A 125348-nucleotide genomic window follows, 5' to 3' on the forward strand; every position below is an offset into this window, starting at 1 on the left:
ATTTGAGTTGGTATTTCAAATTGGGTTTTGTATTATATTTTTCTTATATATATTGACAATATTTTTTTATAATGGTTATTGAAAAATAGTTTAGTAAAAATCCATTTTTGAATATATATATATTTTTGAATCAATTTTTGATATAAATCAAATTTGAATTATTATTTTGATTTGAAATATATATATAAAGTTTAAATTTTGTTTTATGGTTAGTTTAGAAAAAAAAATTTTAGGGAATTAGATTGACCCATTTTGGTATATTTTAAAAGTGGCCTAGATAACTTTCAATTTTAAAAAAAAACATAAGCCCATTACTTTTTTTCTTAATACTACTATCCTTGTTTTCAAACAAAAATATTTTTTTTTAAAAGACTGCAATCCATGTTTCCAAACACTCCAAATTTTTAAAAGTCCTATTCAAGTCTCCAAACACTCCAATTTTGTACTTGAGTTTTAATAAGATAGATGGAAAAAAAAAGTAGCTACAAAAAAATATATTATAATGCTTCCTAATTAATATACAAATGATTCATTTAGAGGAAATGTAATTAAATATGTATATTGCTCTTTGACGTCGTCATAACCACTGAATAAAGTAATTTCACAGGCGAGAAAACAGCAAATTATTTCACTACAACTTATTTTATATAGCCGACCATCCATAATGATTACTCTTAAAATGTTAGTTCTCCTATTTAAGTGACACCACTGGTTGTTGTCCTATACGGTTTGGTTGCACTACGAAAAAAGTATAGTTTACCTAAATATAGGAGGACTTGGAAATTTCTGTTATATAATTAAAGCGATTCTAGTGTAACTTTTGCTTAGAAACCCGAGGCTTGAAAATTAATAAATTGATGCTTGTGAAGTGCGTAGATAATGGATCTTTGGTCTAGTTGTATTAAATCTACACATGTATTCATTACTTACGTATTAATGTGGGTGTTTATTACTTATTACATTGGACCGGTTGAGTGAAGTTTGTAAGTTTTTTTTCATTACTTATTACAAACTTTACTTCATGGATTTTAAGTATAATGTTTCTGCATTTGATGTGTTCAGATTAAAGTCGCAAGTTAACTGATGTGGCGTCGCTCTATACTTACATTTTGAGCTGCAAAACATGTTTCTTTAGAAAAAAAAAATCTATAGAAAAAAAAGCCCTGATATGTTTTATGGCCGAATGACTTAGACCCAATCCGCGCAAGCTTGTGATATTTTGAAAGAAATCAAGACAATAATCTGCAGATTATGCGACAGATCTCATATAACTTCCCGACCACTACTTTTGGACATTAATTTTGGATAATGTATAAACGCCAAAGGGATTGGTGAGTGTGACATTATTGTTTGTAGAATAATAATTAAATTTAATACTCGAAATATGACATATTCTTCAACTAAAACTAAAGTAGGTAGTGGGTTTTCTTTACATTCTTGAATCATTTTTATAGTTGAAATAAATGATTTCCATAATCATAGAATACAAACTATCGAAAGTGGAACCCGTATCACGAATCTGGTGTTGTTTTATTCGTTTGGCTATTAAAATAGTGTGGATTAATGATACTATTGCTTGTTCCTTTAGATTCTGGACTTTCCTCTTCGTTGGTTTCATAACTTTTTATTTCTTTTCAATAAACTTCTTTTCTATCCCCTCTCGTCATATTTACCTACTATCTACTCTCGTCTCTCGGGAACTTTTTTTTTTTTTTGATAATCATGATTAAGTTTGATTTAAAAATATAACCTCTCTCAGGAACTTTTTATAACATAAGGGAAAATTTGTACCGTTGAGAACTCAACCAGTTTGTTAAAGTTATATATATTAATATTTAACAATTAAACTATTAAACCATTTTTACCAAAATATTAACCGTCGACATGTGGCGTTAAAATTTCTCATGGATTTGCAAATGTTTTTCAGTGGAGAAACTACCTCTTGTTAATAATATTTCTGGAAAAGGTCTCTGAAACCCCCTCTGATATAATGGTCTAAGTCAATGTATAACAATCTAAATAAAAATATGATATGTGAGGAATTGTACAATGTTTAATTCTGTGATATTATACAAACATTATCATTTTAGCTTTTGTGTATTTTTATATCAACACACCAGTTTCTTCCTAATTTATGGATTTCATGTGGTCAAATAGATATTGAACCAATTATATATAGAGAATATTACACTCTAAGGCAGTTTTTAAGTTTCTAATAACACAATGGGTCACATTCAGCTACTAGGACAGTTTCTTCTAACTAATCTATTTTTTTCCACTTGTACCTAATCAATATAGTTCATCCGTAACTACTCATAGGAAAAGTCCAACTAGTTTATTGGCGGGAACCTATATCCACCGCACATCTCCCCCCCCCCATCCAACGTCCCATAATAAATCTGTCATATATGACAAGACATATATATGTCTAAATTCTCACCCTTTAGATTTACTTTTTGTCTTTTACTTTTTACGGCCCAGATTTAATTTGTTATTCTCCCTTCTTCATCTTCATCGTTTTGTTTCAAACTTTTTTTTTAGAAAGAATAGACACCGTAATCTACAGCTTTGTTTATATTTGGCCACAAATTAACTTCCGCTAAACTTGTGGTTAGTTTTCTAACATCCAATTATCAAAATTAATTCATTTTCTCTGTTATATTAATTAATCCAATTATGAACATGTATGAGCTGTTTTGAAGACGATTTTATTATTTATGCCCACCCCTACTGATATTCAATAAGTTCAGGTCCGCTTATCCAAATCTAAGTTTTTGACATCAGCCACGAGTAATTAGTACACATTGTCTTTTAGCATGTGTACATCTTAGTTACGTCCACATGTACACATTTTTCACAACGTCCGGGGTTGTACATTTGTGCCTGTCTATATGTACAACTTTGTTTCACAGGCTGAATTGTAATTTGAGAGAACACGTATGAACATGTATAAGCTGGTTTGAAGACGCTTTAACATTTTATGTCCACCTTAACTGATACCCAATATGTTCGGTTACCATGTGTATTACTTTATCACGTCCACATGTACATGCATTTATCTACCTCGTGGTTGTACATGTATTTAATATAGGTTGGTTTTAGTGTACAATACCTCTTGATTTGTACTTACACATGTTCTTTAGTCACACACACATTTATCTAAGGGTGCTTTCTTTGAACAAAAGCTGTTTCGTCCAAACAACACAAATACTACAATATCCGTCCTTACACAATATGTTCTTTAAACACAAATACTACAAAAGGCAAAATACGTCCTCCCGTTCTATAATATCCCAACAACACAAAATACACCCTCCCTTTTAAACCAAACAACGCATAGATGTCTACAATTATCACAAGTACAAAGGCACAACCCAATCCGTGTAAATCTCCATCGCATACTACTTCCTAAATATATCCACCAAGTCATGTCAGGTGAAGACATTATTAACCGACGATGTTTATTAATTTGTTGACAAGTTTGAGTGAACGCGAGTACATGGTTGATTAGAAACTGTGTACAATCAGTAGGCAGTGTACGTAAATATATCAGTGTACATGACGCATACTCATGAACAAGTCCACGGGTACATGTATCATTTAACAGGGTTGTGATGGCCAATGTAATGAACATATAATAGAATCGAATAATGGTTTCATGGGAAATGGTGTGTATTTGTTGTGTAAGATACATAATTGTGTACGTATATTTCTCCGTCGTTGATGTATACCATAGAAATAAGACCATCCACAACGATTTGAAGCTTGAGAATATGTATAGTTTCATATGTGCACACATGTACAACTCAGATAATGTACACATGAAATTTTGTTAGACAATGTATATATATGTTAGACGCTGTACACATGAAGTATTGTACATGTGGATAGTAAATTTTATGTGTACAGATGAACGTTATAAAAATCAAACTAAAACTATGTCTTCAAAAGCCAACAACAAGAAAACATTAACAAACAAACAAAGAATATGCAAAGGGATAAACATGGAGAAAGTATACATAGATTGATGATTCAATTTCTTAGTCATTGATGTATACCATAGGAATAAGACCATCCATAACAATTTGAAGCTTGAAAATATGTATAGCTTCATACGTGTACACATATACAACTCAGATAGTGTACACAACCAATTTTCTCAGTACACATAATTAAAGAAAATTGCTAGACACCACATAATACGTGTTCACAACGCTCATTCATTCACATGTCCATATGTACAGCCAAACACACATTCGTTTACAAGTCCACATGTACATCTATACAGAACCACCCTAGTATGTTGTGTAAGCTTCTCACCAACATAATTCAACAGTTTCTACTCATTGTCACCACCTAAACGCTTAAGCAAAGCTGGGATAGCTTAAAACGCCCAAAACTGAAGGCTTCCAAAGCAAGACCTCAACAATAGGGCCATCTCCTTCGTGTCATTCAGTGCGTCTCTAACGCACGTAGATTATCAATCGCCGAGTACATATTGATCCTCTCGCATGGGTACCGATCCGTTGCAAAGAGCCTTTCTGGGAGACTTCCCTTTACATCTTCTACCGCCACTGTTTCTATCCAACAAAGAGAATCAGGCTAAAAAAAACAACATCAAAATTAACCAATCTAGCCATCAAAGCAAAACTGAAGTTAACTCACCGTCAGCTATCTCTTTTCCCCGCAGACTCCGCCGCCGAGACATGCCTTTAACGTCGTTACGCCTCACCATTTTTTTTTCATCGTTACGCCTCACCATCTCTTTACCCCGCAGACTCCGCTGTCGTGACATCTTGTTTCTCGTCGCCGAACCTCGCCGTCGATTTTTAGACACGTTATCGCCTTTTCAGTTTCTCCCTCTGGTCTCGATAAAAGCCAAAGTGAAAGAGAATAATTTCTCTTACAAATCCGTATTTAATATTTATAATAATTGAAAGTGGGATTTCTTACGCTTGTGGGCCCATCACACCGATTTTGAATTTTGAAAATCCAACAAACAAACTAAGAAACGAGAAAAGGGGAAAACTGGTTAGGTTTTACTAAGGGCAAGTTGGGTCTTTTCACATAGAAACTGCCTCAGTAGCGGAAAGTATCTTTTTATGACATGGAAACATGGAAACTGTCCTAGAGTGAAAATAACTCTATATTGGCACTTTAAGCACTTATAAATTAAACTTGTTCGTGTGTGGTAGCGTTTGTTTAGGTTTTGTTTGCTAGTGTAGTTCTCTTATTGTTAGCAAACTATATTGATGTGAAGTTCAAATGCATTTATACGTTTTTCAAATATTGTTAAAATAGCAATCTCTATGTTAATTCAAGACATTGCAAATATATAAAAGAACTACTTTGGTACATTGCAAATATATAAAAGAACTACTTTGGTACAAAAAAAGAACAATCTAAGTTACATTATATTCCATCTAAGATATGGGTACAAACTGGGTACAAAGCACAAACCCGACAAGAGTCAATATCAATTGATTCAATTCTGTAATTCACATATTGTCATTTTTGGTCAACCACCCTATTATCAAGTTGAACCTTTCTTAATATTCTTATTGCAACTGCAAAAGATTCCATAATAGTTCCCTACTCAATTATATTTTAAGAATTTTATCATTTTATGGTAACTATTTTTGTAAACAAAACATTTGACTATTTAAAAAAAAACAAAGCATACATGTTCATATAGTCATCAAGTATGGTACTTGATGTATATATATGTTTTTTTACTTCTCTCTAATAGCCATATTCAACTTTTAGGTCTTGATTTCATGATATCATCTAACTAACGCAAGTGCAAGTTGATGGATTAAAGAAAACTTTCTTTTTGGAAAAAAAAACTTAACTATTCCGTCAAAATAAGAGACAAAACAAAGTTCAAAAGAAAAAAAAATCCGGCAAAACTAGTGAATCGCACTAATTCCAAAGAGAATCAGGTGGGCCTACAATTTGTCTTTTTTCCACTTCTCAACTCCCACTAATAAACCCGAAAAGTCATTACGTAATAATTTCATTTTGCGCACTATTATTTAAAACTAATGCTAGTAAATTTCAATGTGTTACACAAATTTTCCAAGACAAATTGATTTTATAATATTTAAGGAATAAAGGGAAATATCAAATATCGTTTTTGATTGGTGCATTCCCACCACGAGTGTCCTGAACGTGTCGTAAAACACAGCCGTCAGACTTGACAAAGCACATTGCTTACATGATGAGCTAAATAATAATAATTGTGGTAATACTACCGAATAATAAATCTTTTTAGCGATGAATTATTAAGTTACTCGTTTCACTGGGACATAATAACTAACTGTGGTAAAAAGAAAGCCAATCACTCAAAGCAAAACAGTTTGATTTACTGAATTGTTAAATGATTTTGGAAAATAATAATTAGTGAATAAAATCTCTAGGAATATATTTTAAAAAAAAAAAAAAAAATCTTACAAGAATAATAATATTTTAAAAAAATATCCGGGTACAGTTGTATTTGTGATATGTGAAGCAGAGAATCGGTTCCAATATATTATCCGAAAATGTTTTATTTATTTTGTTTGATTCTGCGATATTATGGAATCACACTCCGCCGATTTGACCTTTCGTCCTTCTCTTTCTCTAATCCAATTCCCAACCCCAAGAAGCCAAGACGAAGAAGAGAACTCGCAGACGGAAACTTTCCCGGGAAAACTCCAGAAAAAAAAAACCGTTGGAAAATGTGCGAGCCCGATGATAACACCGCCAGAAACGGCGCCACACCTCCACCGTCAAGGTCGAGGGAGGTTCTGATGGATGTGGATGACTTGGATCTCGACGGCTCGTGGCCTCTGGATCAGATCCCTTACTTATCCTCATCGAATCGCATGATATCTCCGCTTTTCGTCTCCTCTTCCTCCGAGCAGCCTTGCTCCCCTCTCTGGGCGTTCTCCGACGTCGGAGGAGCCGTTAACCACGGTGGCGACGATGAGAAGATCAGCTCCGCCTCCGTTGTTCCTTCGTTTCGTCTCGCCGATTATCCTCTCTTCCTCCCTTGTTAGTAGCCTCGCCGAACTTTAACTCTTCTCATTCTTTCCCGATATAGAATATATCATATTTCTATTTTAAGCTTATAGAACTTATTTGATCGTAAACCAATGGATTTGATTTGATTTGATTTGATTTGGCGTTTGACTTTGTTCTGCTTGGTACTGTTTTGAGTATCTGAAGTCGTTGAAACTTTGCAGACTCTTCTTCACCGTCAGTGGCTGAGAACACCTTAGAGAAGCATAACGGTTTCCAGTTTCCTTCTCCCTTGATGAGCCTAGTCCCGCCGGAGAACACAGACAACTACTGTGTGATCAAAGAGAGGATGACTCAGGCGCTTCGTTACTTCAAAGAATCAACCGAGCAACACGTTTTGGCTCAGGTCTGGGCTCCTGTGAGAAAGAACGGTCGTGATTTGCTGACGACTTTGGGTCAACCTTTTGTTCTTAATCCTAACGGTAACGGGCTTAATCAGTACAGGATGATATCTCTCACCTATATGTTTTCTGTGGATAGTGAAAGTGATATTGAGCTCGGGCTCCCGGGTCGGGTTTTCCGTCAGAAACTGCCTGAGTGGACCCCGAATGTCCAGTACTATTCCAGTAAAGAATTTTCGCGGCTTGACCACGCTTTGCACTATAACGTGCGTGGTACACTGGCCTTGCCTGTCTTTAATCCCTCTGGTGAGTCCTGCATAGGGGTTGTGGAACTTATCATGACCTCGGAGAAGATTCACTATGCACCCGAAGTGGATAGAGTTTGCAAAGCCCTTGAGGTTTGGTTCTCTTTCCTAAGCGTTGCTCTGTTTTATCCTTCATCTGAATTGTTTGAAAGAACTTTTTGTGGATGGACTTCAGTTTAAGTTGCAATTCTTGCCTATGTTAGTTATTTCTGTTGATAAAACGTTTCTGTATGTCTTCTGGCCTGCCATTTGAAGCTCTTCCCGTTAAAGCAAAGTTTTTTACAATAACAACATATGTATATCAGTGTCTTGCTGCCTTTCTCTTAGTTATTATAGCTTCTTCAGTATCTGTTATTATGTTCTATCCAGATAGTTCTCTGTTTTGTGGTTTGCTGCAGCTTTGAATCAATGTTTCGTTTAGTGATAACAAAATTTGGTCATTCTTGCAGGCTGTAAATCTTAAAAGCTCAGAGATACTTGATCACCAGACCACTCAGGTTAGCAACAAGTATTATTTTGTCATTTAATCATGTAGGCATTGGGTTCTCACTGTTATCAGTTGACATGTATTCGCAGATATGCAATGAGAGTCGCCAAAACGCACTTGCCGAGATTCTAGAAGTGCTAACAGTTGTATGCGAGACCCATAACTTGCCTCTAGCTCAGACGTGGGTTCCCTGTCAGCACGGGAGCGTTCTTGCCAATGGTGGCGGTTTAAAGAAAAACTGCACCAGTTTTGACGGTAGCTGCATGGGGCAAGTCTGCATGTCCACAACCGACATGGCCTGCTATGTCGTGGATGCTCATGTCTGGGGCTTTAGAGATGCCTGTCTTGAACACCATCTCCAGAAAGGACAGGGAGTGGCTGGACGAGCTTTTCTCAATGGTGGCTCGTGTTTCTGCAGAGACATTACCAAATTCTGCAAAACACAGTACCCTTTGGTCCATTACGCGCTCATGTTCAAGTTAACCACTTGTTTCGCAATATCTCTCCAGAGCTCTTACACAGGCGACGACAGTTACATTCTTGAATTCTTTCTTCCCTCGAGTATGACAGACAACCAAGAGCAAGATTCGCTGCTGGGATCTCTTTTGGTGACGATGAAAGAACATTTTCAGAGTCTGAGGGTTGCATCTGGGGTTGACTTTGGTGAAGACGACGACAAATTGTCTTTTGAGATCATTCAAGCATTACCGGACGAGAAGATCCATTCAGAAATAGAATCTATCCGAGTTCCGTTTTCTGGTTTCAAGTCAAACGCGACAGAGACGCTGCTAATGCCTCAACCTGCGGTTCAGTCGTCTGAGCCAGTGAACGGCAAAACCAACGGGGCCACTGTTAATGGTGTGGTTAAGGAGAAGAAGAAAACAGAGAAAAAGCGTGGGAAGACTGAGAAAACGATCAGTCTGGATGTACTTCAGCAGTATTTCACCGGAAGTCTCAAAGACGCTGCAAAGAGCCTAGGAGGTAGTTTTATATCTATGTACTGTTTCATGTATTGGTTACTTACTGGTTATTTATTTCAACTAAACTCTAGATTGTTGTCGTCTCAGTTTGCCCGACGACAATGAAGCGAATTTGCAGACAACACGGAATCTCACGGTGGCCATCAAGAAAGATCAAGAAAGTGAATCGCTCGATCACAAAGCTGAAACGCGTCATCGAATCTGTTCAATGTACTGATGGAGGCCTCGACCTGACTTCCATGGCCGTTAGTTCCATCCCTTGGACACACGGTCAAACAGCAGCACATCCACTAAACTCACCCAACGGTTCCAAACCGCCCGAGCTACCAACCACCAACAATTCACCTAACCATTGGTCAAGTGATCATCACAGTCCGCCCGAGCCAAACGGCTCGCCTGAGTTACCAAGCAATGGTCATAAGCGTTCACGGACGGGGGATGAGAGCGCCGGGACACCAACCTCTCACGGTTCGTGTGACGGTAACCAGTTAGATGAAACAAAAGTCCCAAACCAAGATCCGCTGTTCACGGTAGGTGGACCACCGGGGCTATTCTTTCCACCTTATTCTAGAGATCATGACGTATCCGCAGCATCATTCGCAATGCCGAACAGGCTTCTTGGTACTATAGACCATTTTCGTGGAATGCCCATTGAAGACGCTGGAAGCTCAAAAGATCTGAGAAATCTCTGCTCCACTGCAGCATTCGACGATAAGTTTCCAGACTCAAACTGGATGAACAATGATAATAACAGCAACAACAACATGTACGCTCCTCCAAAGGAAGAGGAGGTGGCAAATATTACACGCGAACCACCATCAGGGTCCGAAATGAGAACGGTAACCATCAAGGCAAGTTACAAAGAAGACATAATACGGTTTAGGATATCCTCTGGTTCGGGTATAATGGAATTGAAGGATGAAGTGGCGAAGAGGCTGAGACTCGACGCCGGTACGTTCGATATCAAGTATCTTGACGATGATAACGAATGGGTATTGATAGCTTGTGATGCTGATCTTCAAGAATGTCTCGAGATCCCTAGATCCTCCCGTACTAATGTAGTACGGCTCCTGGTTCATGATGTAACAGCGAATCTCGGGAGCTCCTGCGAGAGCACAGGAGAATTGTGACCCGAGGTAAAGGTAAATCATTACACTATTGTAAATAGTTTTTACTGTTTAGGGTTGTTTGTTTTTGTTTTTTCAATTGTTCTTGGGTGAGGAACAAGCAAAAGAATGTGTATGGGGGGACAAAGGTGTAAGAAAAAAAAACATTTGTTTGTAACTGTAAGTGGGAGAGTGAAGTTAGAAGTCAATTGTAGTTGAAAAACTAACTTCAGGCATGTTTTTTGTATTTTAATTTTGAAATTGTAAACAAGATTTGACAGAAAAAGCCTAAAAATGAAGAAAAATGAACAAAATCGAATTCTTGCATGTGTTGAAGATTTCTTCTACTTTCTAAGATTCAAAATGAAGTCAATTTGTTAGACACTCTTAACTGCAGTTAGAAGTATCTCCAATCTTTTTACCCAAACATAAAAAATCTCCAGTTTAGCACCAGTGTGATTTTGTCTAGGTAAAATTTTCGAATTACCTAATAGAATTATAAAGAAATATGTTCAAGATCTGATAAAAAGAGGTATAAAAGGGTTAAATTGCATAGTCTGGAATTCATGTACTGGCTTATGGATCTAACATCTTCTAACCATTCAAAAGAACAACTCTCTTTTCAAAATGCTGTAATTAACCATTAAGGTCAAAGAAGCATGAAGAAACATATTTCTCATTTGGCCTAAATTCAGATTTGGAAATTATTCCGTCCAATTGCTGGTCTTTGTTAGTATAGCAGCTTAGCTAAAAGTATAAATTTCTAGAAAAAGGTTTAAAATAAAAAATATAATGCGCATCCAGGGAATGGAACCCTGGTCAGTACCGTGGGAGGGTACTATGATACCACTACACCAGATGCGCTTGCTTGGCTGTGCTGCAAATTAATTCGTTATAGCAGTATCATCGATTCGCTTCCTCGTCAAACGCCTCGCCTTTGGCATTTTCGTTTCTTCAAAATCAAACAAACAAACAACCCCAAATCTCTTCCCCTCTAATCGAATTCCACCACCAAAGACGATCTTCTTCTAAAACCCTAATCAGATCATGGACAAAAGCATCAGCATAAGCACCAACGTTAGCACGACGACTTCCATGGAGAAGATCGATCAGGCCGCGAGCTGGCTCAGCGCCACGATCATCTCCGCTTTCTTCGCCTCCCTCGACCGCTGCGCCTGCGTCAATCTATCCACTTCCCATGACGACGAAGACGAAGACAACGAGGAGTCCTACCACCGTCCCCTTGCTCTCTCCGCCGCTCCTCATTCCAACGACACCGTTTAAGCTCCGTGTTTGACCTCTCTTGGTAATAAAAATCTTATCGTGTGTTTTTTTTTTTTTGGCTTCCTCTGGTTAATCGATAAGTAAGCATTACGTGTAATGCTAAATGGATATTTCAGACCTTTTGGATTGTAAATGTCAGACTCGGAACTTTGTTTTGTGATGGTTCTCAAGTGCTTTGTCTGTTTGTCTGTACCTGATGATCTTACTTGGGTTTGATGTAGTTAAGATCATTCGTTTGAAGTTTCTTTTGTTAATCAATCTTGACTTCAAGTATTTAAGTTCAGTTTGTTTAGTGGAACTGATCGATAAATCAGAGATCTGACACTTGGACATCAAGTAGTTCCAAATTAACACGTGTGTGTGTGTGTGATATTTGGTGTGAAATTCGATGCGGTCAGAGTAAATGTCGTGTTTAACTTGAACTACCCAATGTTGTGTTTGCTTTAGCTAGATTCCAAGGATTCTCTCATATAGAGACGATATTGTTTAAACGTCTTTGTCATATGAAAACAAATGTTGTATTATAGGGACCATCCACCGAGTCACACTCAAAACATTATTTTACTTTTAATCTCAGTTGGGATCCAAACAAACTTATGTGTGGATTGGTTGTTTTGTTCTTTGAGTTTCTTGAATATAGATTCTTGAAATGGATCTCTGATGGTTTACACCTGCTAAGGAAGCAATATATATTTTTGGTTGGTAAAATGTTAAATTACTATACCAAAATTTTCAAGATTTTACATAACAACATAAAAACAAAATAGCAGTATGCAGTAATTAAATCTAAACAAAACATCTAACCAACAGAAATTGAAATGAAAGGTCCTTAAACTATGAATGAGTGGAATGGCCGATACAGTTACCATGAGCTGCTGAAGGAAAGTAAAATGTTGAATTAACAATGACTCTCAAGGGTCAAAACTCCATCGTCGCATCTTGCATTCTGCATCGATGTTTTGGGTGCGTATCATTTCGTTTTAGGGTTTAGCAGAATAAAAGATAACATAATCTACTCCTTTTTGTTGTTAGATTGCATTTGAATGGGAATATTGTTACGGAGTTGCATCATTTGTCTGTATCTAGGAAAAGTTTAATTTATGGAGGGTTTGGCATGCTTCCTCTAATCAAGAAATAAAAGTAAGCTCTGCTGGCTCCTATGATGTGTATGTTTTGACTATAAGCTAAGGGCCTGACTGGTTCAAACGCAGCGGTTGCGGTTGCGGTTGCGGGAGTTTGTGGATGTGGGCGGTTGTGGTTTCTAGCGGTTTTAAGAGATTTGTACGACTGGTACTGCGGTTTAAAATTGGTGCGTTTGCGGGTGACTTATGACTGGTTAACTACCAAATGCTGTAACAGTCAAATAATAAATTAACAATATTTACATTTAATATAATTATAAAAATATCAAAAATCATAAAATTATAATAAATATAAAATTTATATTTAGAAAGTTATAATTTTAATTTTTGAGAATTTATTGAAATTGTTTTTATTATAAAATTTTATAATATTAATTAAAATATAATAGATATATTTTAATATTTTCAAAATTTCAATTTTAAATTTTTTATTAAATATTTTTACTTTTGTATATATATTGTTTTTAAAAAAAGAAAAAAAATTTACCCTCCCGCAACCGTCCGCAACCGCAAATGCTAGCTGGAGCCAGCTTTTGAATTTATGAGATTCGGAGCGGTTTGAAGCGGTTTAGAGCGATTTGAGTGATTGTTGCAAACCACCGACAACCGCTACCAACCGCAAAAGCTGCGTTTGCGGGTGGTAGCGGGAAAACCAATCGCCCCCTAAATAATAAATAAGTAAGGCCACCACCAACTTCTTAGGCGTGTCACTTTTCCTCCCGTGATTACTTCTTAAAAAAGCGAGTTTAGTTTTGTTTCTTGCTTTATTAAAAAATCACGTATTTTTAGAAATTGTTTGCTGATAGGTTCGGTTCGTATTGAATTTGAACCCCTTGGATACTTGAGCATATTGTTTAGAAAGATCCCAAATCCACACAAACTTGCCAAACAAATCTAAATCGTTATCATCCTGAACCAATCAGAATGACCCGTCTGACTCAGCCAGAGGGTTTACTGGTATACATATTTCCAAAAACAAGCTCTTCTTTCCTTTTTCGTATGTGTTCTTCTTAAAACCCCTAGTCAAAGTTCATACCTCTGGTAATGAATTCACACAAACATAACACTAGTCCAATCTCAACACTCTCCTTCTCATCTCACTACAAATACTCCCTCTTTGCTACCTCCTTAGACCTAAAACGACAACGTTTCACTTCTCCGTTGTTGTTGATCTTCTTGTTCCTCTGTTTGTCTTTTGCTACTTCCATGGCAGTCTCAGACTCAGATTCAGACTCTGGTCCTGTTGTTCAGACGACCCCACTCGTCACCTTCCTCCAGCGCGTGCAACTCACGGCACTCCGATCATACTCCAAGAAGCCTGACCCTAAATTCTACATTGACCTGTCTCTCAAGCTCCCTCACGATCTCTCCACCGCCGAGTCCGCCTTCGACGATCTCACGACCGGGTCACGTGACCTGTCAGTGCCAGTGGAGAAGCTTGAAAAGTTCGTCCACGAGTACTTCGACGATGCAGGGAAGGATCTGGTGCACCACGAGCCAGAGGACTTCGTCTCAGATCCCACCGAGTTCCTCCTCAACGTGGAGAACGACCAAGTCAGAGAATGGGCGCGTGAGGTACACTGCCTTTGGAGAACCCTGAGCTGCAGAGTCTCTGACTCGGTCATAGAGTCACCTGACCGGCACACGCTTCTCCCGTTGCCGGAACCGGTTATCATTCCCGGTTCGAGATTCAGAGAAGTCTATTACTGGGATTCTTATTGGGTTATCAAGTCAGTGTTCATCAACTTTTCAAACCATTGTCTTTTTTTTTCTTTCTATAATTTATTCTTCAACTCCTTTTAATATTCCGTGTTGACTACGCAACACGAGCTCACGTGTCGATGTCATGTTATGTGGTGCGCTTTTGCACGTGCAGAGGACTTTTGACGAGTAAAATGTTCACTACGGCCAAAGGTTTAGTGACGAACCTGATGTCACTTGTGGAGACTTATGGTTACGCTTTGAACGGTGCTAGAGCTTATTACACTAACCGAAGGTAAAAACCAAAACCGATAATCATCGTAAAATGTTACGTAACAGAGAGTAATAGGCTGTTTTTTTATTGTAACAAGCCAACCACCTCTATTGAGCTCAATGGTCTATGAGATCTATAACGTAACCAAAGATGAAGAACTTGTGAGGAAAGCTATCCCTGTGCTTCTCAAAGAGTACGAGTTCTGGAACTCAGGTTAGTTTTTTAGTTGAGTTACATAATGATATGGTGTGTTCTTTCCTATATTTAATGTTGGTTATATTATAAGTATCTTTTAATTTTGTAGGAAAACATAAGGTGGTTATTCGAGACGCTAGTGGAAATGATCACATTTTAAGCCGGTATTACGCCATGTGGAACATGCCTAGACCTGAATCCTCTGTGTTCGTATGTTCTTGTCTCATTACCTCAAGTAAACTGTAGCTTTTTTTTTAACTGGGAAAAAGATATTTTGACTCTCTCTCGCTCACTCACAGGATCAAGAATCAGCTTCGAGGTTTTCGAGTACGTTAGAGAAACAACGGTTCCATCGAGATATAGCTACGGCTGCTGAATCAGGATGTGACTTCAGCACGAGATGGATGAGGTTAAATTAATTGTCAAAATTGTTACTAGAATCGTTTATATTACTGTCACACTTAATTAATATCAATAATGTTTTGTGCAGACACCCTCCTAATTTCACAACGATGGCTACAACATCAGTTGTTCCTGTTGATCTAAACGTCTTTCTTCTCAAGGTTTGTTTACTTTCTTGATCACACATTAGATCTCTATTCATTATGGTTCAAGATTGTACATGACTATGCTTGAGCCTTGTACTGATCTTCTTTTTCCCTTAGATGGAACTCGATATAGCGTTTATGATGGAGATTGCTGGAGATAGAAAAGGTTCAGAGCGTTTTGTGAAAGCGTCAGAAGCGAGAAAGAAAGCGTTTGAGACTGTGTTTTGGAATGAAAAAGCAGCGCAGTGGCTAGATTACTGGCTTTCCTCCAATGGTGATGTAAGTTAAAGAATCTTTAGTTACATTATCGGATTTGTAATGCTATTCAAACATTGGGAACACGTTTGTGTCTTCAGGAGCCTGAGACATGGAAAGCTGAGAACCAAAACAACAATGTTTTTGCATCTAACTTTGCTCCAATCTGGATTAGTTCCTTCCATTCAGGTAAAACTATGTCTACATGTTTATTTGCACACATTTATTAAGTTTGATGGGTTTACAACTTAAAACCAATTACAATGGCTCATTTCCATTATATACTAGTTAATATGATTTCAAACTTACGATGTGGGAGTCTTTGTCTCTAATAACATGTACATGTAGATGAAAATCTTGTCAAGAAAGTTGTGAAGGCTCTTGCAAACTCAGGACTCATCGCTCCCGCAGGAATCCTAACATCTTTGACAAACTCGGGACAACAATGGTAAATGAAATTACTTGTGGTTCAAGTTTCACTTTGAATATTTAAATTTCTTAATGAAACATTTTTAACGTTGAGATGTGCTTGCAATGTGTTAAAGGGACGCTCCTAATGGATGGGCACCGCAACAAGAGCTGATAGTTACAGGACTCGCAAGATCTGGTCTAAAGGAAGCTAACGAGTTGGCAGAGGAGATTGCAAGGAGATGGATAAGAAGTAGCTATCGTGTTTACAAGACAAGTGGGTTTATTCATGAGAAGCTCAATGTTTCAGAGTTTGGTGCATATGGTGGTGGAGGGGAATATAAGCCACAGGTAAAACATTTTTAGTTTAAGCACTCTAATTCAACTTCTTTTACTTAGTTAGCTATTAAGGGGTCTAAAATGCAGAAAACATAGTTATATTAGCATTCTTGACTTTTATCTTGCAGACGGGATTTGGATGGTCAAACGGAGTTATATTAGCATTCTTGGAGGAGTTTGGATGGCCCTCTGACCTGAGCATTGAACCGTAGATTTACTACTTTTGTATTAAACATTAAATAAAAGGAATTACTTCATAATTTGCAATTTTATTTAAACTTTATGATAGTGGGAATTTACTAGTAGTTTCACTTTTTGTGTGGATTCGGTTAGAATGTTTTGGTGTTCCAGATATTTTGAGATCGATATAATCATCATCCCAACGTATGATCGATTTCAATCTAGTTCATTTATACTTTTCACTAAAAAGAGCTAGGCAAACGACATTCTATACAATATAACCAAAAGATCCAATGATTCTTCATAAAATCGGTCCACAGTTAATTCAGACCATGCAAACCAAAATTTACGATACTAAACCAAAGAAATCAATTTGAATACGGCTTAGGCTGTTCAATCTATTAAAACCACTCATAAGTCATAACCATATTAGTATCTAAAATAGATGAATGGTATGACTTAACCAAAATTGTATGAACAAAGCATTTTGGACTTTTATTTATATAAAATCGATCAACGATTGATATGAGCTAACTAAAATACGGTTTATGGTGTTCAAAAACCAGAAAAATGGTTTGAAATACACTAAGGGGGTGTATTCAATATAAAATTTAAGGTGATTTGATTTTTAATGGAATTTTAAATGATTTCAATAAATTACAGAAATTTATGTAGTTTTTGTTAAATCCCTCGAGAATATGACCTAAAACCATGAGATTTGAGTTTTAATTTTTTTAACTAAAAAACTTCACCCAAACACCCTGAAATCACATGAAAACTTTAAAACTCCACAACTTAAAATATTTTCAATAACAGTGAATTTTAGAGTAATCTACCAAATGTTAAATTCAATAACAGTGGATTTTAAATGAGTTTTTAAAATTTATGTTTGAATAACAGTGGATTTGTCATTTTAATACAAATCACCTAAAACTCTCAGTTGAATACACTCGGATACCACTTTTCATAAATACACAATTAAAAATATCATAACATTTGTGTTTATGTTTAGTAATTATTGTTTAGGGTTTCGTATTGGTGTATTTGAGTTTGTAAATTTCTATAAATAATTTTAAACATTTATAAACAATTTAGGAGGGTTATTTTTGTCTTTTTCATAACAATTTAAATTATTTATGAAAATAGTTAAAACATTTGAAAAGTAGTATTTAATTCAAGATAAAGTTTTTTTTCCTTTCAACAATTATGGATTCATTTTGTATATTAAACTAAGTTTTATTCCATTGAGAAAAAAATATTCCAGGAAACTTCTAAATACTCAATTAAACATTGACACTGTTGGTTGAATACTGCATGGAAAGAAAACATAATAGTACAAATCTATGAAAGATTAGCTTTGATCCAAAACTCCTATAACATTTAATTGCGGCACGCAAAGCTGCGGCTACATCCAATGAATTTCGGCCTGCCCAGCTATAGGCATGTCCACATACTAAGTCGAGAGCAGACTAAAGCAATTCACATCCAATTACGATTATAAAACTATGGAATCCAACACTTCATTTGGTGTTATATGAGTTGTTGGATTGAAATGGTGAGTGGGGGCTAAATTATTCATTGATGCTACTTAAATAAGTGATTAATGACTGTTGCGTGATCAAAAAAGTAGATTATTACTTATTAGTATTAGTCAAATATAGTTGGCAAACCAAAAAATTTTAGTCTATGATTTTCGCTTAATCATCAGTTATTTAATCTAAGCTGGAAAAAGGTTCATATAAGTTGGAAAAAGTTGATCATAATCAGAATCTGCGTTTGGATGAATCAGATTGTACCCGACGAATCCTAATAGAAAAATTGAGATAATGGGTCGGTCATTTTATAAAAGGGATAATAAATTAGACGGCCCTAAACTAATCTTGGAATCGGAAACAGAAGTTGCAATGATATTAAACTATTGGCTATGAACTTAAAATCACATTAAAAATACAGATTGGAAAAATAATGTTAACAGTTTAGATTATGACAACGGGTGATGCATAGAGAGAGAATCTTCCGGCCAAGTAGGGATTGGTTTGCTGCTGGTCAAAATTCATTTTGTTTCCCAAAATCCCATGTGCACTTTCTCATTAGTCCAACTTAAAGATGTTTAAGATTGGAAATAGAATACCATTTAGTTTCCTAAACATTTGAGTCATACTGATCTTTTTTTTTCATTTCAGACATCCTTTTATCTCGGTTATAAAAATGATTTTTCAATTTATTCAAAGGTGAAATACGAATGATCTATGAATGTAGGAGCTGGACAATGAGTATCATTGCATAAGAGCACATATAAGTGTGAAGAAATGGTACGTAATATTTCTTCTCCTTTATGAGTATTGCATATATATATTCGGACTATATATAAGTAAATTTCTTAACGTTTTTATAATTTTTAATAATAATTATTCAATTTATATGGTGTCAGCTTTGTGTTGTATGATTGAACCAGAAATTGTCCCATGACACCTTTTCGCTTGATAAGAAAGACGCCATTCCATTCGCTATGATGAGGAACTTCACCTTTATATAACTATAACAAAAGAGAAACGCATAAGCCAGAAAAGAATATTCATCATAGAATACAATAGAAAAGGTACTTTTAATTTCGGTAGAATATGTAATTGATAACTACGCATATTATATATCAAGTTCGTCATCCTAAATGGTGGTTTGAGACGATTATTGAAAGTGACAATAGCATCGTCAAACCAATTTTATTTCCTGACATGCTGTTAACTTAACTAAAGAGGTGGTTTAATGTGATATACTTTGTTAGAAAATGATGATATATATCTTGGTTATGTAAGTTAAAAAAAATATTGTAATACATATTAATCATCGACCTTGACGAAAAGACAGTATTGATCCAAGTAAGACATGTGTATGTATGACTTCGTTGGCCCTAGCAATTTGTTATCTGAAAAAAACTGATTTGCCATTATCTAGTTTCCCAGTTTTTCCTTTGTTTCAAACCGATGGTATATTATATTTGTCTTTTCTAGATTCACTCTAAGTTTTTTTTTATAACTACGATTAATTCTACGTACCGAAAGAGTTGAATGGAACGATTAATTACACCGAAAGCATATTACTACATAGGTTATATGACTTTGTAAAAAGTCTATACCTATAGTATTCCTATTTGAAGTATGTTTTCTTGTAAATATGTTCACTCGTGAGAGTTGCATGTGAGCTTTATAAGTATTTAACAAACTTTCGAACGTATCCTCACAAAGACTAGTTACGAAGTTAACAATATAGATGCCTTCAAAATTATATTGTAGGTTACGGTCGTTACAGAAGCATGATGAACACTGAATTATTCAAAAATGATTGATCGCTAAATTACTACAAATTAAATAAATTATCGGTGACCGTGTTCGAAGGGAGAAGAAGAGCGAGCCAGCACGCAGTTTGCAAACCTCACGTGCGTAAGCCTTCTTGCAAGATTCTTCTTAAATGTTTCTACATGCTGCTACTACGTTGCTACTCCTGTCGTTTACACATTCACCCATTCAACTACTCGCCGTCTCACCTTCGTCACAAAGTCATTTCTATTTCCTTTTTTTTTTTATAATCTTTTACTCATTTATCTAATTCATATAGTAGGCTTAGAGTCGCTGATACGTTTTGACAAATTTCATTAAATTATTTTCAAAAAATCATTAGCCAGTAATTAAACGTTTTGTAGAAGACTAGTGATATCTGAGAACTATGCAAGATTTTGACGGAAAGTGCTATGTGAGATCTGAACGGTAACTAATTATTAATTTATTTTTGTATAAATATTTTAGTTTTCAATTTAATTATAAAATTATTTTGACAAGTTATAAAAATTAGATATGTAAGAAATAAAAATTAGACAAATTTGTAAATTTTCACTAATCTTATTGTTAAAATTCACATATTTATACTAATTTATATCGAATTAGACAAATTAAATTGATTTAATATGTTTAACCGATTTATAAATTAGATTTAAAGAAAATTGTTTTGGTTATGACCAATTTGCCTTACACCGATTTTTACAACATTGGTTATTTCTTTATTCCATAACTTCAAAATTTTCCTCTATAAAACTATCGTTTCGGTCACTACCAAGGCCGGCGTTTATTCCGAGATTGATATTGGGAAAATTATTAACTACACACGCTAAGAAAGTATGATTATTTTGTTTAATAGAGGTTAGTAAATGAGGTTAGAATAATGAGCTAATGAGTGACACCAAGTGTAGAACTAGACATCACGATTGTATAATTGTCTCCTACAAGTGAGTCAAAGCTTAGGCTTTTGACCGTTAATATTTGCCTTCGACGACAATCTATTCCATTTTGGTTCCCTTCATTTGTTTTGCTGTACAAAACTAAGCATTGGTAATTGATTAGTAAACTCTTATTGAGTCGTTAACTGAAATTCAGTCATGGAAAATACGAAATAAACCATTAATTTATACCGAGTCAGAAACTGACAGCTGTTTAATTTATTTGAGTATTCAATTAGAGTTTGACGCAAATCTCTTCATAAATTATTCATCAATGTAAAATAATTTTAAAATGGTAATTATCAAAAGCCAAATGATAGCGCTCTAAACAGATATAACAAATCAAACCATACAAAAGGTTGATGATTTATTTCCCATTACACCAGTTTTAACTTCAGTTGAATATCTTTTTCAAATTTAGTTATTACTCCGTCCGTTTCATAAAAAATGTCGCTTAAACATTTTTCACATATACTAAGAAAATGATTGAGATATACTTATGTTTTCATTAACTACAACTAGTTAACCAATAATATTTAAAATAAATTATTTATTTATTTTATTTTTTATCAAAAAAAATAATATTAATAAGATCAATGCATTGTGCAATTAATATCTAACTGAAAATGATTATAAATTGCATTGAAATTATAAAATGATATTTTTCAACCAAAAAAAAAACTAAAATAACACTTATTTAGAAAAGGAAAGAATATATTTTTCTATTTGACCTTAGTATATCAAAAGTTTTTTTAAAGAAAAGTCTTGTTGTTTCAGAAATTGTTTTTGTGACAAAAAAAATGTTGTTTAGGACGAACTTTAAAACAAACAAGTATTTAAAGATGATTTTAGAAAGACTCACCAAAAAAAAATCACCTCTATTATAAAATATATATTTTATTTAATGGTAGATTTTCTTATATTTTAGATGTTGATTTAATTGGTAGATCACTTTCGGAATCTCTTGTTTTAAATTTTTATCTTTTGAAAGTATGTAATTGTGGTTTTTATATGAAGTGTTTTTAATGTTTTGCAGTATTTTCTGGTGTCCATTTTTAACTTCTTCAAAGTACAGTAAGTTTTTTTTTAAAAGCTAAAGTTTTGTTACATTACTATTCTACGTTTAAAACAAGAATTAATATTGTTGACAAATAATAAAAAGTAATATATTATACTATGGAACTAGACCTACCAGTCTTCCACTGCGAAATTATTTTAAACAAGAAGAGAGTACAGAGAAAAACGATTACCGATCGTTTAGGTAAAAAGTGATATCTACTTTTTTAACCTCATCAATAAAAAGTTGACTATAAATAAACAACATTACTATTTCCTCTCATATCTCTCCCTTGCCAGACGGCGTTGCCTTACAAAAACCTGACAAGAGAAACAGAGGGAGAGCTTTCAGACCATATATTGTTTTACCATTCTACCCTTCATAACTGATAACTGCAAACACGGTTTTGTCTTCTTCATCCTTCTTTGTTTTACATTTGTTATTAGTAGTAACAGAAAAAAAAACTCCGACAAAGAGATAAATGATCGACACTGGAAGATATCTTATCGGCGCCGCCGGTGTTAGCGGCTTCGGCTCGAAATCCACCGCCGATGAGGTAACCGAGAACTGCGACCTTCGTTCCACAACAGCGATAATCACCGGTGAGTTTTATTTTTCAGTTTTCCGGTGACTCGTCGCGTCGTTGGAAAATTTTCTCATTGTCTGTTGTTGATTTGGTGAAGGTGCGACGTCGGGGATCGGAGCAGAGACGGCGAGAGTGCTGGCGAAACGTGGAGCGAGGTTGATATTTCCGGCGAGGAACGTGAAAGCGGCGGAGGAAGCGAAAGGGAGGATCGTCTCTGAGTTTCCGGGGACGGAGATCGTCGTAATGGAGCTTGATCTCAGCTCCATGTCTTCCGTACGGAGCTTCGTCGCCGGTTTCGAATCTCTTCATCTACCTCTCAACCTTCTCATGTAAGACTCAAACTCGTTTTAAAACTTTTGTTCATAACTAAGTTTATGTGTATAATTGCTTGAATTAACTATGCATGTAAATATATTTATACAGACATACGTGCAAAAACATAACATAATTAACTATGATCATCAGTTCTTAATCTTTATTTGATTTATGTAATTTCTTCTCTGATTTTTTTTTTAATACGCAAATGTGGAATCAGAAACAACGCAGGCAGATTAGCACATGAACATGCAATATCAGAAGATGGGATCGAGATGACCTTTGCCACTAATTATCTTGGTAATGTAATTATTTTCTTTATTATGATTTCCACACTATATGACAGATATTAATTAGGCATTACACTAATATTATCTCCTTTTGTTAATAGCCGATCTTAATCATTTTAATTGCAGGCCATTTTCTCTTGACCAACCTGTTACTGAAGAAGATGGTCCAAACGGCAGAAGAAACCGGAGTTCAAGGAAGGATCGTTAATGTCACGTCCGGTATTCACGGTTGGTTTACCGGCGACTTGATTGAATATCTCCGGCTGATTTCCCAACCTAAGTGGTATGTTTCCCTCTTTAGTTTCCAGCATCAAGAGGCATAACTGTTCCATAGAAGCATAACATTTCAAAACTTTAAATGATATAGTAGTAGGCCAAACATGTTAGTATGACATCTACAATCACATAAGTGTCCAATAGGTAGAACTATAGTAAATCAGAGAGTAGGCTTGGTGTTGCTGGATTTACCTTTTTTTTACCAAAGGAAAAAGCTGCATAGATTTTAATTTTTTGACTGATGAGTGACAAGTAAGTTGATGGCAGGGGTAATAAATGTGAAAAGGAGGTAAGAAGTTTTGACATTTTGACATATAATAGTAACTTTATTTTTATTTTTTTTGTATGTTGGGGTTGATGATCGAATAGTCAATTCGATGCGACACGTGCGTATGCTCTCTCGAAGCTTGCCAACGTTTTGCATACCAAGGAGCTCTCTTCTAGACTCCAGGTCTCTTTCTCTCCTTCCTCTCTTTCTCTCACCCTTATTTTCATTCTCCAATTAATTTCACTTTCACCTCCCCCCCCCCCCCCCAAAATTAATAATTCTAACTAAAACCATTATGGTATAAATTAATAATAGTGGTTCTATTTCTGAAATTTTTTTTCAAAAAGTGTTTATTGATTTTTTCTGAGTGTGAATTAAAGGTGAAAGGTATGAGAGAAGAGGACAACAAGAAACCTAGATTACTGTGATTTGTATTCTAACTAATTATATGAAATTAGTTAGTTAAGCTTTGACTATTGACCATAGTTTAGGATTAAGACAATCATGTGGGTCTTTTAAATAGAATGATTACATTTTATTATTAAAAATTAATAGAAAAGGAGAAAATTGCAGAAAATTGGAGCGAACGTGACGGTTAACTGCGTACACCCAGGGGTTGTAAAAACCCGGTTAACAAGAGACCGGGAAGGCTTAATGACAGGTTGGTTTATCTCAATTCCCCACCCCCTCTTATTAATATTGGCTTATCTTGAATAAATAATCATAAACAATTGAGATTCCTAATTATGTCTAAATGATTTTCCTTTGTCTTTTCCTACTCAGATCTCGTCTTCTTCCTGACATCCAAGCTTCTTAAGACCGTTCCTCAAGTAATACATTGTTTTTTATATATAACTGTAATTGATATAACATAATCTGTGGTGGATATGTTATCTTTTGTGTTTGTTAATTTATGTGGTACGTTTGTTTAATTTTTGGCATGTGATTAGGCAGCAGCAACGACGTGTTATGTGGCAACGAATCCAAGGTTGGTGAACGTATCGGGAAAGTACTTTACGGACTGCAATGAAACGACACCGTCTGGACTCGGATCTAACTCCTCGGAAGCTACCAAGTTATGGGCTGCTTCTGAGATTCTGGTAACTCAACATCCGAAGGCCGCTTTCGACCCATTTAGCTAAAGAAAAACTGAACTAAATATCTTATTTTATATAAATCTAATTAGCTAAGAAAAAATATTATGAAGTTCAGTTAATCCTCCGAACTTATACTGGTATCAATCTCTTAACCATATGTGGATGATATATATACTAGTTTTCTATTCTATAGTACTAATGCGAAACTGATGTACTTTATATAGTATTTGTTTATATTAATCTAAATGATATGAAAATTAATATACTGAACTTCTTTTTCATAGTTCTTTCTTCTTTGATTAATTAAAGAAAGAAATCATATATGATGTAAAGCTCAACTTGGGCTATTATACTAGCCTTAATATATTAAAAGATAAGTGGAAAATCATATAATGTCAATCATTAGTTTTCGAAAGTGCTCCGAAGTTATGCTCATAGTTTGATTGACATAATTCTTGTGATTAACACATTTGGACTGATCTGATAGATCTCTCTTTCATTTTACTAAAATAATCTTTTTGACATTGACTATTTCGTATGTCCATGTGAGGTACCAAAAAAAGCCCTGGCTTTCCCATCACTTTTGGTAGTACGTGGGTGTGATATTATTTGAATGTTGATTTATAATAATATTTGCTTATACAAAACTATACTATTTGATTATAAAGCCTAAACAAAATATGGATGTGGTTGAAGAAATTAACAAAAGAAAGAAAAATGAAAAAAAAAACAAGATGTAAAGGGGGAGAAAAATATAGATGAGAATCGGTCAGATTAGGGACTTCAAGATTTAGGTCCGTATAAAATGACGCATGATAATACTTTTACGCATGTGTCTCCATCTCTTTTCTTTTTCTTTCTATAAAAGAGACCCTACTAACATGCGCCAGGGGTTTTCACTTCTTAAAAAGACACTCTCGTGCGTCATCAAATTGCTCTGTCCTTATCGAGTTTTAATCATTACACAAATTAAAGAAGAAAAGGGCGAAGGTTGGTTCAAAAAAGAGAGAGAGCTTCCAACTTAAACAATGCACGTACAAAATGTACACACTCAGTTAGTTATAAGACCACCTTAGTGTTATGATAATCAGGCAAACATGTAAATGTGCGTGAGTTTTTATCATTGTTCACGTATTTTAAGTGTATGTGTATGTACTACGTAGTAGCTTGCGCAATGCACGGGTGCTTGTGCTTAATCCAGATTGGTTGATCTTTCATTTTTTTGTACTATTGGGTATTTTATTCGTTGATTTGCTTGGTCGTAAAATGAAGAGAAATTGGGAACCCCCCTATTATTCGAAACTTAAGTTTTGGGCTGATCTATAAAACACTATTTCCTAACCTAGGTGGCTATAATCTATTATGGGCTTAAGGACTAATATTTAGTAAACTATTACAAGCCCAATGAGTATTAAACCGTTGTGGATTCATTTTCTCCAAGCTACCGTCGTAATAATATCAAGATGATTACGGATTATAGAACTCTCTACAGAAAATGTACTCGTGGAATTAATCTTTTCCTCATTACGCTGATAGTAATAACCGATTTACGCTAACCAGCACAAATATGATACACTATATACAAACTCTCAAATTTTAATAGAATCTTACAAGTACAGAATCCATATCTCCCAGTTAAAGTGTCTTGTTTTGAAAGAACGCTATGATATTACGATATAGGACCATAAATTGTGGAAGAGAACATCTAGAAACATATAAAGATCATGTAGACTAGTTGCACGAAACCCACAAAGCCGATCTTGGAATTTTGGAGGCTATAGACGGTTTATAAAAGATTTCTATAATTTGAGGACTTAAATTTTTTATACAAATTTAGAAACTTATTTATATATAATTTTTTTCAAAAAATTTGAAGGTTTGAGGCGAATTTTTCATCCGACTTGTCTTATCCGACTTAGACAAAGACCGGTCCTATTAGTGAGTACACCATGACCGGCATAAAAAAAATCTGGAAACATAGTTCCCATGTACCCATATCCGATCTATACGAGCTATCAAACATTTTATATAATCCAACTGAAAAGGCATAGCTTAGCTCCAAGTATTCAACAAAGAAGATACACAGGTAAAAGTTATGATGTTGAGGATTTGCATTTGGATAACAAGTTGTTCAGGTGCGGGTTTGTCCACAAGCGCTGACATGGACCGCACTTTCAAATATGCTATCCACGCACTTCATGGGACCCAAAAGTAAATCCAACGGTTCAGATTCGGTGGACCTTTTCGTCGGCCAGAATTATCAGCAAAGGCACGCGCATGAGGAAACGCGGGACCCAACTCCACCGGCCACAATTCGTAATTACCGTTCATTAATCAGCACCGGTCAACTCAAGTTACGACACTTGTCACCATCTATGATACTGATTTAACAATTGAAATTAATATTTTATTTACCGCATAAGTTAATTTAATTGGAGGTGTTTAAAAAAAAAGAGAAGTTAATTTAATTGGAGCAAAAGATAATTTTAATTTGACAACAAATTTAAGGAAGAAGATTTATACTGGATACTAATTTTATTGTAGTAATTACCCTTTGATTTAATGTATTTGGTAACTTCATTGGTGATGAGAATATAACAAATACTGAAATAAGAGGGCGTGGAACATGGAGTGAAGGAAATTAGGTGTTCCTGAGCTGTTTTGTACACTTAGATAGCTCACGTGGCGATGACACACAGGCCATGTTAATCTGGGACCCCGACTAATCGAACACACTGTCATGATTACCGTCCTTGGGAGTAGATGGGGACTGTCCAATGAAATCGGTTTTAACTCGTGCGATACAGGTTATTATAGCCTAATTGGAATCTTAAGACACACGTGAAAGACGGATAATAATAAGTGTATGAATAACACATATGAGCTTTTTAATCTGGGGCATGTGAAACCTTTAAGGGCGTATTTGGCTCTATATTCTTAACATTCTACACATAATATTTGTGTTTTTAATTATTTGTACGCAAGTGTCAAGAAGGATGTTGTATGAAATGTGTTCATTTTGTTTTGTTTGATTTTAATAATAAAGTCTATTCGTCAGTGGATGGTCAACTTATTATGTACTTGAGTTTTAATTCCACCGTACAATTATGATACTAATAAATAAACTTCATATCGTGATAAAAAGTTTATACCTTTTATAGCTCTTAGAACTTTTTTAAAAAATTCTTGAGTTTGATAATTGTTTATAAAGATAGTTCTTCTAACACGATAGTTAGAAAAGAATGACACAGAAATCTCCATGCATAACGCTTTTGCCTTTAAAAAGAAAGAAAAAATATTAGATGATAAAACAAAATTACAGTAGAGAAAAAGTATTACATTCTGTTATGCTATGATGCAGCATACTAGTTGCACTGATGCGTTGTACTTGTAAAGTAATATGCTACTAGAAGTTGGTCCGTGCGACCGAACAGATGTTTATGTAACGATTTATGTATATAATATATTTTGTTACTGTATCGTGTTATATATATATATTTATTAAATATCAGTTGGAACAGTTATGTAACTATACAAAAAGATTGGATGTTATATATATATATATATTAATATACTATGTTAGATCAAATTTATATTGACATTTATTTCATATTTAATTGTATGATTGAAATGTATTATTAGTATATTATGTGTTTGGATTAAACTAAAAATAAGTTACAACTATTCTAAAAATCCAATTGGACGGGACATAAATTGACCCGCCTATTTTAACTAAAATCATGGGAATAAAGTTAATTTTATATTCAAAATATGAAGGTGACATTGCTGGAATATTCATTTTTTATTAAAAAAATTGATGATAATATTCCAAAAATTTATAATAAAGAAGTTTAAAACATAAATGAATTACGTCTAATATACATGCACAATATTTTATTGGAAAGTTATAGTAATAAACATTAATTTTGTTTATATATGGTAATGTATACATATTATAAGACCAAAAGCGTGAAAGCTAGCTTTTAAATTATTTTTCATAGTTTATGTTGTTTTTAATATTTGTTTCAATAGTTTGTTAATATAGGTGTATTTTAAAGTTGATTTAATTACATTTAACTCAGATTTATTTAAGGAAAATACATTAATATAACTGAAAAAGACAAGCATTAACATAGATAATTCAATTTAATGCTCAGTGCCATGGAAGTGTAATTAAATTTAAAAACAAAGGAGTATTTTTAATGGGTACTTCTCTTTTAATAATATAAATGTAATGTCACTTAGATATTTTCACATATACTAAAAAATTGATTATAATACATTTATGTTTTTATTAATGTTATCTATTTAATCAATATATTTTAAATAAATATATTTATTTATAAAATTAGTATATTTTACAATTAATATTGAGTTGTAAATAAATATAAATTGTATTAGAATTATAAAATAATATTTTTTTGTAACAAAAAAATATTAAGTGACATTTAATATGAAACATATAGAGTATGTCGTAATAAACATATGTTCAAGCAATATCATAGTTTTAGTCATCAAAAAAGTAAGTACGTGGTCTTGTACTTAAGATCACTATTTCAATTTTATTTAAGATGCGTGATTTACAATTAAATGTCCAGAATTTTCGATCATTAATTATATTTTTGATTAAACATTTTGCAGAACCTTTATTGCCTGATAACTTTCTTAAAACTATAATAAAGAAAATTTTCGGTACAAAACCCGCTTTCAGTCATTTTACTATGAAAAAAACAGTCGGCTTTTGAAACAACAGAAGAAAACTATTTACACTTTTAAGCTCAGGCATTTAAATCAAACGAGAAAAATTTAAGCATAGTTGATATCGTTGTGGACGTTAAGACTTTAAGATCCAGTACCTACTAATGACCAAAAATTCAATCTGACTGGGGTTATCAAATTTGAAAATTCTCGACAACTGACAGACAAACAAATCTAATATTACTACACAATCCTTTTACAGAAAAAAAAATATTACTACACAATTAGAAGTTGGAAGTTGACGTGGTATCAAATTAATAATACAGTCAAAATATTTCCAAAAGCAGAAGAGCCGTATGTTGCATGTCAATAGGATTTACGCAACTTGTTTATGAGGCTTAATTAACGCGTTGAAATGTTTATATATTAAAACATCTTTACAATAAAAGTCTACTCTAAGTATAAATAAGTAATTTAGAAAGTAATAACATGATAAAAAGACAATAATCAATTACCGAAATCCGAACGTTTATAAAATTAGCCAAGCTAAATTGTAATTTAGACGATATATAATATCGCTTCAACAGTGTAATATTTTGTTCTAATGCAAAATTCGAAGCTAAAAAGTTTAGCGCGTCTAAATTCCTTTTTCCAACCGACTTATAACTCTTAAAATGTCATTTTAAATTTGATGTTCATCCGTTGTTAAACTAACGCAATAGTTTTTTTTTTGTCCAAAAAAACTATTGCGTTAGTTTAACAACGGATGAACATCAAATTTAAAATTCAATATCACAATATATCTAAACTGAATATCACAAATTTAAGGATAAATTTTGAAGTTATAACGTTTTATGGCGGAACTACAATACAATTTTATTGCAAATATGCTACAAAATAATTTTTTTAACATAAATGCTACAAAATAGATAATTAGTGATATTCCTTCAATAGTTTTTGTTTGTTTGTTTTTGACAACTTCATTTTTGGACCTGTTGCGCCCCCCCCCCCCCCCCCCCCCCCCCCCCCCCCACCCCACAAGAAAAAAAGAAGAAAAAAACTTAAGCAGTGAAAAGCACCATTATGATCTATCCTCCCTACATTCTCAAGTATCATCTTATTCCAAATAACATAAATAACACATATTTACACCTATTGTAAGACCCATAGGGTGAATATAAATATAAGCCTACACATACATGCATACACTATATATGTACGCGTATTAAAGTATCTATTTTTCAGTACGACAAAGATTCCCACTCGGAATGTTTTGGTAATTTATATTAGACAATTTGGTCCCTCTCTCTATCTCTACCATAAAGCAACTGTGATCAGACAAGCATATACAAAGAAGTTCCTCATTCAAAAAAAAGATTTCTCAGCGATCAAAACCCCCCTCTCTCTTCACCAACAAAAGAATCTAACTTTTTTTCTTTCAAATCTATAGTTAAACAAAATATCAGGTTTTGTTTCTGCCGATCGGAGGAAGCTCAACTATGGATACGGCTCAATGGCCACAGGTATATACATAATATATATTCATTTCTCGTACAAATCAATATGTATGTGTTGATGTAGATTAAACAATTGATTCATCTAGACTCAGTACTTGATTTAATAACTTAAGAGTTTAATATTTTGGATCTTCTTCTTTTGATGTTTCTCTTCAACACTTATATATGTTTTTCACTTTACCCTTTATTAATTTGCCTTTTCTTTTATGTTTTTGGTTAAAGCCTTTCTCAAATATTCCAATCATTTATCTCTTGATGAAATACCATTGATTTGTTCATAATTAAATCATATATATGTTAATTATGTCTTTACATATATATGTATTGAGTTTTGAGCTAATGGTTGGAAGAATTGCTTTTTGGTGATTTTGATAAGCAGGAGATGGTAGTGAAGCCCTTGGAAGAAATAGTAACAAACACATGCCCAAAGCCGCAATCGGCCCAGACGCAGCAGCCATCATCGGTTGGGGCGGGGGGAGGAGCTGAGAGGAAGGCAAGGCCAGAAAAGGACCAAGCTGTAAACTGCCCAAGATGTAACTCAATCAACACAAAGTTTTGTTACTACAACAATTATAGCTTGACGCAGCCAAGATTCTTCTGCAAAGGTTGTAGAAGGTATTGGACGGAAGGCGGTTCGCTTAGGAACATCCCTGTTGGTGGTGGCTCAAGAAAGAACAAGAGATCTCACTCTTCTTCAGTTTCTTCGTCTTCTGATATTAATAAAAATCACTCGGATTCTACACAACCAGCTACGAAAAAGCATCACTCTGATCACCACCACCTCATGAGCATGTCTCAACAAGGGCTGACTGGTCAAAACCCTAAATTCTTTGAGACGACTCAACAAGATCTCAATTTAGGTTTTCCACCACATGGGTTGATCAGGACCAATTTCACCGACCTCATTCACAATATTGGGAACAACAACAAGAGCACTAACAATCCATTGCTCAGTTCTTCATCTTCTACCACGTCAGCTATGGCAGTTTCTTCTTTGGATCTCATAAGAAACAATACTAGTAATAATGGGAGTTCTTCATTCATGGGTTTTCCATTTCATAACCAAGATCCAACATCTGGAGGGTTTTCAATGCAAGATCATTACAAGCCTTGTAACTCAAACACCACACTGCTAGGGTTTTCATTGGATCATCATCATAATAATGGATTCCACGGAGGATTTCAAGAAGGAGAAGGAGGAGGAGAAGCTGGTGATGATGTGAATGGAAGGCATTTGTTTCCTTTTGAGGATTTGAAACTGCCAGTTTCTTCTTCATCAGCAACAATTAATGTCGACATTAATGATAATCAGAAGCGAGCAAGTGGTGGTGATGCATCTGCTAATTCTGGTGGGTATTGGACTGGGATGTTGAGTGGAGGATCATGGTGCTAGATTTTCTCAGTTTGATGATGAAGATAGTACTATATCATTAATGGTTAATTATTGTTATTTATTTAATTAATCAATATGTTCTTAACTTCAGTTTAAATGTTCTTATTAGTGTTTTTTCGGGTTAATTTTGGAGTTAGCTTGGATTAAAGGATATAATCGAGGGTGCATGCATATCGAATGACTTTAATTTGTTTTGAATTTTTGTTATGGATCGTTAACACAGGTTATAAATGATACATTGGTTGGTCTTTTGATGTTCCTTCTTTGATTATATTTTTCAGGTCTTTGTCCACTAATAATTCCAGACGTTATAACAAATTAATGCGAATTTTCTTTTTGCATATATATAGTGTAACCAATTATGTGCAGCAGCATAGTATGTCTTGATTGTTTTGGTCACGCAACGAATGGATGATGGTACTAATTAAATTAAAGAACAGGTATAATAAATTAAAAATCTTATATATTAAAACAGAAGTCACAACCTTGATTCATGTGTGATTTTTTTTAAAAATGGACCTAATGGACCTATTCATAGAAATTCATGCTATATTTTAATTCAGACTAATAATAAATATAATTTTTAAAATATTTCAATCATAGTATCTTTTGATATCTTTTTATTTTAAATATAAATATATTTATTTTAAAATTCTAACAAATCTGTTTAAGAAGATTTTTACAAGATCTTTATTTTTGAAATTATATTTAAATATTTTCACTAATTTTGAAATTAGTTTAAAATATTATTATGCATTAATATAATCAGTTATATAAAACGAAAAATAAAAAAATCTATAATATTTTAGTTATTATATAATCATAATCAATCATATTAAATTAAAATTATTATATTGAGCTAAATATAATAAAATTGTATTAAATTTATATATTTATATATTTTATTTTCGTAATTATAAAATATTTATGTTCAAAAATAAAATCTAATATGTTGGTAAAATGGGTTAACATTATCAAACTATATAATACATGTATACAAATTAACATGTATTTCTTTAAAGTTAATAATATAAAATCTTTGTAACTACTTTAATCATAATATATTTTCATTTTAAATATAATATATATTTATATATTATATTTTAAAAATTCTAATAAATCTGTGTAATATTTAAACAATAACTTAATGTATTTTAAGTTATCATTTAGAAATGAAAATAAATAAATTATATCCTATTTTATCTACTTTTATAGTCATGATCATGTTAAAATATAATTATTATACTAAAATAAATATGATAAAATTATATTCAATTGATAAATTTATAAATTTATTTTTATAAATATAAACTATTTATTTAAAATATAATATGATGATAGAACGACTTAAAATTAACAAACTATATAATACATGTCTAAAAATTAACATATCTTACACTTTTATATATACAATAATAAATTATCTAAAATGAATAAGCATAAAAATATTGGTAAAAAAAATTCAGTTTTGAAATACGGGTCAGAATTTAGCATAAATTAAATACAAAATATTTTTTAAATATATTTTCTCATGAATTTATTAATTTGTTTAATAACTAAATTCAAATACAATAAGATAAATATATAATAAGAAGCGGCAAATACATAAGGTTTAAAAAATTAATTAATTATAACATGTAAATTATAAAATTATTGTATTTGAAATAATTATATAAATATTTAAGTATATGATTAACATTAAAAATATATACCACTTATGTTCTAAAACAATAATTTATGTATAGAAAAGTGAAAACAAACACCCGTGCGGTTGCACGGATCAAAATCTAGTTAAATTAATTAAAAGAGACAGGTAAGCTCTGATGACTTTCACATGATCCTCACTAAAACGCTTTATCTATTATTTATTGCCAAAGACTGGTTAAAGCCCTACCATCCCAATTAATTAATAAAACCATATTCCATCTAAATTTAATTATTAAGTTCGTTCCTGACCACAAAACAACTGATTGATCGTTTAGAATAATCAGACAAGCTACCTGATTAGCTTTATGCATTTTGATTATGTCTATGCCATCAGTGAATTTGGAAAAAGTTGATTTCATGGACTTGTTCTTTATTGCTTTGGTTAGGAAAAAAATTTGAAATGAAATAAACTTCTTTTTTTTTTGTTCAACGAAATGAAATAAACCATGTTTTGGTTTTCATGTGTTAGACAGAAGAGGCAATTAGTTTTATTTTTAATAGTATTTGAAAATGAAGAGAGGGAAGAATAATATGAGAGACAAGTCTAAGGATTAAAGGAGGCCCACAGAAACATTCTCCTTGAAATCTGTGTGTTTGAAATTATTCACCCCACTATGGTTTCAGCTTCGTCAATCTAGATCTTGACGCTTGTCTTTGATTTGTTCTTTTTCCTTCTACCAATCTACACAACTGCTTACACCACGTACAAATATTATTAAATGTATTACTAAAATTTAGTTATCTTTTTACTGAAATTACTATAATTTAGGTTTAAACTAATAATTCGAAGATTAAATTTAACAAGGGACGTTGACAAAAAAAAAATTAACAAGGGAAAATGAAAAATGGTTGAATATTTCAGCTAATTGTTTTAAATCCATTACTATAATTTAGTTTTGAACTAATAATTCGAAGCCTAATTTAACAAGGGAAAATGAAATATGGTTGTATATTTCAGCTATTGGTTTTTCATGGCTACCTAGAATTTTAGTCTCCATATGTCTTAATTCTTATCAACATCCCACGAACTAAAAAATTTCGCTGTAAAATAATTCGACATCGAAACTTTATGTTAAATAACTACACCGGAAAAATATGGAAACCCTTTAAATTTAATAATTTGATTAAAAGTTTTTTATTGTTTTTATATTAAGAAGTCCAGATTTTGAATTCTAAACCATGCAAATGATGTAAACTAAATAACTTAATATTCTGAGCTATTATATGTGATTCACGTTTGATGATATTTCTTATATGATGTTAAAGATCTTTTATATGTATGTAGGATTATTGGATGTAAAATCAATTTTAATATTTCTCATTGTTTTTAATATCATAAAAATCACATAGAAAAAATGGTTGTTGAAATATATTCGTAACTATCAAAACATGAAACAGATTAATAGGTGCAAAAAAACTATAAATTGTACTCATAAGATATTGTTAACCTTTTTTCTGGTGCAATATTATAAACTTTTATTTCGAAGGTATTGATATCTTCGCATATTAAATTTTAGTTAAACCCAATGATAACCTCCGGATCATTATCTAATCAAAGCAAGCTATACAATAGCGACTGAATAATCCCAAAACTCTTAACGAGGTTTTGTGACCTGGACCTGTAAAATATTTCAAGTTTTACAATAAAATCAAATTGCTAATTTTTATTTATCTGGCTGTATCATTTATTCATCTTACTACTCGCCCGTGAGTTTGTACGAAATTCTGATGCAACTTATACATAAAGGAATATATTATCTTGTAAAGTAACTTATTTACTTTGGTGTGAATAAGACTTTTAACAAATAAACCAATATCAGTTTAAAAAAAAAAAAAATAACCAATGAGATTATGGCGTCGAACAACGTAGATCGGTAGATGACATCGAAAGTTTTATCAACAAAATCCATAGACATCGAGGTCAAAGGACTTAGGTGGTGTGTTATGGTGGCTACTATATAAGGAAAGATAAAAAAGAATCCGACCAACGTTATATAATTTTGTCTGGAAATGACAGTGACTCGACCTTAAAAACATACTTCTACACTAAGTTTTTAATTCGGTATGTTTGTGTTGAAATATGGATGTGATCTGATGGATAAGTTCTAGTGGAGCATATACAATTTTCAATTAAATAATGTTACGTTTTCTCTCGTATTGTAGCTCAACAAACATCGAATAAAAATCCACGTCCTTTAATTTAAAAAGTCTTCTCCACAAAGCGTTCAATTGATGACCATAAAAATGAACAAAATGTACAGAAAAAATGAACAAATTTTCATTTAAAGAATTGAATTGAAAAATCAACATTGAAGAACAAACGTTACTTATCAATTTTAGAAAATTTAGAAGAGCAAAATACTTTTTCAATAATTCATCTATTTATGACGAACATAGAAGAATGTGGTGGGATCCATATATAATAATTTGACAAAAAAAATCAATTTAATTGGTATCAATTTTGAGGAATAACAAATTCGTCAATATTTTTTTTCATAAAAGGTAATCACGAATTTCATCTGAATTTCATTCCCCTAACAGGGCCAACTTTTCTTACTATTTTGTTTAGCATTACTTGAGAAGCGAGAGAGATTTTATCTACGACTTATGTCGTACTTTTAGCACAATTTTAAGTGTAAGTACAGCTTAAGTAGTAATACTTGTAATGTTTTTTCTTTGTGAAAATTGTATTTATGTAAATTAATTGAAAGTATTGTGCAGTGTAGATTTGTATAGGTCTACATATATTTCGAGAGTAGAAATCAAGTTGTTCTATTATAATTTATTAGATGTTAGGATTTGTATATCTATTTTTTTGAACTGTAGAAGTGTATCTATTTTGAGGGATCATTATAGATTTCCACATGGTTATGGTAACACTGAATTTATGTCTGATGGAAAAGTATTTTGAATTTCTAAGTACAACACTTCTGCTAAATTATTCAACAATAGTTGGTGAGAAAAAAAGAGAGAAAAAATGTTATTTTTTCCCAAGCGCCACCATTTAAAAACGATACTGAAAGATAAAATCAACAATTCAGTATGATAAAATGGTTGATGGATCAGGTTATTACTTAAGTTCTGTGAGAATCCGTTCTATGGAGTAGTTTTTTTGAAAGTTCAATGGAGTAGTTGAAACAAGGTTCTACGTATCGTCGTAAAAAAAAAAAAAAAAAATTTATCAAAAAAAAAGGTTCTACATATTCAGTTCTGGAACTATCCTATATTAAGCCCAATGGGTCAGAAAGCAATAACGCATTGGTCCCTCCTCATATCAAGCCCAAACAACTCTCAACGGTCATGAAGACTCTGAGTCAAAACAGAACAAGAAGACAAGATAAGAGTACGGCACTCACAGCTAAGGAGCTCCCTCTGCGCAACCGATTTGATGCTCTCCTCGGTGAAGATGAGTGAGCTGTCATGACAGCTGTGAGGTCATCAGATTGTTATTTCAATTCTTATAAATAGCAAAACCCTAGCAAGAGTTGTAACTAAGTTTGAGATTAATAAACCTTCAGAAAAGTTCTTTACTTTCTCTCAAGTTCTCTGCTTACCTTTATGGTATCAGAGCTCAGACGATGGACGGCAATCAAGATCCGCGCGCTATTTCAGCTCTAACAATCACTCAAGCAGTAACCTTGAAGCTCAAAGAAGGGAACTATCTCATCTGGAAACTAAAGTTTGAGCAGTTTCTCTCCAGTCAGACGCTTCTAGGGTATGTCACCGGTGCTTTGCCTCGTCCTGAACCGACGCTCACAGTCCTCAACGGTGAAGAAGAAACTCAAGCGGTGAACCCGGAGTTCAACAAATGGATCCAGAAAGATCAACTCATCCTCGCTTGGTTGTACGGAACGTTATCTGAAGATGCGCTCAAGTTTGTGTGTGGACTTCACACCTCTCAAGATGTTTGGTTGGCGTAAGCAAAGAAGTATAACCGTGTTTCTGCAACAAGAAGACTCGATCTTCAAAGGCGTGTCCAGACGACGGTCAAAGGTAACAAAACCATGGGAGTGTATCTGTCTGAGATAAAGTCTCTCTGTGATCAGCTTGACTCCATAGGTGCTCCTATCACAGAACATGAGAAGATCTATGGAGTCCTCAATGGTCTAGGGAAAGAGTATGAAGCAGTTTGTACTGTGATAGAGCACTCAATGGATGTGTATCCAGGTCCTTGCTTTGAAGATGTCATTCACAAACTCACCGGATTTGAGGATAAGCTAAAGACATACGAACAAGTTCCTGAAGTCTCACCTCATGAAGCATATTATACAAGCCGTGGAGGATACTCTGGACGTGGTCGAGGACAGAACCGTGGAGGATACAGAGGTCATGACAGCTGTGAGGTCATCAGATTGTTATTTCAATTCTTATAAATAGCAAAACCCTAGCAAGAGTTGTAACTAAGTTTGAGATTAATAAAACTTCAGAAAAGTTCTTTACTTTCTCTCAAGTTCTCTGCTTACCTTTATGGTATCAGAGCTCAGACGATGGACGGCAATCAAGATCCGCGCGCTATTTCAGCTCTAACAATCACTCAAGCAGTAACCTTAAAGCTCAAAGAAGGGAACTATCTCATCTGGAAACTAAAGTTTGAGCAGTTTCTCTCCAGTCAGACGCTTCTAGGGTATGTCACCGGTGCTTTGCCTCGTCCTGAACCGACGCTCACAGTCCTCAACGGTGAAGAAGAAACTCAAGCGGTGAACCCGGAGTTCAACAAATGGATCCAGAAAGATCAACTCATCCTCGCTTGGTTGTACGGAACGTTATCTGAAGATGCGCTCAAGTCTGTGTATGGACTTCACACCTCTCAAGATGTTTGGTTGGCGTTAGCAAAGAAGTATAACCGTGTTTCTGCAACAAGAAGACTCGATCTTCAAAGGCGTGTCCAGACGACGGTCAAAGGTAACAAAACCATGGGAGTGTATCTGTCTGAGATAAAGTCTCTCTGTGATCAGCTTGACTCCATAGGTGCTCCTATCACAGAACATGAGAAGATCTATGGAGTCCTCAATGGTCTAGGGAAAGAGTATGAAGCAGTTTGTACTGTGATAGAGCACTCAATGGATGTGTATCCAGGTCCTTGCTTTGAAGATGTCATTCACAAACTCACCGGATTTGAGGATAAGCTAAAGACATACGAACAAGTTCCTGAAGTCTCACCTCATGAAGCATATTATACAAGCCGTGGAGGATACTCTGGACGTGGTCGAGGACAGAACCGTGGAGGATACAGAGGTCGTGGCTCATACACTACGCAAGGAAGAGGGTTTCCGCAACAGTTTGGTCATCAAGCAAGCAGGTCTTCTGGCTTGTCTGAACAGCGTCCAACGTGTCAGATTTGCGGCAAATATGGCCACCATGCGTACAAGTGTTACAGAAGGTTCGATGAACACTTTGCCATCAACGGTCCCTCTCCACAAGCCAACTTCCTCACCACGTCACCACACAACAGGACATCGGGAGCTGAATGGTATCCAGACAGTGGGGCTTCGCTTCATATTACAAGCTCAGTTCAGCACTTAGACAATGCTCAAGAGTATGATGGAGATGGTCAAGTAATGGTCGGCAACGGTGACTTCCTTCCTATCACCCATGTTGGTTCTGCATCCATTCCTACTGGATCAGGTAACATCCCACTACTTGATGTGTTAATTTGTCCAAAAATTACAAAGTCATTGTTGTCTGTGTCTAAACTCACTGATGATTACCCATGTGAGTTCACCTTTGATGCTACTACTGTGTGTATTAAGGACAAGCAAACCAACAAGGTTCTCAGTCAGGGAAGCAAAACTAAGGGCTTGTATCGGTTGGATGATTCTCCGCTTAAGGCTTTCTACTCGTCTCGACAACAGATCACCAGTGACAGAGTGTGGCACATGAGGCTAGGACATCCGAATGATCAAGTTCTGAAGCATCTATCAACAATAAAGGCCATTTCTTTCAGCAAGTTATCTCAGTCTATGTGTGAAGCGTGTCAAGTTGGCAAGACAAGCAAACTTCCCTTTTCTAGTTCAGTTTTCAGATCAAGTAGAGTTCTTGAGAGAATACATTGTGATGTTTGGGGCCCTGCACCTGTTGTCTCAGTTCAGGGTTTTCGCTTTTATGTTGTGTTCATTGACAATTACTCAAGATTCTGTTGGTTATATCCCCTTAAATCAAAGTCTGATGTGTTTGCAATCTTCAAAGTCTTTCAACTTCAAGTCGAAAATTAATATAATCAGAAGATAGCAATATTCCAGTCAGATGGAGGCGGTGAGTTCATAAACAAGTCTCTTACTGATCACTTTGCTGCTACTGGGATCAAACACATCGTGTCATGCCCACACACTCCAGAACAAAATGGGATTGCTGAAAGACGACATCGACACATTACAGAGCTTGGATTGTCCATGATATACCAGAGTCACATGCCTTACACACTGTGGGTTGAAGCATTTTACACTGCATCCTTCCTCAGCAACCTTCTACCGTCTTCAGTCAATGATAAAATGATGAGTCCTTTTGAGTTGCTAAATGGAATCAGTCCTGTCTACACAGCATTACGAGTCTTTGGTTGTGCTTGCTACCCGTATCTGAGACCTTATGCGAAGAATAAGTTCGATCCTATGTCATTGCTGTGTGTTTTTGTTGGCTACAACGAAAAGTACAAGGGCTACCGATGCTACCACCCTCCAACTGGACGTGTGTATATAAACAGACATGTTTTATTTGACGAGTCAAGACTTCCGTATACTGATGTGTATCAACATCTGCTTCCTTCTGCAACAACTCCATTAAGCTCTTCTTGGAGACTGCAGTACCCAGTAACAAACCACCTTTCACCAGAAGATACTATCTCAAACTCTCAAGAAGAGATTAGGAAAACAGTTCTGCTACCGGTTCCTGATAATCAGCCCTCCCCTGTTGCACCTATTCCTGACCAAGACGCACCATCTCATCAGTCTACTGAAAGCTCCTCTTCTGATGAGAGCAATCAAAATGACCTTCAAGAAGATCAAGACCCAGCTATTATACCTCCTGTCAACTCTCATAAGATGACAACCAAAGGAAAAGTAGGAGTGATGAAACCCAACCCAAGATATGCTCTATTCACGGTAAAAGGTCTTCCTACACCTCCTCGAACAGTGGCAGAAGCCTTGAAACATCCAGGTTGGAATGGATCAATGGGAGAGGAGATATCAACATGTAATGAAACAGAAACATGGAGTCTTGTTCCCCTACCCTCAGGAGTTCAACCAATTGGGTCTGGTTGGGTTCACAAAGTCAAACTCAACGCTGATGGAACACTACAAAAGCTTCGGTCTAGATTAGTTGCCAGAGGAAATGAGCAGACAGAAGGTGTTGATTTTCTGGAAACTTACAGCCCAGTTGTTCGAACTGCGACAGTAAGAATAGTGCTACACTTCGCCGTTATCAACAAATGGGATATAAGGCAGCTAGACGTTAAGAACGCCTTCCTGCATGGCGATCTTCATGAGACAGTATATATGAAACAGCCACCGGGTTTTGAAGATAAAGCTCATCTGGAATATGTTTGTTTACTTCGAAAAGCAATCTATGATCTCAAGCAGGCTCCGAGGGCCTGGTTTGATAAATTCAGCTCTTACCTGCTAGAGTTTGGCTTTGCTTGCAACGTTAAAGATCCTTCACTATTTGTTTATCAGAAGGACCAGGATGTGATTTTTTTGTTACTATATGTGGATGATATGGTACTGACAGGAAACAACAAGGCATTGGTTCAACAACTTCTTGATGCACTTAAGAAGCAGTTCAGAATGAAAGATATGGGTCCGCTGAGCTACTTTCTTGGAATTCAAGCTCATTTCACATCTACTGGCCTCTTTCTCAATCAAGAAAAGTATGCTTCTGATCTGTTGCAAGCTGCGGGCATGTTAGACTGTGCTCCAATGCCGACGCCACTTCCTCTCCAACTTGATAGAGTCCCACATCAAGATGAAGTGTTTTCAAATCCTACTTATTTTCGAAATCTTGCAGGCAAACTGCAGTATCTCACATTGAAAAGACCGGACATTCAGTTTTCTGTGAATCTTGTGTGCCAGAAGATGCATGAGCCTACTATGTCGGACTTCAACTTTCTCAAACGGATTCTGAGATATCTCAAAGGAACCATTAACATGGGACTTTCCTTGATGGCAGACACAGACTCACAGCTAAGGGCTTACTGCGACAGCGATTGGGCAGGATGTCAAGACACAAGAAGGTCTACTGGAGGATTCTGTACATTTCTTGGATCAAATCTGATTTCATGGTCTGCTAAAAGACAAGACTCAGTTGCTCGTTCATCCACTGAAGCTGAATACAGAACCTTGTCGGATACAGCCGCTGAACTATCCTGGATCAGTGGAATGTTACAGAGTATTGGAGTCAAGCATCAAACTGCTGCAGAGGTCTACTGCGACAATCTTTCCGCGGTACAGTTAACTGCGAACCCAGTGCTTCATCGCAAGTCGAAACACTTTGCTACACATTATCACTTTGCTCGGGAGAAAGTAGCAGATGGGTCTCTGATCGTCAAACACATTCCAGCGGTTCAGCAAATTGCAGACGTGTTCACCAAGTCTCTACCACAACAGAGCTTTTATCAGGTTCAAACTCGGAGTTGAGTTTCCACCCACCTCGAGTTTGCGCGGGGATATTAAGCCCAATAGGTCAGAAAGCAATAACGCATTGGTCCCTCCTCATATCAAGCCCAAACAACTCTCAACGGTCATGAAGACTCTGAGTCAAAACAGGACAAGAAGACAAGATAAGAGTACGGCACTCACAACTAAGGAGCTCCCTCTGCGCAACCGATTTGATGCTCTCCTCGGTGAAGATGAGTGAGCTGTCATGACAGCTGTGAGGTCATCAGATTGTTATTTCAATTCTTATAAATAGCAAAACCCTAGCAAGAGTTGTAACTAAGTTTGAGATTAATAAAACTTCAGAAAAGTTCTTTTACTTTCTCTCGAGTTCTCTGCTTACCTTTATCCTATTCATAAAAAACAATGTTTCTATCAAAAGTCAAAACAACATAAAAACGTTTGAGATGGTGTTTGCGTCCACTTCATTGTTGCAGGACACAATTCTTAAAAATTCTCAACGTTTGATATATTTGATTTATTGGGAAACACTTAATATTGGACATATCCGCGTTTTTCTTTGGACATATTGATCAGTTGTTGTGTCGTGAGATCATAAGGAAGAGTTAACTCATCAGTAATGCTAATTTATGGTTCTGGATTCTTTGAGACACACAATAGTTCCAGATGGTAGATAAGAAAGACCTTCACAAGCAGGATGAGTTGTTCTATATAGTTTTCATCAAAGCTTTCAAGTGAAGAAAACAAAAACGACTAATGTTGTGGCAGTTTGGACAGAAAAACATAGACAAAACTCTTTAAATAGTTGTTATGGCAAGGTGTGAGGCATCAGTAGTTCGTAATGAATAAGTTTTACTGGTTGCAGCCAGCAGAAAAAGTGATTCACTAATATCTTGATTGAGCTAAAATTTGGTTGGGAACTTTAAGATACGACTGGTTTGAGATTCAGCGGCGGGATTGAGATTGCAACGGTCGGTTTGTGTTTTATTAGAGCTTCTTCAAACTGGTTCACTATATCTAATCTGAATTTTCATATTTTCCCATTTCTGGTGGAGATATTGAATGAGCTATCAAATGAATCTGGAATGAGCTAACACTCGGCAAAGACATTCTAGACATGTAGAACTACATCCTCTTAGAAGATAACTGGATTCGGAGTCTGTGGTCATAGTTGATTGACGAAGCTTCACCACAGGTGACTCAGAGTCTTGTATTTATGTTTTGCAAAGAGGTTTTGCACGTGATTCTAGTAGAAGTGGATCAGCTTGGTGTATACAAGAAGTGACTTAACATATAGATAAAGACAGGCGCTGTAAGTTCTAGGTCAAATATGTTTTGTTGAAGCTTTAAGATCGTAAGAAGACTCGATGATATCACCCTAAAGTGCAGCGATCTTGTTGATGGTTCTGGACACTCCTGAGCTCCATGGTTCCTGAAATTTTGAACAAGATCATTGGTGAGAAGCTTGAAAATAGCTAGTTATGCTTGTAGAACATACAAGAGAAGAGGAGCAGAGTCTGTATTGATGGATGAGCTATAAAATACACCTAGCAGATTTGAAACACGACTGGGAGAACGAAAAAGATTCTGATCTTCTTTGATGCTGTGATAAGTTTCAGTATTTGTTGTGTGTGTGTTTTACGTTAGTTATGTACTCAAGCAGGAAGAGAACTTTATGCACTTGAGTAGGGAGAGAAGACAATGACATATCTGTGGTGTAGAGATATTGAACGTAGATTGATGGTAGCTAAAGATGATGTGTTTTGAGTATCAAACTAAGTTTAAAAAGGAGAGAATGTTGCAAATATCATTGAATGTATGCTTATAATTTACTATACGTACAGTCATCAAGGGAGATGTTATTGTTGATGTTGTTAGATTGTGTTTTGATTATAAAACTCAGAAACCAAGGGAGAGACTGAATAGTTATGTTGACTGAGTTTTTATAAGCTGTCGCAGTGGATCATCAAATAGCTGTGGGAATTTGGAACATGTCGACGTGGAGTTGCTGAGACAAATATAAATAGATGGACAGAGCTGACACTGATGCTGAGATGGTACTTTATGCGAACGTTGGTCGAACAGATGCAAGGCTTTTGCTCTATGGAACTTTTGATATATTTGTCGACACAATATGGTATGTTGTGGTGATCAAGAAGTGGACAAACCAAGAGATGGTTGATGAGCTGGATAGACATATTGGAGAGTATGTCAAGATAAGTAAAATTTTCTTATTCTTAGAAGAAAAAAAAAGGGAAATATCACATGGAGATCTTATGGTTTAGCGCTTATCTATATATAATAGCAAACTGAATTTTAGTATCCGCTGATGTCACCCATTTTTTATAGGAAAAAAAATTGAAGATCGAATGGTTCATGTCGATTGGATATTTAATCCAAGGGTTCTATCTTTTTTAGATGATGTCATCTTATTAGAAATTGAATTTAATCCAATGGTTGATATTATCGCACCTTTTTATCTAAGGGTTGAGATTAGACTTACGTTTTTGACGAAGACGCTGCTTTGTGTCGTGTCCTTAGAGCATCTCCAACCCTACTCCATATTTTACTCCAAAATGGAAAAAATGGAGTGAGATATAGAGTGATGAACAAAAAATAAAAGCATTACTCTATAAATGGAGTAATCCTTTTATTTTTTGTTCATTACTCCATTTCTCACTCCATTTTCTCAATTTTGGAGTAAAATATGGAGTGGGGTTGGAGATGCCCTTAGTGAAGCATTGCGTCCGTTAATGGAGTTGTGACCCCTTCTGGTTTGCGTCTCTTCTCTGTTTATATATATTTGATAACCAGTTTATCCTTCCTCTTTCTTTTCCTGATTCCTGATTAAAGTTTTTGATACATAACCAAATTTTATCTCCCGATCATCCACCATTCATAATTGCAATAGAGATGTGGGCATGTGAGGAAGACGCAAAAGAGAGAGGAAGTACGTAAAATGGGTAGGAAGTTGTGGTATTTTGAAATCACTAGCCATTAACTTCAGTGGTAACCTTTCTTTTATCACGGTTTCAAGATATAGGAAAGTGATGGAGGTTTCATATATTTATGTCGCAATGTTGCACATTTTTTAAGCGCTTGTTTCTTCTTCTTTTTTCGTCCAGAAACATTTTGTGGATTTTAAGCTAAGACAACTATGTTACATGAGGCAACCAGAGAAGATGTAGTAAACTTGTATGTATCTGAACTCAGATTGTTTTTTTTTGTAAAAATCCGATGCAGTTTTTTCTTAATAATTCACATTACTAAATATTTTTTTACCTAAAACAACGTTAAGATAAGTATATCATCTTTTATTTTACAGATAATAGCAATCTGTTTTTTAACCATTGACGTCATTCAGTTTTTATAGGAAAAAAATAAACAAATAAAACTATGTCCTCATCGTTCACCAATTCATAGCTCCTAAATGGCACCGCTTTACACGAACTGCAGAACTGTCTAACCGTCGTCATCTGCCTTATTAAGAGTAGTCTCTTTCCGCAAACTTCTTAATATAATAGATTGTATAAGTATGCAAATTTTCTTGTAGTTTATTCATCAGATTTTCTCTGGCTTGTTGACTTTTTTTTTGCATAAACTTTGATTCTCTGGCTTAGCTCTTGCGAAATTTTTCTATTTCTCCGTTCCCTCCACTTCCAAACCCGGTCAAAAAAAAAATCACTGGTCACTTGGGGCTGCTGATCGATAGACGTTCCTCTCGCCCTCTTTCCTCTCTACGAAATCATTTGCTCACTATTTCTCAATAAGTTCATATTTGTTTCCAAACTCGATTGATGTTCCTTCACTCTTTACGAATGTGAATAATTGCATGCGTAACTAACTATGTATGGGCAGAATTATACCAACAACACCCAGTGAGATTTGAAAAAGATGAATAATTCTCTTTAAACCACTGAGTCAAATGTTCGAAAAACAGAACACTGTACAACGGGTTTAAAGAAACTGATTTATGTGTGCCTAGGAGCATATTAGTTTTGCTGAACCATGTTAGTTTAGACACAATGAACATATTTTATCATATTATTCCTTCTACAGAATACCAAGAAAAAAGACGTAGCATCTAATAAGTAATAACTACTTACGATCATGCAGTGACCTCCGGCCGGTGTCAGGCTTTTGTTTCCTTTTAGCTTTGTCGTTTCTTTTTCCTAAAAACATACTTTGTTGTCTTGAAGAGGCTTTTATAATTGTGTTTGGAAATAGGTGATGTCGACGTCTAACACACTAACTCTTGAAAAATGGGAAATGCTCATTAAGGGTTTGGATCAAAGAAGAATATTTAACATTATTTAAATAATTAAAGTAAACCATTCTAATTTTCTTGATGCATATTTGTAATATTGTATAAATGTATCAATGCAATAGTTAGATGATTAACAGTTGCAATATATCGTGATCAACCATTGCAATATTTTGTATCAACCATTGCAAATTGAATAGGCATTGCATATTTTAAAACTTTTTACCATCATACATTTTTTTTAATATAAATAACTGTGCACATTAATAAAGAGATTCATTAATCAAAAGATAATAAAATATATTTGGAAAACACAGTTTTACATCAATTGTATATTAGCCTTAATTATAATAATTGAATACTCTATAGGTGTTTTACTCTTCTAAAACTTGACAAATGTTGAAATAATCTTCCAAAAAATGCGCAAATGCACCCTATCATCGTCCAAATTCATATTTTATATCATTCCCAACTATTTATTAAATTTACATGTTTGCCTTTATGCTGGCCAGTCAAACTTTCAAATGTTATTAGTTACGTAAAATGTCTTTATACATTATTATAAGAATATTCTTACGGCTGATGGAAAATTTCATTATTTTTTAAGAAATTCATATATAAATTTATTAGAAGGCAATAAGGAGTGTCAAGAGACTTATTTTATTTAGTGATTATGTTAAATATCATTCTTTAATCTAACAGTTTCAGAAAATTATAAGTTAAAATGTTCATTTTTATATATAATCATTTTTGCTCTCGAGGTTTTTATATATAATAATTATGTTTTATTTTCCCCCGCGAACCGCGGGGGTCCGAATCCTAGTTATATATACAAGAAACTGTATCATAAGATTACACGCCTAGGATTTATTAAAGAGATGTACATGAATGTGTGTGGTTCCACCAAACAAATACTGAAATCTGTTGGGTTTAGTTGTAGAAAAGGATGCTAGCCAGACAATATTCAATTGTTGATAGTTTTAAAAATATAATATCCTACTTCTCTCTAAATAACTAATTTAATTTATCTGTATTAAAATGTTTTAAAATATCTATATTTTATTTGTAATAAATTATTGTATATTATTTAATCCATCTTATATTGCAATCAACTTTGAATACAAAGAGGTATATTCTCTTGTTTTTATTAGTATTGATATAATTTTAGTACATAACTAGGTGACCGGTCCGCACCCTGTGCGGACATAAGAACATGACCGGTCAGCACGCTGTGTTCCCTTTCCGTCCGCACCTCACGAGAGGAAACACAGTAACGTCAGTATGAAGAGGCATATATTGTGTGTATGTATAATTGCAACGTCACAAAATATTTTGTATACTTTCATTCAAAAAATAGAATAAATAGTGTATAGTTTTAAAAGTAACAGATTTTATATTATCATTAATTAGATTTGTATTGTATATGTGTCGTAATTCTTTATTTTAGGTGAATAATATTATTTTTCCATAAATAATAAACAAACATTTATGTAGACATATTAAAAAAATATAATAAAAATCAAAATATTACCCATAAATAATATAAATAATGAAGTACATTTCTCGATAAAGAAAGCAAATTCAATTAGAAACCTGCAAAAAATTAAATAAATTTTGTAAGCAATTTGACGGGTTAACATTATTTGATAGATTTATAAATTTCTAAATTTTATTGAACATGAAATAATATTAAATTGACATACCGTCATCGGTCTCCTAACTCATCACAACCCATCTAGCAAATACAAAAAATAAATAATTGTAACAATTTATATAATTTAAAATTTGTATTTGAAAAAAAAAATAGATTAAAATTACGTACCGTGACTACGAAATATTCTGAAAAACTTGTTTGTAGACAACATTCAATGTTTTTGTCTGCTGCTTCCCTTTTTTACCAGTTATTAGAATTTTTAATCCAAGATCTCGACTTAACTCTTGAAAGTGCAACTTTGTCTTGCATTTTGTAAGCATTTTATAAATTATGATAAATTATGATAAATTTATTTTTTAAACAACGATAAATAATTTAAAAATAATATTAATAAATATTTTTGGATTTTGTAATATTTAAAATAGTATATATATAACAATGACAAATTAAATAATAGAGTATGTAAACACATGTTTTCTACCAGCGTGAGTTAGAACACCGCCGTATTTAAGAATCATAAGGGCCTCTACAGGTCTTTCTTCTTCGCCTTCACCATCCCATTTCAGCGGCTTCAGTTGAACCTTCCTGTATATCCTTGAGAAATTTCCTCCCTGCGCCATTCCAAAAGGTTCTCTGCTGTGAGAAAATGACCACATGAATAAAATAAAAAATGCATAATGCTAGCTTACTTATAAGATAGTATATTCAACAAAAAAATAATATAAGATAGTATTACTTGTCCCCTGGTCACATTTATGTATTATATACATAGATCCTTTGATCCTTCCTGTATATTCAATACAAACCCTTCACCAACTGAAGCATGAATTCTTGTCCCCTCGTCACAAAAATTATAAGAGTTTTATAAACGCAGAATAAGTATATAAACCATGCTTCTAAAAAAATGCATTTTGTGTGATGTATACATACTTCTTTATCAACAACCACCATTTCAATGGTGTTTCTTGATTCTTTGTTATAGTTTCTCCACAAGCGAACAATCCTAACTTCAATACGCGACATATCTTTACGGGGTTTTAATTCTCTCACATGAGAAAATATTTTTTTTGGCTCGTACCATTACCATTGTTCTTGTAAGAGCTGAATGTTTGTATTTTAAGCATTCGGGTTTCTCATATATATATTAAGCCAATTTATTTATCATATTAATGACCTCTAATAAAGATTGAAATCGTTTAAAGAAAGATATTAATTGTGTATTGTCCTAAACTGATTTGTATATGATATGATTTTAACTTGCGCAAGGAATGTAATAAAAATGATATAAACCGGCGCAAGCAATTGATTCGAATAATAAGGAAAGTTATTAATATGCAAATTAGTTAACAATCTTGCGCAAGTTATCTAATTATTATCCCTAAATCGAATAAATATATGGGCTTAACATCTATCGATAATATATTTGGGTTTTTCTAAATAGGCTATTCACATTTTTTCTCATAATTAAGAAGATCAAACTTGAAAATCCGAAAACCAACAGACCGGAAACCGCAAGGAATGAAACCGGCTGACTAAATTAGTAATGTGAAGCTCTAAATCTTGCTGCAATTAGTGATGCAACAGACTATCAGAATTAGTAATGTGAAGCTCAAAATCGTGCTAATGAAACAAAAACCAAATTTGAAAATCTCAAGAGAGGACTGTCTAAATGCTTGTTGAGTTATTAAGGAAAAGATAATCTTACAGTCCTTCTTCAGAGACTGAAGTCGAATTACCGATTGTTGTAAATGTCAGTTGTCTCTTCTTTTTCCATCAGTAGACAGTCCGCGAAATACATCTCTGGTCGTGGCAATGGTCTTGTTTAAGAGAATCAAAAACTCAACAGCAAGAAGGTTAATCAATCAATTAGATACAAAGATTCAAAATGTTAATAAGCAGATCGTAGTTTATAGCTTAAGATATGTCGAATCCAATCAGTGAAATCCAAAAATCTTTGTATCATATTGAAATTCAATGTTATTAACGTAATTAGTTACAATCTCAGCTAAAATCAAAGTGTAATCATAACTATAATTATATATTTATATTTGTCAACTGAAATATCTTTGAATTTGAATTTTAGATACCATAAATAGGTATCATATTGAAGTCTATGCAATAATCTATTTTTTTTTTACGAACATCCAAACTTAAAACTCTTGACGTCATCAACCACTGCCTTCTTAAACAAAGGCACGTCAGTAGCTCCAATTATCATGTGATATCCACGTAACCTGAGATCCACCGGTTTGTCCTGAGCCGTGGCCATCCCGGCCAAGTAAGCTCCACCATTCTCCGGATCGGAAGCTATCACCGCCGTCTCAGCCGTCCTCATGAGGGACTTCACCTTCGCATTTCCTGGGTCATGGAGTAGCCCCAAGCTCGCGCTCAGATCCCTCGGCCCCATCATCACGCAATCCATCCCATCAACGGCGACAATGTCCTTCACGTTCTTCACACCTTCCTCGGATTCTATCTGGATTTTCAAGGATAAAACACATAAACAATCGTCAATATTATTTTTAACTATATCGTATATATTAAAAAGTTCAACTATATCTTTTTTCAAAAAAAAAAAAAGTTCAACTATATCTATACTATTAAAATATAAGAAATTATATAATACCATCATCTTTCAGTTGCTAAAAAGAATAATACAATACCATCATGTGAAATTATAAAACATGTGAAATTTTTGCTTTCACATAGATATTTGCTCACAAACTAAACTAAACTACAAAACAAAAATAAAATAAAATATCGTTTGCATTTAGAACTAGTTTTTTTTTTTTTGAACATTTTGTTGATTTAGAACTAGTTAAAATTAGTAAATTTAGTATATGTCTCAAAATTTTGCACATGTAAATATATAGCTATAAATATAAAAGAGCAAGACCTGGCACATGATCAGTAGCTGATCGGTGTAATTACGTAAATACTCTTCGTCGAACCCGAACTTGGAATCTCTCACAATCGAGTAAGCACAGCCGCGGAGTCCGTCAGGGCGATACCGGCAGTACGAGACAGCATCCGAAGCTGCTTTACCAGTCTCGATCATGGGAAACATAATGCCGTCAGGGCCAAGATCCAGAGCCTTCTTGGTCCATGCTTGACAATTATCTGGAACACGGAGCACGGTGGAAGATCCTGCTGCCTCAACAGCGCGTATACAGTTGAGCGCCTCTCGAACTCCGCCGGCACCGTGCTCCATGTCCACGACGATGAAGTCATAACCGGCATATGAAGCAATCTCAGCCATCTCCGGCGAGAATGAAAGGAGAAATAGCCCATAAAGATTTTCTCCTTCTCTGAGGCGTGTTTTCAGAGATCTCTGAGAAGAGAAGAAGGCCGTGGAGGGTGCTGCTGGCTTGGTTAGTAACGGTTGTGCCCTATGAAGCACCGAAGTACGGTTCAGATTTTGAAATGGGATGCGCCTGGATATGCGGGAAAACATTTTTCAAGATAACTCAAACAGAGAGGAAGAATATTCAAAGAGATTTTGTCTGGACAAAGAATTGGAGAGAACGAAGCTATAAGGTGCGGCCGCGTGAGAGAAAATATAGCTACTAGGGTTGTACGTATTGAATACATAGTTAAATATACAAAATATGTAATATTCAATTTTAGATATTTAAGATAGGGAATAACTTTCAGCATTTAAAAAGAAATAGTAAATGTGGATTTTGTTACATAATGTATATATTATAAAGTTTTCATGTCACAGAAGGTATTGTGACTTAAGAGCTAGTGAGGGGTTTAAGATGAGCAATAGCTTGAAGGCTTCAAGGTCTCCCTTTTGCGTTGTGGTTATGCCAGCTTCTGACCAGAAACTTGCTCTTCTACTGAAGGTAAAGGAACATTCTTTTGTTTTGATCAGATTGCAAAATTTTCTAGCATTTGTTATAATGTTTTCCCTTAGCTAGTTTTAGTAATGATTTGAGTATTTGGCTACAATAACAGAGAACTGCAATGGAACTTAATCCTTTGTTCAGCTATTTTGTTGACGTGACGTGATGTAGATGATGTCATTATTATCCAATTCTATGTTCATCAATGGACGTAAACTAACAAAGGATGTAATGGTGCAGTAGCACACTAGGGACCTATTTGATTCGAGCTTGGCATTGTGTGATTTAAAAGATGATGCCATAGTTCTTTTTTTTTGGTCAAATGCTGACAAAAATGATGCCATAGTTCTTATTTTTTAGTTTGCTCTTTGTTCTAGTTACTTGTAGAGTGATGTCCCAAGAACTGCAGCCTTACTCCAGAGAGTGCTAGAAGATAGTTCAATGTTCTCGTAATACATAATAGTCATTGAAGCCGACCAAGTATGATTTCTCTTAGTTTACAAGAACCTCAAAAAGTTTAAAACACCACTAGCCTTAGAATCTAAATGCTTGTGTGTTCTGGTTCCAGTGCAAATGCATTTACACTTTAGTTTCAAACTTCCCAAGGACAATGTACGGGATCTGGATAAATTTTCGATGTCTCTGAACAACACAGGCCTGCATCCCCACGCCGTGTTTTTCAAAGAGTTGGAACTAATCATAAAGAAAAGCAAATCTAGCTTAGTTCTTGGTTTCTTTCTTCGTTTATACACTGAAAATCTTTAACTTATCTTGTAATAATATACTTACCATAGCTGCGAGATATTGGTACATCAAAAATCTGCTTTAGTTATAAATAATCTTTTCTTTAAGGAAACTATATACAAATAAAAATATTTTGCTACTATAAACAAAGCTAAAAATCTATATTTTATAGCAGAGTATTTGAAAAAAAAATCAATATAATTGATTCTCAAATTATGTAAACAAAAGAAACGAATTTTAAGCCTTTTATAAAAAAAAAAAAGAGAAACGAATTTTAAGACACGTGGACTATTTAATCGATAACCCTATTGTCTTCTGGCTTCTTCATCTCTGTTAACGCTTTCTTTTCATCTTCGTTGACTCCGATTTCATTTCGCACTTCAAGGTCTCTACTCTCAGTCGCAATGTCTTCCGCAACCTCTTCGATCCAAACAAGAAAGACTCTCAAGTCCCGTCTCCGGGAAGGAGAAAACCTCTACGGCCTCTTTCTCCTCTCCCTCTCGCCGGAGATCGCCGAGATCGCTGCTTTCTCCGGGTACGACTTCATCATCATCGATCTGGAGCATGGAGCAGGCGGCATTCGCGAAGCGATCAACTGCATCCGCGCCATCGAAGCCGCGGGGTGCTCGGCCGTTGTCCGCGTCCCTGACGTCACTCAGGCTTGGGCCAAAAAAGCCCTGGATCTCGGAACGGCTGGGATCATGTTCCCCATGGTTGAAAATGGACGGTCTGCCTCCGATGCGGTGTCGTTTTGCAGGTATCGTCTCGACGGTGTGAGGGGATGCGCGTACACTGTTGTGAGGGACTCCAAGTTCGGGTTTGACGAGGCTTACCTGGCGAACTACATCGACAATTTGCTTATCATGTGTCAGGTTCGATCTCTTCCGTTTTCATTTTTTTTGTTTTGATTTTTGGTTATTAAGAATAAGTGAGGAAGACGAACGAACACGTGAAATTCATGTGACAATGTCTAGTTCTTTGACTTGTCGGAGAAATTGTTAGATTTATATTGTCTGTAACTGTAAGTGTACTTGTGAAGTTACAAAAGTTAAAAGTGAAGTCATGAATATTTTTTTATTATTGAGTCTACAGATAGAATCTGAGGAAGGTGTGAAGAATGTAAACGAGATCGTGGCCGTTGATGGGATGGACTGTGTGATGATGGGTGCACGTGATCTGAGCGCGAGTTTGGGGCTTCTTCACGACCCGGGTAACCCGAAGGTGAAGTCCACCATGAGGATGGCGGAGACTGCGGTGTTGGCTTCCGATCCGGTGAAAGGAGGAGCTTACTTGGCCGGGATGGCTACGGCTCAGGACATGGCCGCGGATCTCTGGTCACGTGGGTATCACATTGTCCTCGGATCAGCGGACGTCTCCTTGTTCAAGAAGGCAGCCGTTGATGACGTCAAGGCTAATAAGAAGTCGGTGGTTGCTGTCAGCGGGGTTTAAGGCTTTTAGGTCTTAGCATGAAACATGAGACTTGATTTGGCTGGGATATTAGTTTTTTTTTTTTTTTCAATGGTATTAACCGTGCTTGATGTTAGTTTAATCGCTTTATCTAGTTTGCTTTTTAAATATTTTAAATCTAAAAAAATGATTGGGAGAAAAAGTAATTCGATAGTATGTTACTACTACTATGTTTCTTCTAAAGTAAACTAAAAAAAGAAGCCGAATACACATGGGTGTTACAAAAGAAAAAAAAGAACACTAGAATGCATGTCGTTCGGACACTGGAGGACCTAAAGTATTGTCGTTGTTGTTTAAAAGCTCTGCCGTTTTTTCACGTACCGTTTCAGTGGCTAGTTTTCGTATCGAAGGAACCAGATAGAGGAAGAGAACTCAAAGATTCTTCCTTTGTTTTTTAAAAAAATGCAAACTTTATCTCCACAATCGCTTCGATGGAAATCAAATCCACTGATTGTATCGGAAAGCTATGTCTTCAATCCCAAAGCTCTGAACTTTCAACTGTCTTCCCTGAGTTCTCCTCACCGCAGAACTCGAAACTGGAGAATCAGTAGTTCATCGGAAGAGAACGCAGCGAACTCGAGCGACGGCGGAGATTTGAAGAAGTCTCTGTCCGGTATCGTCGGGAACCAAGTCGAGGAGCTGCTGAGCAGAGAAGAGAACAAGAGTCTGCTTGACGGTCTGGAGAAAGCCTCGATGAGGGTGGAGACTGCGAAGAGAGAGCTCGCGGAGATTGAGAGGCAAGAGTTCGAGGCGAAGTTGTTGCAGGATTATGTTGATAAGCTCGAATCAAGAGCCGCTGAGGTGAGTGATCTTATTCTGGAAACAAAGTTTGATTCTTTGCGCTTTGGAATCTGAGAGTTTCAGAGGGTTCTTTAGAGTATGACTTTATGTTTAGTTTGTGTGAAGATAGTTTAGTCTACTGGTTTGGAAATTATTAAAAATTAGATAATGTAAGTCTTTATTGTGTGTAGTGTGTTTATGCAGACAGTGTAAGTTCATGTTTTTCTCGAAATGAAACTGTTTTTATAATTTTATAACAAGAGAGACAAAAGCATGTTCATCTTATGCAATATCTGATTCAAGATCGCAGAATGCCAGCAAGAGATTATCGCAGCAAGAACAATGGTTGAGGAAGCGGAACGCTCCTTGTCCTTAGCTGAGACCGCAGCAACAGAAAGTTCAGAAAACGGATATTCGATTGATAAAGACAAGGAGAGATTAGAATCAGCCAAAGCGGCAGCGATTGCAGCTGCGGTTGGGACCGTTGCGGAAATCCCTTTTGCTCTTTCTCAAGTCTCGAGCATTGAGCAGCTTGTTCTTCCCCTAGGAGTAGCGTTTGCAAGCTGTGCATTGTTTGGGGTCACATTCAGGTATGTAATCAGAAGAGACTTGGATGATAGTCATCTCAAATCAGGAGCCGTTGCAGCCTTTGGATTTGTCAAAGGTAAACACATTTTGATTACTGCTTCTATCTTAACTTCATTTTAAATGGTCAAAACGTTTACGTTTGCGATTGATTTGTTATACATTGTGTTGGAAGTGTGAGCTGGATGATCCCCATCGTTGTCCTGACTTTGGTTGATTAAATTATAATCTTCCAGTAATGGAATACTAATCAGTGATTTGATTTATTGTAAATGATTTCTTACTTAAATAATTGATTGAGTTGAATATTAACCTCTGACCTGTATTATTTTGGATCTGTCTTAATATTCTTAACAAAATTATGATTTTTGTTTTATATGGTGTACCAGGACTTGGTATGTTAAGCAGAGGACCGCCACTGGAGCTGAGCTGGGAAAGCTTGTTTTCTCATGGAATAGACGGCGCCGTTTTGGTGTCTCAGAGCGTCTTGATATTTGCGTTTGCGTCTATAAGTTTGGACTTCTGCTTTAAATTGAAGCTCTTAAAACCATTTCCAAGCTCTGCTCAGATGTAGAAGCAGCAGTTAAAAAGGTAGAAACGCAAAAAAAAAGAAACAACTATTGTATATTTTCTTGATTATTAATTGGATTTTAAATGTAAAATTTCCATCTTTTATCACATTTCTTCATCAGTAATCAATATATACATTTTTCAGATTTCAACGATATACAGCAGATAATGTTTAGATTTACATCTAATTATAAATAATATTTTATTTAGAATAAATAAAGAAAGAAAAAAGTGAATCAGATTTTTTTACAAAACTGTTTACTTTGTTATCTTAAAAAAGACTCACTCGTGAACTTGAAGAGGTAGATGGGACCAAGATCATTAGCAGCCATTCATTCTGAAACATAAACACGTGTCACAATCCTAAACACTTACCACATTAACACTTCAGCACACAACAGCTCTCCTCTTCTGTCTCTCTCTTTCGCTATCAATCGCGTTTGTCGTGGCGGTCAACTGATCAGAAATATAGCCAGAGCCAAGTTAAAAAAAAACAAATATAGCTGAATTAATTATAAAATTAAAAAAAAAATTCAATCAGCATCTCAAACTTCAATGGGGTTTCTTCGACTTGTTCTCGAGTAAAACTACTATTCTCTCTCTCTCCTCCTCTCCTGATTTTATTTATCATTTTTTGTTGATTTGGTGGTGGTATTCAGGGCGGTTTTCGGTGGAAAGAGACGGAAGAAGATGGTCAGAGGTAGTAGTAGTAGTGGTGGTGCTGTTGTTCGTGGCGGTAGTAGTGTTAAGCAGAGAGGCTTCTCAATGAATCCAAAAGACTACAAACTTATGGAAGAAGTCGGCCATGGAGCTAGCGCCGTTGTCTATCGAGCGATCTATCTCCCGACCAATGAAGTCATCGCCGTCAAGTGTCTGGATCTCGATCGATGCAATAGCAATCTGGTTTGTTTGTTCTTCCTCGATCTTTTAATTAGTTAAAGGCCAGCCGCCCTTTGTCTTAGATCTCTCTTTTTGTGTAGGATGATGTGAGGAGGGAATCTCAGACTATGAGTTTGATAGACCATCCAAACGTTATAAAGTCGTTTTGTTCGTTTTCCGTCGACCATAGTCTTTGGGTGGTGATGCCATTCATGGCGCAAGGCTCTTGTCTGCATCTTATGAAGACTGCTTATTCAGACGGGTTTGAAGAGTCGGCTATTTGTTCTATATTGAAAGAAACTCTTAAAGCTCTTGATTATCTTCATAAACAAGGCCATATCCACCGTGATGTTAAGGTTGGTTACAAAAAAAATTGGAACTTTGTATTTTCAGTCATCCATATAATGTTTTTTTTTTCTTCAATCCTAATAGGCAGGAAACATACTTCTTGATGACAATGGTGAGATTAAGCTTGGCGATTTTGGCGTGTCTGCTTGCTTGTTTGATAACGGTGATAGGCAACGTGCAAGAAATACATTTGTTGGTACTCCTTGCTGGTAGGTTATTGTGATTCTTTTCTCTACCTTCATAAACCATCACTTTGTACTCAAATCGTTTACATTTTAAACTCTTGTTTCTTTTTTTGTAGGATGGCACCGGAAGTCTTGCAGCCCGGAAATGGATATAATTCCAAGTGAGTTTATAGTCTTTAAAGCTCAAATGTAAAAAGTAGTCCACTTTGGTATGCATGTTAAGACAATTTTGTCAAACTAGTCTGCCTCTAATCCGAATGTATTCACACTGTGTGTGAACAAAGAAAATGCAATAGTAGCTTATTTGGTTGATTGTTCTTCTGTCACAGGGCTGATATCTGGTCGTTTGGTATAACCGCACTTGAATTGGCCCATGGTCATGCACCCTTCTCAAAATATCCCCCCATGAAGGTAATCAATCAATACTCTCTTCTTTCCTAGAAGATAAATGTTTTAAATTTTTTTTTTTGAAAAAGATACTTGTTTTATGTTTTCTAGGTATCTTTTATTAGTTAATAATGATAAATTACAAACTTCAAAAAGATTAATTGTATTTCTTGAAATCATGTTGATCTAAAATGATTAGAAATTGGTAAACACCAAAAATAAACGTTTATCATTAAAATTTAGTACTACCTCCGTTCCAGAAAGTAAGATGTTTTAGATTTTTTACTTGTTCCACAAAAATAGATTTTATGTACTATGTTTAAAGTACTTTTTTTATATTTTTAAGAAACATTAAATGAAAATATTTGAATTGATTAAATTTCATTGGTGAAAAGTTATTAGAAAGTGTATAATAAAGTAAAAGAAAAATTAAATTATAAACATTTATTGAATTCTTGATAAGCGTAAACACTTTAGAAAATTTTACTTTTGGGAACAGATGGAGTGGAAACAAAGGGAGTATGTTTTTTTAATATATGTAAGAACATATAAACTTACATCATTTAGGTACAGAGGGAGTGTCTCTTTATTTCCAGTTTATGTCTATGTTTGCAATCTATTAAGATAGTTCTGATTCATTTATTTGATATTCTGATTACAGGTGCTGCTAATGACTATTCAAAACGCACCTCCAGGTCTTGATTACGACCGTGATAAGAAATTCTCAAAGGTACTCGTGTTCTTTCTAGGTGTTGTTCTAGCTTTGTTGGATTTTCAGATGTGTTTGTTTTTTCAGTTACATTTTTTTTTAATAAACTAAACTAATTAGAGGACTTTCAGCTGTGAGCAGTCCTTTAAAGAAATGGTTGCAATGTGTTTGGTGAAAGATCAAACAAAAAGACCAACCGCTGAAAAGTTGCTGAAACACTCCTGCTTCAAAAACACTAAGCCCCCTGAGCTTGCTGTGAAGTCGTTATTTGCTGATTTGCCTCCTCTTTGGACACGTGTAAAATCTCTTCAGGTTAGCAGTGTTCTCTTTTTTTGTGTGCTTCTTTGTTGAAATCATCATCATGTTCTTACGTTGATGATTGATTGCGTTGGGTGTATGACAGGCCAAGGATGCTGCACAGCTTGCCTTAAAGAGAATGGCCACTGCTGATGAGGAAGCTATATCAATGGTGACAAACACATAGCTTTTACATTATTACCTAAATACTTAATGAAGAGTTGGACATTGAAACACTTCTTTTGTTGAATGTCAGAGTGAATACCAAAGAGGAGTGAGCGCTTGGAATTTTGATGTCAAAGACTTGAAAACACAAGCATCTTTGGTAAGTAACTACAATTGCATATCCTTTATTAGATCCCATCACATAACACTTGTTCTTATATTCTTTTTGTTTGTGTAAATAGCTAAGTGATGACGATGGTCTAGAAGAGAGTCAGGAAGATGAAGAAATCTTCCATACACGGTTTCATAATAAGGTTAGTAATCTGCGGATCATTTAGAAAAATGCATCTAATAAGACTTCACTTCTTTGGTATATCAGAATATGGTTGTTTATGAACTAACTTTACAAAGCCACTGCAGGTGAATGATAGTCCGGTACTATATGAAAACATGAACGGGAAGGAAAAGGTTTCCACTACTGAGGTGGAAGAACCAAACTGCGAAGAGAAGTTCACTTTCATCACTAATGCTTCTTCTGTGACACCAAACTCAGAGCATGAAGTTCCTGAGGCCAAGGCTAATAAGCCGGTAAGACGCCAAAGTCAGAGTGGACCACTTACAAGCAGGGCCGTTGTATCAGCTTCAGAGAAAGGTCAAATGTTTGAAAGGTTGGACATTTGCTTTAGATCTCTGCTTGTCCTTTTATGTAAGAGAAAGCTTTAAAAACTATCCAACTTTTTAAACAATGCTTAGATCCGAGAGTGAACACCAGGCAGCCCCGTCTGTCAAAAGAGCTCCTAGCTTTAGCGGTCCTTTGAATCTTTCAACTCGTGCTTCTTCAAACAGCTTGTCAGCTCCTATTAAATACTCAGGAGGTGAGTGGTAATCTTCATGCACTTTTTTTTTGCTTCACTTGCAGTTGAGTTAAAGAATGTGTTTTGTCAAATCTTTGAATAGGATTCCGTGATTCTCTGGATGAGAAGTCAAAGGGTAATCTTGTTCAGAAAGGAAGATTCTCAGTAACATCAGGAAACTTGGACCTTGCTAAGGTGAGTGTTTAAGTTAAAGAGTGTTCTTGCTTCTCTTTCTTTGACGGTAACTAACAATACAATCTACACTAGGATGTTCCATTGAGTATAGTCCCTCGTCGATCTCCACAGGTTTGTTATTCTAGTCTCTTCTCTATTATTGTAGATTTGATGATTTCTTCTCCTCACCTGATAAATCATACACTCAATTTCCAGTCATCCCCTCTGAGGAAATCTGCTAGTGTTGGTAACTGGATACCTGAGCCTAAAATGGTCAGTTTTGGACACACAAAGCTTCCTTTTAAGTCATTTTATTATGTAGCTGTTCTTGATCTTTTTTTTTTGTATCATGCAGCCAACGGTTCAGCCTCAGACCATCAAGGAGTTAAGTAGCCAACCTATGTCTCCCTCACTCATCATACCTCAACTTCAACATATTTTCCAGCAAAACTCAGTACAACAGGTGAATATAAGTTCAAGAAACGTCCAATTAGACATGAGAGTTATCTAGTTAATTAGCAGTATTTTATTAATACTATATATTTCACTGCAGGATCTTCTTATGAACTTACTGAGTAGTGTACAATCCGCAGAGACGATGGACGGTAAGAGCGAAAGTTTTACTACAATCGTTTCTGACGTTATAATTAATGATAATGGTACATTGATCTTTCTTATAGGTTCTCAATCTGGGAAGTTACCACCTTTGCCTCGCTCAGAGACTAATGGAACCGTAAGTTGATTTTCTCCAAACGGATAGAGCTCTAGTTTAGTCAGAGATATTGCTTTGCGGCTATGTGACTATGCTACCTTCATTTTTTTTGTATTACAGGTTGATTCTGTGCCTTCTGAGAGGGAGAGGATGCTACTTAGCAGCATCTCTGAGCTCCGTGCTAAGTTAGTCCTCTTCTTAGAGCAAATCTTTTTGTTTCTTTTATTGAATGATTTAGTAACTCTTTACTAAGTGCATATCGCTACCAAAATTTTCAGGCTGAACGACTTAACGGAGGAACTCGATTCAGAGAAATCAAGATACAACCAAGTAAGCCAACACACATTTTCAACTCGTTAAAAAAAATGCATTATCCATTTGATGTGACATTTTGCAATTCTTATATTTATTGTTAATGTATACAGCTACAGCAGAAACTGAAAGCATTCACTGGTCGCGAACTAGTGTAAGCAGGAGCGGGAAGCGAGGGCGGAAAAAACTGAGCTGCACAGAACCTGTAGGAGAACGAGTTGAAAAGTCTTATCAATAAAAAACCAGATAAGACTGTTCAAAAATACTAAAGGCTGTGAAGCAACAACAACAGCGATTTTCTCTAGTTAGGTTCTGTGTGTGTTTCAGACGGTGATGATGACGACCACAACGAGAAAACTAGCAGTGTCTCTGCTTCTGATGTAAAACTAACAGTTAAAAAGACAGCAGAAAAACGAATACAAAAAAATAAAATTGAAAAGGAGAAGAAAGGCTCTCAACACCCACTTCGAATTTTATTATCACACGTTTTGAACAAGTTTTTATTCTTTTTTTGGTCTTTTTATTGTTGTTAGTAAGAAAAGGGAAATCACTTTTTGGATCATTTTGTGTATTTGTTTAATTTGTAAATGCAAATATGATTGACCTACTTGCTTGCTTGCATTCATTAGATTCTTGCATGTTCTTGCCTCTGTTCATAAGGTCATATGATTCAAATAAAATGGAACTAGTGTGACTCTTACTAACCAAAATCATGGATTGTTTTACATTATGGTTTAATGATCTGGACGTAGTTGAACAGAACAATTAAACTGATTTGATTACAGACAAGTTTAAAAGAGACTTCTTGTTCGTCTTCTTCTTCCTCCACTTCTCAAGGATTTAGTAGAGGCTTTAGACACCAAGTAGCCCACCCCCAAACACATAACCCAAATACCCAAATCAACGGCCCATCCCATTCCTTCAGCCTCTGACTCCATCTCAGCCGTCCACTCCACTGACTCCCACTCTCCCTCTCCGTCGTCAGATTCGCCGCAACTACACGTGCAAAAACACACATCGTCCGACTCCCTCCCTTCCTCTCTCTCCTCAGGTATCTCCTCCAAACACTCAAACTGCTTCCTCCTCCTCCTCCTATGTTTCCTCGCCATCGTCGACGTCGCCACGTGTCCCTCCGCCGCCACAACGACCTCAGCGGCTCCTTCCTCCATCTCGCACTCGCACTCGAGCTTCCACTTATCTCCATCCTCTTTCCTGAATATACCTTTCACGACTCTCTCCTCGCCCATGTACACCTCGAACCGGATCCCTTCCCAGACCCGAACCGGTTCTCTACACCCGTATATCGCCTCTCCTCCCTTGACGACCCTGTGCAGCGTCACGAAGGCTGGGGAGTCGGGTCGGATCTTGGACCCGTCGAGCTCGAAAGCGGCTTCGTTGATCCGCGGCGGGTAGAGAAGAGTGAGAGAGTCGGGTAGGAACTCGCGGGTGGGTAAACCGGTGAACCGGACGTAGAAAGCTTTGACCTTTAAGCTCTCTTTCTCAACGTACCGATCGAAATCCGTCGATCTACACATGTTTCTATATCTGTTGGGTTCTTCGAAAAATCTTTCCTTTTTTTGTTTTGTTTTGTTTTGTTTTTCTCTGTACTTTGAATTGCAAAACACACATGAAAGGTTCGGGCCTTTTTAGAGGGAAAACATAAGAGAGAAAAAGGTGGTGGCAACTTGCGGCTTCTGTTTTGTTTAGATTCTAGGGGTGGAGGACCGGGTGGCTAGCACGCGGTTTAGCTGCTGATGTGGACGTCTCGACAAAATACTTTTTGTTGATTCTGGTTTTGGTTTTTACGGTCAATATAATGTAACGTAGGCCCTTTCATCAGGGTTGCATGGATTGGATCGTCTAAAATATCAACAGCGAAGCAGTTTTAGCCTGAACGTGGTTTCTCTCTCGAGTTGCACAATTTGTTTGCAGACAGTGGTTTTGTCTTCTATTCCACTGTCTGCACACTTTGTCTTCTTCCTACATTGCCCTTTTCGTTTGGTTCGGTTCGAAGATCTTTATAAACCGGACTATAATCAAGAATCCCAGCTAATTGCTTGTTAATTGTTTGATTTAGGTGATAAGATATGACCAAGCTATAGCTTATAAACTGAACAATGTGTAAATTATGTAATCCCCTATATATTATTTGAGAAGCATTGCAACATTTTTTTGTAGCCACGTGTCATCACTACAATGATTCTTAGAATCCTTAGAGAAATAGGTTGGTCCATCTAAATATATAATAAGTTTTTTATTAAACCACAATAAATATATTATTAATTACATTATTAATGTGCTTTATTATTTCCTTAAATAAGATTACGGAATTGCCTAATGTGGCTAAAGTATATATGACAATTAATAATTTTGAATAACAAAAATTTGAGAAAAATAAGTGTGTATTATAATTATATTTGTTTAATTTTAAGCTATTAAAATAAATTAAACAATCATAGTAACCATATAATAAAAATTAAAAAAATTATATATATATTATATTTTAAATTTTTAAAAACAAGTATAAATTACTAAAATCGTTAAAAGTTTCACATTCAAATTTTGTGATCTATGATTTAAAACTTTTGTTATGACATGATACAAATAATTTAAAAATAATATAAGTTGAAAGTCTCATTTAATAAGTATCAAAAATAAAAGATATATAAATATATGTATCATTTTAAATTAAACTATATGCCATATAAAAATACATAAATATCTTAATTTTGAAATATACTTTGAACATTTTTTTGATAAAAAGTTTGAAAAAATATTGACAACTTAATTTTTTAAAATATTATAAATTACTTAAACCATTAATCCCACAGTAAAAATTTTGTTATCACTAATTTAGACTTTTTGCTATAACAGATCCAAATGATAAGAAACAATATGAGCAAAAATCATCATCTAATAAATATTAATATTAAAATATACCATATATATGTTACTATTATTTAAATTTAATTATATATCATATCAAATAGAAATTTTTTTTCGATTTATAAAAAATTTTTATATGTTCGCACCAATTTAATTATATAAGTAGTAGATAATGAATTTTTAATTATTTAATATATATTTATTATTTCATAATATGTTATAAACATATAAAATATAAAATAATTTATATATATAATGTTCATCCCGCGCAAGGCGCGGGTCTTAACCTAGTGCTATAATATATTTAGTCAAAGAATTACATCATACATTTACTCGGAGAATTAGATAATACACCATACATGAACGTATGTTGATTGTTGACTTTTTGTTTCTTGAAAGATATTTTTTTTAGTTTATAAAAGACTAGACATTTGATCAAAAAAATAAAAATAAAAGACTAGACATGATTGAGAGGTCCACAGATTCAGCCGCTGGTTTTGGTCTTTTTTTTCTCAGGGTTCTCTTTTCAATCCACGATTCTTTTGTGTTAAATGCGCAACTGCTTTTTTTTAATACATGTAAATAAAAAATCACTAAATAATGGGCCGGGCTTTTTTAGGATTTGAGATTTGGTTCGTTTCGTTAGTGGACGGTTCAAGTTATGTTTGTTGTTGTCTTCCATTTCGATTTGTTTTTTTAATTGCCCAGATTCAGGCCATGAACCGACTAGATTTATCCACAGATGGCAGGCAGGCAATGCCAACCGAACAGCCGCTCTATACACAACACAAGACGAGACAAACATTTATTTTATAGTTTAGTGTGACCATGACCACATTCTATATCCGATCATTCCTTTTTAGTCTGTTCTCTACGATTAAACCAAAATCAATTAGGCCAACCGAAACAAACAAACAAAAAGACAGCTATGAATAAACCTACTCTGATCATCTTTAGATGCATGGTGTATTTTGTTAGGAAACCAAACAGGTCATGAACTAATGCCAAAACCAATTAACAATGATTATATTCTGTTTCAATTGGAACTTTACATTACACTGGTGGGATTTTTTTAAAGAGTTACCCAAAACTTAACTAAAACTGGTTCGGTTTTATGATTTTTATTGGTTTTCTTTTTTTTTTTCTATATCTCATATGGCACACTATACGAAGTAGATATGTCGTAGTTTCGTCTTATTTTTTAAACATAAAATTTGTAGGATTTAAACACCGACTAAACTTCGACACATAATCCGAAAACCAGTGGCATCTCTCACATATCACACTATATATCTAAAACTTCGGTTTTGTGATTTTAATTAGTTGTCATATGGTATTCTACAACCATCTGTTTCGTTTTATTTCTTAAAGCACTTATAGGAATTAAACACCGAGTAAAGTTCCGACACATGAAGTTGATATTTTTTACTTAAAAGAACTCATCAGCTGCTAGGAACCAGATGCACGTGACTGATATGTTAAGCTTATTTTGGACTGATAGTGATATTTTAAGTTTCGGTAACATGGGCTTGTAAGTAGGAACATAGTAACTTCTCTCTGTGTATTAATCTGTTCCAACTAGTCAAGATTAATAATAAAAGGTGGCCTTTTCATCGAACAAAAACTTAGGGTAACATGACAATGAAAGTAAAGAATACAATGCTCGTTGGTAAATGATGTCTCTACAAAAGCATTTCCAAAATGACTCTCTATTTTGAAATTCCTAAAACTCTATATTTGAAGTTTCAAAATGTTATTCTCTAATAAAACTTTAAACTTAACTTCACAAAGATTTATATTTTACACTATAATCCTTATATTTATCATACTTAATGTAAATCCATAAAGTTTTTATAAATAATTAGCACATATATAAAAATATTACAGCAATATTAATTCATTAAATCTTACACTGAAATATAAAACTATAAATAAAAATACATAACTAAATATTAAACTACAAGTAAAATACCACATTATTTTCAAAAAATATTTATGTAATGCTCCATCTTCGGTTACACAAAATTTGTTTGGAAACTATTTTGGAGATTTTGGAGGTCTCCAAAAAATTTACCAGACTATTAAATTTGTTATAATATTAATTAATTCGTGTAATAATTATATCTTCATGTACATTTTTTTTATTATATATTCTTGTTGTCTAATTCTAGTTATGAAATATTATAAATATTATTTAATTTTTTATTTAATTTTATGTGTAAAAATTGAATTTATAAATATAAATTTGAAATGTTTATGAGATAGAAAAAAAATTAAAGATTAAAACGATAAACGAGAAAATACTTAAAAATCACAAATTTTTATATTCAAATATAAAGTTTTACTTTCCAAAACTCTAAATTTTTATTTTGATATTTCTTTTTGGAGAACAAAAAATACTATATTTAAAGTTATAGAATTTTATTTGGAGATGTTCTAAGCGGTTTGGAAGCAAACGCAAAAGTTCGAGGGACAAGGAAATAGACGTTTAGCAAAGGGTCTAAAACGTAATTGTCGCAGGTTGAGGTCAATGTGGGGCTGTATGAGGATAAGTTGTGACTTTAAGAGTGAATGAGATTCTCTTTCAAATGAATGGTGTCAAGAAGTAGTAATTGTTTCTTCTCCTCTCGTCTCCATCCACCTATCCTTATCACCACTCTATAATGTTTTTTTGGTTTTTTCCTCAAATTTTCTTTGATAATAACTCAGCGAATCTAATCCCTACTAGACCTTATAAGTCCATCCCTATGTGATGCACGCAAATTGGAGAGTTCGAATTAGAAAGCAACATGTTCGTTGAAAAGTTAAAAGTGTTATGGTTTCAACTTTGTACCTACTAATATATTTTAGTTCCTAAGTTCCTAAGTTTATTTCGTGACTTATTTATCGTTTCTTTTGTAATGGTTTAGGTTCAACTTTCAAATGCAACGTGGATTTGTAGATCTTAAATCTGAAGTTTTTTTTTCTAAAGTTATATGCAATTGGTGAGATACTCACATAATTTGTAGTTGCCTGAATTCATAGTAAAAACCGTTAATATATCTAAAACATTGGTTAAAAATACAAAACTAAATTTCACACTTCCGAAGCTGGGGTCTACGGAGATATAATATAAGATGGATTTCGTAGAATAATTGAGAAGAAGGATTGCGTAGAAAGGGAAACAACAAGAAGAAAGTACATTGTCTTTGTGGTGATATTTGAGCCACGCTCATTTAGAATCTCACTGCTTTCATCATATTCGCATTATACAAGAATATAGCATATATATATATATATATATATATATATATATATATATTTCCCTATTGATTATTTTGAAATTATGGGCTTTGGATATTCATGTGATCAACATGATCTTTAAATTTTATAATAATCTTATTCAAATAACAAATGTCGAATATGTTTAAGGTTATTGGCATGTGTATATTTGTTATATATTTATATTATATAGTTTCTCTAAACAGTGTAAAACATCCTCATGTTTGATGAAGCTTTTAGATGGAATTTGACTAATCAAGTCATGAATGTATTTCTACTTCTTACCGTTTCAGAGTTTTCTTTACAGTTAATATTAAGGGGCCCTAATATTAATTTGATTGTATATAAATTTGTTTTACAGTTTATATCAACTTTCGTTGCATATAAATTTATTTGTTAAACTAACAAAATAGGTGAGTTTTCAAAACCATAAATACTGAATTAACTTATTTAAGAGAATATATACGCATGAGAATATCTTCAATCAATTACTTTATTATTAGAGTTGAATTTTGTAGTCATATTAATTTTTCAATTTAAATGAAATAAATCAATAAGTACAAGTACTTTAATTTCTGTAGTAATCTAATTTTTTACTTTATTATTTTTTTTTTGAAAAAAGAGTAGCGTTAGAAAATACTTCATCACAATAAAAAAAAAAAGAATTTGCCAGATGTTGGAAATGCTGGATAAGAACAAACAAAGCTACATATATACCTATAATTATTTATGGTTGAAATCAAAACTTTAGTGATTTAATATGTATATTTTAATCACCTAAACCTTTCTTTTGTTTAAGAACCATCGGTTTTCATCTTAATGATCAACTTCCTCGATATCTTATTTACGTATTGGATGAAATTTGCATGACTCAAAATCTAGGTCCGGGTCGAAAGTTTTCACTAAAAAGTCAAACATACCAATAATGGTTATCTTTGAAATTTTCAAAATCAGCGAGAGTGGAAATTTTACACGTAATGATGTACGAGACATTTAATTATGATGATGTGATTGCCGGATTATTTTTCAAACCTTTGATTAAAAAGAACATTCAAATCATTACACCCACACGTTCATTTGCCCGTAAATGAAAAATAATCAAAGATTCTTACAAACAAGTGAAAATATCACTGAATGTCCTTTGGAACTAGATGCCAACAACAATCTACTTGGCCACTTGACTTGTGTTCCAAAGCTCTCCTTACTCTTTACCCTTTTTTTTATTCACACATTTTGCGATTGCTGCTTTTGCGTTTGATCACTTGATGTTTTGACAGATTCGTCTACGTTTGGACAATGCGCGTGTCCGACATGCGCACTTAAGAAGGTAGATGACATTTAGCTTTCTTTTTATTCTATCAAACAAAAAAAGTTTCATACATATATATATATATATATATACACATATATTCCTAAAAATTCTGGTATATATATGTGTATCAAAGATAACCCAACCCTAAAAGAATTTTCATTTGCAAAGCTCAAATCTATTTTTCTTTCTTGAGTGGTTTTCCATGGAAGTAGAGCAGAGAAGGATCATGAAGAGAGAAGAAGATGGAGAAGAAGAAGAAAGCAATATTCAACCGTCACTACAAGAAGAATTACAAGAAACAGAGGAAGAGATGTCTGGGAGGACGACCGAACCATGGACGAAGCAGGTAACGGTAAGAGGAGTGCTAGTGAGCATAGTGATCGGAGTTGTGTTCAGTGTGATAGCTCAGAAGCTAAACCTTACGACAGGGATTGTTCCAAATCTCAACAGCTCTGCAGCTTTACTAGCTTTTGTCTTCGTCCAGACATGGACCAAGATTCTCAAGAAATCAGGTTTTGTCGCGAAGCCATTCACAAGACAAGAGAACACAATGATTCAGACATCTGCTGTTGCTTGTTACGGCATTGCTGTCGGAGGTTAAGAACATAAAACTCTTCTTCTTTTTCTTTTTTTTCCTTAATAGTTTCCTTTTTCGTGGGAAACAAGCAGATATTTAGTTTAGGGATATGTAAAACAGTTTCAAACATATGAAAAGCTTATAAGCTTTATAAAAAGCTATTGTGTTTGGTTGTTCTAAACAAAAACTTTTGCTTTTGCTTTTGGGGGTTTATATAATATAAAACCAGCTTGTAAATTTTTATCTTAAAGGTTAATTTTATATTTTTATTAAAGAGGTTGGTTTCATTGTGTGTTTTAAATCTTTTCAGGTGGGTTTGCTTCATATCTTCTAGGGTTAAACCATAAAACATATGAGTTATCTGGTGCGAACATGGAAGGTAACTCTGAGAAGAGTGTGAAAGAGCCAGGCCTTGGCTGGATGACTGCATATCTCTTTGCCGTATGTTTCATCGGTCTTTTCGTCTTAATCCCTCTCAGAAAGGTTATGATTATTGACCTCAAGTTAACATATCCAAGTGGTTTAGCTACTGCTGTGCTCATCAATGGTTTCCACACACAAGGAGATGCACAGGCCAAGTAAGCTATAGTCATCCTACTTTACAAAAAGTTTTTCTTACTCAAGTTTCCTAATCTTTAAATGGAATCAATGCAGGAAACAAGTGCGCGGTTTCATGAAATACTTCTCATTTAGTTTCTTGTGGGGATTTTTCCAATGGTTTTTCTCTGGCATAGAAGGTTGTGGGTTTGCTCAGTTCCCAACCTTTGGCTTGAAAGCTTGGAAACAAACGTAAGCATCAAGTATCAACTATATTTAAAAAAAAACACACACACTTTTCCTTTTAAGTATATAAGTTTTTTAATCATGAAAATTAAAATATTCTTTTGCAGGTTCTTCTTTGATTTCAGCATGACATTTGTAGGAGCAGGAATGATATGTTCACATCTGGTTAACCTTTCTTTGCTTTTAGGAGCTATCCTCTCTTATGGCTTAATGTGGCCCCTTCTTGATAAACTCAAAGGCTCTTGGTTCCCTGATAACCTAGACGAACACAACATGAAGAGCATCTACGGTTACAAAGTCTTCTTATCCGTAGCTCTAATCCTCGGTGACGGTCTCTACACTTTCGTTAAGATCCTATGTGTCACCATCATCAGTATCAACGCAAGAATGAAGAACAAACCTAATGATCTTGATGACGTGGGTGACAAGAAACAACGTAAGTTTCTCAAGGAAGATGAGAACTTCCTCAGAGACAAGATCCCCATGTGGATAGGAGTTTCCGGATATCTTACCTTCGCTACGGTCTCAACCGTTGTGGTTCCTCTGATATTCCCACAGGTCAAATGGTATTACGTTATTGTAGCTTACATTTTCGCGCCATCTCTTGCTTTCTGTAACGCCTATGGGGCTGGACTTACAGACATCAACATGGCTTATAACTATGGGAAGATCGGTCTCTTCGTTCTCGCTGCCGTCACCGGAAGAGAGGACGGTGTCGTGGCCGGCCTAGCCGGGTGTGGACTGATCAAGTCCGTTGTGTCTGTTTCTTGCATATTGATGCAAGATTTCAAGACGGCTCATTACACGATGACGTCGCCCAAGGCTATGTTCGTTAGCCAGATGATCGGGACGATCGTTGGATGCATCGTGACGCCGTTGAGTTTCTTCTTGTTCTACAGAGCGTTCGACGTTGGGAACCCTAACGGCGAGTTCAAGGCTCCTTACGCTTTGATATACAGAAACATGGCGATCCTTGGGGTGCAAGGCTTCTCTGCTCTGCCTCTTCACTGTCTCCAGATGTGCTACGGGTTTTTCGGGTTTGCGGTTTTGGTCAACGTCGTCAGGGATCTTACTCCGGCGAAGGTGGGGAGGTTCATGCCGCTTCCGACGGCCATGGCGGTTCCGTTTCTTGTCGGAGCTTATTTTGCTATTGACATGTGTGTTGGGACTGTGATTGTGTTTGTTTGGGAGAAGATGAATCGGAAGAAAGCAGAGGTTATGGTTCCGGCGGTGGCCTCGGGGTTAATTTGCGGAGAAGGGCTTTGGACTTTACCGGCGGCGATACTTGCACTCGCTGGAGTGAAACCTCCAATATGTATGAAGTTTTTAGCTTCATAGGTTCAGTCCAAGAGAGAAGAAAGTCTTTCTGAAGCTAGAAGTTGTAAGCAAACTGTAGTCATCCTATTCTTAGAATAATAAGAAGATTTGTGAACAAGAACATCTCTTTTCTTTTCCTTTGTAGGAATTACCGACTTAAAAGTAAAATATATTTACATGGAATCGTGATTAATCAAAACAAGTTTTTTTTTTCTTCTTTGGTTTAATTTACATTTCTTCTTCAACGGATCTTGGCTCTGTTATCCTCTGTGCATCTGATATTGGGCTGATTGAAACACTTAGGGGATTGGCCCAAACATTGGTGGTCAATCTAGTTGCAGGTTGAAAAAAAAATCATTTTATATATTAAACTAATCCTTTACTTTCACAAAAAGTATCGTTTTACTTTTACAGTTTTAATTTTATTTCATAAAGAGTAATTTTTTACATTTTCAAAAAATATATATATAATTTCATTTTAAAATCAATATTTTTGTATTAAGTGTGGAGTGAGAAATTGTTATTAATGTATCAATGAAGGTTAAAAATAGAACTTTTAATACTAGCTAGATTTATTAATCTGTCAAAATTACACTTTTGTGAAACAGAGAATTGTTTTGTATTGCAGTAAACTTATAAATACTCAGTGGAAAATTGATACTGTTGGTTGAACGCTGCATGGTAAAATAGAAAGTAATAGTATAAATCTATGAAAGATTAGTAATGATCCAAAACTCCTAAAACATTTCATTGCTGTTTCGGCCTGCTCACCTAAAGCCATGTCCACATACCAAGTCGAGAGCAGACTAAAGCAATTCACATTAAATATGATTATAAAACTAACAAATCTAACACTTAATTTGGTGTTATATGAGCTGTTGGATTGAAATGGTGAGTGCGGCTTAAATTATTCAGAGAATCATAGATGCTACTTAAATAAGTGATTAGTGAATATTGCGCGATAAAAAAAAGGTAGATTATTGGTCAAATATAGTTGGCAAACAAAAACATATTTGGCCTATGATTTTCGCTTAATCAGCAGTTATTTTATCTAAGCTGGAAAAAGTTGATCATAATCAGAATCTGCTTTTGGGTGAATCAGATTGTACCCGACGAATCCTAAAAGTTGAGCTATAAAAGGGGATAAACTAGACGGCCCTAAACTAATCTTGGAATCGGGATCACAAGTTGCAATGATATTAAACTTATTGGATATGAACTCAAAATCACATTAAAAATACAGATTGGAAAAATAATGGTTAACAGTTTAAATTATGACAACGGATGACATGCATAGAGAGAGAGAATCTTCCGGCCAAGTAGGGATTGGTTTGTTTTTTTTTGTTTTTTTTTTGCTAAAAAGTAGGGATTGGTTTGCTGCTGGTCAAAATTCATTTTGTTTCCCAAAGCCCCATGTGCACTTTCTCATTAGTCAGACTTAAAGATGCTCAAGTTTGGAAATAGAAAACCATTTAGATTTCTAAACATTTGAATCATACTGATCTTTTTTCATTTCAGACACCCTCTTTCTTTGGATATAACGATATCTTTTCAATATATTCATAGGTGAAATACGAATGATGTGAAAGATTAGTTATGATCTATCAAGGTGGAGCTGGACAATGAGTACCATTAGCATTAGGTGTTCAACATTTGCATTTAGCTGTTTGGCTTCCTCCCCGTGTAGTCGTGTAGATATGAGACTAGTAATGTACGATTTTCATGATTAACTAATCAAATTATCATAATTATTTAATATTAAAGCTCTAATAGCAGACTAAATCATTGCATAAGAACACATGAAATGTTATCTACTCTCGAAGTTTCATTAGAGGCAATTTGTTATATTTCAAGTTTCAACTGTCCATGTAATGCGACACTTTTTGAAGAATATCCTAATTATTTGGAAAGTCATATCAAATTCAGTAAAACCCTATTTCAAAACCAAATAAATCCATTTGGATTTGAGGATGTTTAAAATAAATCCACCAGTAAACTCGAAAATGTTGTTTTCTCCTCTCACTAATCAAATACCATAAAAACATAAGAACTTTTTTATTTACTTGCAAATAGTCTAGGTTGGATCACTACATCAATTTAACTTCCTATTATTTCTCCTCCAACTAACTTAGTTATTATTAAATATATACCATATCTAACATATTATTTTACTATTTTCAAAATAAGATATCTAAAAGATTCTTAAGTATTTTTTTATAAGATTATACTTAATAATATTTTTAATAGTTTATATTTAAATAAAATATATTTTTGATATTAACTTTTAAATAATAAAATTTGTAATAAATATTAAATACTATTATAAATGAACATTAATTCATTTCTTATTTATAGAATAATAAATAAAAATTCAGTTATATTTATATATACATAATTCATATTCATAATTAAACTGGTACCAATAAATAAATATAAAGTTAATTAATCCATTTACAAAATATTTTAAATTTTTTAAAAAGTATAGATTAAAGAATCACAAATCAAATAGTTTATTCAAATTAATATACTATTAAAAAGTATATGATTATTTCTAAAACAAATACCATCAAATTTATATAGGTTTTTATCGGGTCAACCATTAGACTAATGATGGGCTTTTGAGTTTTTACCAAATTTTATCAAATATTTACTTATTATGTTTTAGCCAAATCCGAACCGGACTATACATAGATCACTGAATTTTTTCGGTTTAACTATGGGTTTGGGTCATGTACAAAAAAGACTAATAAAAATTATTAACTAACAACCCTACATATCTATACTAAATAAATCTTATGTACCATCAACTTAACAAATGTAACTAGAATTTGACCCGCGCTTCGAAAGCGCGGGTTATTTTGGATGATAAACAAATTTTGATATGAAACAGTATTTACTGATGTTATGCATTATTATGTTAGAAAGTCGTATTATATCGAAGAGAAAATTTTAAAATTTGTATAATTTATGAATTAGTTTACAAATTCGACTTTTGTATGGATCCAAGACAAAGTACCTATTGGGTAATTTTTGGACCCACAAATTTTTATCGAGTCCAGGTCTTATTCGAGACCCAATCGAGTATCCAAAGTATCCAAAATAGTTTTTATTTATTAGGTATATTTTAATATTTTGAATATGTTTTTGAAATTACGGATAATTTTTAGTTTTCAAGTTTAGATTTTTGTTATAGTTTCGAGTTTTAGGTAAAATTTCATTTTAAAAAATCGCATTTTGATAAAAATTTACGTTTTGGTTTTCTGATCAGATTTTGAGGTAAAATTTTAGGCCTTTTAAATATTTTAATATTTTGGATATTCATTTGAGTTTTTGGGTATGTTTTTGTGTCAAGTATCTTTTGGGTTTTCGTGTAATTTTTAGATTTTTTTGGATATTTCAGATCTTTTCGGGGTTAAAATATCAGAACCGATCGGACCCGTTATGTACCCAAAAGTTAGAGTTATTTACATGTATTTGAATTATGGATTCAGACCTGAAAGAAACCAACCTAAACCCCAAACCAAATGTTTTCAAATACCTAATTAGGTCCAAATGTCTAGGACTTTAAGGATCTATACCCAAAATGAACCGATATGTTCCAAATCTGAATATTCAATGCCTATATTTCTTATATTTTATGTGTATTTTATAATAGTTACATTTGTTAAGTTTATGAGAACCGAGATTAATTAGCAGATTTTTGGCTAATTTAAAAGTATAGATTTATAGGGTTTTAAATAGTTTAACTTATATTAAATAACAAAATTTTATTATAAATATTTTTAGTTTTAGTTAATTTCCGTACCTATTCCCCAAAATTGTTAGATTAATGATTTTACTATTATGATTTTGTTTTCATATCATACTATGTGTTTTGTTATTGTGCTTCTTTTTTTAAACCCTAAAAAATAATGTAATATCATAAGTACATATGTTATAACAGAAATCAATTAGTTTCGTGAGCTGCTAGTGTTTGACCGTAGTGTTTGTTTTAAATCGATTAGTAACAACAATTAACATAATTAACATAGTCTGTTCCTTATAAATAGAAGTAGAGATATTTTGATTGATTAAGGCAAACATTAAATAAAACATATTATTAATAAATGGGTCCAACAATCTTGTATAAGTAGATTTTTTAAAAATCCTTCCCTTTTAATAGTATAGATTCTTATAAAATATACATAAAATATAAAGATTACGTTGTAAGATAAAAGTGTACATAAAAATCTAAAATAAACTAATTGATAATTTATTTAATTTTAAACATAAAATCATTTTCTTCTTTGATATAATGCAACTTTATAACTTAATAATGTACATCACAACCATAAAATAAATTTATATCTAACATTATTATTATCTAAAGAGAACTCGCGCTTTCAAAACACAAATCAAAATCTATTCTATACTATTAAAACATAATCATTCTAACAATCTACTTATAAAAAATGGTTACACCTATTCATTTTTACCCCAACCTATTATATACAACAAAATATTATTTTATAATTAACCCCTATTAAAACAACAATGATAAAAAGCAACAATTAAATCATATTACATTTTATAAAATCCACATTTACAATTAATCGTTATTCAATACACATTTGATATTAACGTAATCCACCTGAATCATTTTATGAAAAACATACAAAATTAGGTTGAAGCTGAGATACCATATATCATCCCTATGTTCTTGATATCCTTGATAAGCTACATCGTGAGGTCAATAACTCGAACGAGGACAAACTTCAGATAATGAGTACATACTCATTTGAATGTTTTTATGTTCAGATTATTGATGAGGAAGAAGCTATGACGCTACCTTTACATGATGCATATACTTATTCTCATCCCCAAAATATTTCATGCATGTAATATCAAAATCTGTAACTGAAAAAGGCATACTCATAATTGATATTTGTATACATTATTTTCTATATCATCGTATAATTATATCCCTAAATCAATATATATATATATAATATCATCGTATAATTATATCCCTAAATCAATAATCGTATAATAATATATATATATATATTATTCCGTAAAGATGATATTTTGGGACTGTGAACTTTTAAATCTATCTACGTGTTTTGAATAAGTATTATACATGATTTTAAAAATAATTGTATTAGATATTATGTTAAATTATATTATGTTTTCCTCTATTCACGTGATTAACAATCAACAAATACGAATCTTTACTAATTATATCCGAATAAGGTGAAGATATTATGCTGAATTTTATACTGATCCATTTAATTTACCTTGAATAACAACAAAATGACTATTTTAACAAATACTAGATTTTAACCCGCATGTCCCTCGGATATTTTTTATTTTATAAATGTATTTGATATTATTACAAATGTTTTAAATATATAAATTCTATTTTAGTATTATATATGAAAAATTCTCTAGGATAGCCATTTTTAAGTTTGTATCACAAAAATAGCCTTTAATGAAGAAAATGACCAAAATAAATTTTATTAAAGGATAAAAATGTATTTTTACCCTAGAGTTAACTAATATAGACTTAGGGTTTATAATTAGGGGGTGAGATTTTAGGGATATGGTTTCAAATTTTTAAAAAATAAAAATAAAAATAAAAATAAAAATAAAAATTTTCAAAATAAAAAGAGGCTATTTTAGTCATTTTCCTTCTTAAAAGCTATTTTGTGACAAAAACTTAAAAAAATGCTATTTGAGAGAATTATATTGTGTAATTCTATAATATTATTGTTATATTTCTTTTTCGGCATTTATTAATATATAGTTATTGGTTAAATACATTTTAATTTATTATTAATTTTTATTCCTTACTAATATATTTTCGAGTTAGATACAATAAAATAACAATATGAAATAATCAAATAGATAAGCTCCTTCAAATATATTTTTTTGTTAATTTATACATTTTTATAATAAATTTTTAAAACAAAATGTTTAAGATAATTTATATTTACATGTTATGCTTAAAATAATATACTCTAACATATATTATTTTAGTATTTTACGGAATTTATAAATAAAACATTGTTTTGTTTAAATAATATAACCCTATTATTTTAGTAAACGTTCTACATAGTAGCATCTATCTTATTATTTTACTAAATTTTATTGATAAGGATATTTTTTTGGATGTTATGATATTAAGTTTTCTTTTTATTTTATTGCTTTAATTCTTACAATATACATACTTTGTTCTTTCGTGGTGCATTTCAAAAATTTATTTTTTATTATCCATGTATTTATCTTTTGTAAAATTTAAAATATTATCATTTTGAGTTTGAATATTTATTTTCAAAGTTTAAAACTTTGTTAAAAAAACTTTGAAAAATTACACTACTATTTTTGAGTTTAGAAAATTACATGAATTTTGAATTTGTTTTTGTTAGTACATTAATATATTATTTTATAAGAACTATTTGAATATTTGGTAATATTTTCTAAATTTGTTTCAACAGATTTTGTTATAACTAAAAAATATAATTAAAATTTGATTTGTCATTAATATTTTAAATGAACTACTAAAATTTCATAGTTTTCTAATAACATATTTTTAAATAGTATATGATCTAAATATTATTTTATACTATTATATTTTTGTATATAAACATTTTTTAAAATATATTGTTGAGAGTTTCAAAATAAATTAAAAGATAATATATATTTTTAGATATGAAAGTTTAACCTATGTTAATAAATTTATTTTGTATAAAAATATTATGTAATTTACGAATTCTTTCAACCCATTTTAATTTATGAATAATAATTTATTTAAAAAAACATTAAAAAAATAAAATTTGTTAATTTACCTATTTAATATAATTTTCTCATATTTAATTCATATATCACTTCTATTTTTATATAATACAGAATATAATTATAGAATTTATAAAAATAGTATATAACTTTTATTTTGTTTTATGATAAAATTTTAGTTAACATTGATTTATAAAATATTATATTACTAATTACAAAATTAATTAATATGCTATTTTATAAAAATATTTAAATTTTGAAGTAAGATTTTGTTAGATTCTTTCTCAACAGTTTTTAAAATTTAAAAAATAAAATTCAAATTAATAGTTGGTTTATTATTAATGTTAATAATCAAATTTGTCATATTAACTAACTTTTTAAGTGATCCTACAATAACTTGTTAATAGTAGATAAAAATATGACTCTAAAAATATTTTATCACCCAACATTATAGTTGTTAATCAATAACATTATACACCATATAATATGCTCAATAATGGACCTACGATAATTATATATCAATTATGAAAATGAGTGATCATATATCATACACCATATTATACCATGCCATGTTACATTATTATCCGGACCATATTATACCATATATCATACCATGTCATACTATATAATATGCTCAATAATGGATCTACAATAATTTATGCTAAAATTCTAATTTATATAGAAATTTGTTTATAATCCAAAAAATAATCTGCGCTTTCGAAAGTGGATCGAAATCTAGTATATCATTAAAACTTTGTAAACCTTTATAACTTACTGACAAAATTATTGACTAAAGAGCCCGGTATTAATTTGTATTTAAAAATTATAAAACAAAAAATACTAGATTTCAATGAAAGTGGAAAAAATGAAAATAAAACTACTGATATATAATAACATAAAATTTTATGTAGATGTTTTGTTCAATTTAAATAGCTAATCCAAGAAGTCTCTCTTAGTATGCATGATCATGATCTTCTCAATAACATGACTATTTTGACTTTTCTAATAAAAAAGTATTAAATATTATTCCCTTTTAACAAAAATATATATATATTGTTGGACAATTAGGTACCAACCAAGAACCAGAACCACAGGAAAGAAACAAGAGAAAGAATTAGGCAAACAAATAAATAACCCACAGATCCCACCGATCAGCTACCTATCCCATCTGCTTATTCATTTCTTTCTTTTTTCTAATTTCGTTTAAATTGTCATACCCCTCACTACCCCTCACCACAAACGATATATTAATTTCCTCTTCATCATATTCGAAGAAAACATATACAATTTTTCCTGCAGAATTCTATACTCTCGTGATCTAATGGCGAGCGAGGAAGTCGTGGTGGTTGAAGGAGAGAGAGCAGGAGCTACGATTGTATACGGAGCGGAGGAGTGTTACAAGAAGTCGGTGGAGCTTCTAGAGGAGCTAGGGTTTCCAAAAGGTGTGATGCCTTTGAAGAACCTCGTTGAGTGTGGAAGAGTTAGAGCCACGGGTTACGTGTGGATGAAGCAAAACAACCCTTATGAACATTTCTTCGAAGGCACCAACACTCGCGTTTCTTACGGTCTTGAGGTCACCGCCTATATCGACAAGTGTTGTATGAAGAAGATGACAGGTACTGTACTACTTTATGTAATTATACATATGGAATCATGGCTTTAATTATTATGTATATGTAATTGTGGGTATATTGTATATAGGTGTGAAGAGTAAGCAGATGTTTATGTGGGTACCGATTGCGGAGATGAGTATGGAGGAGCCAAAAAGCAAGAAGATTTACTTCAAGACTCCTATGGGAATCGGCAAGTCGTATCACGTTACCGCATTCATGGACGAGGAAGAGAAGCGCAACTTTTACTTGGAGAATCCCAAAAAATAAATCATTTAATTATTATTATAATAATAATTTGGTTGCCTTTGTTTTTATTTAATATTTGTACTCTTTTTTTTTAAGTTAATATTTGTACTCTTGTAAGGTTGCTTCTTTGCAATTACTGAATTTTTATTTAACAGAATATAATTTAGCAAAAAAAATATACTGAATTTTTTATTTTGATAATTATAAAGTGGAATAAGATTTGATATATTTGTAATGCAACGGACAATTTATAATTGAAATCGATAAAAATATTTTCAATCGAAAAATACCTCACATAGTCGACGGTGAAACCCAATGTTAATTCGCAAAACATATACTAACGGAAACAAATAAAACAGAAGATTATTTAACGAAAATAATATTATACCCTGTCCTATTCGCGGTTATAGAAAATCTTAAATATTCTGGTGCAATTTTAGATACTTTCTACTAATAAAACTCTAAAAAATGAACTCGATATTCTTGTTTTCTTTTTCTTTTGGTTGTTGTAGTAAAATGAAGGACTCAACGTCCGTTATCAATGGTGAGGGGCCTTCCTGTCTGCATAGCTTTAATTCCCTTCCCTATCAATTACAGTACTACAGATGGGCTTATAACGGATCGGGTATCCGGACAATTTTAAGATATCCGGATCCGAATCTTTATCCGGCGGATCCATAATTTTATTATCTTTATCCAGATCCGGGGTTCTCGGTCGGATATCCTTCTAAAAATTGTAATATCCAGTGGATATCCGGATTCAGATCTAAATCCTTAAAATAAATAAAAATAATAATATTAATATATATAAAATATTAACAATAATTTAAAAGTAAAAATACATATAATGTTTTTAATTATTTCTATATATAATATTATTTACATAAAATTTATATATACTATTATAAAAGTGAAATATTAAATAAAATTAGTTTTTATATATAGATATTACTATTTTTGAAATAGTTATTAATAAAACTTACGGATCCGGATATCCAAATTAAAAAAATCAAAATATCTAGATCCGGATCTGGCTTTGATGGATCCAAGATTTTACTATTCGGATCTGGATTCGGCCCCTTTAGATTTTCAGATTTTCGAATCGGATCTCTTCAAATCCGGATCTCGGATAAAGTCCCAGGCCTACCTAATTACGGATACATGGAGCGCCTGATCACATTAATTTACTGTCTGGACTTGCCTGCGTAGCTTTAATTAAAGTAGCAGAATAACATAGTTAGGTGAGTTCAAGACATTCATTAATATTGGTAAACTAAGATTTTTCTGCGCTTCGCGCGTGAGTATATTATTTGTTTTAATAAATTTATCGTTTAATAATTGGTTACTAGGTTAAGACCCGGGCCTTGCACGGGATAAACGTTATATATAAATTATTTTTAGGTATTATATATTTTTTACATATTATGAAATAATAAATTTATATTGAATAATTAAAAATTTAGTAAATATTACGTATATAATTAAATTGTACAAATACTTAAATAAATTTTATTAATCCACACAAACAATTTTTTCTATTTTATATGGTATGAAATTAAGTTTAAATGATATTAACATAGATATATAGTAAATTTTTAACATTGACATCTGTTAAAAATATTTTATACTCATGTTGTTTTTGATCATTTGTATTTATTTATAACAAAAAAATTTAAATCACTGATAACAATAAAACATTTTGTGGGATATTTAATAGTTGTAGTAATTTATAATTTTAAAAATATTCAATTCAAAGTTTAAAATCTAACTATTAAGTTGTCAATAATTGTTCAAAATGTTTATCAAAAAAAATTCAAAGCAAATTTCGAAATTAAAACACTTATGTATTTTATATGGTATATAATTTATTTTAAAAAATATTAATATACATATATATAATATTTATTAAATGAGACTTCTTACTTATGTAATTTCATAATCATTTGTATCTTGTTAAAACTGAAATGTTAAAACTTAAATTTTAAACCATGGATCACAAAAATTTCAATTTGAGATTTTTAACAACTTTAGTCATTTATATTTGTTTTTAAAAATTAAAAATATAACATATACAAAAAAATCTATATTTTTATTATATAATTAATGTGGTTGTTTAATTTATTTTAATAAGTTAAGATTTTAAAAAAAATGATAGAGAATAGACTAATTTTTATCAAATCTTCATTATTCAAAATCATTAATTGTCATATATACTTTAGCCACATTAGGCAATTCCGTGAATTTTATTTAAGGAAACAATGAAAAAAAATTATGATTAATTTATGGTTAGTTTAATAAAAAACTTATTATATATTTATATGGACCAACATATTTTTCTAAGAATTCTAAGAATGATTGTGGTGATGACATGTGGCTACAAAAATATGTTGCAATGCTTCTCTTTTAATATATAAGGGAATGTGGTTGTTTAATTTATTTTAATAAGTTAAGATTTTAAAAAAAATGATAGAGAATAGACTAATTTTTATCAAATCTTCATTATTCAAAATCATTAATTGTCATATATACTTTAGCCACATTAGGCAATTCCGTGAATTTTATTTAAGGAAACAATGAAAAAAAATTATGATTAATTTATGGTTAGTTTAATAAAAAACTTATTATATATTTATATGGACCAACATATTTTTCTAAGAATTCTAAGAATGATTGTGGTGATGACATGTGGCTACAAAAATATGTTGCAATGCTTCTCTTTTAATATATAAGGGATATTATTGTGTGGTTCAAGACAATGTGGTTTTTTTGAATTTGCCGAACATCTGTTTTTGTATTGTCTCATTTCAATAACTGTAATTCATTAGCACTATTTTTATTTTATTAACGGAAATACAACCTCAACGTCTTATGTAGTTGACCAATTTTTCTTATAAATAAGTTGAAACATTAGTAATGTATATTTTGTTCAAATATTTTAATTTGCTTTATCGTATACTTTTAATATTTTCTCTTCGCATGTATGGTTTATAATGTGTTTGTTTTCAAAAATATTACCACAATATAAGTTTTTATTTGAGAGTCCTTCTCGATTTACAGTACTAGGAAATGTGGATAAAGTTGAGATTGAGCTTTCAAGCTTGTCCAACTTGATAAGAGGTAGGAGAAAAAACTCTTATCAAATATACAAAACATGGAATAGAAAACGTTTCGAGGAAGAGGAAAGGGTGGTCGCCGCAGACAAGGCTCCTTTCATTAGATATTTTTTTTTTCATGCGATTTATGGTCTATCTAGTTTTTACTTTTACCTTTGTTGTTTCAGTGGTTTGGGTTTCAATCATTCATGAAAATTGTTTTTCCTGAAAACTTTTCCCAGCTATATCTTATAATCGTTTAAGTATAAATATGAAAGCCATTAGTCAACAAATAATATAAGTTTTTATTTGATATGTTGTATCTCTTTGTTTTCTGAATACCGATGTTGTGTGTATTTAAGTTATTTGTTTGGATATAATAACCTTAGATCTGCACTTTGTATTTACACTTCTTTCGCATTTTTAAAGCTTTCTCCCTATTCACAATTTTGTAACTATTTTTTGAAATCTTGATTTTAATCTTGGCTGTAGTTTTCCAACAATTTCTTGCTAATTTTCCTGAATTGAGTTTATACCAAAAAGAGACAATAAATCAATGAGATACACTACTTTTCTTTTTAATTTCGTTCACCTTGGTTTGATGCAATGCAAAAGCAATATCATAAATGGATTTTATTATATTTTGTTCTTATTATTTTCTTATATTTCTTCCTGTATATTCTGTTTTTTCGGTTATAGAATTAATTTTTAATAATTTTTATTTTATATTTTTATATCTTGCTTTTAACAAACTTTTTTGATTATGTATTAGATATTGGTTATTTATCATTTTAATTAATTTCTCAGTTGAGTTTAGTGACCAAAATGGACAAAAGTTTTCAAATTCAATTCTTTTATATTTTAATTGTCTTGAATTTGATAAAACTTGAAGAACAATACTGTAACTAGATTTTGACCCGTGCAACCGCACGGGTGTTTGTTTTCACTTTTTTCTATACATAAATTATTGTTTTAGAACATAAGTAGTATATATTTTTAATGTTAATCATATACTTAAATATTTATATAACTATTTCAAATTCAATAATTTTATAATTTGCATGTTATAATTAATTAATTGTTTAAACCGTATGTATTTACCACTTCTTATTATATATTTATCTTATTGTATTTGCATTTAGTTATTAAGCAAATTAATAGATTCATGAAAAAATATATTTAAAAACTATTTTGTATTTAATTTATGCTAAATTCTGACCCGTCTTTCAAAACTGGATTTCTTTTTACCAATATTTTTATGCTTATTCATTTTAGATAATTTATTATTCTATATATAAAAATCTAAGATATGTTAACTTTTAGACATGTATTATATAGTTTGTTAATTTTAAGATGTTCTATCATCATATAATATTTTAAATAAATACTTTATATTTATGAAAATAAAATTTATAAATTTATCAATTGAATATAATTTTATCATATTTATTTTAGTATAATAATTATATTTTAACATGATCATGACTATAAAATAGATAAAATATGATATAATTTATTTATTTTTATTTTTAAACTATAACTTAAAATACATTAAGTTATTGTTTAAATATTTTTACACAGATTTATTAAAATTTTTAAAATATAATATATAAATATATATTATTTTATGATTAAAGTAGTTACAAAGATTTTGTATTATTAACTTAAATACATGTTAATTTTTATACATATATTATATATTTTTATACATATATTATATAGTTTTATAATGTTAACCCATCTTACCAACATATTAGATTTTATTTTGAACACAAATATTTTATAATTATGAAGATAAAATATATAAATATATAAATTTAATACAATTTTATTATATTTAGCTCAATATAATAATTTTATTTTAATATGATTGATTATGATTATATAATAAATAAAATATTATAGATTTTTTTTTTAATTTTATATAACTGAATATATTAATGTATAATAATATTTTAAACTAATTTCGAAATTAATTAAAATATTTAAATATAATTTTGAAAATTAAGATCTTGTAAAAATCTTTTTAAACAGATTTGTTAGAATTTTAAAATAAATATATTTATATTTAAAATGAAAAGATATCAAAAGATATTATGATTAAAATATTTTAAAAATTCTATTTATTATTAGTCTAAACTAAAATGTAATATGAATTTCTATGAATAGGTCCATTATGTCCATTTTTTAAAAAAATCACACATGAATCAAGGTTGTGACTTCTGTTTTAATATATAAGATGGATTTCTGTCCTTTTTGTTCTTTTGAAAATTTTCTTTATATTTTTGCAATTTATGTATTAGATTATATTATGAATTTTCACGGAAATATTAAATGTTGGCTAATGTTTTCATAAAATTAATTTATAGGGACTCTTAAGATACTATTTAGAATTTATAGCGCCATGTGTCAAATTAAGCTTTTTCTAAAGATAAAAAAACTAATTTAGTAACTAGACTTTATTAAAACATCAATTTTCTTTAGTTTAGAGCCTCACTTAATGGTGCACCAATGAGGGTGCTCTAAGACCCTAAAAATCAACATGCGACCGCTAATATAAGTACACTCATGATTAAAAACTACTTAGAAAACATTAGTATTAAATATAGGGAAAACCACTCACATATATTTTTGTAGCATCGGTTTAACCGGGGTGGGCAAACAACCCAAACCGAACCAAACCAAACTGACCCAACCGAACCAAAATCGATCCAAACCAAACCGAAGCATATCTTTAACCCGGTTGATTCAAGATTTTATCAACCCAAATTGCTCGGTTTAGTTTTAAACCGAACCAAACCAAAAAACTGAAGTGTTTTTTAATTAGATTAATTAAATATACTAATAATATTAAGATTTAATATATTTAACCATTTAGCCTAAAAAATAAACATGATTTTATACATTTTACTTTTAAATGAATAGAATAAGCACAACTTAAAATAAAATAAAAGAATATGAATCTCATACATTAACATCAAAACAAAAATTTATTTTATCATATTTATATTAGGTTTGAAGATAATAATATAAAATTATTGAATTACATCTACAGATTTATTGTGATGTTTGGTTTTACGTTTAAATATAAAGTAAATATTGATTTAAATGATGATTTGTTTATGTTTTTATAAATTATATTTTTTTAACTGAACTAGAACAAAACTAAAAAATTAACTCGGCTAAACTGAAAAGTATAAATAAAACAAAATTAAACTGAACCAAACCGAACTAAAATCGAACCGAACACAAACTAAACCTAAATAAAATCGAACTAAACCGAACATAAATCAAACCATACTAATTTAGGTTGATTTTAGTTCAAGATTTCTAAGACCCAAATAACCTAAACCAAACCGACTCGTAATTAAACCGAAATGCCCACCCTAGTTTAGCGAGACAATACTATTACGATAATCACAGAGATTGCATATATGTGCGTGTTTGTGTGTTCAACGGTCAAGCGGGTCTAAAAGAGACATAAAAATCACATCTTCTATTTTTTTCTTTTAACTCTAGATAATTATGCTATTGAATCATACTTCCTATTTACATGGAATATATAAATTATACGACATTTCAGAATTCAATGAATTGATAAGCATGCATACATAAACATACGTGAAAATTATTATTTGATACGACTCGTTTGTTCTCATGGCTGAGTACATAAGGATTTCCTTAATTTATAATGATCAAACTTGATAAATATACTTATCAACTAATCACACAGATCAATTGATGATCGATCACAATTTTCCATAGAACACACTTTCAGAAAGATGAAGTCTTCCAAATCTCTCGGAGCTCTCTGGCAAACTCATCCTGTCTCCCAACGACCATGGTGATATGATCTTTTTTCTCAATAATTTTAACTAGTGCCCGAGGAATCCGCTGTTTGACGTTGTAGCTACACTCGATGGGGATGAGCTCGTCGTTTTCTCCGTGAAAGATAGTCACGTTACACTTGAGCTTATCTCGTACGACATCCAGATACGTATCAAGTTTGCTTCCTGTCCCACATATAATGTTGTGTAGAGTATGCCACGCAGCGTTGTGCGTGTGACACATAAAACCTTCTATTAAAAAGTTTACTGTCCTGGATTGATAAAATTAACTATTAGTTTTATAGATGATCGTATAGCAAAATGTAGTTGTTTCTTATTAATAAATCAGCATATACACTAGCTACAAGCCTACAACATTAAAGAGTGCTAGTGTATGCATGGGCAGCATGGCAGATATAATAACCTCTAGGATTATTTCATATCAAACTTGGCATTTTATAGTGACTATTTTTTTTCACTGAAAACTACAGTTATTGTTTATTTTGTTTAATCAAATTCATATCTGGTCGCACCAAACGGATGCATTTTCACTCCAATTTCCCTAGCTATTTAATTTAATATTGAAGGTTGGTTGTTCTGGTTAGACGAGAGCATTATTTCTAACCATACATTTTTACTCTAGATACTTATATATGAGAATCTATACAACATAGTCCTAAAAAGTCAATATATACATGTCACTAAGATCGGTCGATCAACCAACTAGACATTTCAAGAGTATAATCAGTTTCAATTGCTCCAAGTACACATAGTCATAAGTACTTAGGTTGGAAAGTTAAAATTTAGCATAGCTTTAGAGTCTTGTTAGGTTGCCTAAGCCTCTATTTTCTTAGGGCTAGCCTCCAATGAACGAAGACTCATATTCTAAATTTCTAATGGCATGTCAAAACACGTGGCTCACTGTATCTGGTTAATTGATGTAACTTGTGGCTCACGTTAACACCACGTGTAGTTGTACTTTATCTAAATTTGTTTGTATATAAATTATTTGGTGAGTTAAGGTTGTAGTAGTCGTAAAGTGAGTACACACTAAATAGCCAGCGACCAGATACGGCGACGAATTAAATTTGCAAGTAAATTTAGGTCATTAGAGGTGGTTTTTTTGGTAACTGATGAAAGCATCTAGCTACATTATGATTCTAAACTTCAAATAAAGTTGATAAACTTAAAACAATCAAATAATCTTAATTTTGGAGTAAACCTAACTTGTAAGATCACCATGTTTTAAAACATTCCATACAAAACCACTAACATTCTTGAGCGATAAAGGTTATGTACTAATTAAGTATAGGAGACTTAATATCTGGATCTGTTGAATTTTAAATTCTATATATCTTTTCCAATTCTTTAGCAAATGATAATTAATAAAATGAAAATAAATGATAAGAAACAAAACCTGTTATTACGGGTCAAGAGTTTAGCCAGGAACTGCCAAAGGCGGTGGTGTTTGCAGATAAGGAGACAGATTGTACGGCTAATGTGTTCGTACCAAGCAGCCATCGACGCTCCTAAAGCTATTGGCGGCCAAACCTTCCTCGGCGCCACCTTCTTCATCACGTACTGCCTCGGCTTCTTCTCTCCCACAGGTACCGGATAATACGGCTGCCCACGCGTACACATGCACACGTGTTGTATTAGTCTTATTTCACATTACTTATATGTTTTTTTGTCAAACTAATAATATTGCATTTTTATTAATTTCAATATTTCTTACTAAATGAACTCACCGGAGCAAGGAGGGTGAGCGACTTGATTAAATCACCGTGTCTAGCCGCGAGGTCAAGGGCCAAAATGCATCCCAAAGAGTGAGCCACAATGTGGAAAGACTTCACATTGTGTTTGTGTAAGACCGATTTTTCGATCATCTCTACGTGTTCTCGCAACGTGTAGAGCGAATCAGCTGGCTTAGGGCTCTTTCCGAATCCTAGAAGATCCACCGCGAAAAGTCTATAAGCTGAGGATGTAGCCGACAAGCTTGGAAACACCGTTTCAGTCCAAAACGCTGATGAAGATATGAAACCATGGATGAACAAGACATCCTCTTTCGCTGGTATCCCTGTTTTAATGAATCCGATTGTTTCAAAACGCTAGAAATTGAGTAAAAGCGTTTACAAATTAAACAGAATCAAATTATTTAAAAAAAAAACAATGAAAACTATGAATAAAGAAGGTTTGATAAGTATATATAAATGAGCACAACAGTTTAACTAAACTTTTGCTAAAAAAATAACATGCGAATGCATAAAGTTAAAGACACACACACGAGAACTTAAACCAAATAAAGATGTGAACTTATAACCTTTTGGTATTTGAGTTTTGACAAAGAGGGAGTGATCTTTGTCGGAAGTAGAGGCCCATGACGTACAAAACCCACAATCACAATCCGACCATCGAGAGACATCATGGCTCAAATTCTGCGGTCTGATCTTTTCCCGGAGCATCTCAACGACCGTGAAGTTCACCGTCAAGCTTGACTTTGCTATCGTTTTCCTCCGTTTGTTCTTAGTTAAAGTCTTCTCATGATGATGGTGGCTACACTCGGAGTCGGACGGAGAAACTTTAACGAACCGTTTATTGAGCTCGGTAACGGAGAGGTCGGAAAGAAGAGAAGGACGTGTGTAAAGGGTCTCGGAGATATCCTCCAGCTCAATCTTGGAACGTCGTCCGCTACAAGAAAACCAAAAGGAATATCATACCGACCGGTTCAGTTACTAAACCTACGTAAATTTATAATTTTCAACCCCTACGGCAAAAAATTGGCTCAAGGTAACAATTTGAAATTTATATAGAGAAACGGAGGACATATATCATGAGTCGGTTATGAAAAAAAATTGAGCATTTAACTTGTAAAAGTTTGTAATAAATTATAAATGATAAGGGTTTTCTTTGGGTAAAACGGGAACACTACATGTAATGATATTTAAACACGTATTATACCTTTAACAAGAAAAAACAGGTATTATACACAAATTTTAATTATATATACATAGTAATTAATCATTTTTTTCCTATATATATAAACACAAGCTATTAAGATCCTTTTGTTTTATGTAAATTAATACATTCTGGACATGGACAATTCTGATATTGATACATTTTGCTTTAATCAACAAATACATACAGAGACAAAGGATACCTGAGTTCTTGAAGCGGAGAAAGGGTAAGGATCTTAGATACGCCATTATTGTGAGACAAGAGAATCTTTCCTCGAGTCTCCGTGATGGGTTCCTTGGCCGATAAACAATAACAAGGCTTCCACTCGGCTTCGAAAACATAGTCTGCTACTTTGTAGACGACACAAAGTAATAAATCGACGATGTCTAAGAGACAGAAAACAAGGAAGCTAACGGCTTCATTAAGCCATCTACCTGCTACGGTAGCTGCTCTTCTTGTCATCATCACAGCGATGGCTCAGCAAAGCTTAGAGAGTATTATAACTTTTTAGAAAAATACACAACTCTTCTTTATATATTTGGGAGTTTAAGAAGAGAGATCCATGGATGAAGTCGAATTGTGTTGTATAGTGGTGCACTGTATTTATATATTATATATAAGCTGTCTTTCTATTTCCCTTTCTATTTGGGAGTTGAGAAGAGGAGTGTATGGCATGGAGAGACACAAATCTATGGGTTGTGTGAATGTATATAGTTTATAGACTATATATGATACGTGTTAATATAAAATATGATGTCATAACGTGAGATAATATTCAAGACACTCGAAAACGACTGTTTAGGGGTCACGGATCCACCGGTTTAACTGGTCCGGTATTTAAAACACTAGCTAAACAGTATGTGGAGGTGAGTTCATTTTGGACATCTTTATATGGGTTTGTCAAAAATTCTATGTATACTGATAGGAAGATGGTGACTTTAGTCCAATTAACTTTTCTTTTACATATAAAGATAAATGGAACATAAAACAAAACGAAACTTTCTCAAAGGAAAAAAACAACAAAACACAAAAGATACCATTGTCAATGCGTGCAAGACTAAGTGTATTTTGCTAATTTGCGAATAAAGTTGGGAGTGACAAACTGGGGATTCCTTATAATTAATAACTTGTATGCACAGACAAGGCATATATATAAATTGTTTACATATATATTATTCTATACATAAAAATAATATTTGTACGCAGCGAAAAATTTTAAGCAATTTCTTGACGAATGTGGAAAATTCTTTAGGTGAACAGAAAACTTTGTACGAAAAAGACTTACAAATGAGAAATCAGGAAGATAAAAGAGCTAGGTAACCAAATAGAATTAAAATACAAAATTAAAGGATGTGAAAAAGGAGAATTGTGGGTTGTGTCATTAAACGTCCAAAGAAAAAGAGGTGCATGGTGGTTGAACCATCCTGTGAAACAGCAGAACCAGTCCATGACTTGGCTTTATCATATGATCATGTAGAATCCCCATTTCATTGATATTTCTCCTTTACATGTATTATTTTACGTCATTCTATTTCCATTTCATTATAATAATCATTTCTTGTTCCACTAAAATTTGTTAAACCTTTTTTTCTTATCTAACTACTTACAATTACAACGTTTATGCTTTGTTTCATGACACGCAATTGTATCTATTTTTAGACCAACGTAGAGGATGCAATAAACAATCACTTTTTTACTTTATTTCACAATGCCGCTTGTGGACGTGATAGATTCGAGCCATGTGATTCTCACAAGTAATAAATAAAATTTATTTAAAAATAAAATTTTATATTAGCTGATTCTACATAATAGCTAATTTCAATAACATAATCATTCTTGTGTGGAAATATATAATCTTATTACATTGAGTTTGTTATAGCTATATGGATACTAGATGGACATTAACCCAAGCTAATTTTGGGGCATGTAGAAGAGCTGTATTATTGTTTTCATTTAAGACATCCATGCTGATCAACCAGGGGTGAAATCTGAAAGTGATGACTAGACATTTCCATCATTGTGAACTTTATAACCACTTGGTCACCATGAATTCATTTATATTATTAAAGAAAAAAATCAAAGTTTTTGTTTCACCAAAAAATCTAATGATCTTAAATTTCTCTTGTATTTTCTTATTTCCTACAAACTCTTCTGTTTGCATCCACAAAACTTGTGTTCAGTGATAATTTTAAAAACGTAGTACTATCTGATTTTAGGTGCTCATAAATGAGAATAAGTATGCACAACGTACAATATAAGAAGTAAAGAAAAACATGGTAATACGCTGTGTTTCTTCCTATGTCCAAATCAGAAGACCAAACAATAACTCGTGACAACTCTCCCATATTCAAGTAAGAAAAGTGCACAACTGGTCGAGAAACTGAATGATTCAGAAGATAAAACAAAGAATCTAGTTTTACACTGGGTTGGTTTAAAATGTTACCAAACTCATCATATATCAGTCAGATCGTCATGTCGAACATCGATAGGTTCTGATCCGTACAAAGGGATATGCATGACATCTGTTTTTCATACTTCAAACATTGTTCTGCTTGGTCAAATATGCATGTACTGTTAGGTAATAATAGGATCGAATATTCATTTCTTTTTCATCTCTCATTAAATATTGGTTCGATGCATTCATACAAACACATGATTGTTGACGGCGTATTTACTGAGCATTTGGTGCATATGCATAATGACGTCGTTTTTTATTATGCTCATTGATTTTAACGAAATAAAAGGAAGCAAATGAAAGCTCTGTTTTCAAACTAACATATTTACCACAAAAAAAAGACATGCATGAATCGACTTGTACTTTGCTCGAAGGTAATGTATTTCATTTTACATCAAGGTAAATTCGTTTCCTTCAGTTCCGAATGCTATTCCAAGTGTGTGTGTTTTTCTACAAAACATGAAAATAATAGATTTTATGATGAAAGATAAATGATATAGAGGCGGCGAAGTCCGGATATCTGGTTTTTCATGCCATGACATAAATATTGATATTACATTCAATTAGCTATGACTCCACCACGATTACATGTCACACGACCAAGACATCTCAGAGTAATTTGTAGAGTACAATTGAAAAATATCTTGTCACGTAAACGAAATTCTGATTGTTTGAATAAATTTATAAATTCAAGTGGTGCATTGTACATAGACCACGTTTTTAGAATTTGCAACAAGTGAAATAGTGAATTGTACATATGATGATTGAAACCATGCAAGTAGTTGCAACAGTGAAATTGGTACAAAACACTATCGTAAAACAGGCCAGTATATGGACTTTCTAATAATGGGCCTTTCTTGAGCTAATATACATATCGGCGCATGTTGGGCTTTTAACATTTGTGTATAAACACGTGTAAAAGCATGGATTATTTATTACTAGGGTTGGTCCGCCCTGCGGGCGGATGAGTTTACATTAAAATTATATTATATTATATTGTATTTTAATTTTATAAAACAATTGAAAATTATTTTAAATTGAATATAGTAAATATAATTAGTTTTCTAATTAGATCATATATATTTATTTTGTTAACATTTGACCTTTATTTATAATTTTTACATGTTTAGATTTTTATTATTATCAGCTATATTTTATGACATTGCACTATTTTATTTTCAGTATTCATTTCAGTTATATTTTTTAATGGAAATACATTCTCTTAGAGTTAAAGTTTTATGTTTGATTTTGTTATGTTTTACTTGTAGAAGCTGGAGCTGTACAAATTAAGAAAAAGTTAGCTTGTGATATTTGTGGAAACTTAAATCAGTACTACGTTTCTAAATGCATAACTAACCCTTATTTAGTGAGATTATTTTCTTGCATTTTTTCTATCCCATCCGCCAAGCTCTAGTTGCACTTGACTTATGAGTTATGTAAATAGAGTAAATGTAATACCTTTTTCAAGACTATTATCGCCAGTCTCGGTACTAAGTTGAACGTTTTCACTTGTGAAGTTGTTTGTAAATTTCACGTACAAATTTACATGCTTATAGAAATGGTTTTAAAGTTAGCATGCCTGTTTATATCGTTTATGATCCTATGAATGTGCGTCTCTGTTTTTTTCGTTGTGGGTGTGGCGTAGGGTTTTGTGCCTCAGATAAACGATCTAAACAGGCATGCTAACTTTAAAACCATTTCAATAAGCATGTAAATTTGTAAGTTAATACCTTGTTCTAAGTGACGCACATTCATAGGATCATCTTGGGGTGTCTTGCCACGCTTAGTTGCTCGGATAAGTTGTCGTTTCTGCCGTGCTAATCTCGCAGCTATTGCTAGGAATGAAAATCATGCATGGAGAGTAAGTGTGATATAACATGTAATATTACTTCTAATATAGGTCTGAGTATTAGAGTTGTTTTAACATTCGTGTGAGTGGTGTGTCTAGGGTGAGAGTTCGATACTGTTCTTGAAACCAAGGTCGCCGTATATCAGAAACTACAGAAACACCAATAAAATAACATGTTTTAGGGGTTAACAGTGTGAAATCATGACCAGTGTAGTCCAGTGAGAAATAACCATTTTTCTTTTTACTGGATCTTTTGTTTTCCATTTGAGGCTCTAGTTGTTCTTCCTTTTACTTTCTCCATCGTCTTAACCAAGATCTCTGATAATTTATAACGCAGAGCAATGAGAGCTTAAAAAGACCAGAGATAAACTTGTGCAGAGGACCATAAAGTGTTACAGAGATAATGAAAGGAACATGTTATAACGGGTATCAAACAAGTATTAAAAGGGCGATATACTGATCAGAAACGCTGTCCACGTCGGACAGTTTAATCCACCAATCATATTTATTGTTTTTGCCATGTTACTTTCGTGTTACCTTTGTGGGCTTACTGTGTTTTCTAAAAAAAAAACGTGTTGATACGTTTGGGCCCAAGCCCATCCAACCATTGCTATACGGCTTCGACCACGAGCTCTCCTCCCTTTCGCGTTCTGCGAACCCTAACTCTTCCTCATCAGATCTATTCTTCATCTCCTTTGCTCTTCTTCCTCTTTGAACCGTTTCACGATCTGACCCCTAAACAATGAATACATCTTCCACTTCGTTCTTCCTTTACTCTCATTTATGGATTCGTTTTGTTTTTCTCCTTCGGATTTTGTTTATAAAGCTCTTAATCCGCCTTTTCTCCTTCAGTTTTTCTTTATACAACTCTTAATTCGAGTCTTATTTCGATTAAGCTTCGTTGCAATGAGTTCCAACGGAAAACCCATCTCCGAGAAACCAAGCCGCGTTGAAACTGAATCCGTTCCCGGACCGATCAACCCCGTTGGAACACCCTATGTTTCTTCCAGCCACTCAATCGTCGATCCCCACTCGAAGCAATCCGAAGGCGAAGCGTCGGTCACCTCCTGTCTGACCAAACTCAGCGGCAAGACCACTGGCTCTTCGGGCGTCTTGAACGGCTTACCTAAATCGAAGAACCCCAATGGTATGAACCCTTATCGTTTCCTTATAAGATTATAGAGTCCGTTTGATTATCATTAAAAAAAAGTGTGAAGATTTGAGATTTAAGCGAATTAGATGAACAAATTTTTTTTTTAAATATATAACTTATATACGGAAAATAAAAAAACATGTGAAATTGTGGTACAGGGTTTGGTCTTCTTTTTGATGATTGCAACGTTCGTATTTTTCTGCAGGTATGATCATTCACAACGCGAAGTCTGTTGTTTCTTCAGGCGTTAGGGGCAAAGCCGCTGTCTCCTCAGGCTTCAGGGGAAAAGCCATTGTCACCGCCAAAGTTGATGAAGTGATGACTTTCAAAGATGTGAAATACGGACTTCATGATGGCGAGTTGAAGTTTCGGTTGATCCATTTTTGGGAAGCTCGAAATGTTGTGACGAAGGTGCTTATCGGTGTCGAGATGCTTCTCATCGACCACGAGGTATAAACCGAAATCTTGGTTGCAATTTAGTTTAATAATTGTTCGCCAGGATGTTGATTAATAATTTTAGCTCAAACTTATCGTTATATTGATTGTTGTTGGTGCGTCTCCAAGTTTCCTGACTAGCATTTCTAAATTAATTTCTTTACTGTTCTTAACAGGAGACTGTCATCCAGGGTTTCATCCCAGCTGGGAGGGTAGATACTTATTTGCCACATATGAAAGCTGGTGGCATTTACAGGCTCAACAGTTTTTTCGGGTCTAACAACAAGACTTTGTATCGTGTTGCGGAGCCAAGTTTCACCATCACCTTTTCAGCTACTTCTGTCCTCTCTGATCTAGAAGACAGTCCGCTTTGTTTCCCCAAGGACCGTTTCCGGATCCATGGATATGAGGAGTTCGATGCTGCCTGCGACTTGCGAGGGGATCTTTATGGTACGTTCTCACTGTTTTCAAACGATCAAATATAATCAGCATTCTTCGTCTAGGATAATGTTTTGATATATACTTACAATTTTTATGCTTCATTGTTTGGTTTAAGATATATAAATCATCGAGTTTGTTTGTTTTATGTTGCAGATTATGTTGGTCACATCAAGCTTGTGAATGGGCAGGTTCTCAGTGATAGTCTTGTGCTAGATGATGCCGAGATAGCTGCATCAAGCCGCGTCATGCTTCATGTTCAGACACATGAGTAAGCTATCTGTATTTTCCATATTCATGTGTTGTCTCTCTTAACACACGTGTTTGTATGTTGTAGTGGTCCGGTGATGAAGTTGTACCTATGGGACAAGGCTGCCTCAGACTTTAGTGAGAAATTTAAAGCATCTGGAGGAACTGCACGTGTTGTTTTGGTCACTACTTTAAACCCGAAACGATATGGAGGTCCGTATTACCAACTTTTTTCTTTATCGTTTAAGTACATAGATTGGCAAGGAATCTTATCTGGTTAGGTTAGATTAAGTAATAGAACTGCATTTAGTAGAAATTGGAGTAACTTATAGGTTTGGATATAACAAATATAGAGATATACATAATTCTACATCTCATTTTACATTACAACTTTGCATCTGTATTATAACAATGGATCTGTTATAGGTGCCCTAGCTCTCTCCTCTATGGCGCCATCGCGTGTATTTTTAGACACTGATGTTCAAGAAACCAAAGAGTATCTCGCTTGGTAAGCATTCTTTACTTAAATTGTGTCCGTTGTTATTCCACATTGTATTTGATTTTGGGTGTTGGCTGCAGGATGGAAGCGAACTTAGCTGTTGCCAACAGAGTGAATGCAGACGTTGTCACTAAGACTGAGACAGTTACTATTGGCGAGCTCTTTTCCTATATGAAGCAAGAAGATGCCAAGGTTGTACAGTATCAAAACGTATTCAATATGATAGTCTTAGTTTCTTATTTAACTGTTTAACATTTGCAGGTTGCTTGGTTTGAGTGCATAGCAACCATTGGTGATGTTGCGCTAGGTTCACCCTGGTATTACATAGGCTGTGGTGTGTGCCACACTAAGGCAACCAAAGGGCCTACCACTCTTATGTGTAAGAAGTGTGGGAAAACCAATATTGTTGGTGTTGCACAGTAAGTGACTCAGCTGTTCTTAGTGACTCAGGTGTACTTATACTCATACTTCAATGCACTCATTATAACTCTGCTCATGACACAGGTACCTGGCCAAGATCTCCGTGTATGATAATGATGATCAGGCGTCTTTTGTGCTCCTCGGTGATGCTGGACATGAGTTGGTCGGAAGGAAAGCTTCAGAGTTGGTTGCAAGATATTTTGAGGTAATTACAAACCTGTGTGCCCCTGGTTTTGAAACTGTATTTTCCAAGATCGTTAGATATATATAGTGACAACTGTTTAATGTATGTTAGGGAAATGAGAATGTAGAAGATGGCCACTTCGTTCCGGTACCTCAGGCTCTTATTGATACCATTGGACAGACTCGCAAATTCATTGTGAAAGTATCAGATCACAATTTGACTGGTAAGACCCAAACTCTGACTGTGACAAAGGTCCTCACCCCAGAAGTCCAAGAAGTTGAAGGCAATTTAGAAGAGAATATGATTGTACCAGAAGCCCAGGAAACTTTGCAGAAGGGAGTTGCTGATGATGAGCATGTGGGCGTTGGCATGGTGAAAAGGGCTGCTGATGATGTTGAGGCAGAAGATCCCAAGCGAGCCAGATGTGGCTAGGATGTGTTGAATCTTAGTTTTATGGTTACTAAAACTCTAAGCTTTGTTTTTTTTTTTTTATCTCAGACTTTGTTTTGCAACATTAACTATCTTTTTTATAATCTATTTTGTCTCTCCTTAGTGTTTTTTCCATAATTTTGATGTTTGAACATTTTAGTTTTTTAGAATTGATGCTTTTACGAATTAGGTGGACTTGTGAACTTTGAGTTCTCGAAACCAAAGAAGTCACATAATGTACCAGTAAAGATTTATAAAGCACTTACGGTTTTGGTTTGAGAAAACATGTACATCATACATCTTTACTTAAAAAAAAAACGAAAAAGAAGAGATGACACGGTTGGTTGTTTATATAACACCATGAGAATACCACAAAAATAAATAGAGAAACAACTTAAAAACCTAAATGTGAACCTTAAGATTTTGTTCGAATATAGGAATTAAGTTTAGAACAACTTTGAAATCAGCCTTTACAGTTAGTTCTTAACCAAAAATTGTTAGATTTTTTTTCTGTTAATGTCGTTTCAATTTGATTAATTGGTTAACATATTGGCTGTTTTCTAGCCATTTTTTATAAATGATTTCAAAATTTATCATAAAAGTGATGTATACATGAGTATTGATTTTATAGAAAGAACTGTATTTTAGTATTTTTTATTAATGATTCCAAAAATTATCGTAAAAGTGATGTTTACTACATATAATAGAAGCTGGAGTATATCATGTATATGTTTTAATAAACATACGATAAACTATTTTAATAAGAACGAAATGTAAAATATTTATCTATATAGTCAATGATATAAAAATTCATATTAAAATGTTAAATAACTATACAATTAGAGTTTTGTCGGTAAGACAATTGTAGTATCATATGAATTCCTTCTTCTTTGTATGAATGATAGATCTTTTGTTTGCACTCGCGACCTACTAATTTTACATAAATAGTATATACATTTATTATCAATTCAAACACCATTAGAATAAATTATTTTTATTTTTATGAAATATTTAATAATTACTAAATATTAATTTTTAATTTATGATAAACTTTTTAAAATATTTTTCTGCACTATCTATTACTGTATTAAATATTATAAACACTCACATATTACGAATACATTACCACTGTTTATAAATGAGTCCAAAATTTATCATAAAAGTGATGTATACATGTGTATTGATTTTTTGCTGTAATTATAAAATATTATAGACAACTACATATATATGAAAAATAAAAAAAACATTTTAGTAATACTAATTGTAAATTTTGTTCTGGTAGCACTAATCTGTGAAGAAATACATATTTAACTGTCTGGCTATTACATATTTTGTAGGACCAAGGTGATCTTAAATTATTTTCTATATAACACAATATAAATTATTTTTAGACAATGATAATTATCAAATCAATAAAATTTCTTTTTAGTTAATTGTTAATTATATATACTAACAAATCTATTTATTTATTAAGGATAAAAATCTTTTAGTTGCTTTAACTTCAAGTATGAGAGTTCAGAGGCAAAAAAAACACTTTACAAATTACAATATAAATTATTAAAATAAATATAAATTAATTAATTAAATAAAAATTTAATTATACCAAACAATCCGCGCGTTGCGCGGATAAAAGACCTAGTTATTGTAAATGTCATTGAATTTTAGTTTTAAGAGTATTGTGTTCAACTAAATGCTGGTGTGTTAGTGGGGAAACGTTCTGGAGGATTTAATAAAGTTAAGATGCACTACGGTCCATGGTTTTTTGTGTTCTGTAGCTTAGCATATCAAAGTCCACTTCAATTAGCAAATGTGTCTCAAATATCATGTTAACCTTCTAATTTTAAGCATGTCACCTGCATTTTACAGACACAGTCACATACACATATCAAGCTAAAGCAATGAACATACCATGTCGATGGTTTTGTACACTATAATGTTCATCGCTTTAAACTTTATTTGATGACACTATTGACGTGCGCACTGCTGTATTGTATGGGTCTGTATTAGTAAATAACAGCAACAGTGACTAATGGGATTTGCGAGAACAACAGAGGTGTGGATGGAAATTATGACCGCTAAAATGGGAAGTTTAATAAATAAAAAACTGTTGTCGATAATATACATTTGGAGAAAAAGTTGCATCAATAGTACAAGTTCTGACCGCTAAAATGGTATTAATTAAAAAGAAAAAATCAGAAAGGGAAAAACGAAAAGTGAGAAGATGCTAAAGCCAAAAGATTCATAAGTTGATTTTGCGGTGGTGCAGCTATCCAGAGTACTTATTCCAAACGTACATTCTTCCGTCCATTTTCTTTTGGATCAAGTTGCTGCTTGGTTGATACCGCTGAAACACTGCAATCATCACTTGGTGCAACAGCTGATCATTGTGTGTCCACTCAAGGAAGCTTAGCTCGAGGGACATCTGCACCTCCCTATTTACACTGTAAAAGATTCAGAGATTAAATATTTGTCAGAGCAGCAGACAGAAGTTAGGAATGGGGACAAACTTCTATAATAAAGGCTGGCACAGTTGGACGCTCCAGCACAGTAAATATACGGGAAATGGTGAAGGTTTGGTGCTTTGAAGTGAAATTGAAAGCGATTAGCTTTAGCTGGAATGTGTAGGTGCTACCAACAATCTCAGTAATGAACTGACGGAGTTCCCTATCAACCTTAGCATTGACCCCAATATACGCAGCTCCGGAAAAAAATCTATATTTTTAGAATAGCTAAGGTCAATAGCCAGACTTTTATACCACAATATACGCAGCTTGAATTTTGGTAATTGTAGCCATCTCCTCATCAAAAGCCACTAAGACAGCTGAACCAGTCTGGTTAGACACAGAGGTCCACACGGAACCTGTAGATAGATCATTCAAAAGCATTAGCCTCATGGAATATATGGAAAATGGGTTATAATATGATGGGGAACAAAGTTTCAATTTCTTTGAACACGTGGAGCAGCCATAAACACCAACCTTTATCCGGATGAATTTCGTTCACTTTGGCAGTGCAGAAAAACTCAATTATCTGTGAAACATCAAAGAACACGTATAATTAGCTGGAGTATTTACTTGGGATTTCAATTTATATAGTTGAGACAGTCACCTGAGGAGATTCGACTGTAAGGCTCGGGCTTTAACTCGGAAAGTGGTGTCTTGGAAGTCGCTATTGTTCTTTAAGGTTCATCTTTGTATGTTGGTTGAGTGGAAAAGAGAGGAATCTGTGAAAATCATGGCGCCGGAGATGCCTTTTTATAGGTATCAGATTGCAAAGAAGCTGAAAAGGACTGTAATGAGAAGTAGTGGGTTCTCGAATTTACTAAAATTAAATGTGAAGATTAATGGTTTGTTCTTAAAGTGATTTGCGACGTTACTCTAATGATAATCTTAGCTCTGCCTAGAAAAGTGATTAGGGTTCTGGAGAGGATGACTAATTGCTATGTTTACTCTTCTTGAGTCGGGGCCCAATTGCTATGTTTGGAAAAACAATGCTATTTGGGTTATATGCCCACGAAAGATAGTAAGGAGAAGTGTCGACCAGAACTGACTATATTAAACAAACAATCCATGGGCCCAAATGTTTGATAGTCCATAACCGGAGAATCCCAAGTCCGTAAACAAAAGAGAAAATAGAGGCTGACGTGTCAGCCTTCTCTGCTGAGCTGGACCTTCTAAGGAGAGACTAAAGTCTCATTTATTGTATAAGAATACCATTTTGTAATTACCAACTAAGATTTTTTTTCTTCCCGCAGTTTCTCAAAGTTGTTGCAATGTCAAGTTTAATTGGACAAACTTGGAAAATTCTAGTCATTCAAACAACGGTAGATGCGTCTTGTGATTGGTTCCTAACGCAGGAAAGTCTTTTCTTTCCTATTATGTTCTTGAGAGGTAACTCGTTCTTTATCTATCGAGTCGATCATTGTTGCTTGTATCCTCCACAAGTTTTAGTTCTTTCTGATAAGATTTATATTTATATTTACATTTACAGAAAATAATAGGCTACAATCATACAATAGTTAGTCCACAGCCTGGGGGATACCAAAAATTAACCCTAAACCTAATCTACTTGATGCCAAGATCTGCTCCAAAACAGGTAAGACATCTTCCAAAATCACTTTATTTGATTTATCCCTTAGGTTGGTTATATTCTCATTCCTAAACTTACTTCCACATTACTGAATGAATCTGTATAGAATTTGTAGTCTCGTGGCAATATAGTATGTAACATGTCGGTGGTCTGTAGACTATAGCCAAATCCTAACATAAACCTTCATGAGGTAAATATAATTTGGAGTGATTCCATAGTTTTCAAACATATGGGCATCAATTTAGATTCTTGAAAAAAATACGATCCTCTGTTTGGTAAGAAATTAAACATGAACCACCTAGTATATCAATTACGAACAAATGAACTTAATAAACCAGAACATTAGTGAGTGGTCCTATGTGATTTCAACACCTTGAATTAGCCTACACGACAAAGAAAATAACACTAGAATTAGCGTATGTATATAAATAGATATAATCTTTTTTATATACATAATCAGTTTTTTTTCACACAATAATTTAGCTAAATCAGAAAGGGTTAGTGGAGGACTAATCCGGATAAGAAAGTAGTGGGGTCGAAAAGATAAAAGAAGGAAAGAAAAAGGGGTGGAAAATATAGTAAAATCTAAAAAAGTGACCGAAGAAGGAAAGATAAATTAGTTAGAGCATCACATCCCCTCCGACTCTGGTCCCCTATGAGAAGCTCCCACGGAGAAACGAGAGATGTGGTGGCCTGGTGGGTGGGGTCCAATGGCAAAAATAACACACACATCTCATAACACCGTTACTTAACGGAACGTAAATGGTCTTGAGGTTGAAGTTCGAGAAGGACAAAAAAGAAAAGACGTTACCTAAGGTCGACGTAAAAGATAGAAGAGTTAACGGGGGTTAGTGAAAGGAAACGACAACGTGGGATACTAATGTCTGTGTCAGGGGTGAAGAGAGAGAGGAGAGTTAATGAAGAGTTTTGTTTGTATTCTGAAACAAGTTCGAATGTTAGAGACTAAGGAAACAAAATAAGAAAAAGAAAATGCTTTATGGCTCATAAGGCTCGCAAATAGCCGCACCGCTCCTCTCACATGTTGTTAATAACATAAGTCTCCAATTTATTTTCTCCCCATCCTCTCATCTTATAAGAGAGAGAGAGAGAGAGAGAGAGAGCCTTTTGTGTTCTTGTTTAGGTTTTCATTTTTATGTTCTGGACTTTAGGCTAAGACTCCGTTATTTTTTTTACCACCTTGGAATTTTTGGGTGTTGTTGCTGTCTTAAAGAAAAAGCTATTGAGGTCCCATTAGAGAGGCAAGAGTGGGAATAGGAGTTTCTGTTTCTGTTTTATGTGTGTTTAAGGTTTATAGAGTTGAGAGTTTTGAGTGGATATAACAGAAAGAGAGAGAGAGAGATTTTGTATGATGGGGACAAGAGCAGAACATAATAAGGAAGATTTTGTTGGTTGTGGGTTTGGATTTGGAGTTGTAGAACCTTCCCACAGAGAAGTTATGATACCATCACATCATCATCATCATTATCCATCATATATATCTCCTTCCTCTTACTCTGGTTCCGCTGGTGTTACCGACCCTGTCTTCTCTTCTTCAACCAATCATGCTTACACTTGTTCTCTTGGTGAAATGTACTCCCTCGCTGGTTCTAACTCTGCTGCTGTCTCAGCTGCAGACCCTTTATTCACCTTGAGCTCTTCAGGTTTTAAAGTTCTCTCCTTTATGACTTTTGAGCTATGTGACAATATTAAAAAATATTTATTGTGAAATTGGTGGATAATAAATATCTCAGGGGAGATGGGAAGAAGTATGAGTGAGAAGGAAGGTGCAGCAGCAGCAGCTTTCAGTGAATCTCAATGGCAGGAGCTTGAGAGGCAGAGGAATATATATGAGTACATCATGGCTTCTCTTCCTGTTCCTCCTGAGCTTCTCACTCCCTTTCCCAAGCACCCTTCCCACACTTACCATCATGATGGTAAAACCTCTCCCTATGTGTTCTTGATCTCTCTTGTTATCATCCTTTATGCATAGGGATAGAATGCTTGGAACTTATGGTGTGTACTGTGTTCTATGTGGTCACAGTGGCGAAAGGAGGTTCGTTGAAGCTGGGGTTTACTTCAAACGCAAGCAACAACGCGGCTGATATGGAGCCGTGGAGGTGCAAGAGAACAGATGGGAAGAAATGGAGATGCTCTAGAAGCGCAGTCCCTGATCAGAAATACTGTGAGAGACACACGCACAAGAGCCGTCCACGTTCAAGAAAGCATGTGGAATCATCTCAACACAATGACACTCGCACCACTAAGAACGCTGCTAGCCACTATGCTGGGACTTATCCTCAGCTTTACGGACAACCCGTTAATCCATTTTCAAATGATCATAGGTACACGTTTGCTTACGTTCTTGTCAAAGCATTGAACTCCATAACTGAAACTTATTGGTTTTTTGATATGTGAAGAGAGTTCAGGTGGTTTATGAAAGAAGACGATTCCAATGCAAATTTAAATCCAGCGGTTGGACCAAGCAGGGAGCTTAAACTTGGATTTGATTATGATCTGAACTTCAGGCAGGAGGAGGCATTAGTTAACCAGAGCTTTGGAGCGTTGGAGGGTCTGTTGAGTCCAAACCGCCAAGAGACGAGGCGGTTTTTTGTAGAAGGGGATCAAGATGAAGCAATGGGAAGCTCTCTGACACTATCAATGGCAGGTGGAGGCATGGAGGAAGCAGAGAGGAGAAGAAACCAGCAGGACCAGTGGGTTAGTCATGAAGGACCGTCATGGATTTGTTACACATCACCAGGTGGACCATTGGCTGAAGCACTCTTTCTTGGTGCCTCCAACGACCCAAGTGTTAGTACTACTACTAGTAGCTGCAGCAGAAGCTCAGGCTAAATAAAAATGACTTCAAGTTGTGTGATTTTACAAGTCAAAAACCGGTTTAGTAATTAGAAATCAAAACTATCTTTTAGATTATGAACCGTTCTCAGTGATTTGTCTGAAAAAACTGAGCCAGACCTTAGTGCTTTTGTTTTGCTTCGCTTTTGTGGTTGGATTTTGCAGAAGCTTAAACCGCTACTCTATGATGGAAAAGTGTTTGAAACACCGGTTTACTTAAACCACTGGAGATCTATTAATTAAACTACTAGTAATCTATTCTAGATCATTATCTTGGGTGGAGAGACAAACACAGAGCTAAGTTGATAGCGAATCTGCAGCATTCTAGTTCAAAGTGATTAGCACACTGAATTAAATAAATCAGAACTAGTTCCGGTTCAATAAACCGGTTTGGGTGAAGAGAACTCATGTCTTTGTTGGGTTGGGGATGCTGATCTATACTATATACTATATTAAAAGGGATATATGAGCTCCATTGAGCCTATCCACATCAGCATAAAAATCAGCCAATCAGAAATCTTCAAATTGCCATGTCACATATGTTTTTTCTCTTCACGGAAAAAGTCGGGTCAACAGTATAGGCTTACAAAAATTTGAAATAGCCCGTTTCAAGCCCATCTCATCACACCCTAATCTTCAACGCCATCGATGATCGTTCCGGCTCTTCCTCTTCCTCGGAATCGCTTTGCATCCCTGTCAATTGCCGTTACCATACATCACTCTGAATCATTCAGTGTGTTCTTTATTCCTTTATTTATGGTTTCGTTTCTCCTCCCTTTGTTTTTCTTCTTATATAAAAGCTATCGCCATGAAATCCACAAGAAGATAAAGCTATTGCCATAAAATCCACGAAAAGTCTCCCGTGTCCAGGTATGGGCGTTAATACGAATGCTCTTTTTTTTAATCTGTAAGAGGTGTTTTACTTATGTTAATATTTCGAGATCTTGACGATGTGTAGAGAGTACGATCTCTTCGGGATCAAAGTCATCGACGAGGAGATCAAGTTCGTCAAGGAGATTGGGGAGAAGCTGATGTCTGAAGCCATGAAGGTGTTGGAGAGAGGCGTGGAAGGGCTGAATCAAGCTGAAGTTGGGACTGGGTTGCAGGTTTTCTATAACCTAGGTGAGCTTAAGCTTACGGTTGATCAATTGGTGAACAAGTATAAAGGAATGGCTGTGAAGAGTGTGAGCGTTGCGATGGATATGAAAGCGATTTCTTCTGGGCCTGGGTGGTGGTGGTGGTGGTTTTGGGCCTGGAGGGATTAAGTCTAGCGGAGCGCCGCACATTGGTGGTGAAGGTAAGGTTAGGGAGGCGCTGTGGCAGAGGATGGGGAGTTGTATCGATCAAGGTGAGGATGATCTAAAGAAGTCTTTGATAGATGAGTTATCTTCTTTTTGAGAGATCACACATTTTTCTATTCCAATATACTTTCACGGCCGTCTTAAATGGACTATGGGAAATTCATGCTTTTTTTCAACCAAAATTGAAAATTGAGGATTTAAATGACAATTTTCCCATTTTTTTACCTACAACTTTTCTTTTACAGCTGCAATTACATTTCAATAGGTGGTGGAAGTTTGTTCAAAGGTTTGGAAGTTATTTGCAAAAAGAGCCATGATTGTCGTATGATTCTTCGTCTGTACATAGATTTGCTCATGCTTCTTGATTTGAATTCAAAATTGAAACGTCTCTCATGAATTCTTTTTTTAACTGTAGCTCATTATATCAAGATTCACATAATCAAAAGTATGAAGAAAGGAAGAAATGATCTCTCATCTGGTGATAAGAGAAAGAGGCACTTTTGAAATGTTTTTAAGTTCAGTCTATGTGATAATTGTTAGTTGCTTCACACTACTACTCCAACGGTTAAGTTAGAACCAGCAAGTAAAGAAAAAGATGGTAAGCTTCATATCCAAAATCTTTTATGTTATATTGTTCTGTTGCAATATAATAAAATTAACAATAGTTCTTATTCCCACTTATAATTTTTGTCTACTTTGAAAGGAATATGGTCACCTAATTTTAATATCTTGGATGACATATTACGGGGACTCTAAACTATAAAATATGTAGTATTGCATTACAAGGTGTGCTATTCTGGACGAGTATTCTGAACTTGAGCAAAATCATTTAGACAAGCCCTGTTTTACGGATTCCAACACTGTATGATTCTAAGTTCTTGAACTAATATGTTTCCTTTGTTTCAAAAAATATCGTAGCTAATACTCTAGAAAATCTGCAGGAACAGTTACATTCAGATTTTGAGAGGCGCAAAAGAATACACAGGAACAGAAACAGTGAGATAACATTGGATGGCAGAGGTGAGAAGCTGCAGAGAAAACAGAGGCCGAGAGTCACCATTGGGTGGCCAAGTTATCTTGAGAGGAAAAGAAGAGAGGCTCAAGAGATACAAGTGAATGATCAACAAAATTTGGAGGAACAAAAACGAATAGATACTGACTAGGGAGATTCTCTTGCATCTTGCAAGTAGAATGGTCTTAGTTTTGGTTTACTGATTTTACTCGCTTATAATCCCGAGTCGTAGAACTTGATGGTTCATGAAGAATATATTCAAGAGAATCTTAATGTTGGTGGTCATTATACTCTATAAGAACATGCATGTGAGAAACGAAGTGGTTCAAATCAAAACCAGAACTGAGGACTGGAAGAAAAGAGGGTGATGGAATTTGAGAGGAAAAAAAAGTAACGAGACACCTCAAATAGAACACTCCGCAATAAACTGATGTGCAGTGAAATTAAGTTGATTATCTATTTTTACTATAAATAAAGACATTTAAAAAATTTCAGGTGATCAAACTTCTCTCATTTCAACTATCTCAGTCGGTGGAAAATGAGTTTAAATACAGCATATTAAAATTCAAATGATATCATAACTTTCATATTGGTACGAATAAATAAAATGATTACAACTAAGATTTTTGTACATTACTCACTTTATTAGTCATATAATCATGTTTTAAGAAATTTTTGGAAGTGATAAGGTTAAAAGTGTATAAAAAAGTATTTTCTATCTTGGAATTTAATAATCTTAAAGACAAAACAAAGTTTAAATCAATTATAAGCTAATAATTATTGTATATAAAAGGCTAAATTATCTAAGATTAAGAGTACAAAGATTATAATTAAAGTTTAATTAACTTATATTCATCGTTTTCATCATATATGATTCCAATAATAAAACTATAACAAATAATGAGTTCTTTTTTTACTTTTACTTTATTATTTCAAACATAAAATTACAGCAAAATTTAATAGAGAAGTAAAGTTACAACCATTTGTGAGCTCTTACCATTCTAAATTTGTCAGAAAAAAATACATTAACAAATTTAAATCTACCATTTTTTTTTGTAATTGGTACAAATATATATAACAGATATTTAAATATAAATCAACAAAATCTCAATTTAACTAAATTTTATTTGAAAACCCCGGGCAAATGAGTCATTAAATATAAGAAGAACTAAATTGTTAAAATATAAATACAACATACATATATTCACCAAAATTAAATAAAAAACATACATATATTCAAATATATTTCTTTTCTAACTTTTCTCTTTCTCAGAAACCGATGAAAGTTGACGGTTACATTGAATGCTTGCAATATCTAACGTTCCCTAAATTCCAAATGGCCTTTCATAAAATGGAGAAGCGTGAAATAGTTTGACACGTTTAAAAACTTGAAAGTTCTTTAAACAAAAAAAAACTTGAAAGTTGTTTGTGTGATGCTTTTTGTTTGCTTTTTTTTTGGGCAGAGATGTATGAGCCGAGCATTTAAAATTGAACAACAGAGCGATATGATGTTTACAAATGGGTTGAATCAGGACTAGAACAAGATTAAAATATTGGAAACGTATTTGACAGTTTATGACCATGATTACTTTTATTGTCCAAAATGTTCAGTAATTGAAATTACTACTATATAGGAACTTTATTTCAAAGGTGATAGATATGACATGACAAAATTATGAACGAAGTTTTCACCATACACATTACTAATAACCTTATGACTACAATTCGAGTAGAGTTAGGAAAAAAATATTCATATGGGATAAAAATTAATGTGTATATATACAAAAAATGTAAAAATAATAACAAAAAACTACTATAGAAACATAAATAATAAAATCTAACAAAATATATACACTTTGGAACAACCAAGCATCTCTGTTCAGGGAGCTGAAAAGCATAAGTAACTGGAAATATAAAATTGTTATGGTGCTAAACATTATTTGAAGAAACACTAACGGACAAACTCCCGACATCATCCAAACTATCTTTTCTATTTTAAACTCAGTTTTGGTATTTTGGCAAATAAAAGGAAATTAATTACAAAAATGCGAAAATATATGAATCCCTCGAACAACAAAAAACAAATCATGTATCCCCTCATATAATATATTTTACATAGTACATAGTTTATGTGCATATGGAAATTCTGCAATATTCTATAATTAAATAACAAAATTAATTGTAACAGTTTAAAAGCAATTATCCGCACGAAGCGCGGAAGACGATCTAGTTTAATTAAATGAGGATGCTGATAGAGGAATCACCTTATTTAATGATTTTTCACTTTCATATTCATTTCACTATACTAGGGATGGCCCGTCCTACGGGCGGGATATTAGTTAATTTGATATTCACTAAATGCTCGAGTTGAAATTTGTTTTAAGATTCAAGAATTTGGTTATCTGTTATGTGTTACTTATTAGTATGCGTGGTATAGTTATTTTTCGATTATTCTTGCTTTGGAATTGTATCAAATTAACTAATTGTCCAACTCATAATTATAGATGTACAAATGTGGATTTGTGATAAAGTTTGGTGATAATACTGTTTTTTTTTAATTCTTATTCATAGTAGATTGTGCATGTGTCAGAAAGAGGCCTATATCAACTTTTATGTTTTTGCGTATGGATTTTAAATATATATTATTTTGTATAATGCATACTTGCTCTACAACATTTGCTTGTAGACTAAAAAACTGTTTTCTATATTTTTAAAAGAGAAAATATTTAGTCTAGAATATAACATGAACATATATATTGACTATATATAGAAGTTGAGTGTTATTTTAAAATGACATATGTATAGAGGTTTTTTAACCATTAATTCACTGGCACAAAACATTTATAACTGCAAATACCTTCTTTTAAAAGCAAAACTAATAAAAGCGTGTACAACAAATGTATTTTGATATATATTATATGCATCAAGTTATAAAGGTTGGAAACATTGCAAAACTATTTGGAGCAAAATTTTAACTTCACGATTTTCATCTTGACATCAGTTCAGTACCGACCCTGGCCACATGCAGAAGAAGCATGGACTTCCAGCCAACACGATAATAAGTATTTTCCCGGCCACATATTTATTAAAAGTGACTTTAGCCTAGTGGTTCTAAGAAAAATTACCAGTGCTGGAGGTGGTGGGTTCAATTACTCCTGACAAATTTTTGTTTTATTTTGACCCCAAATATAAAATGGGACACATGTCACTCCCATAATGCACGACTTGATGACGTGGCATCACATGAAGAAGGCGAACATATTTTTATATATATAGATTTCAAGAGCCATAACTATTTTATTCAGTCTATTATAGTTAGAAAAGCTTACACTACTAATTAAAATCTTTTTTATAGAAGAATCAGAAAATAGGTCCTTTCCAATTAGTTTATCTTTTTTTCTGAATCACTTCGCATTGGTATTTTAATACTGCATCAAAATCATTAATGGTAGTGAAAACCTTTTTAGTTCAATTGTTTATTACTCTCACCGTTTCATATTAAATGTCGTTTTAGAGAAATTTTTTCGTTACAAAATAAATGTTTTTTTCGGTTTTCAATGCAAAATTTATTAATTTTATTCTGTTATTTGTTTTTTTATTGGTTGAAATATGTTTAGGTGTATAGGTAATTGTGTTTTTATATAGAAAACATGTAAAATTAATTGTTTCCTTAATTCGTGTGCACAAGTCTAAAACAACACTTAATATGGAGTAATGATTTGTTAATATTTTTATATACAAATTTTGAGTTTTGAATTTCAGAAAGCCATATTTATTGACAATTTATATTAAAATTTGAACAATTTAAATAAAAAAATAAAAAAATAAAAAACTGTGTAGCTAAACCATAGGTTATATTTCCATTATAGACCTAATCTTAGTTTATTAACGAACTATTTGACTAATCATGTTCAACGGAGAGAGAGAGAGAGTGTCTAACAACGACCACGGGAAAAGCTATCTCTCTTGCTTTGCAAGAATGCGTGACGTCAGCAATGACGTGTCCCGTCATCAGGGAGGCCGCATATATGCAAAACCTCTCGCTTCAATCATTTCCACAATCTCAGATTCTTTGACTTTTGTCTCCTCTCTAGATTATTGCATTCGTGTATGAGCTTAAACCGGTTCCGGTTAAGAATGGCCGAGGAAATCTCAAAGACAAAGCTCGGATCTTCCTCCGCCTCTGCTTCGGTCTCCGGTTCATCTGCTGCCTCAGCTGCAACCAACGCCGCGAAATCCAGATGGAACATCTTATGGCCCAGTTCCCTCCGCTGGATCCCCACCTCCACCGACAACATCATCGCCGCCGAGAACCGCCTTCTCTCCATCCTCAAGTACTCACCTTTCCTCTCAATTATGGATTTTATACAGATGGGTCCATCAAAGATTGGATTTTTATATGTTCTGAAACTTTCTAAATGGATGATCAATTCATCAGGACGCCTTATGTACAAGAGCAAGTCAATATTGGCTCTGGACCACCAGGTTCGAAAGTCAGGTGGTTTAGGTCTTCAAGCGATGAGTCTAGGTTCATCAACACTGTTACCTTTGACGCCAAGGAAGGTTCTCCTACGCTTGTGATGGTTCATGGTTATGGTGCTTCTCAAGGCTTCTTCTTTCGTAACTTCGATGCTCTCGCTAGTCGGTTTAGGGTCATTGCTATTGATCAACTTGGGTAAGCAGCTTTGGTAAGGTGCACGTTTTGTTGAACTGTTTTGTCACAAATTGGTCTTTTTATAGGTGGGGTGGATCGAGTAGGCCTGATTTTACTTGTAAAAGCACTGAAGGTATTCATTTCGTTTCTACTGTTAATGACTTTGTGGCTATGGTTTCATTTGGAGCCCTTTCTTGATGGAGATGCTGCACCAGTAGTGGAACTGAAAATGGTCATTCTTTGAATATGCAGAAACAGAGGCGTGGTTTATTGACTCATTTGAGGAATGGCGTAAGTCCAAGAATCTTAGTAACTTCATTCTGTTAGGACATTCTTTTGGAGGTTATGTTGCTGCTAAGTACGCGCTTAAGGTGAGTTTTATGTTCCTTTCGTTGGTATTAACTCAATGAGTAAAAGGTAACGTTTTTGGATATATGGTTTCTGACTTTTCATCGGATCTTTCAGCATCCTGAGCATGTTCAGCACTTGGTTCTGGTGGGATCTGCTGGTTTCTCAGCTGAATCAGATGCCAAGTCCGAGTGGCTGACTAAGTTTAGAGCAACGTGGAAAGGTGCTCTTCTAAATCATCTATGGGAGTCCAATTTCACTCCTCAGAAGCTGATTAGGTATGCTATATACGGCATTGGAACCATGCAATGAGCTTGTTTTAACCAAGTGACAACTTGTTCGGCGATGAAATTAGATGGCAGGACTAATGGAATTCACTATATGTTTCTAAATGTGCTTCTGTTGCAGAGGGTTAGGTCCTTGGGGTCCGGGTCTTGTGAACCGGTATACAAGTGCAAGATTTGGAGCACATTCTGTGGGAACTGTGCTAACAGATGAGGAATCCAGATTGCTCACCGGTGAGTACTTCTTACTCTTAAGTTCCCACAGCAGCATATGGAAGATAATGACGCATAGCTGAAAAGTGATGGTTTGTTTTTGCGTTGTAGATTATGTGTATCATACGTTGGCTGCAAAGGCTAGTGGAGAGTTGTGCTTGAAATACATCTTCTCCTTTGGAGCATTTGCTCGGAAGCCACTCTTACAAAGGTTTGTCCACCAAATCTGATGAAACAAAGACCAAGTTTATTAGCACACTGCAGATGGAATGTTTATGTAATTCATTTTCGATGACTATCTTTGTGCAGTGCATCAGAGTGGAAAGTGCCAACAACTTTTATCTATGGAATGAATGATTGGATGAACTATCAAGGTGCAGTGGAAGCACGGAAACACATGAAGGTCCCTTGCGAAATCATTCGTGTTCCACAGGTTACATCTCTAAATAGTTTTGCATTAGTTTTCTCAAATTTAAAGAGGAAATTATAGAGAGAAGAAAATGCTTATGTGAGAGATTTTTTTGATAAAAAATTTGTGTAGGGTGGCCATTTTGTGTTCATAGACAACCCAGCTGGTTTTCATTCAGCAGTGATGTATGCTTGCCGCAAGTATATATCTCAAGACTCTTCTCATCAAGAACTCATTCCAGATGGTTTTCAATTGGTTTAATCGTGCTATTGTTCATTTTACCTTATCAACTTTACTTTATTAAAAATGTACAAAAACCATATATAAAAGAGAAACAATTATTTTCTTAATGTTGGTTGTGTTTGTACTTTGGAGTTCTAAGACCTCTTTCCATTCTCTTTGTAGCGTTTTTGATTTCTTTCTGAAGTATCTCAAGACTTCAGAATGTGATCTCATTATTAAAATTATCTTAATGTAATCTTTAGATACTCTTTAATTATCTGTTTCATACAATTTCTCACAGTTAAATAATGAAACATAAACAACCAAATCTTTGTGCTTCAAACTGAGACCACCGAGTCTGGTCAATGCTCAAAGAAAAACTTACTATCAAGATAAGGTTAGTTTCCCTTGTACAACAAGGTAATACTATAATAGCCGTAACGGGAAGGTTAAAATAGGTTAAGGTTAGCAACATTCTTAAATTAGTAATGTGACCTGGTGGTCGAAACGTATCCAATGGCCATGCCGGCAGACAGCTCAATCAGGAAAAATAAACTTGAGGAAGAAGAAATTACAGAGAGGTTTTGACACAGGAAGTTGTCTCTCATCTTGTTATTTTGGCTGACTCATTCTTTTCCTCATCTCCCAACAACTTTTCTCGTTGAATTTTCTATATGAACTATGATCAAATTAAAACTCTCCTCTAGTTTCAACCCTCACAATCAAAACATGCCTCTCTCTCAAATTTGCAGCAGTACAATGACGATCAAAAGGTGAGCTTGAGTCTTATACATGTCGATTCGTTTTGGTCAATGACTAGCAATGGCACGTTTGAAACGTTCAGCATTTGTTCTTTATGATCTAAAGCCTGCATTTGAGAAAAAGAAATGTTTCAGAAGATTTTTTTTTTTCATAAAATAATTGGATTAATCCTTTAATGGGTTTGGGTTAGGTTTTGTGGCAGTTATATTATGAAAAGGAAATTTTATGTTAGGGTTCCTTATATAGGGATCCAAGGGTTTGTATTGTTTAATTAATCCACAAGTTAATAAAGAAACCCTAGAAAAAGGTCTTCACCTCAATTCTGTTCCTCTCTTTATCTCGTCTAAAGATTCATACCTTTGCAACAGCTTTGAATTAAAGAGAGATATATAGAAAGAAAGAAAGAAAAAGATGTCGGCAGGAGCAGGAGGAGAAGAGAAGATACTGGTGTCGGTGAGGGTTAGACCTCTAAACGAGAAAGAGAAGACAAGAAACGATAGATGTGATTGGGAATGCATCAACAACACCACCATCATCTGCAACGCTCATAACTTGTCTGATAAGCCTTCCTTCACCTTTGGTAATAAACCGAAAAAAAAACTTAAAATTACTAATTACACCAACATATCAATTACTAACTATAAAAATCACATACCAATCAATTATTGTGTTACAGACAAGGTGTTTGGATTTGAATGTCCTACAAAGCAAGTGTATGATGATGGAGCCAGAGAGGTTGCACTTTGTGTCCTCTCCGGAATCAACTGTAAGAAACATAATTGAATCGTTTAAATATATATCTACACTAGATCATGTCATAATGGAGATGGTTATTGTTTTTTTGCAGCAAGCATCTTTGCTTATGGACAGACAAGTAGTGGCAAAACATACACCATGACAGGAATCACTGGATTTGCAATCAATGATATTTTTCTTTACATTGACAAGGTTACACACATTAACTTCTAAGTTACAACTCTTGTTTATTTTATTTTCTATCAATATTTCACTCACTGAGAATATTCTCTGTTGTTTCTTTTAGCATAAACAAGAAAGAAAATTCACACTAAAATTCTCAGCAATGGAGATCTACAATGAAGCTGTGAGGGATCTACTTTGTGAAGATAATAATAATCCACTTAGGCTTCTTGATGATCCTGAGGTCCCTTCTCAATAACTTCTTTTCCAAGCAATTAATTCTTTCTAGTCATCATAATTAGTTACACAATTACTGAAAACATTAATGTCAACTTTGATTAGAGAGGAACGGTCGTTGAGAAACTTAAAGAGGAGACTATCACAGACAGAAACCATCTAGAAGAACTCATATCCATATGCGAGAGTAATTAACTAACCACACTCAATTAATTACTTGATTATATATTATCAACAAGTTGATGATATACTGAATCTATGGTCTTTTCTCAGCTCAAAGGAAGATTGGAGAGACGTCTTTAAATGAGACTAGCTCAAGATCTCATCAGATTCTCAGACTGGTACTCATATTTATCTATCAATGATAAAGACTACACTCATCAGATCCTCACATTAATGTTAATTTCTCATGCAGACAATAGAAAGTTCAAAAAGAGAGGTTTCACCAGAGAGCTCAGCGATTCTTGCAGCATCAGTGTGCTTTGTTGATCTAGCAGGAAGTGAAAGAGCTTCTCAGACATTATCTGCTGGTTCAAGACTCAAAGAAGGTTGTCACATTAACCGGAGTTTACTTACTCTTGGAACTGTCATCAGAAAACTCAGGTAATGTCTAAAATAGAGTTCTCCTCTAAGAGTCTCTTAAGAAGTTAATATGAATGTGTTTTCTTGGAACTACTGCAGCAAAGGGAAACATGGACACATACCATATAGAGACTCAAAGCTAACACGCATACTTCAAAACTCATTGGGAGGAAACGCAAGAACGGCTATCATATGTACAATGAGCCCTGCTCGTAGTCATCTTGAACAATCAAGAAACACATTACTCTTTGCAACTTGTGCTAAAGAGGTGACCACAAACGCTCAAGTGAACATGGTTGTGTCTGAGAAAGCTTTGGTGAAGCAGCTCCAGAGGGAACTGATGAGAATGGAGAATGAGTTGAAGAATCTTGGACTTGGTGGTTCTTCTTCTTCAACCTCTGATGAGTTTCATTCATTGCTCAAACAGAAAGAAGAAGTTATTGAAAAGGTTAGTTTGTTTTTGAATGCTTCTTTTGTGTGTTTTGTTAAAGAAACATCACTTAATATTACTTGTGCAACAATCTACAGATGGAGGAGCAGATCCAGGAGCTTAAGTGGCAACGAGATGTAGCTCAATCTCGGGTAGAGAATCTGCTTAAATCAGCAGCGGAATATCAATCATCTTCAAGCTCAGTTGATTACAGCAGGAGAAAAAGCTATGACTCAACAGATTTTGATGAGCCTCGTTTGCTAAATAACATGGTGAAAAGTAACTTGTACTCTCCTGATGAAGATGGTTTCTTGCTGGATGATACTACTCCTCGAATCCCGGAGAATGGAGTGAGCAACAAGTGGGAGGAGATGGGTCAAAGGACCATACAAGAACAAGAAGATGCTTGCAAAGAAGTAAGATGCATTGAAGAGAATAGTGAAAGAGTAATAATCCAAGACACAGTAGACAACATTGTCGAAAAGAAAGTGGAGTCATTATCAGATGAGAATGAAGCTATGGAGTCCAAAAAGGAAGATGCTGATTCATTTTTAGAGGAGATAGATACAGAGAAGAGTTTATATGCTGAACATGAAGCCCAAGATGAGCTAACTATAACCAAGTTAGCTGAAGAATTCAAAGAGACAGAGAAATCTTCAAAGAAAGAAGACATGAGACAGAACATGCCTAAGGATCAGCAGCCATGTGTTGTAGAATACAAACAAAACTACAAATCTTCTATGGCTGATGAGGATGAAGCTAAGGAAGATTCTGATTCATCTTTAAATGCTAAACCTGAAGCCCAAGATGAGCTAACTATAGACAAGTTGGTAGAAGAAGTGCAAGATACAGAAAAATCTGTGGAAAAACAAAGGCAATCATCTTCAAAGACAGAAGACATGGAACAGAATCTGTCTAAGGACCAGTCATGTCTGGAGAACAAACAACATTACAAATCTATTATAGCCAATGATGATGAAGCTATAAAGTCAGAAAAGGAAGATGCTGGTTCCTTTTTATCTGCTAAACTTGAAGCCAAAGATGAGCTAGCTGTACACAAGTTTGCACAAGAAGTGCAAGAAACAGAACAAAGGCAATCTTCAAAGAAAGAAGACTTAGAGCAGAATCTGTCTAGGGACCAGTCATGTCTGGAAGACAAACAACACTGTGAACCTCTTATGGCGAATGATAATGAAACTATAGAGTTTGAGAAGGAAGATGAAGCCAAAGATGAGCTAACTATCAAAAGGTTAGCAGATACGGGACAGAACTTGTGGCCTATGGCCAATGAGAATGAAGCTATGAAGTCAGTAAAGGAAGATTCTGATTCATCTTTAAAGACAATAGATACAAAGATGAGTTTATCTGCTAAACATGAAGCTGAAGCTGAGCAACCTACAAACAAGCTAGAAGAAGCCAATGAGACTAATCAATATGTGGAGAAGGAAGAAACAAACCCTAGCTTGTCTCCCAAGAAAAAAGACACACAACAGTCACAACAACATGTACAAGTCCATGGAGGCTCCCATGACGATGAGACTACATACGAGGCTCTTAAAAACAAGGTGAAGGAGATGCAGAAGACAATCGAATACTTTATGAGCATGCACTCAGCAGAAGAGAATCAATCTCCATCTTTTAACACAATAAGTGTCAACACCAGTCCAGGAGATAGCTTGAAGATGATGAGAAGAAGCCGAAGCTGCAGAGAAAACCTCCTGTTCACAAAGGCTGTTGCAGCTGCTGCTAGCGGACGCTTCACATTCAACACATCTAACAACGCATCCTTTGATTTAGACAACACTCTCTCCACCGATGCACAGAGCACTAAAGATTCAGACACTGAGACTAGCGGCGGTAGCTTCCATGAGTTTATGGCGGGGCTTAAACAGATGGCGATGCAGCATCATTCAAGGCATGAGTCCGACACTGAAGCAGAGAAGACAAAGCCCGAAAGAGACACTAAAGCAGAGTTTGAGAGACAGCAAAGCCAGATTATTGAGCTTTGGGGGGTTTGTAATGTACCTTTGGTTCACAGAACGTACTTCTTCTTGCTCTTCAAAGGCGATCCATCAGACTTTGTCTACATGGAAGTGGAGCTAAGGAGGCTATCTTTCCTCAAGGACTCGCCGGAAATTGTGAGGAAACAAAGTGCTAAAACGCTGGGGCGAGAGAGAGAATGGTTGGCTAAGCAAATACCAAAGAAGTTTGGAAGAAAGGACAGAGAAGAAGTTTACAAGAAATGGGGTGTTGAGTTGAGTTCAAAGCAGAGGAGCATGCAAGTAACACACAAGGCATGGACCAAGGCCAAAGACGTGGAGCATTGCAAAGAGAGTGCTTCTCTTGTGGCTACTTTGGTTGGGTTTGATGAATCAAACATGACGCCAAAGGAGATGTTTGGACTTAGCTTCTCACCTACAACAACACTCAACGTTAAATCATCTGGCTGGAGTTTTTCTAACTCTTTCTCTCGTATTAGCTTGACCGGTGGATTATAAACGAACCATTTTATTTTTAAGTCGTCTTTGTGGGTGTGTAAACAGTTAAAAGTGAAGGTGTGCAAGATATGTATCACTCACATTATTCGTTATTGTTAGACCTATTCTTTGTCGTCGACTTATTTAATTTGTTCAGTATGGCATTGACGTAAACTTAATAAAACCAAAAAAAAAAACTTAATAAAACCAATCGAATTATAAATGTTTTGTTTTTGTTAAATGATATTCTTCTAACTCTGTTCTACATATTTAGTTGTTATTTGTCATACGTTATACAACACGGTTAATACTATACTGATGGTGAATGCTGATATCTTACAGAAAATCATGAGTATGATCAACAAAATAATTTAAACCAGGTTAATATCTGAATCTTCTGCGGGATGAACATTATATATATAAATTATTTTACGTGTTATATATTTTTTACATATTATAAAATCCTACTATATAAAAGGAGCTAAATCATTGCTTCCTAAGCCTATCCACATGTGCACAAATATTCAGGACCAACCAATATGCAAGGCCATTACGAAATGGGCTTGCAATTAAAAAAAAATTCAACAATTCGCAGCCCATTAGACCCATCTCCTAGCCCACTCCCGAGCCACTCTCTCATAAGCATAATCCCGTGTTCTAAACATCCCGTGTTAAATTTTTTAAAACACTCATATCTTAGAAATAGTTTAGAAAATATATTTATATAAATATTTTTTTATTGAATAATATTTAATTATAATTTTTTGTATCTTTTTAACTTTTATAATAAAAATATTGTTTTCAGATAGCAACAAAATATATATAAGAATTATCTTATTTTTATATTTTTTATAATTTTATTATATTATTTTAGAATCAAATATTTAATATTAATATAACATATAAATTTTATATGATTAAAATAAAATTCGTTTTTAATTATATATAAAATTCATTAAGGGTATTGTTTTAATTAACACATTAGCGAATCAGTTAGAAATTAATAATAAATCAAAAACTATCTAAAAGTCTAAAACCTAATAAAATATGACAAATAAGAAAAACTAACTAAATTTTAATATAAAATAGAAATTTAATATTATTAAAATAAAATTCATTTTTAATATATATATATAATATTAATTAAGGGTATTTTTTAAATTAATAAATTAGTGACTTAGCTAAAAATAAATAATAAATCAATAATTTAGCTAAAACCTAATAAAAACATGACAAATAAGCAAATTTACTAAAATTATGGATAATATAAAATATGATTGATTCTTTAATACAAAATTAAAATAAGAGTTTTGTTAAATAAAACATAAGTTTGCCGTATCGGTGTTACAAAAAAAAACAATCATTAATAGTGTCGTAGGAATTATGTCTTTCCCGTTAGCGAATAAAATGGAAGCAGAGTGTTGGAGGATAGCTCAGTGTATAGACGAGATTATGGAGATTGATATGGGAGTTGAGGTAACGGACACAACTGTTCCTCCGTAAAGAAACGCTCCTGCTAGACATCCTGGATAAATGAAAGAGACATATCTGGACTTGGCTTTGTGTTAATGGATGGTGACTTTCCAATGCTGTTTGGAGCAAGGGCCGATATACACGCACCAAATCACCACTGCAAAAGCTGAAGGTTTACTATGGGCAATGCAAGTGATACTGAAGTTTGGACACAGAGAGATGGTCTTTCAATCGACTGTGAATAACTGGTTATACTCATTCAAAAGGAGGAAGATTAGCATGCGTTGGACTCGGAGCTCGACGAAATACAGGCTGTATCCAACGAATTTTCTGAACTTTCTATTGCCTATATTCCTAGATCTTTAAAATTCCGTACGAATAGCCTAGCAAAAGGTGTCCGATCACGCGCATCTCGATCAGGTTTTGTAAACCCTTTTGCACCAAGTTGGCTAGCCCCACAAGCTAGCATGAGGATGCCAATAAAGAGAATAAAGTTGAAAGTGAAACTAAATATCCCAATGAACAAATTTATCAGAAGTCCATATTTATGTGAATGTCTATATGGGACAAACAATTTTTTAGACAATTATAGAATATAGTCACAAAAATCAATCCTAAAATATATAATTTAAGAAAACTATTTAAACAAACCATCAAAATTTTCAATATTACACCAAATAAGAATATAAAGACCAACTATATTATTTTCGTGTATAATGTGTTGTGGTAAGATTCAAAAAAATTAACTTACTTTACAGTAAGGAAAAATTAGATTTTTAATTCCAAATTTACAGTAAAAATATAACATTTTATAAAACTAAACAATTAACATAATAGTACAAAAATATGAAAAAAAATCAAAATACTATCCGCGCGTAGCGCGGACAAGGACCTAGTAATAATAAAAGTTTATAACTATTACGTTTATAATTAAATAATTGGTGCAAACATATAAATAAAAGTGAATTTTCATGTTTACCACTTTATTAATACCATTATTCATGTTTACCACCACTAAAGAGACATTTTCAAAAATACATTCTTCATTAAATGGCAAAAGACTCTTATATTCTTGTTATATATATATATAATAAATAAATAATTAAATATAAAATATAAAATTAAATTAAAAAATTAAATAATTTCTTTATGTTTTCGAATTATACTTTTCAAATTCAAAAATTTTTATCAACTTTTTTTATCGAATTTTTTTTTTCGAATTTTTTTTTTCAAATTTCTTTTTGAAAATCAAAAATTATTTTTGAAACTATTTTCGAAAATTTATTTTTTTAAGTACTTATTTATATATTTATTAGAATCCTAAATTTTTCACATTTCAAAAAGCCTATCCCACTTCTCAACTCAAAACCTTAAGTGTAGATTAGTTGACCCTAAGGTTATAAATATTTTTTACCCTTCATTAAAATTGAGGATAAAAGTGGTTAGTGTAAACATGAAAAGTAGTACTATGAATTGAATATGATAGTTTTTGGCAATTTTCCATACATAAATTTCATTAATCTAAATAATACTTTTTTATTTGATATGGTATATAATTAAATTTAAATGATAATAACATATATATATAGTATATTTTATATTAATAAACGATGTTTTTACTCAAATTTTTTTGATCTATCTTTTATAGAAAAAAAATTAAATTATTGATAACAAAAATTTTATTATGGGATTAATAGTTTTAGTAATTTCTAATTTAAAAATAAAATTGTTCAAAGCTTTCATCAAAAAAGAATGTTCAAAGCAAATTTCTAGATTGAAATATTTTTGTATTTTTATATGGTATATAGTTTAATTTAAAATGATATATATATATATATATCTTTTAATCTTAAAACTTATTAAATGAGACTTTCTACTTATATGACTTTGTAATCATTTGTATCTTTTCATAACAAAAATTTTAAACTATAGATCACAAAATTTAAATAAGAAATTTTTAGCATTTATAGTAATTTATAGTTGTTTTTTTTAAATTCAATATATAACATATACATAAAAAATCTAATTTTTTTATTATATAGTTAATATGCTTGTTTCATTTATTTTAATAGTTTCAAATTAAACATATATGATAAAAGATATACTAATATTTATCAAATATTTATTATTCAAAATTATTAATTTTCATATATATATTTTAGCCATATTAGGCAGTTACATATATTTCCTAATCATTAGAAAATCTAAAGACTTCCTTTCCAAGGGAAATTCAAAAGATTTAAAAGATTTTTTCATGTCTATATATTTCTTATTCTAATTAGCGTAACCATAAGCTAAGCTTGAATTTAGCAGGGGAAGAAAATAGGAAGAACAAGTTTTTGGTGAAGTGAAGAAACACTATGATATTGATAGGTTACCTCATACCCATCATCCTTGTGGTGTGCATGATCATCTTGACTTTTGTATGGATATGGTGTGGCTGCGAGCGGACACGAGTGACGCCTAATTCTTAAGCTGTGTAACTTTTATATTATCAATGCATCAGCTATTTTCTTACAATATGATGAATTTATAGATTAGTAAGCAATAGAATAGCATAATAAGACATGCGCTTTGTGCAAGAGAAATTTATATAAAAATTATTTTAAAAATATTGTATGGAAAAATAAATTTATATTCTTGATCGAATTAATATTATGGTCCTTAAATTTTCTTTTAACTTTTTGTTAATTAAATAATTTATATACATATGAGCTGATCCAATTTTAAAAAATATTTTAGGTCAAAAAAACATTTATCGCATCAGAACGTTTTTAACGTTTAGGCCGAAGAATTTCAGATCTACTATTTGATTAAAATGAAACCATGCTAGCTCAGTTTTATATTATGATTTAGAAATTTAAAAGTTAATTATGGCCGTGAGAAGTTTACGTCCATATCCCAATCCTATGTATCTTCAATTTGTTTTGTATCTCTTTTTTATTTTGGTTATTGTTCAATATAAATATTGATTTTGGAGTTTATTCTCATTTCGTTTGTTTGTTTTGGTATGAGATTTAGAAAATGTTTAAGATTTAAAATTATTAAGAGATACAGACTTAGGTTAAGATCCGCACCTATTGCAGAATAAATAATTTATATTTATTACTTATTTTATGTTTTCTGCATATTATTAAATAATAAAATAATAAGTATATATACTAAATAACTAAGAAATCGGTTACTATTATGTAATAAATTAGCGTTTGCATATAAATTAAACGATCATTTTTGTTTATTTACAATTATTTTAGGATAAATAAATCAAAACAATCAATCTTATTTATCGTATATGATATATAATTAAATTTAAATGATATTAACATAGATATATAGTATACTTTTAATATGGTTATTTATTAAATGAGGTTTCTACTTATATGATTTTATGATTATTTGCATATTTGTGTAACAAAATTTTACACCAACGAATTTTTTATAAATGTGGGATGTTTAGTAGTTTCAATAATTTATAATCATTTTAAAAAAAACAATGAAGATTTCAAAATTAAAATATTAACTTTTCAATATATGTTTAATGCAAATATAAAAATATATGGTTTATATTACGTGCTCTAGAATTATTAGAAATAGGATTTAGAAGGCATTTAAAAGTGCCACATATGATGTGGTTTTTTTAACTAATACAAAATTAAAGTTCTAATTTTTTAAAAAATCTTCAATTAATATATAGGGATGTATTGATATTGTGACGCTGCAAGGTTTTTTTCTCATTCAACAATTAAAACTTTTGTTTTTGTTCCTTTCGATTGACATATTTTGTTGTTATACTATTATGCTACACGATTTTCGTGTGTGGTAAAATGTCAAGATTTATCACGCGATTAATAGTATACTAATGGTGAATGCTAATATCTTAGAAAAAGTCATGAGTATGATACACAAAAGAACCTTAATTTGACGACCAAATCAACATTGATCTAGTATATGCTCCAGATTTTCAGTGTATTAAACGAAAATAACTTAATAAAAAGTAAAAAGATAAAAAAAATGAATTGAATCTATACTATTAGTTACAAAATATTTTTTTACTGAGTTCTCATTTAAAAGTTAAAGTGGTTAGTGGCTAAATTTTTAGTGGTCTTAATGAATAATTAGATCGATTTTGGTAATATATAATTAACCATAAATTTTTAAAAAAACGTTAGATCTGATATTTATCATTATCTTAAAATATTTTATATTGTGTTATAAAATCTGTATACACTTTAATAAATAATTAAATTAGTTAATATATAATTAACCATACACTGAAAATGAATTTCAGTGACTTGATAATTATCATTATATAAAAGTATTTTATATTATGCTATCCAAAAATTACATCATATTAAAAAAAAACAAAAAAATCAATATATATATATATATATATTGATATAATGTTACGTATAGATGAGTTTTTCAAATTTACTGTACACAATAAAAGATAATTTTGTTATACTAAAAGACTTTGTTATATGTAAAAAATATTAATTTATTTTTTTACTAAATATTGTAACGCATGAGTGCTTTTAAGTTTATTTTTTTTTTTTAACACTGAAGGATTTCATTGATTATAAACTTAGACAAAGACTTACAAGTTGTGATCATATGCTAGCAAGTTATAAAAACTTCTAGAAACTAAGCCAACAGGAATAACATTCCTTTGGAGTCATAGGCCGGCAGATACGAACTGAATCTCCGGAGACAAGAGA

General features: G+C 33.3%; 17 protein-coding genes, 1 long non-coding RNA gene and 1 other non-coding gene across 35 annotated transcripts; 14 read left to right on the forward strand and 5 right to left on the reverse strand.

The window, feature by feature from the left end:
• Positions 1–6539: 6539 nt before the first annotated feature.
• On the forward strand, positions 6540–10534 carry LOC106414106 (protein NLP7). Its single transcript, XM_013854809.3, has 5 exons — positions 6540–7035; positions 7227–7801; positions 8158–8205; positions 8285–9176; positions 9263–10534. Exons 1-5 carry the CDS (start codon positions 6543–6545, stop codon positions 10303–10305), a joined length of 3051 nt encoding a protein of 1016 aa, XP_013710263.2. The 5' UTR covers positions 6540–6542; the 3' UTR covers positions 10306–10534.
• A 540-nt stretch (positions 10535–11074) lies between these two features.
• TRNAG-CCC lies at positions 11075–11145 on the reverse strand. Its single transcript has one exon. It is a non-coding gene; the product is annotated as a tRNA-Gly (tRNA).
• Positions 11098–11838, forward strand: LOC106414117. The gene has a single exon (XM_013854824.3). The coding sequence runs from the start codon at positions 11329–11331 to the stop codon at positions 11563–11565; it is 237 nt and encodes a 78-aa protein (XP_013710278.1). The 5' UTR covers positions 11098–11328; the 3' UTR covers positions 11566–11838.
• Positions 11839–13439: 1601 nt separating this feature from the next.
• Positions 13440–16821, forward strand: LOC106376007 (trehalase). Its single transcript, XM_013816044.3, has 11 exons — positions 13440–14437; positions 14584–14703; positions 14780–14895; positions 14987–15087; positions 15177–15286; positions 15368–15440; positions 15543–15704; positions 15782–15869; positions 16029–16128; positions 16226–16439; positions 16556–16821. Exons 1-11 carry the CDS (start codon positions 13752–13754, stop codon positions 16637–16639), a joined length of 1854 nt encoding a protein of 617 aa, XP_013671498.2. The 5' UTR covers positions 13440–13751; the 3' UTR covers positions 16640–16821.
• A 5277-nt stretch (positions 16822–22098) lies between these two features.
• LOC106414115 (short-chain dehydrogenase TIC 32 B, chloroplastic-like) lies at positions 22099–25043 on the forward strand. Its single transcript, XM_013854822.3, has 8 exons — positions 22099–22533; positions 22615–22846; positions 23053–23132; positions 23249–23405; positions 23768–23849; positions 24240–24327; positions 24450–24496; positions 24617–25043. The coding sequence occupies exons 1-8, from the start codon at positions 22413–22415 to the stop codon at positions 24806–24808; spliced, it is 999 nt and encodes a 332-aa protein (XP_013710276.2). The 5' UTR covers positions 22099–22412; the 3' UTR covers positions 24809–25043.
• A 5664-nt stretch (positions 25044–30707) lies between these two features.
• On the forward strand, positions 30708–32620 carry LOC106414113 (dof zinc finger protein DOF4.6-like). Its single transcript, XM_013854821.3, has 2 exons — positions 30708–30984; positions 31358–32620. The coding sequence occupies exons 1-2, from the start codon at positions 30961–30963 to the stop codon at positions 32369–32371; spliced, it is 1038 nt and encodes a 345-aa protein (XP_013710275.2). The 5' UTR covers positions 30708–30960; the 3' UTR covers positions 32372–32620.
• A 17440-nt stretch (positions 32621–50060) lies between these two features.
• Positions 50061–53303, reverse strand: LOC106413150 (2-keto-3-deoxy-L-rhamnonate aldolase-like). The gene is made up of 2 exons (XM_022716441.2): positions 51496–53303; positions 50061–51075 (listed from the first exon to the last, which is right to left on the reverse strand). Exons 1-2 carry the CDS (start codon positions 52051–52053, stop codon positions 50734–50736), a joined length of 900 nt encoding a protein of 299 aa, XP_022572162.2. The 5' UTR covers positions 52054–53303; the 3' UTR covers positions 50061–50733.
• Positions 53304–53482: 179 nt separating this feature from the next.
• Positions 53483–54828, forward strand: LOC106413970 (2-keto-3-deoxy-L-rhamnonate aldolase-like). The gene is made up of 2 exons (XM_048741398.1): positions 53483–54063; positions 54284–54828. Exons 1-2 carry the CDS (start codon positions 53596–53598, stop codon positions 54638–54640), a joined length of 825 nt encoding a protein of 274 aa, XP_048597355.1. The 5' UTR covers positions 53483–53595; the 3' UTR covers positions 54641–54828.
• A 142-nt stretch (positions 54829–54970) lies between these two features.
• Positions 54971–56739, forward strand: LOC106415335. Its single transcript, XM_013856001.3, has 3 exons — positions 54971–55459; positions 55742–56102; positions 56413–56739. Exons 1-3 carry the CDS (start codon positions 55061–55063, stop codon positions 56595–56597), a joined length of 945 nt encoding a protein of 314 aa, XP_013711455.2. The 5' UTR covers positions 54971–55060; the 3' UTR covers positions 56598–56739.
• Positions 56740–57003: 264 nt separating this feature from the next.
• Positions 57004–62222, forward strand: LOC106415334 (serine/threonine-protein kinase fray2). 2 transcript variants are annotated; one of them, XM_013856000.3, is made up of 22 exons: positions 57004–57174; positions 57253–57496; positions 57574–57828; positions 57905–58029; positions 58122–58166; positions 58335–58416; positions 59054–59122; positions 59243–59413; positions 59505–59570; positions 59655–59723; positions 59806–59877; positions 59984–60231; positions 60317–60438; positions 60521–60612; positions 60685–60723; positions 60808–60864; positions 60947–61054; positions 61145–61196; positions 61272–61324; positions 61424–61488; positions 61582–61633; positions 61729–62222. In XM_013856000.3, exons 1-22 carry the CDS (start codon positions 57149–57151, stop codon positions 61771–61773), a joined length of 2157 nt encoding a protein of 718 aa, XP_013711454.2. In that variant the 5' UTR covers positions 57004–57148; the 3' UTR covers positions 61774–62222. The 2 variants fall into 2 exon arrangements, with proteins under 2 accessions (XP_013711454.2, XP_048597341.1); XM_048741384.1 differs by having other exon boundaries at positions 60685–60864.
• A 62-nt stretch (positions 62223–62284) lies between these two features.
• LOC106415336 lies at positions 62285–63325 on the reverse strand. The gene has a single exon (XM_013856002.3). It carries the CDS (start codon positions 63148–63150, stop codon positions 62407–62409), a length of 744 nt encoding a protein of 247 aa, XP_013711456.2. The 5' UTR covers positions 63151–63325; the 3' UTR covers positions 62285–62406.
• A 5626-nt stretch (positions 63326–68951) lies between these two features.
• LOC106415424 (metal-nicotianamine transporter YSL1-like) lies at positions 68952–71964 on the forward strand. 2 transcript variants are annotated; one of them, XM_048741412.1, is made up of 5 exons: positions 68952–69089; positions 69287–69670; positions 69962–70229; positions 70306–70440; positions 70542–71964. In XM_048741412.1, exons 2-5 carry the CDS (start codon positions 69301–69303, stop codon positions 71770–71772), a joined length of 2004 nt encoding a protein of 667 aa, XP_048597369.1. In that variant the 5' UTR covers positions 68952–69089; positions 69287–69300; the 3' UTR covers positions 71773–71964. The 2 variants fall into 2 exon arrangements, with proteins under 2 accessions (XP_048597369.1, XP_013711585.2); XM_013856131.3 differs by lacking the exon at positions 68952–69089 and having other exon boundaries at positions 69120–69670.
• A 7614-nt stretch (positions 71965–79578) lies between these two features.
• Positions 79579–80541, forward strand: LOC106413710. Its single transcript, XM_048741418.1, has 2 exons — positions 79579–80141; positions 80227–80541. Exons 1-2 carry the CDS (start codon positions 79847–79849, stop codon positions 80403–80405), a joined length of 474 nt encoding a protein of 157 aa, XP_048597375.1. The 5' UTR covers positions 79579–79846; the 3' UTR covers positions 80406–80541.
• Positions 80542–87094: 6553 nt separating this feature from the next.
• On the reverse strand, positions 87095–90954 carry BNAA01G13620D (probable lysophospholipase BODYGUARD 3). Its single transcript, XM_022716460.2, has 5 exons — positions 90461–90954; positions 89624–89991; positions 89052–89380; positions 88721–88926; positions 87095–87575 (listed from the first exon to the last, which is right to left on the reverse strand). Exons 1-5 carry the CDS (start codon positions 90721–90723, stop codon positions 87251–87253), a joined length of 1491 nt encoding a protein of 496 aa, XP_022572181.1. The 5' UTR covers positions 90724–90954; the 3' UTR covers positions 87095–87250.
• Positions 90955–95202: 4248 nt separating this feature from the next.
• Positions 95203–98488, forward strand: LOC106391782. Its single transcript, XM_013832488.3, has 10 exons — positions 95203–95709; positions 95921–96165; positions 96327–96600; positions 96745–96859; positions 96926–97050; positions 97264–97345; positions 97417–97528; positions 97598–97755; positions 97841–97961; positions 98052–98488. The coding sequence occupies exons 1-10, from the start codon at positions 95346–95348 to the stop codon at positions 98370–98372; spliced, it is 1917 nt and encodes a 638-aa protein (XP_013687942.1). The 5' UTR covers positions 95203–95345; the 3' UTR covers positions 98373–98488.
• A 1962-nt stretch (positions 98489–100450) lies between these two features.
• On the reverse strand, positions 100451–101822 carry LOC111200281. 2 transcript variants are annotated; one of them, XR_007316631.1, is made up of 4 exons: positions 101478–101822; positions 101348–101399; positions 100877–101229; positions 100451–100810 (listed from the first exon to the last, which is right to left on the reverse strand). It is a non-coding gene; the product is annotated as an uncharacterized LOC111200281 (long non-coding RNA). The 2 variants fall into 2 exon arrangements; XR_002653886.2 differs by having other exon boundaries at positions 100451–101229; positions 101478–101821.
• A 1573-nt stretch (positions 101823–103395) lies between these two features.
• LOC111214151 (growth-regulating factor 8-like) lies at positions 103396–107909 on the forward strand. 14 transcript variants are annotated; one of them, XM_048741455.1, is made up of 8 exons: positions 103496–104119; positions 104210–104392; positions 104500–104800; positions 104876–106181; positions 106270–106934; positions 107028–107210; positions 107316–107474; positions 107554–107909. In XM_048741455.1, exons 1-4 carry the CDS (start codon positions 103825–103827, stop codon positions 105306–105308), a joined length of 1212 nt encoding a protein of 403 aa, XP_048597412.1. In that variant the 5' UTR covers positions 103496–103824; the 3' UTR covers positions 105309–106181; positions 106270–106934; positions 107028–107210; positions 107316–107474; positions 107554–107909. The 14 variants fall into 14 exon arrangements, with proteins under 14 accessions (XP_048597430.1, XP_048597425.1, XP_048597412.1 ...); XM_048741447.1 differs by having other exon boundaries at positions 106270–106659; positions 106858–106934; positions 107028–107474; XM_048741466.1 differs by lacking the exon at positions 107316–107474 and having other exon boundaries at positions 106270–106659; positions 106858–106934.
• Positions 107910–111552: 3643 nt separating this feature from the next.
• On the forward strand, positions 111553–113882 carry LOC106376017 (1-acylglycerol-3-phosphate O-acyltransferase). The gene is made up of 9 exons (XM_013816058.3): positions 111553–111958; positions 112063–112299; positions 112365–112411; positions 112531–112649; positions 112744–112904; positions 113035–113144; positions 113235–113334; positions 113433–113556; positions 113665–113882. Exons 1-9 carry the CDS (start codon positions 111735–111737, stop codon positions 113791–113793), a joined length of 1251 nt encoding a protein of 416 aa, XP_013671512.2. The 5' UTR covers positions 111553–111734; the 3' UTR covers positions 113794–113882.
• Positions 113883–114304: 422 nt separating this feature from the next.
• On the forward strand, positions 114305–120020 carry LOC106414615 (kinesin-like protein KIN-7I). The gene is made up of 10 exons (XM_013855242.3): positions 114305–114527; positions 114885–115096; positions 115193–115282; positions 115364–115464; positions 115559–115678; positions 115777–115858; positions 115945–116012; positions 116087–116274; positions 116353–116701; positions 116782–120020. The coding sequence occupies exons 2-10, from the start codon at positions 114928–114930 to the stop codon at positions 119179–119181; spliced, it is 3567 nt and encodes a 1188-aa protein (XP_013710696.2). The 5' UTR covers positions 114305–114527; positions 114885–114927; the 3' UTR covers positions 119182–120020.
• The last annotated feature ends 5328 nt before the right edge of the window (positions 120021–125348 follow it).

This window comes from Brassica napus, chromosome A1 (genome assembly GCF_020379485.1).
Source record: "Brassica napus cultivar Da-Ae chromosome A1, Da-Ae, whole genome shotgun sequence".
Taxonomy (NCBI): Eukaryota; Viridiplantae; Streptophyta; class Magnoliopsida; order Brassicales; family Brassicaceae; genus Brassica; species Brassica napus.

What these genes read in the sequence shown, in the direction of transcription:
- LOC106414106 (XM_013854809.3), top strand. Translation starts at nt 6,543, where the DNA reads ATGTTTTATTTATTTTGTTTGATTCTGCGATATTATGGAATCACACTC. An exon ending in TTATCCTCTCTTCCTCCCTT is followed by an intron (nt 7,036 to 7,226) that starts GTTAGTAGCCTC and finishes GAAACTTTGCAG; the next exon opens with ACTCTTCTTCACCGTCAGTG. An exon ending in GAGTTTGCAAAGCCCTTGAG is followed by an intron (nt 7,802 to 8,157) that starts GTTTGGTTCTCT and finishes TCATTCTTGCAG; the next exon opens with GCTGTAAATCTTAAAAGCTC.
- LOC106414117 (XM_013854824.3), top strand. Translation starts at nt 11,329, where the DNA reads ATGGACAAAAGCATCAGCATAAGCACCAACGTTAGCACGACGACTTCC.
- LOC106376007 (XM_013816044.3), top strand. Translation starts at nt 13,752, where the DNA reads ATGAATTCACACAAACATAACACTAGTCCAATCTCAACACTCTCCTTC. An exon ending in ACAAACTCGGGACAACAATG is followed by an intron (nt 16,129 to 16,225) that starts GTAAATGAAATT and finishes AATGTGTTAAAG; the next exon opens with GGACGCTCCTAATGGATGGG. An exon ending in GAGGGGAATATAAGCCACAG is followed by an intron (nt 16,440 to 16,555) that starts GTAAAACATTTT and finishes TTTATCTTGCAG; the next exon opens with ACGGGATTTGGATGGTCAAA.
- LOC106414115 (XM_013854822.3), top strand. Translation starts at nt 22,413, where the DNA reads ATGATCGACACTGGAAGATATCTTATCGGCGCCGCCGGTGTTAGCGGC. An exon ending in CTGATTTCCCAACCTAAGTG is followed by an intron (nt 23,406 to 23,767) that starts GTATGTTTCCCT and finishes ATGATCGAATAG; the next exon opens with TCAATTCGATGCGACACGTG. An exon ending in AGCTCTCTTCTAGACTCCAG is followed by an intron (nt 23,850 to 24,239) that starts GTCTCTTTCTCT and finishes AGAAAATTGCAG; the next exon opens with AAAATTGGAGCGAACGTGAC.
- LOC106414113 (XM_013854821.3), top strand. Translation starts at nt 30,961, where the DNA reads ATGGATACGGCTCAATGGCCACAG. An exon ending in ATACGGCTCAATGGCCACAG is followed by an intron (nt 30,985 to 31,357) that starts GTATATACATAA and finishes TTTGATAAGCAG; the next exon opens with GAGATGGTAGTGAAGCCCTT.
- LOC106413150 (XM_022716441.2), bottom strand. Translation starts at nt 52,053, where the DNA reads ATGTTTTCCCGCATATCCAGGCGCATCCCATTTCAAAATCTGAACCGT. An exon ending in AGCTACTGATCATGTGCCAG is followed by an intron (nt 51,076 to 51,495) that starts GTCTTGCTCTTT and finishes TTGAAAATCCAG; the next exon opens with ATAGAATCCGAGGAAGGTGT.
- LOC106413970 (XM_048741398.1), top strand. Translation starts at nt 53,596, where the DNA reads ATGTCTTCCGCAACCTCTTCGATCCAAACAAGAAAGACTCTCAAGTCC. An exon ending in ATTTGCTTATCATGTGTCAG is followed by an intron (nt 54,064 to 54,283) that starts GTTCGATCTCTT and finishes TTGAGTCTACAG; the next exon opens with ATAGAATCTGAGGAAGGTGT.
- LOC106415335 (XM_013856001.3), top strand. Translation starts at nt 55,061, where the DNA reads ATGCAAACTTTATCTCCACAATCGCTTCGATGGAAATCAAATCCACTG. An exon ending in TCGAATCAAGAGCCGCTGAG is followed by an intron (nt 55,460 to 55,741) that starts GTGAGTGATCTT and finishes ATCTGATTCAAG; the next exon opens with ATCGCAGAATGCCAGCAAGA. An exon ending in AGCCTTTGGATTTGTCAAAG is followed by an intron (nt 56,103 to 56,412) that starts GTAAACACATTT and finishes ATGGTGTACCAG; the next exon opens with GACTTGGTATGTTAAGCAGA.
- LOC106415334 (XM_048741384.1), top strand. Translation starts at nt 57,149, where the DNA reads ATGGGGTTTCTTCGACTTGTTCTCGA. An exon ending in ATATCCACCGTGATGTTAAG is followed by an intron (nt 57,829 to 57,904) that starts GTTGGTTACAAA and finishes CAATCCTAATAG; the next exon opens with GCAGGAAACATACTTCTTGA. An exon ending in AAAGGTCAAATGTTTGAAAG is followed by an intron (nt 60,232 to 60,316) that starts GTTGGACATTTG and finishes AACAATGCTTAG; the next exon opens with ATCCGAGAGTGAACACCAGG.
- LOC106415336 (XM_013856002.3), bottom strand. Translation starts at nt 63,150, where the DNA reads ATGTGTAGATCGACGGATTTCGATCGGTACGTTGAGAAAGAGAGCTTA.
- LOC106415424 (XM_013856131.3), top strand. Translation starts at nt 69,277, where the DNA reads ATGGAAGTAGAGCAGAGAAGGATCATGAAGAGAGAAGAAGATGGAGAA. An exon ending in CAAGGAGATGCACAGGCCAA is followed by an intron (nt 70,230 to 70,305) that starts GTAAGCTATAGT and finishes GAATCAATGCAG; the next exon opens with GAAACAAGTGCGCGGTTTCA. An exon ending in TTGAAAGCTTGGAAACAAAC is followed by an intron (nt 70,441 to 70,541) that starts GTAAGCATCAAG and finishes ATTCTTTTGCAG; the next exon opens with GTTCTTCTTTGATTTCAGCA.
- LOC106413710 (XM_048741418.1), top strand. Translation starts at nt 79,847, where the DNA reads ATGGCGAGCGAGGAAGTCGTGGTGGTTGAAGGAGAGAGAGCAGGAGCT. An exon ending in TTGTATGAAGAAGATGACAG is followed by an intron (nt 80,142 to 80,226) that starts GTACTGTACTAC and finishes TATTGTATATAG; the next exon opens with GTGTGAAGAGTAAGCAGATG.
- BNAA01G13620D (XM_022716460.2), bottom strand. Translation starts at nt 90,723, where the DNA reads ATGATGACAAGAAGAGCAGCTACCGTAGCAGGTAGATGGCTTAATGAA. An exon ending in TCTCCGCTTCAAGAACTCAG is followed by an intron (nt 89,992 to 90,460) that starts GTATCCTTTGTC and finishes GTTTTCTTGTAG; the next exon opens with CGGACGACGTTCCAAGATTG. An exon ending in CAAAACTCAAATACCAAAAG is followed by an intron (nt 89,381 to 89,623) that starts GTTATAAGTTCA and finishes TCATTAAAACAG; the next exon opens with GGATACCAGCGAAAGAGGAT.
- LOC106391782 (XM_013832488.3), top strand. Translation starts at nt 95,346, where the DNA reads ATGGATTCGTTTTGTTTTTCTCCTTCGGATTTTGTTTATAAAGCTCTT. An exon ending in TGAAGCAAGAAGATGCCAAG is followed by an intron (nt 97,529 to 97,597) that starts GTTGTACAGTAT and finishes TAACATTTGCAG; the next exon opens with GTTGCTTGGTTTGAGTGCAT. An exon ending in AATATTGTTGGTGTTGCACA is followed by an intron (nt 97,756 to 97,840) that starts GTAAGTGACTCA and finishes CTCATGACACAG; the next exon opens with GTACCTGGCCAAGATCTCCG.
- LOC111214151 (XM_048741468.1), top strand. Translation starts at nt 103,825, where the DNA reads ATGATGGGGACAAGAGCAGAACATAATAAGGAAGATTTTGTTGGTTGT. An exon ending in ATTCACCTTGAGCTCTTCAG is followed by an intron (nt 104,120 to 104,209) that starts GTTTTAAAGTTC and finishes TAAATATCTCAG; the next exon opens with GGGAGATGGGAAGAAGTATG. An exon ending in CCATTTTCAAATGATCATAG is followed by an intron (nt 104,801 to 104,875) that starts GTACACGTTTGC and finishes TGATATGTGAAG; the next exon opens with AGAGTTCAGGTGGTTTATGA.
- LOC106376017 (XM_013816058.3), top strand. Translation starts at nt 111,735, where the DNA reads ATGAGCTTAAACCGGTTCCGGTTAAGAATGGCCGAGGAAATCTCAAAG. An exon ending in TACTTGTAAAAGCACTGAAG is followed by an intron (nt 112,412 to 112,530) that starts GTATTCATTTCG and finishes TTGAATATGCAG; the next exon opens with AAACAGAGGCGTGGTTTATT. An exon ending in CGGAAGCCACTCTTACAAAG is followed by an intron (nt 113,335 to 113,432) that starts GTTTGTCCACCA and finishes ATCTTTGTGCAG; the next exon opens with TGCATCAGAGTGGAAAGTGC.
- LOC106414615 (XM_013855242.3), top strand. Translation starts at nt 114,928, where the DNA reads ATGTCGGCAGGAGCAGGAGGAGAAGAGAAGATACTGGTGTCGGTGAGG. An exon ending in TTTTTCTTTACATTGACAAG is followed by an intron (nt 115,465 to 115,558) that starts GTTACACACATT and finishes TGTTTCTTTTAG; the next exon opens with CATAAACAAGAAAGAAAATT. An exon ending in AAGAAGAAGTTATTGAAAAG is followed by an intron (nt 116,702 to 116,781) that starts GTTAGTTTGTTT and finishes AACAATCTACAG; the next exon opens with ATGGAGGAGCAGATCCAGGA.